The 132,704-nt window shown below is 59.9% G+C and overlaps 4 protein-coding genes and 1 long non-coding RNA gene across 15 annotated transcripts; 1 reads left to right on the plus strand and 4 right to left on the minus strand.

The window, feature by feature from the left end:
* Window positions 1-2,125: 2,125 nt before the first annotated feature.
* KCNT1 (potassium sodium-activated channel subfamily T member 1) lies at window positions 2,126-75,622 on the minus strand. 8 transcript variants are annotated; one of them, XM_070597096.1, is made up of 32 exons: window positions 64,519-64,712; window positions 62,848-62,991; window positions 36,099-36,178; window positions 35,296-35,395; window positions 32,865-32,921; window positions 31,782-31,830; window positions 31,644-31,703; window positions 31,144-31,218; window positions 30,991-31,074; window positions 30,127-30,221; window positions 28,642-28,822; window positions 24,671-24,835; window positions 24,186-24,322; window positions 23,025-23,088; window positions 22,778-22,886; window positions 22,114-22,222; window positions 21,176-21,325; window positions 20,508-20,746; window positions 19,926-20,160; window positions 18,408-18,513; window positions 16,779-16,951; window positions 16,074-16,145; window positions 15,696-15,830; window positions 15,160-15,271; window positions 11,165-11,266; window positions 10,564-10,647; window positions 10,305-10,433; window positions 9,980-10,000; window positions 8,460-8,787; window positions 6,893-6,955; window positions 3,413-3,497; window positions 2,126-3,260 (listed from the first exon to the last, which is right to left on the minus strand). In XM_070597096.1, exons 2-32 carry the CDS (start codon window positions 62,940-62,942, stop codon window positions 3,140-3,142), a joined length of 3,615 nt encoding a protein of 1,204 aa, XP_070453197.1. In that variant the 5' UTR covers window positions 62,943-62,991; window positions 64,519-64,712; the 3' UTR covers window positions 2,126-3,139. The 8 variants fall into 8 exon arrangements, with proteins under 8 accessions (XP_070453197.1, XP_070453195.1, XP_070453194.1 ...); XM_070597094.1 differs by lacking the exons at window positions 62,848-62,991; window positions 64,519-64,712 and adding exons at window positions 42,383-42,424; window positions 47,288-47,469 and having other exon boundaries at window positions 19,926-20,154; XM_070597093.1 differs by lacking the exons at window positions 62,848-62,991; window positions 64,519-64,712 and adding exons at window positions 42,383-42,424; window positions 47,288-47,469 and having other exon boundaries at window positions 8,460-8,781.
* Window positions 75,623-87,235: 11,613 nt separating this feature from the next.
* SOHLH1 (spermatogenesis and oogenesis specific basic helix-loop-helix 1) lies at window positions 87,236-92,059 on the plus strand. 2 transcript variants are annotated; one of them, XM_070595461.1, is made up of 8 exons: window positions 87,236-87,356; window positions 87,682-87,816; window positions 88,213-88,360; window positions 88,821-88,942; window positions 89,029-89,126; window positions 90,359-90,503; window positions 91,032-91,102; window positions 91,697-92,059. In XM_070595461.1, the coding sequence occupies exons 1-8, from the start codon at window positions 87,292-87,294 to the stop codon at window positions 91,912-91,914; spliced, it is 1,002 nt and encodes a 333-aa protein (XP_070451562.1). In that variant the 5' UTR covers window positions 87,236-87,291; the 3' UTR covers window positions 91,915-92,059. The 2 variants fall into 2 exon arrangements, with proteins under 2 accessions (XP_070451562.1, XP_070451563.1); XM_070595462.1 differs by having other exon boundaries at window positions 87,703-87,816.
* A 5,005-nt stretch (window positions 92,060-97,064) lies between these two features.
* LOC103541567 (uterocalin) lies at window positions 97,065-101,085 on the minus strand. Its single transcript, XM_070594721.1, has 7 exons — window positions 100,742-101,085; window positions 100,477-100,610; window positions 100,133-100,206; window positions 99,669-99,779; window positions 97,778-97,879; window positions 97,639-97,681; window positions 97,065-97,206 (listed from the first exon to the last, which is right to left on the minus strand). Exons 1-6 carry the CDS (start codon window positions 100,835-100,837, stop codon window positions 97,656-97,658), a joined length of 543 nt encoding a protein of 180 aa, XP_070450822.1. The 5' UTR covers window positions 100,838-101,085; the 3' UTR covers window positions 97,065-97,206; window positions 97,639-97,655.
* Window positions 101,086-113,546: 12,461 nt separating this feature from the next.
* Window positions 113,547-114,895, minus strand: LOC139079544 (uncharacterized). The gene is made up of 2 exons (XR_011533238.1): window positions 114,481-114,895; window positions 113,547-114,171 (listed from the first exon to the last, which is right to left on the minus strand). It is a non-coding gene; the product is annotated as an uncharacterized lncRNA (long non-coding RNA).
* Window positions 114,896-127,541: 12,646 nt separating this feature from the next.
* Window positions 127,542-131,466, minus strand: LOC103540795 (epididymal-specific lipocalin-9). 3 transcript variants are annotated; one of them, XM_008507465.2, is made up of 7 exons: window positions 131,271-131,466; window positions 130,642-130,778; window positions 130,268-130,341; window positions 129,733-129,843; window positions 129,331-129,432; window positions 129,144-129,189; window positions 127,542-128,890 (listed from the first exon to the last, which is right to left on the minus strand). In XM_008507465.2, exons 1-6 carry the CDS (start codon window positions 131,295-131,297, stop codon window positions 129,173-129,175), a joined length of 468 nt encoding a protein of 155 aa, XP_008505687.1. In that variant the 5' UTR covers window positions 131,298-131,466; the 3' UTR covers window positions 127,542-128,890; window positions 129,144-129,172. The 3 variants fall into 3 exon arrangements, with proteins under 3 accessions (XP_008505687.1, XP_008505686.1, XP_008505685.1); XM_008507464.2 differs by having other exon boundaries at window positions 127,542-128,508; window positions 131,202-131,359; XM_008507463.2 differs by having other exon boundaries at window positions 131,202-131,359.
* Between the last annotated feature and the right edge of the window lie 1,238 nt (window positions 131,467-132,704).

Raw genomic sequence — 132,704 nt, forward strand, 5'->3', positions numbered from 1 at the left:
GGCCACCGCCTGGGACCACAGACCTCAGCGTGCATCGAACCCTCATGACTGTTGGATCCCCGCCTGCCCTCAGCAGCCTCTTCCCCCAGGTGCCCTCCACCTGAGGCCCTGCCCCCCCTGCGGGAAGCATTCGCCACCAGTTTCACCGAAAGTGCTGCGGCTCCCAGCACAGAGGGCCCCTTCACAGCGCGTGCAGTGTACGAGAGTCCTGCTTGCGCTCCCAGGAGGAAAGGGCACCTTCAAGACTGTCAGGGTTGGACCAGGGTTAGGATGGGGTCCGACAACATGGGCGGGGAGGCCTGCCTCTGTGGTTCTGTGGAGGCCAGAGGAAGGCCTGGCTATGGCTTCGAGTGTGACCTGGGACTAGAATCCTGCCACCCAAACCTGTGTCCCCGAGTCGGGGGGCCCATGGGCCAGCGTTCCTCCTGTGCCCTGGCCACGGGGCTCGTGTGTCTCTCGCTAGTTTGGGGCCTTGCTTCTCTGTCCACTCGGTGGGCCTGTCTGGCAAGCTCCCTGGGGGTCTGCTGCCCCCTGCCCGACCTTAGTCTCTCCGTCTCTCTGCCTCTGTGGCTTCAGGAAGTGTCCTGTGTGCCTCCACCCCCTTCCTCTCCCAGCTCGTCAGTCACGCTGCTTTCTGAGACTTTCTGGTGCCTGGAGTTCGCGGTGTGTAAACACCTGAGCCTCCTCCCAGGCGCGGTGCCTTGAAGCCCAGCGTTCCTGCCACCCCCTCCCACACCCTGCCCCCCCCCCCCCCGCCGCCCCGAGAGCATCGCTGTCGTTCATTTCACTGACGTGTAAGCTAGAAGCGTCCGACGCATTGTTGGTATTTTGAGCAAACAGTTTTCTATTAGTTTAGGAATAAAGAAAATAGAAGTTTCATATGTTTGAAATTTTCTGTCTGAGAACTTCTGCCACAAAACACTGAGACTCATCTTTGCCCGTTCAAGGTAGCGCTGACCCCGGCACTCAGCGCCTCAGCCTTTGCTCAGACCCCTTTCTTCCGTCCCGTCTGGAGGCAAAACTCGCTCCCCACCCCCCGGTCCTGTCAATCCCAAACTGAAGTCAGGTGACGTCCCGGGATGCCTCTCTGATGCTGTCGTCCCAGCTTGGGATTCGAGGGGCTGCAGCCCACCTAGATGGAGCCCCGGCCCAGCGGCAGGTGGGGCCCCTCCCTCAGGGAGCTGGGGTGTGGGTGCCCGCAGAGGAGAGATGCCCCTGCTGCGGGGTGATGGCAGAGGAGGGGCCCTCACTGGCAGGACCCTGGGAGCCACTGACACCCCACTGGGACGGGCCCTGGTCCCCAGAGGCCACCCTGGCCCACGTCGACAGCCTGTCACTCCAAGGGCCCTGGGGTTTCCCCACTTTGATCAGCAGCCCCTTCCTGACCACCATGGCTAGCCTGTCCCCAACGCCCCACACCAAGTGCTTGTAGACACGCTTTTTCTGAGTGGGAGGGTCCCAGGTGGCCAGGTCAGGGGACAAACTGGACCTGTGGCCAGGGCGCTGGAAGGAGAGGGGGACCCCTGGGTCATGTCCCTCCCTCAGGGAGGCCCCTCTACCAGCTGCCGTCGTCCCATGCCACCCTGCCCTGGCAGCTGCATGGATCCCTCCCCTTCCAGCTTTGGGGTACTCAAGAGCTCCCCCACAAAACGAACCCGAGAGACTTTGTGCTGGCGTGGTGCACACGTCCCCTGGGGCAGCCCTGCCCCTAATGCAGGGCCCCCGACAGCTGGTGGTGTCAGGGAGTTGCATGCACGCACACAAGTGCGCATGACTCTGGGCAGGGCCTGGGGTCTCCATGCCCACCCCAGGGGCACGTCTGGGCTCCAGGGCTGAGGCAGCTTGCCAGGGAGCCCTCCTGGACTCCCCGACCCCCGACAGCCATGCTTCCCTGCCACCAGGACCCAATCACCAGACGGCCACCTAGGACTTGCTTTCCCATTCCAGGAGGGCCCTGCTATCAGGTGTGCCCAAACCAGTGGCTTTTCTCGGCGCACCAGGGGCTTGCCCATGTGGGGTTAGAGGGTGGTGTTTCTAACCCTTGAAATGGGTCAAACAGGAGGGGTGTACCCAGGCCTGGAGTGTGAAGCTGTACAGGGGGTGCCTTATAACCAATGCTCATGTCTGCAGGATGCATCTATTTAATAGAAGGTCCCAATGCTGACTGTGCAAAACCTGTCACAAACAGTCATAGAGGAACCAGGGCAGCAGTCTGAATGGCTGGCCTCCCAGAACCCCTTTTGTGCCGAGGAGACAAATCTCCGATCCAGAGATGTGGGCCAGCGCGTCAGCTCGGGGCTGGCTTCAGGTCGGGGTCAAAGGGGTGTCCAATGGTCCGTGGAAATGCACCGTCCTCTGCCTGACGCCCCGCCAATGCCGCGGCTGCAGAAGTTCAGTGTAAAAACAGAGGAAATGACATCTGATTCTTTCCCACAGGGTCAGTGGCTGTGAGAATGCTGACATGTCACAGGGCCCCCGGGGGTCTTGTGGCAGCCTCATGCCCTCCTCACAGGCCGGGGCTGCCAAGGCACACTTCCAGCCCTTGGCCCCAGCGAGTGGCCTTGCCTTGCCGTCCGGAAGGTGTTCTCCCGCCGGCGGCTCAACTTACCAGCATAGGTTCCCCTCACAGCTCACAGCTGTGTGCCCAGGGCCAGCTGGGACCCACGAGAGCCGTGGGCACGGCCCGACTCAAGTTAGACACGAGGGCATGGCAGTGAAAGCACGGGCTCCAAGAGTCGCCAGATGCCATGTGTCCCCACTCCCCACATGAGCTGGGTGTGTCTGTGTGCATGTGCATGTTGGGGCCCAGGACTCTGGCCCAGGGCTTGTCCCCTCCCCATGCAGCCCTCCCACCACCTCAGCCAGACCTGGTCACGAGTTGCGGTACATATGTGTAAAGAGACATAGATTGTATAGATTTGTAAAAAACAGGTTAAAAAAGGCTTCCTGCCAGTGGTGCTCGGTCTCCTCTCTCTGTCAAGTTTCGGGAGCAGCTTTGCCCAGGGTGGGGGGGCCGGGCCAGCGCTGCAGGGAGGGCCAGGCTGGCATGAGGGCCCTGCAGGCTCCATGCATCACGCCGCATGCCGGCGGGGGCGGGCACGAGGTCTGCTCCAGGGTGGGGGCTCCGTGCAGGGCTGGCTCAGAGCTGCGTCTCGTCTCGGGTCTCGGGGTTGCAGGAGGCCAGCTTGTTGCTGCAGCTGTTCTTCCGGCTCTGGGAGCTGCTGGCCACGTGGGCGAGGGGGTCGGAGCGGATGAGATACCTGTGGGGGGTAGGAGGAGCCTGGATGCTGCCCTCCCACCCAGGGAGGCCAACGAGTGGGCCTGGCTGGGACGCCCAGCGAGGCTGTGCACCGTCTATACAAGGAGCGGTGGACGGGCCGGTGTCCGCGCTGCTCGGGGACACAGTACTTACACGATGTCGTTGGGCTCCAGCCTCGTGTCAGGTGGGGGGTTGATGAGAACATAGGAGAGGGTGTTCTGGTGGTCATTCATCTCATCTGCAAAGGAGACAGGGCCCCAGTGGGTGGTTACCACTCAGACCCCGCTCCCCTCCGCTTTGCCAGCCTGCCAGCCCGGAGGAGCCGAGAGCTCCGGTCCAGCTGCAGAATCTTGCCAGCCTTTCCGGCCATCCTGCCTGAGCCTCTTGTCCTGGGGAACCCATCCAGGGCTGGTTGTCCCTGACATACACCTGCCCCGGGCCCCGCCCTGCACAGGCAGGGATCAGCCACGAGGCGCAGGGCACTGGCTCCGACCCACACCCCGGGCAGCTTGCTCAGCCCCAGCAGCCTGAATCTTATGATGTGGTGGCCTTGAGCAGAGGCGTCGAGCACACCTGCACGCACCTACCACCTGCATAAACCTGTGTACACCTGTGCACACCTATATTCAGTACACACACCTAGCCCAGCCCTCAGGCTCCCCGAGCCCCCAGAGCCCTGGGTCCCTGGCCTGGGCAGGCCACCTCTGCTCCCCTTACTCAGCCTTCTGCTTTGGACTCATGTCTTCCGTTTCCCAAAACCTCCTCCTGCAGCTGTCAGCCCAGAGGAGGGGTCCCTTTGGCACATGTAAGGCCTGGGCTGCTGCCCGTCACAAGAACAGCCCAGTGTCCAGCTCATGGAGTGGCCGGAATAGGTTCTGGAGAAACAGCGGTCATCTCACGGATGTCTCCCTGGCCAAATACAGGGATGGGGTTCGGCACCGTGCTGGCAGTGCCCCCGAGTTCACTGGCAGGGAAATGAATGGCTTGTGGCCTCAGCTAACCCATCAGATGATGTCAAAGGCACCTCCTGACCCAGTCTGGGGCATCAGGGGACAACCCTCCAGAGGGTTGGCAGCTCTGGGTGCCTCTGCCCCTGGCTCCTCCCATTTCCTTTTCTCTGCACCATCCCCTCCTGTCAGGAGTGTCCTTGCCAAAGGAACAGAATTCTCTGTGAAGCTGGCGAAGCTGAGGGTTGGCCAGCCCTCTGGGGGTGTGTCTTGTTTCTCTGAATGGGGAGTTCGGAGCCGAATCTGGTGTTGGATTCGGGATCCCCACAGAGGCAGGTCGAGCACAGCATGCTTCTTGGGAGGCAGGCGGGGGGCACAGGCTGGGACTTGGGGGACCAGTGGACATGTGCAGACCCTCTGGCAGTCACCTGGTGCCAGTCTCTATGTCCGCATCCAGGACGTGAGGGTGAGCTGCTCTGCCCTTTGGCCACGGTTATCCTGGCTCTTTTACCCAAACCCGTGGCTGAGGCCCTTAGATGGAAGCGGCTGGCCCCCGACCCGGTGGCCCTTGCCGGAGGCTGTGCAGAAGGTGCACCACCCAGCCCCTGGCACCTGGCATGCATTTCCGGGGTGGGCAGCAGGGAGGAGGGGCACAGGGAGCGCACAGAGGCAGTGGCAGGTGACGCAGGCGGGAGAGAGAGGCAGCTCTCGAAGGCTCCGGGGGCCCCCACACTCCTGACCATAGCCGCCAGCAGGGTGGCCATCCTGAGACACAGCCAGTCCGGACAATGCCCATGGAGAGGCTGTCATCAGGCCAGGGCCCTCCCCACCCAGCCTGGGCCCCTGCTTCCCCCTCTGGGGGGACGGACCACGGGTGTTCCTGAGACTAGCAGAGCTTGGCCTGAGCCAGGCCCGGCTTTGTGCTCCTGGGGGCTGGACTGAGAGGTGCTGGTCAGTCACAGGGCACTGACCCCGTTTCCCCAGGACGGGCCAGCTTTGCCATGACTGCTGTGTTCTGATGAGGGCCCAGGCTTGGGGCAGGGGCTGGCAATGGCTCTCCTGGCAGATGACCCAGGGCTGTGCCACCTCACTCCTGCCCCCGTCTCCATATCCCCCTGCCTGGTATTCCAGGACCCCATGGGGGCCCCCGCCTCCCCCCTGACCCTGCAGACCGGACTCCCAGCCCCACAGCCCTGGGTCCCATCCCCGCACCTACCAGAGCCTCAGCCTCCTCTACGAACTGGGGGAGCACCTCCCTCTGAGGGTGGCTGTGAGGAAGGGGTCGTGTCTGTGCATTGGGGCTGGGTCATCTCCTCCCTCATCTGCGTGCAGCTGCAGGCCCTGTGGGCCGGAGGGGCCTCCTGACGACACCCTCCCTGGGGGCACCGCCCTGCCGTCCTGGCTAGTGGGGTCACCTCCCCCCAGGATCACGCCTCTTCACTGGTTTAATGTCCTGGCCCAGGCGCCTCTTGACGTCCACACAAGGGGGAGCTCGGGAAACACCACCCAGTGAGTGCTGGTGACTGTGCAGGCGAGGCCACCCCTGCTGGAGCCTTGGCGGGAAGCAGGGGTGCAGCTGGGCACAGGGAGGGGGTGATGCAGCTGTCCCGTTCATGGAAGCTGCCAGACTTGGACCCGTGCTGGCTCGGGGGTCTTCCATGAACGCTGCTGCGGGTTGCGGGTAAGAAGAGCACAGGAACCGGAGAGATGCCAACACTTCACCTGCACAGGCCCAGCCAGGCTGCGAACCACGGAGGTTTCCATTCCCGGGCCTGGGTCTGCCCCGACACGGCTCCCAGCCAGCCACAGAAATGGTCCCACCTGAGTTAATGCCTGCCCAGGCCCAGGAGGCCCCATCAGCCAGGGTCACCCCTGAAGAAAGGGGCTGCTCCAGGGGGCCTGAGCATGCAGGCTCTGAGCTCCCCTAGGGCCGCGGGGAGCCCCCAGGGAAGGAAGAGGTCTCAGCAGCAGGGCCTGTGGCCTGGACTCTGCTCTGACCTCTGTCAGGGTCTCGGGGTGGGTCTGGGGACTGTGGGGCATCTTCTTGGAAGAAATGGGGTGCCCGGGCAGCACCTGAGCCCCTAGATGAGAAATGCGGTGTGGACAGGCTTAGTCTCAACTGAAGAGAGAGACCCCCTCTGGAAGCCCCAGCAGGCAGTGATGTCACCATCCACCTGGCTCGGCCCATGAAGGCTCAGGGCGGAACAGACTCCAGCTCCTGGGTTTCACCATGCTCCACCGTGCTGGGATGTGGGACCCTGGCTGGGACCATCAGTCTGGATGCTTCCCGAGAGCTGGGTGGGCTCAGGGTCCTTGGGCATCTCAGGGGGCTGCTGCAGGCTGGATGGCCCGCCTGTGCGGTCAGGGCAGACCTGGACAGCAGGGCTTATCTCAAACAACAGACTAGAAGTACTGGGGCGAGCTGGAGCCACAGTGACAGTCTGGGTTCCAGCACACGCCACGTGCCTCCTCGGGGTCAGTCCCGTCATCAATAGAGGAGGAAGGTGTCAAAGTCCCCGTGATGGGGCAGTCTGGGAGCACGTGAGGCCCTGCCTGCAGGGACCCTCTCTCGTCTCCTGTCCTGTCTGCCTGCCTGGCCAGGGCAGGGCGGGCACCAGGCTGCCTGTCAGCGAAGGGTTGGCATGCCCCCTTAAGCGGCAGCCCAAGTCCGCCGGAGCAGAATTACCTTGCAAATATCCCAGGTTTACCCGATTCATGACATCACTGGCTGTTAAATTTGCTACATCCTCTACAGAACACACAGGAAGAGGGACAGACAGAAACAGAGAGAGAGAGAGAGGTCAGCAAGCAGCGCGCGGCAGCCGGCACAGCGGGGTGGGGGCAGCCAGCTGCACACGGGAGGCCGTCCACACCGGGACTGGCAGCAGCCAGCACTGGCCACCTGGGAAGTGAGTCTGTCACTGAATGGAAGTCACTTCTTCTCTGCCAAGCTCGGGTGGGGCGGCGGGGGTCATGGAGGCCGAGGGGCACGCTGAGCGGCAGGTGCCAGCTCTGGGGGTCACCTGGCTGGAGTCTCCATCTGCCATACTTGCTGTGGGGCCATAAACGCTGGATACCCGACTCAGAGCCTCGGCATCAGTGCCCACCGGAAAGGGGGTGAGAGTACCCACCTGGGCAGGGACACCGGTGTGGTGGGAACAGGGCTGGGGTGGCTTTCGTGGGTCACCTGTCCCCAAGCCCCTGGCCTCTGAGCTCTCCTGAGGCCCAGGTATGCACGGCCAGCAGACGGTGTGGCCCAGGTGACCCCTGGGCAGCTCCTGGGAGAGCCCTGAGCCACCTGATCCCATTTGGAGGGGAGCTCCAGGACCCTGGCCCAGGCGACAGATGGCAGGAAGCAGGATGGGGAGAGCAGGCGCCCGCTGCAGGACAGAGCCAGGCCTGAGCGATGGGCAGAGGTCCCAAGATGGACCCAATGCAGGCCAGAGCCTTGACCCAGCCCAGGGTGTGGACGCGGCCAGACAGCAGTGGGGAGCTTGGGTCCCCTTCGGCCCCATCAACAGAGGCAGTCTCTAGAGTGAGGGAGGGGATGAGGTTCTCTCTTCTGAGCAGCCAGGGCACCCCAGGCCTGTTCTTGGTTAAGATAACAAACTCCTCCCCAAAACAAGCTACAGAGAGAAGGGAGCTGTGTGAATCCGCTGACAAAATGAATGCCTGGTGGGGGGTGTCACCATGAAGCAGCAGAAATGGGGTGGCCATGGCCCAGAATGACAGTGGGTCCCACGTGGTCAATGGAGGAGTGTCCTGGTGCCGGGCCATTTGCCCAGCAGTCCTCCGACACGCCCCCTGCACTCTGTCTGCTGGGGGCTTTGGGGTCTCCCCGGACGTTCCTGATCCCAGCAGGACTGGCTGGAGGTGACCAGTCTGTCCCCAACCAAGCCTGTGCCCTGGGCTGTCAGGGAGCCCAGTCTGGCTCTCCCCACCCCACAGCCTCCTCCTCAGGAGCACTGCGTGCCAGGCACAGCCAGCTCCAGCCCTCTTTTTACAGGTGGGGAAGCTGAGGCCCCAGAGTAGTAGGGATGAGCCTTCCTTATGGGGTTGGGCACCAGTTCTGGGGGATCCTGCATCCTCCTCACACCAGAGGGGCTCTGCCCGGCCTCGTGGTGGGTGCCTGGAGCCGGGTGAGCGGAGGCCAGCAAGGCAGACGGAGAGGCGGACCGACGGGAGCCCCGGCGCCTGGGCGCGGCAGCCGCTGTGGCCTTGCTGGCCTGTGCGGGCGGTCCCGCGGGCCTTACCGTAGCCGGTGGTGGGCAGCCCCAGGTGCTTCATGCGGTTCTTGACCAGCTCGGAGAGCTCCTGCCGCTCGGAGCGCCGGTACAGGCTGAGCCGCTGCTGGCTGATCCACTCGGCGGCCTCCGCCTTGCCCGCGGGCTTGGGGCTCTTGCGGCTCAGCCTCCGCGCCCACTGCAGGCTCTTGCGCCGCAGCAGCGGGTGCTCGGCCGGGTCGCCGCCGCCCCCGTGCCGGCCGTGCGCGCTACCTCCGCCGGGGCCCGCCCGCGCGCCCCAGGGCCCCTTGGCTTCCCGCGTGTCCTCGCAGTCCTCCACGCTCACCGAGACCTGCGACTGCGAGGCGGGGGGTGAGGGCGGGGCGGGAGGGGCGTGGCCGGGAGGGGAGGGAGGGAGTGGCCGGGAGGGTGGGGCGCGGCCGGGAGGGGAGGGAGGGCGGGGCGCGGGAGGGAGGGGCGCGGCCGGGAGGGAGGGAAGGTGGGGCCGGGAGGGAGGGGCGCGGGAGGGAGGGAGGGAGGGCGGGGCGCGGCAGGGGGCTTCGCCACAGAGGGACGGGGCGGGGTTGGGTTGAGAGAGGCGGGGCCAGGGCTAGAATGCAGAGTGTGGGGCCGGAGGCGTGGCCTATAGGGGCGTGGCCTGTAGGGTGGGGTGCAGCGGGCGGGGACGGGGCTGGGCTGGGCTGAGAGGGGCGGGGACAGGGCGGGGATGCAGCGGGCGGGGACGGGAGGGGCGTGGTCACGGAGGGGCGCGGTCGGGGCGGGGCTGGGGCGGGTCAGAGGCTGGGGCGACAGAACAGCCCACCCCCGCTGGGGGACTCTAGGGCCCAGGGACGCCAGTGTCCTTTCTCCAGCTGGGAGAGGTGGCCAGGCCGGAGCCCTCCTCTGGAGCCCACACCGCCCACCTCGGCCCTGGATGCAGGTCCGTCCCCAAATTGCTGGGTGGGTGAGAGCAGCTCCCGCGACCTCTCTGGGCCCTCGTTTCTGTGGGTCCCATCCGGGCTCCTGCATGTCCTGACTTTGCCATGGGAGGGTCACCCCTCTCTGTGCCTCAGTTTCCCCATCTTGGGGGGATGGGATAGAGGGGGTCAGGGAGCATGGTGGACTGGGAAGCCCCAGGACCAGTGGGTGGCTCAGTGGGTGAGTGGGGCTCTGGGGGTGATGTGGGGACCCTCACCCAGGCAGCACCCCTGAGAGGGTGGGGGCTGAGGGCATGGTAGTCAGCCAGACCAGTAGGGGGATACCTCCCATGATGGGGGCCACGGCAGGACATGCAGATGGCATGTGGGGCTGGAGGGGCCTGGGCTTCCCACCGCAGGCCTCAGTTTCCCTGTCTCTATGGGAGGGTGATGCCATGAGCCCTTTCAGAGCTGCATCGTGGCTGACCTCCTGGGCATTTGCTCCCTGACCTTGCTGCTGCCTGGGGCCCTGTGTCCCTCCCAGGCCAGGGTGGGTGCAGGCACAGGCAGGACTGCACATGCCAAGATGCTTCCATGTGAAGCGAACTCGTGTGGCTTGAAGAGGCCACTCACCTGGGCTCTGAGGTCGTGGGGCTGCAAAGGAAGCCAGGGGAGCCTGGGTACCTGTGGGGGCTCAGGCCCTGCCCCCAACATTGCCTGAGCCCCTCATGGGCACAAGGCCCCACAGCGCCCTTGAGCCTCCCCTCTCCCATTCGGGGGTCACAGCCGCCTGACCAGATGCCCCACGTATGGAGGCACGTGGACCTGACCCCAAAAGGGCCGACAGCAAAGGCCCAGATACCCCAAACAAAATGGGTCACAGAGAAATGGGGGTGCCGCCTCGGTGCCAAGCCACTTCCCCGCCCAGCTCCTCAGGAGCCCCTGCCCGCCTGTGCACCTCCGAGGTGGAGAAGACGTGGCACTCGGTCCTGTAGATGCCGATGGGGATCTCAGCACTGGAGGAGCACAGCTTCTGGAAGAGGCGGCCGTACGTGCGGATCCACAGGTCGTCCTCGGAGATTTTCATCTGGAACGTCGGGAGCCCTGTGTGGGGGCCGGCCTTGGCGGGCGGCGGTGCCCGGCATCCCTCGGCTGCTGGGTGACCAGCCTCCCTGAGAACGGCCCACACGCCCTACCCGCCTGGCCCGGTCACTTACTGCACACAGGTAGCCGGAGCCCGGCGTGGTGTCGAGGCCCAGCAGCAGTCTGGTGATGGGGATCATGTAGTCCTTCACGAAGGACTGGCCGGGGAGGGGCCGTGGTGAGGCCAGAGTTCCGCAGGCCCAGATCCGCAGCGGCACCCAGGGGCGCACCTTCTCCCGCTCCCCGGACACGCCTGCCAGGTGCCCACAGCCTCTCGGGCACTCACACAGAAGCCACCTGTTTGCCTGGTCCCAGAGCACAGCTCCACCAGCAGATGGAAGCTGGGAAGGCTTTCCTGGCCTCAGTAATTCACTCGGCCAAGTGCGTTAGGTCAAAAGGGATCAGAAACCCAAAGGCTGCTGGGAGCCGAGCCCAGGGCAGCACCGTTCTGGGAGAAAAGGGACTGGGCACATTTACAGGTGGACTTCCGCTGCCCCTGGCAGGGGCAGGGTCCAGAGCCACTCAGGCTTGGCCAGCCTCACAGGGACCTGGGGAGGGACTCTCAGAGGGAGGCGCGTCGCTCAGAACTAGGGCCTGACACTGGCTGGAGATCGAGAGACAGCCAGGGCTGCTGGCCGGGCATCGCAGACCCTCCCTGCCTGCCCTCCCACTGACCTGATAGAGCAACGTGTCCAACATGCTGATGCTGAAGACGCGCCCGGCGGCGAAGGGCAGGCGGAACATGAAGGCCAGGTTGGAGCCGTTCTCCCGCTCCCTCTGCAGGAAAGGGACGTCCCGGGCTGGCTGGTGTCCACGGCCACAGAGGCGCGGGGCAGCAGGCGTGGGGGCACACGCGTGTGTGGGACGTGTGCGGGCGGTAAGCGTATGCACGTGCACTCGTGTGCGTTGAGTGCAACTCAACTACCAGCCTGAGTACCCACCCACACGTCCCCCATGGACACACTCAGGGCCAGAACTCAGGAGTAAGGATCTGGGGCTCTGATGAGATGAAAGTGAGGCCCAGGGCCGGCCCGAGGGCGTGTGACCAGGGCAGTCACACGGGGCCCCATGCTTGGTTTAATGCTCTGCTGTTGCCACCCTGAAATTCTTAATAATCTCAGTAGTTTTATCCTTGAACTTGTGTATGGTAACTGAAGTCCCATGGGACGGGGGAACGTGTGCCGTTCCTGCCTCCCCGTTCGTGTACGGCGTCCCCGATGCTCCGTGAGCATGGAATTCATTCAGTGGCTCCGTGTGAGTTTCCTGCGGCTGCTGGAACCAGTGACAAACTTAGCAGCTTCAAACAAGACAGATTTATTCTCTCACAGTTCTGCAAGGCGGAAGTCGGAAACGGGTGTCACAGGGCAGGAACCCAGGTGTCACGGGGCCGCCCTCCCTCTGGCGGCTCTGGTGGGAATTCTTCGCTTCGCTGTCTCCAGTTTTTGGAAGCTGACCACCTTCCCTGGCCTGTGGCCCCTTCCTCTGTCTTCAGAGCTCGCAGCGTAGCCCCATCCCATGTCAACCCTGACCCTCCCGTCTCCCTTTTCTCAGGACCCTGCTGATCTCTGGGCCTGCCAGGTAGCCCAGGATCAGCCCATCTCAGGGTTCTCAACTCAGTCCATCTGCGAAGTGCCTTCTGCCTGGACCCTTTCTGCTTGGTTCTGGTGGTTAGGGCGGGGTGTCTCTGGGGCATCGCCCTGCTGGACCGCACATGGCCCGGCCCGGACTCAGGAGCTCTGACAGCCCCCCGAGGCCGCACCTCCCACTGGAACCGGAAAGCAGGTAAGAAATACACCGAGTCCTCTCTTTCACACTACCTCCTCATCGGCTACTCCCTTGGCTGCAAACGACATGGAAGGGAAGGGCGGACAGCCACCTGGGTGTCTCGGCACGTCCAGAGGTGAGGCCTGGCAGAATGCGGTGTTAACAGCGGGTTTGCTGTGGGCAGCGTTTCGTGTTCTGGTAAGAGCGAGATGTGTGTGGGCCACAGAACACCCACGTGGAGCCGTGGTGGCCCCAATCTCCGTACCCTCACACCCGCATTCAGAGCTCGCGTGGCACGGCACAGGGCGAATGGTGAGACTCCTGGGGTCATTAGAAATGTTAACTTTCCTTTACTCAGAGCAACACTGATGAATCGAGAAGAACAGAACTGTGACAGGTCCAGAGACCACCGAAGGGAGGAAAAAGCTTGGAATTTTAGTGCCTTTCACAGAAATTTTTCCCTGCTTTTTGAACGCGGGGCCCACATTTTCACTCTGCACAAGACCCTCCGAATGCTGCAGCCCGTCCTGGAGGGACCCGGGGCTTTACCTGGAGCCTCAAGATTACAAGCGACAGCAAGACACATGGACATGCGTGGACGAGCCCTTCCCGAGAACCATGGGGCCAGGAAGCATCGGGGACAGAGCGGGAACCAGAGGCAGGACCGGACGGGGCAGCCCCGGCTGAGGGGAAGCCTCTCAGAACTCGGGCTCCTGGCCAGAGGTGAATGTCACGTGCACTGAGAACGTTAGAGCAACGGCGCCACGGAGGAGCCGGGTCCTGGGGACTGGGAGGGGCAGCGGTGGGCACGGCCCATCGTCTCTCTCACGTCTCGTTCTTGGGGATCTTCAGGAGAGCATCTTCCCTCCCCACTCTTCTGGGGAATGCCCTCTCCACGCCGCTACCGTGCCTGGGTGTCAGAGATGCCGGCTGCGTCTAAGGAAACTTTTCTTATTTTCTTCTTTATACATCTCAGTGTTCCTTGAAGTAGAATCTGTATTGGGCTTGACGGTGGCTCTGACCATCCAGTGTCTCACGGGGACCTCAGCCCCACATCAGCCAGCAGGAGCCCAGGGCTGCTTCCCGAGGCGGCCTTCTGCGCCGACTTCCTGACTTCTCCCCAGGCTTGGATCGCGGAACCACGACTGGGTTCGCCATCCTGAGGTGGGGAGGAGTGGCTGCACCTGCCACTGGAGGCGATGCTGCGGGGGAAGGAGTGATTGATTGGTGATGCCTGCCACAGAGGGACGGGAGTGGGAGATGGATTTTGGATGTCTGCCACGGAAGGAAGGCAAGTGGGAGCACATCTGCCACGTGCTTGCTGACCTGACCTCCTTCAAGGCCACCTCCTGGAAGTGGTGGAGGCGGGAGGCCCGGGACGAGCTGTGTTAGCTCGAGGGAAGGTGGCGAGAGAGGGCCAGCGCCAGGACAGCATCCAGGACTGGGTGGCCTTGAGCCCGATTCCATGCTGGTCACCCCATCCAGGCTCAGGTCAGACTGGATCCTCCAGGTCCTGAGCGTCCCGCAGATCCAGGGAAGCAGCCCAGCCTCTGGACACGGAACCCCGGCGTGCTGGGGCTGCTGCGGCTAGCTGCCACCTTCCAGTCTTCCCACAGTTCCAGCTCGAGTGACGGAGGTCAGCCCACGGCTGCGGGAGGGGGCCTCTGAGCGGCCCGGTGGGCTGTCCTGTGGGCTCAGGACCAGGAGCCGGCCCCAAGTGCTGGGCCGGGCAGACTCCAGGGAGGGCCTGGTGGGAGGGGAGGTGCGGGCACAGCCCTCTCCTGGGGCAGGACGGTGGCGGCTGAGCTGAGCTCTCAGGCTGCTGGCTCCAAGGCTCTGTCTCCCCCAAGGGCCCCGAGGCCACCTGCCCGGCTTCGCTCACCCCTCTGGCAGCAGCGGCAGTGGAGCTCCAGGGCCCCCAAGGGCCTGCCAGTCCACGGTTGGTGGGACGCACGTCCACCGTGCATCTGGGTTCAGGGTGGATGAAGCTCCAGGGCGCGTCCCTTCTGTCTGGCATTGACGGCAGGCTGGCTTGGGTGGCGGCAGCCCCGGGATCTCCCCTCGTGTGGCACGGGGCAAGCAGCTCCCTGATCGGGACCTCAGCCCAGGCTGGGGTGTGTGGGGCTCACAGGGAGAGGCTGCTGCTTCCCCCAGGGACCGGGCCTCCTCTGGAGACTCGCCTGCTCCCTGTCTGCCCGGGGCGGCCTGATCGCTGCCCTCACGCTGACACGCGGGCCTGCCCCTCGCTGTGGAAGATGGTGCTGCACTGGCCTGAGCACAAGCCTGAGTCAGTGAATGTATGAGGTGACACCACCCGGGGCTGCGCTGTCCGTGCCCCTGCTCGAGGCCTGTGTCCCTGATGGCTGGCCCCCAAGCCCCTGGGCTCCACACCCAACCCTGGCTGATGCCCTTCATGGAGCCTTGAAAAGCTGATTCCAGCTCTGCCACGGCTCTGCTGTGTGACCTAAGGCAAGCTCCTCCCCTCTCTGATCCCCAGTCCCTCGTCTGTACCAGGGGTGAGCACACGCACCTGCCGGGCAGTTGACAGAATGGACACGTTTCAGGGTGTCTGGGGTGGAGGAAACAAGTGGCCGGTGTCACCTGTGTTAGTTACTGACCTGAAAGGTAGCTTTGGCCCCAGACATGGCCAGGCCTGGACGCTGCCTTAGGGGACAGTATCTGCTCCTGGCCCATGCTCCTAAAGCTCCGGGCGACACCACCAAGAGCCTCACATGGGAGCCGAGCCACCCCGACTCTGAAGCTCCCGGCCAGAGGGGGGCAGGCGGCAGGCCTCCTGTAGCCCCCACTCCCCGTAGGCTCCCTCGGCCCCTTTCACCCGCTGCCCCCAAGCTCTGGTGCCAGCTCCGAGCCCCCACAGCTCAGGAGGCCGGACGGGGGTCGCTCACCTTTTCCAATTTAGAAAGAGCCAGAGAGTAGCTGTCCTTGGCGCGGAACTGCATGAACCGCATGTTGGACGGGTGAGTGAGCTCCGTGGTGATGCTGAGGCTGGGGAAGAGCCTGGCGGGGAGGGGGTGCTCAGGGCGGGCCCCAGGTCACTGAGTGGGGACTCTGGGGGGTGTTCCATGATCAATAATGTAGGGGGCCTATGGGGGGGGGTCCCGTGGTCACTGATGTGGGGACTCTGGGGAGTGTTCCATGATCACTGATGTAGGGGGGATATGGGGGGGGGTCCTGTGGTCACTGATGTGGGGGCTCGGGGGTGTCCGCTGGTCACTGATGTGGGGGGGCTTTGGGGGGTGTCCCCTGGTCACTGATCTTGGGTCTCAGGGTGGGTCCCCTGGTCACAGACATGAGGAGCAGGCTCAGGGCGGGTCCCATGCTCATGTTGTGGGGAGGGGGTGTCACAGAGGGCCCCCCATGGCCGAGGGGCTGGCTCAGGACTGGGTTTGAGCCCAGAGGCCACCCCCGCTATGGCCCTCACCGGAACATGGTCTGCACGTTGACGATGGTCTTGGCGTCGGCCATGTAGTCCTCCTCGGCACTCATGGTGCTCTCCTTGTCCACCACCACCAGGTTGTCGGCGTAGATGATGCCGCTCTGCAGCAGGCTGTCCAGGCTGCCGGGGAGAGCCACGTGGCCAGGCTCCCTGGGCCGGGCTGGGGGTCCCGGGAACTCCCTGTGGGTGCACCTTGCCCTCCCTAGCCCTCAGTGGGGGCCGTCTGTGACCTCCTGGCCTCCCCACACCCTGGGAGGAGGATATTTTGGAGGAGGAGGGGAGAGGACAGGGGTCCTGCTAAGAGATGGGCAGGTGCCCCACCCGCTCCAGGCTCTGCAGGAGGCAGTGGCGGCCTGGCCTTACTTGTCCACGGAGCCCTCCATGTAGTAGACCATGGGGAAGCAGCAGATGGCCTCCAGGAAGTGGTGGTCAGGCCTGTGGAGACAGCAGGCCCTGGTGGTGCCTGTCCTGCTCTGCCGCCCCCCTCCACACCCAGTCCGGGCCTGCCCTGGGTGAGCAGGCTGGGCAGAGCAGGGCTCCCCCAGGACCACAGCACAGGCCTGGGAGCCTTAGAGGACAACGGGCAGCTCTTTATTTTACCCAAGGGGAACCCAAGGCCCCAGGGGTGGGAATTGCCCAGGTCAGATAGCCAAGGCTGGACCCTGGCCTCCAGAGGTGAAGGTGCTGGGGGGAAGGCCTCCCAGAGGGCTCACAGTCGCTACCAAGGGCCAGAGGGCACAGGAGCTGGAGCCAGGGAGGAGCTGGGGGCATCTGCAAGTGGGGAGCAAGGGATGGGCTTTCTAGCGGGAAAGGACCAGGCCCAGGGCCCAGGGCGGTTCCCAGTCCCCCCACCTCAAAGGTGGGAGGCAGACCCAGGCAGGTCAGGGGCCCAGGGTGGGCAGGGTGGGGCGAACCCTCTGTGGCCTCCCTCCACCCTGGTGGGGTCTGCAGACTCGTGGTCCCAGGCTAAGACTGCAGGCCCGGGCGGTGCTGACTGGGACTTGGTGGTGGTGGTGGTGGGGTGCCCGCCTCCTCTCGGACACTGGCTGCACAGCCTGGGGGGCTCACTTGTTGTCCAGCAGCAGCACGATGGGGTTGAGCTCCTTGCGGGAGCGGTAGTAGGCCCGCAGTGGCACAATGAAGTTGTAGAGCCCGTTGCCTGCTGTCTCCGCCGAGACGATGATGAGCTTGTTCTTGAAGCCGTAAGCCTTGGCGTCCTCGTAGCTGTTGTGCTTGCAGCCCTGTGGGGAGGGGTTGATGTTGCCACGGCCGGCCGCTGGCGATGGGGGCCTCGGGGACGCCAGCTCACCAGACGGTGCCCGGGACACCTGGTCATCAGGCGCTTGGCCTCGTCCTTTCATGGCCCGCACGAGCCCCACGGGAGCTCTACGTGCCACCAGACCCCCGTCCTCGCCCACACGCGCTGCTCCGTGTGAGCCCTCCCCACAGAGCACAGCGGCGAGCGGGGCCGCGGTGGCGACAGCCATATCAGGCAGGGCAGGGAGTCGTCCGTGTGAACACGTGGTTTTAGCAGATGCGGAAATGAACAGACATATGTCATGTGTGTGTAAGCACGTTTCCTAGCTCGGTCCGCGGAGAGGCCCAGACGCAGGAACGCCCCAGCACTGAGCATGCCCAGCGCCCAGATTTTGGTTTCTAAACATCATTCTCCACTAAAGAGAACCAGGGTTCCTTGGAGAAGCGGTTGGTCCCAGGACCGGAGTGCAGCAAGTACTACATGGGTGGGAACATCGTGGGTGTGAAAACATGAAGTGTTCATGGGACGACCCGGAAGCCAGCCGGCAGGGCCCCCACCAGCAGAACCGGGAAGGTTCAAGCATCAAAATCAATAATCATCTGTAACAGATGACGATACTGCATAACAAGTAATGGGTATAACCCTCTGCACAACAAGGATCCGGGCTTCACGCTGATAGACATAAATGAAGAAAACCGTCCACGCGGGAGGAGGGGAAGCAATTCCCCCAGCAGGCTGCTAACACATGCAAAGGGAATTTGGAAACAGAAAGGCCCCACCTGACGCTGGGACGAGCAGGTGGGAGTTGGGTGGACCGAGTCCCCACGTCTCCCCAGGTCGGCTTAATAAGAAAGGCAGACACTGCATAGTTTCCACAGCGGAGAAACCTGGGGGGCGCCACTGCACCATGTGATCAAAGCTGCACCCCAAGGACGCCTCCGAGAGGGACACACGTCCCCTGCGGGCGTTCCAGCCCCAAATGCACAAGCTCAGTCTTCTTATGAGAAAACATCTGCAAACCCAAGAGGCCCGAGGGCGGGCCGAGGAATGCTCCAGATTGAGGGAGATGAAGACATGACCGCTAAATGCAGAGTGTGACTGGGCTGCTCCTGACGGGAAAGCCATGAAGACAACTGCGCGATGGGGACAGTCAGCGCATTTTGAGGGTGGCCTGTGGGTCGGACGGACACCTGATTTTGGCGCGTGAACTGTGGTCACAAGAGTGTCGTCCTCGTTCTCAGGAAACACTGGTGCAGGAGGGGCCGGGGGTCCCACCTGCTCTGCACGGTTCAGAAAAACACGCTTCCAACAGAGGGGGATGGAACCGTCTGGGTCTGGGTAGAGGGTCCGGGGTTTCATCCCCATGTTCTCAGCGTCCCATAAGTTTGCAATCGTGTGGGAACGCAAAGTCACGCGGAGCGCTGCTGGACGCCACTCACCTTGTCCAGCCGCAGGCAGCAGAAGGGGGCTTTCACGGGCAGGAGGTGACACAGGGTGGGTGAGCTCCCGATGTAGGGCGAGTTGGGGGGGTAGCCCTTCACGTACCTAGGGGTGCACAGGAGCCCTCAGCACCATGGTGGTCCCCAGCCCCACATCCGGGACCAAGTGTGCTGCAGAGCCCACCCCGGGCGGCCACACGGGGGCGCCAAACCCCACAGACCCAGCCCTGCCCACCAGCCATGCGTGGGGGGGTCCCTCGATGCTGCTCCCCTTCCCACCCAGGAAGTCCCAGGACCCCGTGATCAGCCCCAGCCCCCCCGGGGTGGGGCGGGAAGGAGGGCTGTGTCCGGGACTGCTGTCTTTTCCCTGGGGGTCTGGGGTGAGATTTCATGCAACATGCAAGTGCGCACACAACACACATGGATGCACACGCAGACACACAAAACATACACATGCATACCCTCCCCAACACTCATACACGAGCTTACACAAGGCCTGGAAGTATAACCCTGAGGGGCTCCCCCAGTCACCCCCTCCTTGAGGCCCCCAGCACCCCAGTCAGTGGGCAGATACTGGCCCTCGGCCGCTCCTCTACTCCCTCCGCTGGGCCACACTGGTCTCCCCAGCGGGCTGTCCCCTGCAGGTGTCCCACCCAGTGCACGCCACGCAGGGGCTGGCCACCCTGCCATGGCCTTGGCCCGGGCAGCCTGGGGAGGGGCTGGCCTTCTGCTCTGTCTCCAGTTGGCTCAAGGGACATGGCCTCAGAGGCCAGCCCTGCCACCTGCCCCATGGTGTCCAGGACCCCTGGCCTGTCCCCGGGGATCTCAGGAGCTGGTCTATCTGTAAAATGTGTTTACTCCGACCCAGAGGCAAAGGTCAGGAGCCGGGAGTGGTGGCGGTGACAGCCCAGCTGGGAAGAACACGTTGCACAGGCCGGAGGCTGGCCGTGGCCCTGTCGTCAGGTGCTGCTTGTCTCTCCTGGCCAGAACAGACTGAGGTGTCTCCCATCTCATCATTGCAGTGGGGAGACCTGGGGCCCAAACCTGGGGCAAGATGACAGCTCAGATGGGCCAGTGGTCTGCAGGCCTGCCCTGCACTTCACCTCAGGCTCCCTTATCTGTGACCTCTGCAGACCATGCTCAGAGGACAGCCACCCCGACCGAGCGGGCCATGGTACCAAGGCATGAGGCCGAGGAGGACAAGGGGGTGGGCGGGCACAGCCTGGCTTTTGTGTCTGCCTGTTGGGGTCCCTAGAAGATTCACTTGCCACACAAGGTCTCCTATAAAGCTGCCTGGGAGACACGATTCAGAGAATGGGGCAAGCCCAAGGGCAGCCACCCATCAGGGCACAGCGCCAACGCTGGCCAGGCCCACCTCTCCCTGGGCACCTTGCACTCATGGGGACATTTCCTTCCCCCATGCGGCCACAGCCACCAGCCCCTCATTCTCTGTCCAGCGGCCCATTTCCTCTCCCTGCCCGAAGTTGCAAGCTTCTGTCCCCTGAAGGCAGCACTCACTCCACCACGGACAGCCCCTCATCGTCTGACGGCGTCATCTCGTCCTCCGACTGGTCACTCAGCAGGTCACAGGGCAGCAGGGCCGAGCTGTCGGCCAGCTCCAGGACAGGTGCGATGCTGGGCCGCCGGCTACTCGAGCCATTCTCTGTGGGCAGTGCCAGCTTTCCACCCCCACTGCCCCTGCTGCTCTGTGGTGGCCGGCACTCTGTGTTCTGGAGGTCCATGGCCACTGTCCCTGGAACAGAGTGCCTGGACTTGGCTGGCAGCCCCTCCCTAGGCTTTCCTGGGTGGCTGGTTCTGGAGTGGAGGTGGACAGAGTGACCCCTGACCCAGGGCAGCCTCACACCAGCAGGCACTTGGACACCGATGCCGACAAAGTCCCCACAGGAAGGCAGGGATACACCCACTGGACAGGTGTGAGAACTGAGGCCAGAGAGACGTAACTTGCCCGAGGTCACCCTGCAGGCCCAGAAGAGCTGGTCTCCGGCCCCTCCCTACCTGAGCCCAGCGCTGGAAGGGTTCCCACCCCCCCCCCCCCACCATGGCCAGGAGCACGTCCCACCCGCCTCCGACGGGCCTCACCCATGGAGGCGATGATGCTGTGCACGGGCAGGCGGGAGGACCCCTCGTATAGGCCCTGCCCCGAGAAGCCCTTCCTCTTCTGCTTCTCCTCCTGCTTGAAGATGAAGGCGGAGTTCTCCTCCTTGGTGATGTTGATGTAGAAGCAGGTGTCGGAGGCAGCCAGGATGTGCCGGGGCCCCGGGTTCAGCAGGATGCTCTTCGTCTCCTCCCGCTTCAGCCCGATGAGGCACACGCCGTACCTGGGCGGACGGGGCACGGGCGGCTTCACGGGGCCGCCACCCCACACCCTCAGGACCCTCGCTTTCCGCTCTGCCTCTGAACAACCAACGGGCCCCAGAGTCCCCCTCCTGGGCTCCTAGTATGCTGATGATTCAGGGACCCCATTTGGGGTCCGGCCCTCAGTCGAGCTTTCCCCTCATGGGTGTCGGGACCCCTTTGCACTTCACCCAAAGACCCAAGGTCAGCCTCACGGGAGCCTCAGAAAGGAGGGGCCATGTGGCGGGTCTCACGGCTGTGTGGATGGACCCGGATCCAAACGTGGACTCTACGTGAAACCCTGCGGCTATCCCTGCCTGTCCACGCCGCCCCGCCCAGCCTTCCACCCGCCCTGAGCTGACCGGAGGGAGGATGGACAAGCCCCGGGCCCGCCCGCCCGCCGGGCCACATACTTCTTGTGCGCATGGAAGGCGGCGTAGGTGAAACTCTTGCCCTCGTACTCGCGGAAGAACTTGCTGTCGCCCATGCGGATGTGGTACACCTCGTTCCCCGAGCAGCGTCCGTACATGCGCTGCCACTGCTCCGGCGACTCCTGGCCTTCCCTGGGGTGGGCGGGTCGTCCCCTTGGCCAGCCGCCCCTCCCGCCTGCTCAGGGCTGCCAATCCCCCCACCCCCCACAGAATGGCTTCTGACAGTGGTGGGTGGACACCAGCATGGCCAGCTTGACCCCAGACACCTCCCCGTCTGCCCGAGCCTTTTAAAAAGGACAGTTTTAAAAAGCTATAAACACAATGGTCTGATTTTTAGGGGATGCCAAAATGTTTGGGGTCAAGACTGGCCTCGGCAGCCTGTGGGTCCTCCCAGGAACCCTGGGCCAGTCCCCTGCTCCCCTGCCTGGTCCCTCCTCTGTTCCAGGGCCGCTTCTTGCCTCGGGCTCTGCCCAGGGCCCCAGGCCCAGGTGCCGCAAACCAAATGCACCTTCTCCCCAAACCGCGCCCCAGCAGCCTGGTCACTGTGCTCAAGACCCAGGGCTCTCCCCGTCCCCCACCTGGCCCTTGCTCTATGTAGGCCCTGTCTGCAACTCCCAGCAGCCCCCTGGCCGCCCCCCCTGGCTCCCATCCCTCACTGGGCTGCTCAGAGCTCCCCGGCACCTACTGCTGCCAGAATGAGCCTGACGTCCTCAGCTGCGTCCAGAGCCCATGACCCGTCCGTGGCATCCCTGCCATTTCCCCTGGGCTCACCCCGATACCCGGGCGGGACCTTTGCCAGCTACATGTATCCCCTCCCAGGTCTCCTCGTCACCTTCCGCACCCCCTGCCTGGTCTCCCAGGTATGGTGCATGGTGGGCACCACGTGGTTGGATGGCAGTCCCATGGGGGCGGGCACTCACTGGCCGCGGGACGTGTGCACCAGCAGGGTGATGAGGGTGGATGTGGCCGGGCAGATGCAGTTCAGGGCCAGCATGGCATACTTGCACTCCTCCTCACACACCACGTGGTCTGCAGGCAGGAGGGTCAGGGGTCACCCGCTGGCCTCCCTGCCGTCTTTACAGCAGACGCCCCCTTGCCTGGCACCCTTCATAGAAGCCCCCGTGTCTGCTCCATGAACTCCTGCTCAGCCCTGACCAGCACCCACCCCGGGAACCTCTTCATTCTCTTGGCATTTCTGTGCTTGTCTTGCAGCTTGACTGATAGCTCCAGAGCTGGGTGGGGCCTGCTCACCTGTCCCCCAGGATGCCCAGCATGGGGCCTGCTCACCTGACCCCCAGGTCTCAGCTGGCGCATGCCCATAGAGTGCTCATCATATGTACCTGCCCCTCCCCTGCCCTCGGCTCCTGTCCTCACTGACCCCGGGGCCCCCAGGTGCAGGACCGGCATCGAACAGCCAGACCTGTGTGGGCTCTGCCTCCATCCCCCTTGGTGAGGACGGAGCTCAGCTGTCCCCCACCTCGCCCCTGCGTGCTCCTGGTGCATGGAGCTCCAGTCTCCCTCCTCAGCCCTCGCAGGTGCACACTCGCCTGTGTGCACACACGTGACTCCCCAAAATGCATGTACCTGCAAACTTGACGTGAAACTTGTTCTCGGGCTTGAGGATCTGGACGTAGAGGGGGCAGTTGGGGGCAAAGTCCTTCACTGCCCAGGCACGCAGGATGGTCTGGTGGTCCTGGGGGTGGGGGGGTTGTGGTCAGTGCTGCGGGGCGGCTCTCTGCCCTCAGGTGTCCTCCAGCTCTGGCTGCAGGTGGGTACGTGGTGGGTGGCAGCAGTGGGCCCTACGCGGGGCTGGGTGGGGTGGGGCACTCACTGCCGCCGTGCGATCCACCTCGTTCCGGCTGCTGAGGATGAAGCAGGCCTCCCCGTTGTCCATCCTGCAAAGCACGGGGCTCAGCACTGCCTGGACCCGTCCATGCTCTGTCTTTGCCATCGGGGGCTCGGGGCAGGGGCCGGAAGGGGGGCCCTGTCAAGCTCCACCTCGGTCTGCGCTAATGACCTAGCACTGGGGCCCTGACCACCGTGGGGCCCATCCTCTGTGCCCCGTTAACCCCGGCGGTGCTGGGGTGTGGGAGGGAGGGGAGCACTTGATGGCAGAGATGTGGACTGTACCTGCTGGCCTGTACCCCCGGGACAGACGGCCCGAGTTCTGGGGACCCACAACCAGTTCCACTCCCCTCCCATCCCCCAAGAGTCCTGGCCGCAGACGGCGTGTTGCAGAAACTGTCCCCTCAGGTCACCCAGCATGCCCGCCTTGTTCCTCCCGGCCACTGCGTCTCCCCAGGGGAGCGGATCACAAGAGAGGCTGCACCCCTTGGTCAGAGCCGCCTCCGGCAGGGGGCTTGATTCCTGTCCCCAATTTTATGGGCGAGATGTTGGGGCCCAGGGCTCAGGAGGTGGGTGGGTGAAGGGACCGCAGTGCTGGGTCTCCTGCCTCTCCCCAGCCTCTCCACAACCCACATTTCACCACAAAGGATGCCTCAGGTTCCTAGAATGAAATCGTGACTGGGTCAGGGGTGGGGCAAGGCTCGTGGGGTGTCCCAGAGTGTGCACCAGCACATTCTGGAAAGTTCCATCTGCCAACAGTCTTCTTACCTCAAATCACTCTGTCAGCTTGTCTTTAAAAGAAAACCCACCCACAGCCCGTGTCTTCCCACCCGACACTGTGCAGCGATGGTCCCACCCTGATCTACTCGGAGCCCCTCCTGGAACCTGACAAAGAACATCCCCCAGACAGCAGGGGTGGGAGGACATCCTGGAGGCTGACCCAGGCTGGGCCTGCCCGGACGGCTCAGCAGCCGGGTCAGTGCAGGGTCTGAATCGCCCAGGCGGTGGTGGGCACAGGGCTGGAGCTGCTGCCACTCTGATGGCCCGCTGCACCCCGCCCACCCCCAAGGCCACTGCTGGACCGGCTCAGGACCACACCCCTGCCCCCAGGGCTAAGCCCTCCCCTGCAGCCTGCAGGCCCCCTCACTTGGCCCGCATGAGGTCCTGGTCCTTGAGCGCTGAGCCCTGGAGGTAGATGACCCGCTGGGACCACAGTGGGATCTGCAAGACCCTGCGGACCTGGACGTCCATCTCGGTGGGGCACAGGATGACCACGTAATAGTCCTGCAGGCAGGCCAGAGTCAGCCCCGTGGTGAGCTCACCCGGCCCTGCCTTCTTGGGGTGTCACACCCACTGCCTCTCCGGACCCCAGTGACGGCGTATCTGACGGGAGGGAAAGGTGGGACCCCCACGGACCCATCTCTACAGTGTAGGAAACCACGTGGCTGCCACGCTCCACCGCACAGGTGGGGAAACCGGGCCCAGAGCGCTCAGGACAATGCCGGGAGGAGTGGGGGCTGTGGGCGGGGCCTCCCCTGGAGCAGGGGCGGGGTGTGGGCGGGGCCTCCCCTGGAGGTGGACCGTGGGCGGGGCCTCCCCTGGAGCCGAGGCGGGGCCGTGGGCGGGCCTCACCTGGAGCCGGGGGTGGGCGTAGAACTCGTTGAGGAAGTCCATGAGCAGGTCGATCTTGAGCGAGCTGACGCACAGGATCACGTGCTTCTCCGTCTGGGCCCGGTGGCGGCTGTAGTTGCCCCCTGACTTCTGCCGCTCCATCCACAGGTAGACGAGCTCCTCAAACTGCAGGTAAGAGCAGGTGAGTGCCAGGTGGCCTGGGGCAGGGCCAGCAGTGGGGTGACGGCGACTTCAGGGGGGTCCTTTCCCTCGTGGAAGCAGCAGACGTGGAGCCCCAGGCAGCACAGAGCAGGGGACGAAGAGAGGAGGGGGCAGCCCGGGCAGAGGCCGGAGCAGGACCAAGGAGGTCTGGCAAGGATGGAACCACATCCCGACCGCGACTCGGAAGGACGCAGTGTGCGCGGCACAGGCCACGCGAGAGGCCACATGGGGACGTCCCGGCTGGCGGGTGGGATAGCGGCACGTCCAGCTCCCGCCTCAGGCAGCCAAACGACCGTTAGTGGATGGCGAGGTCTGCACTCTGGACATCCAGGTAACTATGAGACCTTGCGTCTCTCATCAGCACCGGAGACCCATTTTGGAGAAGCCTGGAAGTATCTTAGCCTACTGATGTTCTCAAGCCACAGAATTAGGAAAACAGACGCTGGGCGTGGAAGGAACACTTCCCGTGCTCCTGGTTACTAGCCAACGTCAAGGGTGTGGGTGATTCGAGGTCTGGGGACGCTGCCCGCCCCGGCCTACACTTCCTGGATATGAGCTTTGGATGTCGGAACTCCTTTTAAATTAGAAAACGACAGATATGTAAAAGTGGGCGTTACGTCACAGGGCCTGCTGCCAGGGCTCCGGGGAGCTGTCCGGGGTGCTGACTCGCCAGTCTCTCGCTGCAGTCTGACTCCACGTCTGTAGGTGGGAGCCAGACCCTGTGAAAGTCGCCAACTGTTTCTGTCTCAAGCATTGAGGCCATTCATTATTTAACACGGTTTAAAACGAACAGCAGCAGCTACCCTCTGTGGTGCCCACCCGTGCCGTGTAATTTTGCTGAAACGAATCTATCCAGCACCTATTGGGTTCCCATGACAAGACCCGGTGGCTCTGCGGCACAGGACTGGCTCCATAGCTGGGAGGGGTCTGAGACCCCAAGGTGATCCCTGAGGCCGTGCAGGGTGGGATTCTGAAGGCAGACACCGTGGGCTTCAGCCTCACCTGTCCCAGCTGTATGACTCTGAGCTGAGGCCCCTCATCTGCAAAATGGCATGATGGTGCCTCCCCCCCAGGGCTGCGGTGAGAGGTAGATGATCTGACTGTTAGTAGTAGGCCCCCTAAAACTCATGTCCACCCGGAACTTCCGGACATGACCTTATTTGGAAATAGGGTCTTTGCAGATGTAATTAGTTAAGATAAGGTCAGATGGGATTAGGGCGGACCCTAAATCCAATGACTGGTGTCCTTGCAAGGAGAGGAGAGGACACAGAGAGACACACAGGAATAAGCCCCCTGATGGAGGAGGCTGAGATTGGAGCAATGCAGCCACAAGCCAGGGATGCCCAGGACCACCGGCACCACCAGAAGCTGGAGGGAGGCAAGGAGCAGACGCTCCCTCAGAGGCTCCAGGAGGAGCTGGCCCTGCCTACCCCTCAATTTCAGACCCTGGCCTCCAGACTGGGAGAGTAAATTTCTATTGTTTTTTTTTTTTTTTTTTTTTTTTTTTTTATTTTTTTTTTTTTAAAGATTTTATTTTTTTCCTTTTTCTCCCCAAAGCCCCCCGGTACATAGTTGTGTATTCTTCGTTGTGGGTTCCTCTAGTTGTGGCATGTGGGACGCTGCCTCAGCGTGGTCTGATGAGCAGTGCTATGTCCGCGCCCAGGATTCGAACCGACGAAACACTGGGCCGCCTGCAGCGGAGCGCGCGAACTTAACCACTCGGCCACGGGGCCAGCCCCAAATTTCTATTGTTTTAAGCCCTTGGTTTGTGGTACTTCGTTGTGGTGGTCCCAGGAAGCTACCACTGATGTGTGAGGACACTCAGCCCTGAGCCAGGAGGATGCTGTCAGCTGTCATCACAACTACCTTCTGGGAGGGACATTTACAGCGGGCACTTCCTTGTCTCCTCTCTAGGGGTGTTAACGGGGGGATGCAGTCGAGTGGAAGAATACAGGAAGGTAGTTGGGACCAGCCCTTTCTGTCACTGACGAGACAGCCAGCCTCCCCAAGTTAATGAGGGGGCAGGAAGCTGCCCCAACAGTGACTCAGCTGCGTCCTTCATCCCCACCACCCACTCCGGCCTTGGAGGGGATGCATGTGCTCCCCTGAAGCCAGGCCCTGCAGGACTCCCTCTCCTCGGGGTATCCCTCTCACCCGTGTCGGGCCTGAGTGCCTGGCTCCCCAGCAGCGGAACAGGAGCACAGCCTCAGCTGGAGATGGGGGCGGGAGGGGTCCAGACAACATCAGGCAGGGAGCCTGGGTGCCTCGCACCATTTAAGTTGAAACCACCCTTGACGAATCTGTGTGTCCCCCAGGCACACGGACTGGACAACAGCCCCAGCCCCTCTCATGGGAAGGGGGCAGGCTGCAGGACTGACCATTCTCTCTCCTGACGTATTTCCTGAGGGGAACAGACTTTCTCTGCATGCTTGAAAGAGTTCAGAATAGTAATGTAAAAGTATAATTTTAAACTTAAAAAATAAAAATAAATATGAATAATTCAATTATAATTAAAAACAAGTATGTTCATAATTTATAATTATATAATTAAAATATAACTTAAAATATAATACAAAACATAATTTTGAAAATATAAACTTAAAACCTTAACAATCTAAAGAATATTAAAAGTACGATTTAGAAAATACAATTGTATAAAAATCTAATATAATTTGAACTGAGATTCTGAAGGTGGCCGGGGCTCTGTGGCCCGAGGGGGTTCTGCCAGCGGGTATGAGGGAGAGGTGGCCATGGGGCGGGATGGAGTGTGGGGAGGACCAGGCTTCGGATGGAGCCTGCGGAGGAGGCCACTGCTGACGCAGGTCCAGGAAGGGAAGTTCTGGCGAGCACAGGGGTGGGGGCGAGGCTGCTGTCAGGGCTCTCGGCCCCGTGTGGGTCCCTGGCACATGGCAGGCCTTGCGCAGGGGGGCTGTGCTCTGGACAAGGGTGGAAGCAGGGAGGAGGGGGTGCTGGTTGTGGTAGGGGCTGAGGGCCAGGGCGTTAGCTCAGGGTCAGCAGAGGTCCCCCTGTGTGCACCAGCCCCATCATGGCAGCAGTTGGGTGCCCTCCACATCCTGAGTGTCCACCTTGGCATCTGGCTCCCCACCACTGCCCCCCCCCCCAGTCCCCTCTCCAGGCCTTTTCCTCCCGACTGAAGGTGTGCTGTGCCCTCCCCCACAGCTCCTGGAGCAGCTGACAGCTGCTGTGTGGGTCCCTAGGGGAGGGTGTTCCCCTGCTTCCCCTCCCCGACAGGGCCGAGCCCAGGGCAGGGTTGGGGGGGCAGTGCCTGAAGCCAGCTGGTCCCCTCTCCAGGCCTCCACCTTTCACACCTAACACAGGTGGTGCTGGGCTGGGCTCTGGTCCCACACTGCCCCACCTCGGCTCAACCGAGGTGACAGGGGACAGGGAAGCAGCAGGCCGGTGTGCCCCATGTAGTCCTGACAGCTACTGCTGCACCGGCTGAGGGCTCCTGACGGCCAGCCCCACCCCTGCATGGGGGGAAATGGGGCACCGACCACCCCAACAGCCCCTCTGCTCATACACTGCGCCCTCACCAGGTCCAGAAAGGGAGCTGGCACGTGGCACCCCGAGACTACTGTCCCTTGCTCACTGTCCTGATGGTCCCGGGCCTCACTGGCCACAGACTGCCCAGCAGGCCCCTGGCAGGGCCCACCATGAATCAGTGTCACCCCTCTCTCTCCTGCCTGGTCCGGGTGGCCGCCTCCCTGCTGGGCTTGGGGCCAAAGGCCAGAATGGGGGGCGGGGCTCACCTGCAGCGGGAGCACCACAAGGGCCACACAGATCATGATGACCACCAGCAGCTGGGACGGCCAGATCTTGGGCGTGACATCGCCGTAGCCCACGGTGGAGAAGGTGACGATGCAGAAGTAGAAGGATGTCAGGAGGGACAGGTTCTCACCGGCTCGCTCCAGGTGCTGGATGCCGCAGGTCCTAGAATCCGGGGGATCAGGGGCTGTGGGTGGGGCCTCAGCCATCTCACAGCTCTGCCTGCCTAGGGGACCTCTTCACCCGGAGATGGAGCATTGCCGGGTCACCCAGAGACACAGGCCGAGCCTGGGGGCCCCATCACTGACAGGGGACCCCCACAACCTGGGCCTGAGTCCTGGCCAGGAGTAGGGGGTGTGGGCTGCTTGGCCCACTGGGGCTCCTAGTGGACCCCTAGGAGGTCCCTAGTGGATCCCGCCTGCGGCCTGCCAGAGCCAGGACACCCAGCACTCAGATCTCCCCCGACTTTCCCTCCTGCTCCCTGGCTCTTTCGAGGCTCCTGAAAAATTCACTGGGAGCAAGGACGCAGAGCTGTGTGGATTGAGTGTGGGCCTGGGAGTCAGGGGGAGCAGGTGTGGCCCCCAGGCTGTGAACCCCTGCGTGCCACCCGCCCCCAAGGCCTCATCCTCACCCAGGAGGTCAGACAGGGCACACTCAGCCCCCTGCCCAGCACAGAGTTGGATGGTCCTGTTTCCCACCTGGGGTCCGGTGTTCCCATCCCCAGACTGGGAGGTGCTGACGGCAGGGCCTGGGGGCCCACAGCACACGCCATGGGGCAGCACACAGCAGTGCTCAGGGACCCTCCCCTGGGGTGGACAGGTGGGCGCGCTGGCTGCTTGGAGGGAGCTGGTGAGTTGCCCTCGAGGTTTCCACCCCATGGACGCCCCGCCTGCTCTGCTGAGGTCTGTGTGTGTCAGGGGAGTGGGAAGGGGAGGCAGGAAGCATGTGGTCCTCCTTCCCTCCCCATCCTTGGTGCCTGCCCTGCATCCCTGCCCGGGGGACAGGAGGTGGTAACCAGTCTCACCAGGACCCGGCCAGGCCAGCACCTCTGTGGGAAAGGGGGCTGATGCAGAAGCGTGGGGGGCTCTCGGCTCCAGGAGCCCCCACCTTTCCCACTGACTGCTCCCAGACCTTGCTCTCAGCCGAGCCCCAAACCGAAGGGTCCCCACTGGGCCAGGGGCCAGTCCACTACCTCAGACCTGCCTCCCAAGGCACCAACCAGGAAGTCAGACTTGGGTCTCCCCAGGCCCCAGAGGAGCCGGACTTGGATCTGCTGCTGTCTGGGAACATGGGCTCCCAGCTGCCTCCTGGTCCTTGGTCCTGGCCAGGCTGCCATCCGCCACCCCAGGGCCGAGGCCTTCCTGATGTCTTAGATGCCAGGGCCTGGCTCTGCCCAAGGAGAGGTCTGCCAGCCACCTGGCAGGACCTCTGGATCCACGAGGGGCCTCCCAGTGGGCGGTGGCACTCACCCCGTGAAGACCAGGCATAGCAGGGTGCAGAAGAGGATGAGCACCTGGTTGAACATGGCCGACTGCGTCCGCAGGATGGCGCGGTGGAAGTCGTTCTGCGGGACATGGGCGCTGTCAGCGGCAGAGCCGGGGACCCGCCCCAGAGCCCAGGGCCCCTGCGTGGCCACATGTCCCAAATACACATGTGAGTAAAGGAAGGGAGAGGCGAGGGGTGCGGCCGCGGCTCTGTCCTGGGGGACAGCCACAGGGCCCCATGGCCAGTCACCCCGACCTCCACTCTCATTCTCAGGAGACCATCCTGCCTCCACCACGGCGGGTGAGGGCTAAGGGCCCAGGACTGGAGGGCCCTGGGCACAGGTCAGAGGCCGTGACCTCAGCACCGTACCCTCACTTTACAAGTAGGATGGGGTGTGAGCCTGGGCTTAGAGGGGGCGGTCACGCTGCCTGCTGACGTTCTGCAACAGGGACCTTGCCTAGATGCTCAGCAGAGGGTCTGCCCGTGGCCCCAGTGTGCCTGTGGCCCTGGGCCATGTGGTCCTGGTTTCCGTGGCCCCTATTTGCTCTCACCTTGCACTCCCCGCCTCCCCCATCTCCAGGATCAAGAAAGCTCTGGGTGGATCTCCTTCTGTGTCACTGCTGAGCTTCAGTGCGGCTCAGGGAGGGGACGTGAGGGCTGGAGTTGGGCATTCACGGTGACAGATTATGTGTTTCCACTTGTCACCCGGCCTCCTGGGGCACCGAGTGGAGCTGGCTGGCTCTGCCTGGCCAGGGCCGGGATGTGGCAAGCCTTGGCCCCGGGGGTCCTGGGGGGCTGCCCAGAGGCGAGGCGGGAGGGCTGGGGGGCCGGCATGCGGTGGGGCTTACGATCATGTTCTCCAGGGCGTGCTTGGCCAGCCAGCAGTTCAGAAACACGGGGATGAACAGGTTCCGCAGTGGCGCCCAGAATATCTGCAGAGAAGACGGGTCAGGGGGCTGGGGGCTTGGGCGGCCCGTTCCTCAGCCGGCAGCTTCACCCACCGTGATGATGAAGGGCAGCGTGTTGATCATCTCCAGCACGAAGGAGACGCGGAAGACCTGCTCCCAGATGTTGCCCTGGGGGTGGGGGAGGGGCGGGGGAGAGAGACAGACCAACCCTGGGGTGAGGGGGTGGGGCTGGGGGCTGGAGGAGGGGCGGAGGAGGGGAGGGGCGGGGGAGAGAGACAGACCAACCCTGGGGTGAGGGGGTGGGGCTGGGGGCTGGAGGAGGGGCGGAGGAGGGGAGGGGCGGGGGAGAAAGACCAACCCCGGGGTGAGGGGGTGGGGCTGGGGGCTGGAGGAGGGGCGGAGGAGGGGAGGGGCGGGGGAGAAAGACAGACCAACCCCGGGGTGAGGGGGTGGGGCTGGGGGCTGGAGGAGGGGCGGAGGAGGGGAGGGGCGGGGGAGAGAGACAGACCAACCCTGGGGTGAGGGGGTGGGGCTGGGGGCTGGAGGAGGGGCGGACGGAGGGGAGGGGTCGGGGGAGGGAGGCGGGCACTCACTTTGTAGCTGAGGTAAATGAGCAGCATCGTCTCCAGGAAACTTATTATGGCCACGATGACCTGGGAGTGGGCAGGGACAGGAGCCTCTGAGTGGCGCCAGGGGAGGGGGTGGAGAGGGCCGCCCACCCACCCACTCACCTGAATCGCCCACAGAGCCATCTTCCTCTCCACCCACAGGATGGGCGCCCTGGGAGAGAGGGAGGTGAGCTTTGGGGGGCGTACCCCAGCCACCTCTGGGGGCCTCCGCTGACCCTAAGCCCCTCCTCCTTTGGACCGAGAGTACTACCCTGCCCTCGGAGGGGAGGAGAATGTGGAGGGAAGGAGGGGGTCCCCAGAAAGAAGGTCAGTAGGGCCGCCCTGGGAGGTGCCTGCCGTGGGGCAGGGCCGCAGGCTTGGAGGCCTCTTCACCCTGGACATGCTCAGGCAAGGGCAGCCTGAGGCCCAGGCAGCCTCCCCTTCTCACCCGGGCTTCTGGGGACGGGGCTTCTACGTGTGGGGCTGCTGGGGAGGTGCTGACCAGCCCCACTCTGGGTGTTCCTAACCTGAGCTCCTCACCCCTAAATGGGCAGGGCTACCGTGAGGGGAAAGGAACAGGGAGGAGAGATGCAGGGGAATGGAGAGGCGAGACTCAGCCTCTGGAAGAACGGAGGGTGGCGGCTGTGCAGGGCAGGGCAGGGCAGGGAGTGCCAAGGGGGTGTGGGTGCAGGACGAGGGCTGAGAGGGGGCAGTCCCTCCTCGGCTGAAAACACGTGGGCTCTGGGTGTTGGGGATAAAGCGTGTGAGGCTGGAAGGTAGAAGCTCCTCCACCAGGAGGTGGCCAAGACCCTGGGGACACATCCCAACCTCTGGACGGGGAGTCCCCAGTCGCTCTGGGTCACTCCCACTACTTGACCAGGGCGCCCGCTTTCCTTGGCTCAGAGCATCAAGAGTTGGGGAAGCAGCGACTGAGCACTGCCCCCACCAGAGGCAGGGGCAGGGGCTGCCTGCTGCCAGGAGGGAAGACATGGTGGGTGGGTCAGGCCGGCTTTCAGTGACACTTGTAAGTCTTAATTTGCTCTGGGGGCCCTCGAGGTACTTTGCAGGGATATCTCCAGCGCTGCCCACTGCTCAGCCAGGGCCCGGGGTCGGGCTGGACAAGATCAACCTCACCCTACTCTGGCCCTGGGCCTCTGAGCGGGAGTGGGGCCAGGGAAAGGTCTTCCAGTTGGGCAGTGAACTTACCAATTGATCTCGGAGGATGATTCATTGAAGGTGTAATTCTGCTTCGGGCAGCCCCAGCTGTGGAGAGACGGAGCTGGCCCGGCTGCCCTTCCCAGCGCGGCCCCTGAAGGGGCCCTTCCCAGGATTGCCATGGGCTCAGGGAGTGTGGGGTGCACCTGCCCAGGGCTAACCCCCCATCTTAGACTGCATCTGTGCTCCAACACTTGGGTGAAGAGGCAGCCTGCCCCGCCCTGCAGACCCCCAGAGAGAGTCTCTAATGGAGGAGGGGCCGGCAGGCTGGATGAGGACACACCCACTCCGGGACGTGAGAGGTGGAGCCCAAGAGAGAGCTGGGAATGCAGCCTGGCCTGACCGCAGGCTGCTGGGGAAGGGCCGTGCACGGCACTACCGTGGAGCACTCAGGGCCTCTTGGAGGCCGGAGCTGCTGCAAACAAGGCTGGACAATGCCCGTGAGACAGAGCTGAGAGACAAAACTGAGCTCTCACTCCAAGGTACTGACTCCAAGATTTAGGTCCCTAAGTCACTCTTAATGACAAGCCTCCTCAAGCCACCTGGACACCCGGCTGCTGGTTGGGGCATGCTCCGGCGGCAGGGGCATGGCAGACATGCTAGTTCTGCCTGAGATTGCAACCAGTGTCAGGGTCGCTGATCAAGAGGACCTCACTCTCACAGAGCCCCATGGTGACGAGAAGCTTTCTCCCCCTTTTCTCTCAACTGACCACTTCACTTCCTTCTGAGCCTTATTGGGGCTGTTGTTATAAACTCAACACCCATGGAAGTGGCTGGCTATCCTCCTGCCCATCCACCATCCATCCATCCATCCATCTATCCATCTATATACCATCTATCCGTCCACCATCCATCCATCAATTTAGATACCATCTATCCATCCATTTATCCACTTATCCACCATGCATCCTCCCATCCATCCATCCACCTACCCATCCAACCACCATCCATCATCCATTTATCTATCACCCACTCACCCATCTGTCCATCTATCCTTCCATCCATCAGCCATCATCTGTCTATTCACCATCTATCCGTCCACCATCCACCCATCAATTTACATACCATCTATCCATCCATTTATCCATTATCCACCATGCATCCTCCAATCCATCCATCCACCTACCCATCCAACCACCATCCACCATCCATTTATCTATCACCCACTCACCCATCTGTCCATCTATCCTTCCATTCATCACCCATCATCTATCTATTCACCATCTCTCCATCTACCATCCATCCATCCATTTATCTACCATCCACCCACCCACCATCCATCCATTATGCACCACCCATGCATCCATCTATCCATAATTCATCTATCTACCCACTCATCTACCCACCTATCCACCCATCTACCCATCTATCCACCAGCCCCTTCACCCATCCATTTGCCTCACCAATCCTAATTCTTGGAAATTAGAAAACATGAGAGCAGAAATGGAAAACTCAGAGTGCTGAAAATAAAGCTAATGAAATTCCCCAGAAAGAGCAAAAGATGGGAAATAGGAGAGAGAGGATAAAAAATGTACAGGATCATTCCAGAATCCAACATGGGAATATCGGGAAGTCCAGAGAGAGCATGTGAAGGAGATGGGAAAGGTATTTCCAAAGACTTAATTCAAGACAAGTCCAGCCCTGAGTGGACCCAGCTCGGTGTCCACTGGGACAACACGGCGATGAGAAGGGGACCACACCATGGTGTCATGGAGCCTTGTCAGACACGGGCCCAGAGAGAAGCTTCCACTGGCTTCCAGGAAAGAAAACTGTGCTTCCCACAAGGACCATGAGTGGAAAGGGCAGGGACATCCTAACAGCAGCCAGGGCAGCAGGAAGACGATGCAGCTACAGGAAGAACGAGGCCCCGCTCCTTCACTTGTGGGCCCACCCCAGACTTCAGCCCTGAAGGCGGCAGGCAGCTTATTCCCACCATCTTTCCCTGGAAGTCACAGCAGCACAGAAGTGACTGAGGAAGAGGACACCGGGGGGTCCAGGAGGGGCTGGCAGAACCAGGTTGAGCCTCAAGAAGAGGGAGACTCTGCCAGCACTGGGGGCGGCCGTCCCCACCCCACAGGAGCTGACGGGAGCACAGAGCCCCTTGCTGAGCCCCTCCCCTGCACCATTCAGTGGGGGGGCACCCCAGACCCTCAGGAGAAATCTTTCCAGGTCAAGGAGCAGCTGCAGACACAGCCACTGTCCATTCTTCTGCCTACATCGAGCCAGTGGTCAGCTGGAGCCTGAGGGCAGGGTCCTAGGCTCAGCTCGGTGGGGGCGGACACTGGGACAGGGGTCACATTAGGGAAGGAAGGACTCCCCACGGCCCTGGGCATCGGGCGCAGGGCACAGACCCCATGCTGACCCCATCAGCCTCTGTGATGGCAGCAGGGCCCCTCAGCTCCCAGCTCCGCAGGTCACCCACCATCCGATCCCCAGGGCCGGGTCGTCCAGCAGGACCCGGACAATGTACAGCAGGCAGGTGAGCAGCTTCAGGGAGAAGTTGAACAGCCGGATCCTCAGGCCTGCGGGAGGGGAGGGGAGGGGAGTGTCAGGGCTCCTGGGCTGCCCAGGGTCCCACTATCGTCCACCTCTTGGCCCCCCAGGGCTGGGCCGCTCCCGAGAGGGCTGATGGGGTGCTCCGCATGGCCTGGGCAGCTGCTGTTGGGCTGGTCTCTGAGAGGCTCCATCTGCGTCCCACGTGATAGATGTGGGTGCGGAGGGTTCCCTGAGCCACTTGCTCCTTGGGGCAGAACAGGTGGGGGTCGGGGGAGCAAATGGATGAGCTGGGATCCAAGGGCACAACCTCCACGCCCCGCCCTGCATCCCAGGAAGGGTCTGAGGTGCTCAAGCTCCTGCTGGGAAGGCCAGTGGGGGCAGCCTGCAGGGAGGAGGGTGGGACCGCATGGAGGGGGCCAGGGAGCCCCTCAGGGTGAGGGCCGGAGGGCGGAGGGCTACAGGGGAGGAGGCGAGCTGGTGCCCCAGACTGCCAGAGCCCAGCCCAGTGTCCAGCAGGAGGGCGGCATCCCCACAGGCTCCAGGGCCCATCTCCGGTTAGGTGGAAGGGGGTGTGAAGCTGAGATGAGGGCCCCCGCACCCACCTCTCACCGACACAGCCCCATTCTCTGTGCAGGCCCTTCCCCACACCAGCCATCACCGGGCACACGCTTTGCCTGTTCCAGGGAAGTTCAGTCCTGGCGCCCCACCCTCCCCGCAGGCGCCACTCACTGGATCTTTGGTTTTTGATGAAAAACAGCTTGAGCCGCTCCTTGAAGGTGTTCTCATTGACGTAGAACTCCACCTGGACCCTGGGGGGCAGGAGAGGTGCATGGGGGCTCCAGGCCAGCGGGGGCTCGGCCCAACTGGCTTCTCCTGCACCTCAGGTGCCGAGCAAACAGACAGACGATGGTGGTGGCCGGGTTGACGCCTCCACTCAGGCCAGGAGTGCCCCCCAGTCTCCAGCAGACCTGCCCACCAGCCCTTCCAAAGCCACTTGGCAATCTGGGTGCTCGCTGGACGCCACTCTCTCAGGCCCAATTGTCATAGGCAACCACCCTGTGTGCCCTGGGTGGCCTATAGCGTGGGGCTCAAAACACACCATATTATCTATATAGAATGTCCCAGAAGCCCAGGGTCAGTTGCTCTGTCTGGTGGCCCCTGGTGGCTGTGCCCTGAGGCTCGCTGCAGCTGGCAGGAGGGTCAGGGCAGATGGGCCAGAAGGAAGCAGCCTTCCTGCATCAGTCCGCAGGCCAGCAGTGGGGCCCCTCCAGCCAAGGCCACTCCCCTTCCCTTGGGCTGGCCTGCACCCCAGCCAACCCCTAGACACTCTGAGCTCCTGCCAGGCTCCCGACATCCTGGGAACAGACCAGAGTGGACCCAGCAGGAGTTGGCGGGGTATGTCAAACGGGGGAGGTGGATGGGGAAGGGCCATCTGGTCACCAGGGTCATGTGGGGCCTGGGGCCATGGGCTGCTGCCCTCGCTGCCTCTGCATTGGACATGGGCCTGCTGTGGCCGGCTGTGCCCAGCATGCTAGCCAGGCGACAGCTTAACATTCCACCAGAATGACAGTTCCAGTGTTCACAGCAGGCAGGATGGATGGAGCATGACGGATGGAGCAGACATGGCCATCCACTCCACCCACCTCCCTGTCATCGTCCCCTGGCTCCAACACCTGGGCAATGAGCCGGGGACTTCCTCCCCCCCGACCAGGCTCCTGCTCCCGTCAACGCAGAAATTAACGCCGCTCTTGCCTTGAAAGTTTAATGGCGCTGCTCTGCCTGGGGCTGGCCACCCCAACATCTCCAGAAAGCGTCTAAAATATTCATCGTTCCCCAAAGCCTGTTTTAGGCAAAGTAAGTGATAGACACAACGTGTTGGCAGCAGCTGTCTGGACCTGCCCTGCTGAGGGGCCCTCAGGAGGGGCCTTGGGCAGAGCCCCAGCCCCTCCCTGACCTGCCCCAGGCTGGAGCCCAGGGGCCTCTGCTGGGCACAGGGCTCAGGAAGGGCCCAGGAGGAAGTGTTGTGGCGTGGGGCCCTTCCCCCACTCTTGGGTCCTGGTGTAGTGCAATCACTCGGCCACACACTGGACTCCTGGGGCCAGGGCAACAGGACAGGCCTCCCACTGGCCAGCAGGGTCCAAACCCAGAGCCACAGGTCAATGTACCCCACTGCATCCCATTATACTCCAGTACACCTCACAGCACCCCAGCGCACCCCACTGTACCTCCCACTGCACCTCAGCATACTCCACTGTACCCCAGCACAGACTCCTTTCCCCTCCCTCCTTGAAGCCCTCCCCACACCCTCCCAGCTCATCTCTGAACCCCTGAGTCCCACGCTCCTCTGAAGGTGCCACCTGGAGCTGGGTAAGGAGAAGCCCCCAAGGGTCTCTTTGGGGAGTTGGTCAGACAAGCTAGGCTGGGCCTGGGCCCAGGGGTCAGGGGGACAGATGCCCCTCAGTGGAGCCCATGCCCTCCCGCAGCACCCACCACATTACTGGGGGACCACATGGGTCCCCAAAGCACCCAGCTCAGAAACACACCCTCCCTGACACTCTCCTGCCCGGTCACAGCAAAGCCCCAATGGAGGGGTTTCCCCTACTCGTGCCCCTCCACCCAGGCGCCCCCCCCCACCGGACCCTAATCTGGCCAGCAGGGCCCTGCCTGGCCCACGCAGCTGGTGGCCGAGCCTCGCACCTTCCTCCTCAGCCTCCTGGAACACTGCCGCCCACCCTGGTCCCCTCGTCTCTCCTCCAGTCTCCTTGACTCCCCTGCCCCAACCCTGCATGGGGGGCACCCTCTCACCGCCCGCCTGGCCCCACCTACACAAGGTGGCTTCCAAACCCTGGCTCTGCTCGGAGCCCCCCAGCGCATTTCTGCCCCCGCTCCCCGGGTCATCTCTCCAGGGGTGCTGCTCACCAGACCAAGCAGAATCTGCCCCTCCCCACGCAGGAGGCCTCCCCCTCAGACCGCAGGGCACCCCGCTCCACTCTACTCTCCGCATGTCAGACCCCAGACCCATCGGCAAGTCCCAGAGACATTCCCACTTCCCCCGCGGCCACCTGAATGGCCCCCCACTCAGCCCTCCCTGCCACTGAGAGCCCTCAACCCAAAGGCTCCAGGCTCTCCTCGGGGTCCCACCCACTTCTGCCTCCCCTGCCCCAACTTGCTGGACAGCTGGACATCACCAGGTAAGACGTCCCTGACCGCCCACCTGCCCGTCTATCTCCCATGACTCGGCCCCCAGGAGGGCTCGTCTCTGACCTCCCACCCCCAGGAGTGAGGGCAGCACAGCCCCGGCCCTGTCCTCCCTGGCCAATCCTCATCGGGGCCTGACCTCAGCCCCGACACCTGCCCTCAGATCCAGTGCTCTATCCCACACCATTGCCCCACCCTCCAGGGCTGGCCCCTGCTTCTTGCTGTCACCTCCCGGGACCAAAGACCAGAGCAGGGAAACTGAGGCAAAGACCAGGAAGCCAGCATCGGTTGGCTCCTCCTGCCTTCTCTGCTAGGAAACCCCGGGAAATTCTCCCAGCTCCTTCCCTGGGGTCTCCAATGCCAAGCCTAACCTGAACCCTAGCCCTCCCCGTCGCCGGCCAGCCACTCCCGGCACATGTGCCTCTCATGGTCCTCCCCCGCTGCCCACTGGAAGTCCCTGCCCAGGGCCCGTGGGGTCAGGACTCCTGGCCCAGGACTAGGCATGCCCAGATGCCTTCCCTTAGAGATCCTCTGGCCTCTCCCTGGCCCCCCCGAAATGGAAGCCTGAGTCAACTGTCAGAGGGGGAAGGCCCAGCGACCCTCGTCCCCTCTCCCAGGTGACACTCGTCTGGACAGCCTCCCCACGTGCTCAGCAGCAGCAGCAGCATCCACCCACAGAGGGAGGAGAGAGAGGGGTGGTGGGGGAGCTGCCGGGCCGGCAGACTTGGCCCCGAGAAGCGGAGCCTGCAGTGCCCAGGAAGTCACGAAGCCTCCTTCACTTTTAATTTTTCATGAGCTGCGGCCGCCCACTTCTTCTAGCACCACCACAAAAAGTGAATTACAAACTACCCATTTACCCTGAAATGTGTTTACAGCGATGGGTGTAATTTGGCCCAAAGGGGCGCTGGGCAGACCCAGCTGATGCCGACAGCAAACCTGTCAGGGAGCTGCCTGGACCCCTGCAGCCCCCAGGGCTCCCTGCACAGGCTGGGCCTGGTTGAAGGGTGTGCTCTCAGCTCAGCAAGCTCGTAGGTAGAAGCGAGCCAGTCCCAGGGTCACGGACAGTTTGGCCTGGCAGTCAGAGGCCCTGCCCCTCACCTGCCCCTGACCTGCCTGGGCCTGGGCCTGCTCACCAGGGGACAGGCAGTGACAGGAACTGCCTGCCACAGGCATTGTGAGGGTGCCTGGCAGGGGTGCTGTGGCTACAGAGAAATTAAAACATCCTCTGTGTCTCAGGCTCCTGCCTTGTGAAATCGAGCTAAGGTTCGTTTTCTGGTGGAGGGTTAAGGGAGAGACTGCCCCAGCCCGTGGCTCGGGGCCTGGCGTCTGTCAGCTCAGACAGTGCTGGCCATCAGGGCCCACCACGCACCCCCGCCGTGCCATAAATCCACACGTGTGGCTGCAGATCGTGCATGGCTGACACCTACCACAGGTGTTGGGCAGAGGTGTGTCCCTTGGCAGGACCACCTCCTTTTCCCCATGGCCGGTCCAGCTGTGGCTGGAGGCTCGTGGTGGAGCTGGTGATGAAACTCACAGGAAGCTGCTCTTGGGAGCCAGGGAAGGGCTGGGCGGGGAGCCCCAGGAGCCGGGGCGCCAAGAACTCACATGGTGAGTGGCCCCAGACCTGGGCATACAGCGGCCTACAAACATGGGATTGGGTCATGGGCAAGGGCAGGGCAAAAGGGTCTGCATCCCATGTGTCTGTCCTCATTCATTCGTTCATTTGGCAAGAGGCCAGAGCAGGGAGGTCTGGGCATGCTGAAGGAGCCACTTTGCCCAGGCAAGGGTGGCTGCCCAGTGACAAGCTGGGCAGGTGGGAGCTGGGACCTGCAGCCCTCCCTCTGACCGGCAGGCTGACCGGCAGGCTGGGGGAGCAGACCTTCCAGGGATTCCTGGCACAGATGGCCTGTGCCGGGAAGCTCCAGACGCAGGGCCAGGCAGCCGGGCCCAGGCGGGGAGGGTGGCCAGGCACTGGGCACATGGCCATAAGCAGGCTCACCTGCGTGGCCATGCACCTGGGGCCGAGGTCCAACTGCCTCCCTCGGTCTGTTACTGTGCTGGTGGCTCTCCAGGAGGGGCCTGGGAGCTCCAAGTAGATCCCACAGAGCCAGCAGGCGAGAAGGAAGGACAGGGCCCAGGCCCAACTGCCGGTGCCGAGGCCAGCTATTCTGAGAATGGGCAGAGCTTGGGACCAGCCAGGGGCCTGGAGGAGGACAGACACCTGGCTCGCTCCACCCCTCAGTCCACCTCCACCTATGGGTGGGTGGGCAAGGAGCCGGGGCTGGGAGGCAGGTCACCTTGGGGCTGGTCTGGGCTTGGAGGCACAGGGGACTGGCAGGAGTGACCTGTTGGTGGGGGGGGCACCGAACTGGGGGGCGGTGGAGGCTGCCTTGCCACCCCCCCTCGGCTCCACACTAAGCCTGTGGGGGTGTCAACAGAGACCCCTGCCAGGCACATCCCCCAACTCCTGGACCCTCCTCAGGGTGGCTCTGGATCCATCTCCAGGGGTGAGTGGTAGGGTGGGGGGTGCAAGGCTCTCCTCTGGCTCCTCGCCCACTGCCGCAGGTTAGCTTACACAGGCCACCTGCTGTCCGAGGTTAGCCCGCTGCCATGGACAGCCCCTCTGTCCATCATCCCTCACACCTGGAAGGGGCAGAGCAGCCCGGGAAACCGAGGAAAGGGAGGGCTCTAAGTGGCCAGGCAGGTGGGCAGGGACTTCTCACGCCAACAGACGACCCTGGCCTGGGCCTCCCCCAGAGGGCCGCCCACCACACACATGTCCGAGGGGCTCCTTGTCCTGGCGCCCTTGGCTGGGCCTCCGAGGGACGACTGCTGTACCTGTGACAAGTCTAGGGCAGCAGGACCCGCAGCCTTGGCCCCTCAGGTGGGTGGCTGCAGGCCATCCGCTTCCTCCCACGGGCCTCAGACTCGCTCCTGGGGAGCCCGGCGCAGGGCCAGGAGCACCCTGTGGGTGGTGGAGGTGCCCTCCATCTCACCCACCACCCACTGCACCATGGGGCACAGGGCTCGGGACATGGGAGCACAGGGTGTGGCCCAGCCTTTCAGCTCTGTGCTCCCGCCAGGGAAATAACAGGCCCCGAGTCACAGGCTGCAGGGGGACGACATGGAGAAGTGCGGCCGCTGGGAGCACGGAGTGAGCTGTGCTTGTTGCTGACAACGACGTTAATTACTGAAACTAATAATCAGGCCCCACTTGGTGGCCACACTGAACGCCACCATCCCAGGCAGGTGGGGGCGCTTTCCCAGGAATGCACTGGTGTGGCTGCTCTGAGGGGGCTCTTGTCCCTTGGCCTCAAAGCTGCCCTCTGCCTGACCTAAATCTTAACTGAAGCCAGGAAGAGCCCAGGCTGGCACCTGGGGGCCTGAGCTGCACAGGCAGCCGAGGTGGGCTGAGACCAGGGTCCCAGCAGTCACCACATGCCTGTCCCCACACAGGAGCCGTGGTGGGGTCCTGGCTCCCATCGTCTGGCCACTCCTGAGGACTGTGGCCACTCCTGTAGGGGCTGTGGAGTATCCGCCTCTGCATAGCCCCATCTCCTACCCGAGGGCTCCTCCCCAGGGGACCCCCTCTGTCCTGCCCCCAGGCTTAGCCCTGCCGCCCAGGCCCAGTGGCACCTGCCGGTGCAGGAAGGCGGTGGCCAACCCCACCGCACCCATTCTCGCCCGGCTGTAAGGCAGGTGGTGCTGGGCAGCGGACTTGCCCACTGGGCTGGCGGGGCCTGCGCCGCCCTCCCCCCAGGGGTGCGAGGACACTTGTCTGTCCCCACTACAGCCCCCCCCTGCAGAGAACTTACTGAGACAAGGAAGAGTCCAGGCTGAAATCTTCCACATGAAGCCTGGGGACAGACACGGCGTGGACACGTCAACGTGGAAGACAGACGGACAGATGGAGGGCGTGGACTCCCAGACCAGGGGCACAGACATAGGGAGGCTCCAGGCAGGGTCCAAGGAGACCGGGAGCAGGCCACACGGGCCAGGATGCTGACCGGGCCTGGACCCCTTCAGGGCTCAAGAAAGCAGCTCAGTGCAGGCACATGCACCCCCCTGCCCGGGCCAGAAGGAAGTGATGACCTCATCTGGGATGACCACACGCAGGGACAGGGCCACCCTGTCAGCCAAGCGAGCAGGCGGCAATGAGCAGGACTGGCCCCACGCCACGTGTGCCCTGGGGCCCTGAGTCGGGGTGGGAAGGAGCACTATTGGCCCCACTTGACACCCAGGAAGCTGACGGCAGTGAGGGGCAGTCCCTGCACGGGGCCACGGATGCGACAGTCAGGGCTCCTTGTCCTCAAGCTGCCGACCTCCCCACTGCTCCCCTGCCCTCTGCGGGCCATGGCACTCGGCCCTGCCCCTCAGCTTGCTGGTCAGGACGGGCTGAGGCTGGGAGCTGATGCTCTTTGGGGTACCCCCAGGGGCACCCCCTGGGCCGGTAACCACATGCCTGCTGGCCTTTGGGCGGCCTGGCCTAGGGTTCCCCAGACTGGCCACAGGCAGCTGACACCAAGGTGGGTGTGGCCTCCACTGAAGGGAGGCTGGTCGGAGCAGGGAGCTCTGAGGACTGGCCCGTGTGGGGGCTGGGCAGGGTGGGGGCCTAGAGGGTCTGCTCTTTGCTAATGATGCACCTGCCCTGGGCCAGCTCCTCCACAGAGGGACTTCAGGGAGCTTCTCTTTTCATCCTCAAAAACCATTTTCTAGAAGAGGAAACCAAGGTTCAGAGAAGACCAGGGCCACAGGCAGGGAAGAGGGAGTGGGCCTGCAGGGGCGAGGTCACAGGCACACACCGCCCGCCTGCCTGCCTGTGCAGGGCCCTCTGAGTGGGCAGGCTCCCCTCCCAGGGCCTCCAGCCCACAGCTCCTGGTGCCTGGGTGGGCAAGGTCTTGGTCGGGTGCGGTGCCTTAACCGGGCCTGAGCCTGGAGTCGCTGGGAGCTTCTGGCAGGTTCTGCATGTTTGTCTGGCTCAGGTGCCCTCTGGCTGGCCCGGGCCCTGCCCTGAGGTCTGAGTTGGGGGTAGCAGGAGCCCAGTAGGAGCACACAGCCCGTGGCAGTGGGACCAGGACCTCGCCGAGCGCGAGTGAGTGGTGCTGTCGGGGGAGAGGAGTGGGGGACGGGGAGAGTGGCCTGGTTCCTGGACGGGAGAGGGGAGCATGAAGCTGTGGATCTGCAGCAGGGAGGGTCCCAGTGGGGGGTTCCGGGGGCCACCTCCTGAACCCAGGAACCCCAGGGCGCGTGGAGGCTCAGGGCGGGGAGGGGGCTGTGTCTGCGCAGTTGAACTCTGACAGGCCTCAGGTCACCGCAGATACATGGCACTAAAGGCAGGGGTCCTGGGAAGAACAGCTGTAGGGCAGGGCCAGACAGAACCCTGAGGGTCAGAGGCCTGGGGGCTACCTGCTGGGCTCAGGGTGCAGGGGGCTAGCCTGGCGTGGGTGTGCAGACTCAGCCCGCAGAGCAAAGTGGACAGCTGGTCCCGCGCTGGCCAAGCGGGCTGCTGGCAGCAAGGAGTCCCCTCCCCTCCCCAGCTCCCACAAGTCACAGACCCCTCTGTCCTGCACGCAGAGGTGAGCCCTGACCCTCCAGGTCATCCTCAGTGGATGACAACACTCCGCAGCCAGGCCAGCCCTCAGTTAGGGCCCTGCGGGTACGGGCAGCCCCCAGCGGCCACTCTCTGCAGCCCCCACCTGGGACTCCTGCTGATTCCAATCTTCAGCCAGGTGCCACACCACCTGTCCCAGCCCTGCCCAGGCCCTGCCCCCCACCCAACACGGTCTGCCCCTGGCTCCCGGGGACACCGCTGCAGAAGGCGAGGGGGGCCTGCTCCCAAGGAGCCCCAGGCTGTTGGGGACAGAGCCCCCAGATGGGGTGGGTGGGGGCTTCCAGGCACAGCTCAGGTCCCAGCCCAGGTGTGCAACCTGGAGGGAAGGAGGAGGCGGAGGGGTGGGGCGGGCGGGGCAGGAGAGGAAGCGGGGAAGTGGCTGGTTACTCGCCCACCGGCCCCGCCCCCCCGCCCCCCGCCGGGTTTGAGCTCTGCTGCAGTGAGGATCCCCAGCCCTGATGTGAGGCCCAGCTCCTGATGAGGGCATATGGGAACAGCTCTGCCCCCAGAAGTCTTGGCCAGGCCTGCACCTGTTACCGGCGTGCCCCCTCCGCTAGCAGGTGCGGGCTTCCCTCACTGCCCTGAGCCCTGCACAGCTGAGGAGTGAGATCAGGGCTGAGGGAGCCACCCAGCGAGAAGACAGGGAGGGGTCACTGGGACCCCCAGGCAGGCATGAAGCTGTGTGGCAGCATCCATGGTGGGCGAGGCCACACAGGGCTGTTGGGGGCATGCAGGGACCCCCTTCAGCCCTGACCCACTGGGAGAGCTCATCACACGACCAGCCCCTCCCTCGCTGGGCTCTCGCTCAAAACCTCTCGAATGATGGTCCTCATCACCCCCACCCCAGGTCACACCTTCTAACCATCCCCCACCCACTTCCACCCCACACTTTGGGGGATGGCGGGACAGAGAACCAAGGAGTGGACCCATGAGCTCTGAGCCCGGGAGCCCAGGCAGGGGGCAGGGGGGAGGGACGCTGGCCCACAGCAGCCAGGAGATGGGGCCGCAGTGTGGGTGGGGGCTCAGCACAGCATCGGAAGCAGGTAGCCCCCTGTGGCCCTGTCCCTCGGGGGCCGTGGAGACCACTCCCTCTGCCTCACTGCCTCCCCAATAATGATGAGGCTTCCAGGAGGCTCTGGACCACCCTGGAGAGGGTGGAGGCCTCAGAGTCCAGCAAGCCCTGACTCTAGCTGGTTCCAGAAGGCAGCCAGGCATGCAGGACGGGGGAAGCCACGGGAACAGTGGCCGCTGGCTCCCTCTGACACATGGCACCCCGTCACTGCTCTGTCCCACCGAATCTCCGTCAGACTCACATTCCTATGGAACAAACCCTGCAAGTCCTCTTGCTCAGGAACCTGCTGTGGCTCCCTACTGCTCTGGTCCAGAGCAAGCTCCACAATGTGCATCTAGTGCTTGGGCGAGGAGGCTGCAGGGCACCGGGTCCCGGGACTGCCAGACCAGCTGTGCAGCTGCAGGCAGCTCTCTTATCTCTGCTCTGCAAAAGGAGGCTGGTAAGGACCCTGTCCCTCAGGGGCTGCCGGGGGGGACCGAGCAAAGCCACCCACGTGATGGGTCAGCACAGGACAGGGTGTGGCAGGGGTGGGCATGTGGGGAGGGCTTCCTGGAGGAGGCAGCCCTGCCACTGCAGCTCCCATGAGTCACTTGGGGCTCAGATGCAGTCTGGCCATGACTGCCATCCCTGCCACCCTGCAGGAATGGGGACAGCAGGGAGCCAATCTCTTGCAGGGGCCAGGCTGGCTGTAACCAGAGCCTCTGGAATCACTGCCCCTATAGCGTCCAGGAAGAGGATGGAAAGGAGAGGAACCTGGTCCCCAGGGCCTCGGCCAGCACTTGCCTCCCTCCCGCCCAGGGTCTGCCCATTAGCTGCTCAAGGGCCACTGCGAGGGCCTGTTAGAGGCACTTAACGTCCAGCCTTAACAGCCTCCTCCGGAAAATGGGAGTAACCACTGGGCAGCTGCCTCCCCCCGGGGGTGCCTCAAGGAGCAAGAAATGGGGTGTGAGGGCGGCGAGGGGCCCAGACAGCCTGTGACCAAGTGAGGGGGCAGGGAGAGGCTCCCCAGGCACCCTTGGTCCTGCCATCTGCCAGGCCGAGCCTCTGCCAAGCCCCTGCCCCAACCCCGACACAGCACGGCACCCCCTCCCCAGGCTTCGGCCCTGGCTGTGCCCTCTGCCTGGAAGGTCCCTGTGCATCTCCCCGGGCTCCTCCCAGAAGGGCTGGCGCCCTGGGAAGCCCCCGCTCTCCTTTCCCCCGCCCAGCCTGCACCTCTCTCTGCCAAGCGCAGGTTTCTGTGCCCACGACGTGTGCCCACACCGGGTGGGTCTGATTCATCTCCGTTTCCCCCGCAGCATCTAGAAGGGCTCCCGGCACAGGGAAGGTGCTGGCTCAGGATAAGTGCCGCAGCCCGAGCCTCAGTGTCCTCATCCATGAAATGGGGGTGCTGCGCTCGACCCCGTGCTCAGAGGGGCCGGAGAGGGGCCGGCACTGCCTCCCTGTCCAGGGGCCTCCCTCTCCAGGGAACTGGCCTGCTGCACCCTAGCTGCCAGCAGCTCCAGGCACAAGCCCCCAGGAAGCCTCAGCCCTGACTGTGTCCCAGCTCTGAAATGCTGTGCAGCCTTCTGCTAGCCCCCCGACCTCCCTGAGCTTCACACTGCTCACCTCTCAAGTGGGGACACAGATGCTGGACCTGCCTCCCCCCAAGTGGCCGCTGGAACGAACATGAGTGTGGTCTCTAGCCGGACAGGGCTCAAGCTAGGGTCACCAAGCCACCTGGCACAGCGCCCAGGTCCCCACTACCTTTCTCCCCTCCAGTCTTGTCTGCAGGCCCACTGTGCTCAGCCTCCAAGAGCGGGAGGGAGTGGGGGGGGGTCCCACAGGCTCCCTAAGGCTGGCTGGAGACACAGTGGGTGGTCAGGGCGCTTGGGTGGGGGGGATCTGAGGGGAGACTCCGGCCGTCCCCCCCTTCCCGGGGCTGCAGGCAACGCGGCAGGTGCAGCCGAGCGGAACCCGTGCAGGGCGCAAGCGGCAGAGATGCAAAGCCCCTCCCGGCAGCGGCGCGAGGGGTCCCTGGGCCCGCGCCCTCGCCCCTACCTCTGGCCCACGTCGCTGCCCACGGAGCCCCCGCCGCGGGCCGGCAGCAGCGGGCTGAGCCCGTGCGGCTCCTCGGGACCCGAGGCGCCGGCCGGGGCGCCCCCCGGGCCCGCCTTGCCCTCGGACGGCGAGCGCGGCAGCTTGGCCCGCGCCATCCTGCGGGAGCGCACGGCGGCGGGAGGCGGGGGCGGCGCCGGGCGCTACCAACTCCGCGCACCGCCCAGCGCCCTCCCCGCGCCGCCGCCGCAGTGGAACGGCCGAGGGGGGCTGGGAGGCTGGGGGGCAGGCGGCCGGGCTCCCCCCACCACCGGCGGGAACGTCCAGGCTCAGTCCCCTCCCCACCCCAGGAGGCCGTGTGTGGGCAAAGGACACCCCATGTGGGAGGGGGGCTCTCAGGGCCCTAGGGTTGCTAGGGGCTGCCTTATAAGGGAAGTAGTAGTAATAATCATAGCGGCAGTCACGGCGCTGGGGGAGGGGAGGAATAGTGGCGCGGTGACAGCTGGTGGCTCTTGGCTACTCACCTCCGCAGGCAGGAGCTGCTGGAGACGGGAGAGCCATTGGTGCTCAGCCGCGTGCCCAAGTCAGCGCCTGCCTGTGGGTCCTGGGGACATGGGTGAGGCTCAGGATGACCTGCCCAGGGCAGTGCCCACCTTCCAGCCCCCACCCCTGGTACCTGCCCAGGTTGGGTGGTCCAGGCCCCTGGCCAGGTGGGAAGTCGCTGTCTGTCCTCCCTCCTGCAGGCACTCAGAGTCCTCCCTCCCCCCATTTCCTGCCCCCAAAGCTATCAGGGAGCCCATAGGGGCACCCATTTGTCAGTGCCTGTGTGCCAGGCTCAGCTCTGCGCGGGGCACGGGATGCCAGGCCGCGGATGTAGCGGCTACTGCACTGGGGGCGCTGTCTGCGCCCAGCGACCTGCCCCGAGAGCTCTGAGCGTCGCCCTGAACACAGACAACTGGAGAAGGCAGTGCAGATTCCTTGCAAAGTGGAGAGACAGAGGCGCTGAGGGAGGAAGTGGCTTCCCCAGGAGACAGAGGCAGCAAGGAGGGCAACAGGACTCCCACCCAGGACTGGCTGGCCGAGCCTCGGGTCTCTGCTGCCACGTTGTGCAGCTTTTCTGTCCAGTTCCTTCCGTTTCACGGACGGACGAGGCCCCAACCCTCAACAGCTGCCAGGGCTCCTGGCCCTCCTGACTCGCCCAGACCTGACTCCTGACCCCAGGCTCCAGCCTGCCCATCTGCCTCTGTTCCTTTACCCGACTTGGGACCCAGCAAACCACCAGGGCCTGGCGCAGACAGGTTTGTACGAGGAAGGTGGGGCTCAGGACACCAGCCCCAGGCCTAGCCCCTCCCCCAACATCTCCGAGTGCCGAACATCCCGTGTGAAGCCAGTGAGGGTCTCAGCAAAGGCTCACACGTGCATCTCCCCTGGGGCGTTTCATGTCGTGTCTGCCCCAGAGGAAGGAAGTGTCTGTACCGGCCAAGCCCCTGCCTGCCCCCTGGGAGAGGGCCGAGCACACGGCAGCCACTCCTTGCCCTTCCTGGGAGTGACGTGGAGCGGCTGCAGAGAGCGGGAAGCGTCTGGGTTGGCTGGTGAGTGAGACATACTCTGTGATGTGCATAAAACAGGCGCGGGCAGCGCCCTGCACAAACTCGGGGGCGCCGTCCACCGGGCCAACGCTGAGGTCCCTCCGCGTGTCTGTCAATGCACAGAAGAAGGGCTGGACGTCAGGGATGCTTGCCCATGTGCCCCAGGAGGCACAGGAGGCCCCTCAGGAGTGGGGCTCAGGCCGCGGGACCCTCAGAACTTGTGTTTCACGAAGAACGTGGTGCTTGCATCCGTCTAGCAATGGCGACAAACAGCACGCTCTAGGCAGCCACACCCACAGGAGCTCAGAATGGCCGGCGTGGCACGTCCGTCAGTGGGGAAGGCCCAGCGCATCTGGCCCAGCCGCCACGAATGCTGTGTCTCTTCTGTTCCTGGTTTTGGAAATTGCAGTCTGTCTTCAGATCCCGATGGCGTCTGAGGTCCAGGATCAGAGTCAGGTGACAAGGGCAGGGTATCCAACACTTTTTTTGGTAAGATCTAATGAACACTATTGGCTGATGTGCACGGAAGGACCACCAGCCAGCAGTCGGGGGGTTACGTCTGGGAGTGGGGTGGGAGGGCCTTTTCAACTGGCTGCTTTTATGTCAGGTCTGATTTATTTTGGAAATGATCCGCTCTGGGCATACAAGTCGAGTGGTGCGTCTCCTGGGCGGAGAGGACGGACACTCCTCCTGCATGGAGCAGTGGCCCGAGGCTCCGTGATCCCCATTCTTGGGCCACTGTGAGGAGTGTCCAGCGGGCAGGCCAGATGGGCCGGAGGGAGGTGGGGCAGGGAGGGCAGGCCCCCAACCCCAGGCCCTGAGGTGTCCCAGCACCGCCCACTCCCAGGGGGTCAGACAACCTGAAGTCCCTGGCTCCTCGGTGGGGGGGAGAGGCAAGAATACAGGCCCTTCTCTCAGCAAGCACACTCCCACCAACGCTGCCCATCCCTGCCCCACAGCAGCCCTCGGGGGCAGGGGTCGTCACTTGGTGTCATCTGTGCCCAGTGGGACTGCCTGCTGGGCAGAGGAGGGGAGGACCAGATGGAATCCAAGGTGTGTTTGAAGGTGGAACTTCTTGGAGGACTGGAAAGGGCAGGGCCAATCAAAGATGAGGGACTGGGTAGCTGGTGACACCCTGAGTTGGGAAGGATGGGAAGAGCAACGGGGCAGGTGGGGTGGGTTACCAGATCCATTCTGGACAGTGTCAGAGTGCCTGCCAGACAACATGCCTACCAGGAACCCTGGTGGGGCGACTGGGCTGGAGAGGGACCCAGGAGCAGGGACGACTGCAGGGTGGGCGGTGTGAGACCCACAGGTGCGAGGGCAGGTGTGAGGGCTGCCCCAGGAGCCTCCCAAGCCCAGAGAGATGAACTAACATAGTGACAGTAGTGACGAATACCTCAGAAGCCAGCAAGGAGAGGGGCACAGGCTGGCATCCAAACATTCCGAAACAGAGTCCAGGGGAACCATAGGGGCAGGGCAGGCCCCTCCCAACCCTGTTCCCACCCTCTGAAGCTGAACTGGTGCATTCATGGGGTGCTGGGATCCTCGCCCACAGCCCCACGTGGGGAGAGGTGAGGCAGGGGCTGTGCTGGTTGTCCTTGTCTGCTGGAAGACTTGGGACTGACCCTCGGACCGAAACGAGGCCTTGCAGGCTGCTGACCAGGGTCCCAGAAGCACACGAAAGATGCTCACCGCCACTAACCATCGGGGAGATGCAAATCAAAACCACAGTGCGGCCCCACCTCACACCCCTCAGGATGACTCCTATCAACCAAACAGAAAACAACAAATGTGGGCGAGGACGTGAAGAAACTGGGGCCCTCGGACACTGCTGGTGGGAATGTAAAACGGTGCTGCCGCCGTGGTAAACAGGATGGAGGTTCCTCAAAACGTTAAAAACAGAATTACCATAGGATCCAGAAATCCCACTCCTGGGAATTTATCCAAAGAACTGAAAGCAAGGTCTTGAAGACCGTGTTCATAGGACACCCACGTTCATAGCAGCATTATTCACAACAGCCAGAACGTGGAAGCAACCCAAGTGTCCATCAACGGGAATGGATTAACAAAACGTGGTCTATCCACACAGTGGAATATTATGCAGCCTTAGAAAGGATGGCAATCCTGACACGTGCTACCACAGGGAAAGACCTTGAGGACATTGTGCTCACTGAAAAGAGCCCAACACAAAAGGACAAATCCTGTAGGACTCCACTTACATGGGGTCCCTAGAGGAGTCAAATCCATACAGACAGGAAGTGGGGTGGTGCTGGGGCTGGGTGAGGGGAGGGGGTGAGTGTTCAATGGGGACAGAGCTTCAGTCTGGGAAGGTGAGAAAGTCCTAGAGATGATGGTGGTGATGGTTGAACAACAATGAGCATGTGCTTAATGCCACTGAACTGTGCACTCGAAAATGGGTAAGATGGTGAGTTTTATTTTTCCACAGTAAAAAAAAAAAAAATTGGGAGACAAGGGTACAGAATCCAGCTGGAAGGGGTCCCACTGGCCCAAGTGGGGACGACTGGGCATCGGAAGGGACGAAGGTTAAGACGCGGTGTATGGGCTTCCGGTTGTTGCTAAATATGTTACTATGAACTTAGTGGCTTCAAACGACACAGATGTATTCGTGTGGTTCTGAGGTCAGAGTCCTACAATCTCAGCGTGAGCAGGCCTGGCTCCTTCTGGAGGCTCCAGGGGAGAACGGTTCCCTGCCTTTTCCAGCTTCCTGAGGCCCCTGTGCTCCTTGGCTCGGGCCCCGCCTCGCATGCTCTGACTCTGCTCCCGTCCTCACCTCTCCTTCTCTGACTCTGGCCCTCCGGTCTCCCTCTTCTGAGGACCCTGGGATGATCTGGGCCGACCCAGACGATCCAGGATCACCTTCCCACCTCAAGATCTGTAACTTCATCGCATCTGCAAAGTCTCTCTTGCCCCCTAAGGAAACACACGCAGGCACGGGGATGAGGGCGTGGACGTCTTGAGGGGGCGTCAGCCCACCACACACGGTGAACCTATGTAACTCCATGAATACATGAGACCCGGAAAGAGGAATTCAGAAAAAAACCGTCACCCTCGGTTCTCACCGTCTGCAGCTGCCGTCGTCGTACGCCGCCTTCCTTTGGAAACTAGTAATTAAAGACAGAGGAAGGAGTGCTTTCCTGCTTTTTCAGCAGGAATTAGACTTCAGGGCACACGGCTAGCTCCCATTGATGAAAGAGATGCGCAGCTCATAGGAGGTGGCTGATTCTCACGGAGGGAGGGGCAGGACGAGGGGGCTGGCATGTCCGTCCCCAGCTGCAGCAGGTGTGGGCTCAGCAAGGACGCGCCGTGGGGCTGCGATCCGCCGATGCACTGGGGAGGGGAACTGATGCTCCAGGGTGACGGATCACCTTGAGGTGACAAGCGGGGAGCATAACTGCCCAGTGCGAAGGTGGGGCTGTCATTGCTGACCCAGGGTGTCCCTCTCGTCATCTCCAATGGAGGGACAAGCATGACGTGCCGCAGCATGGAGACGCTTAAAACGTCCTCTTGCCTAGGTCCTTCGAGTTCGGACCACCAGGCCTTCAGACCCAAAATTCAGTGTACGAGGCACACTGGGGGCAGACGAACAAGCCGAAAGCCACAAAGAGGCAGCAGGTCACACGCAGGCGGCGGAACATTCCGTGGGACGAGAGGCCTGGTGTGAGATGACTGCCGACCTCGCAGCTTAAAGCAGCCCGTTTACTGTGTCACGAGGCTCAAGTCAGTGTTGGCCGGGCTGGGCTCTGCCTGGAGCCCAGGGGAAGACGTGTGTCTGCGCCTGTCCAGTCCTTGGCGGGATTCAGTTCCTGGCGGCTGCAGGACTGGGGTCCCCCTTGTCTTGCTGGTCGTGGGCTGTCGGCTGCTCAGCTTCTAAAGGCGACCCTCCTTCCTCGGCATGTGGCCCCTCATCTTCAAAGCCAGCAGTGGGTGTCAGGTTCCCCAGAGCCCCGAGTCTCTGACGGCATCTTCTGCTTCCAGCTGGAGGCGACACTCTGCTGTCAGACGGTTTTTGTGATTAGATTGCGCCCATTTGGATAATCTCCTTATGATTCCTTCAAAGTCAACGGATTGGTAACTTTAATTATGAAAACCCCTTTTGCCACGTGTATCAGTTTCTTAGGGCCGTGGTAACAACGTACCACAGGTGGGGCTTAAACGACTGCAACTTCTTGTCTCCAGTTCTGGAGGCTGGAAGTTTGAGACGCAGGTGTCTCGGGCTGGTTCCTCCTGAGGCTGTGAGGGAGGGTCTGCCCCAGGCCTCACTCCTCGGCTCCCAGATGGACGTCTTCCCTCTGTGCCTGCCTGTCTTCAAATTTCCCCTTTTTAAGAGGACACCAGTCACACTGGGTCAGGGCCCCCCCATGACCTCATGTTCACTTATTTCCTGTAAAGCCTCTATTTCCAAATAAGGTCACGTTCTGAGGTGCTGGGGATGAGAATTTCGGAGGGACGCAGTTTATCTCCTAACACAGTGTAATGTCATGTACTCCCAGGTGTGACATCTTATCCTATTCACAGTCTTGGGGATTAGGGTGGGGGGTCTTGGGGGGCCATATCTGGTAGCAGTCGTTCTGAATTAAAAGGAGTTTGTGAATCCTAAAAACCAGACACAACACAATATTCCTGGATGGAACAAACCAACAGTGAAGGACAGGTTGGGGGCCACCGGGAATGTCTCCCTGAAGCTGGGTTATGCCACTTCCCGGACCCCTGCCCCTGGCTGCAGGCCCAGAGCCTGGGGATCCCTTGCTCACTCACCTCCAGGTTCTCTGATCACTTCATGGGCACCACCTGGGCTCCCTGAGCTCTTGGGGAAGAGACGCCATATAGGGTCACGTGCAGAGGCTCCACATATTAGGTGTGGACGTAGTCAGAGGACCATTGTCAGCCGACTGGGAAAGGATCCTGGCTGTGCCTGACTGTGCCCAGCCCGGGTGGACCCCAACAGCTCCCTGTGTGCCCCGCCTCCTGCCGAGAGAGTCCAGCAGGGTGTGAGAGGGCTGGCGTGTTGGGGAGCGGGCCCTGCACAAGGTGGCTGCCTGTGTCCCAATGCCTCCCTGTCCCTCAGGGCATTATAGTCTCCGCCGGGTACAGGTGGAGGCCTTGGCCACCCTCCGCTTCGGAGAAGACCCAGGGCTAGGGTCCCTGTCCCTGCTCCCGGCCCCTCCATCCGGGCCCTGGTTAATCACTCTGCAAAGCAGGCCAGGGGCGGGCAGGGGTGAGACAGAATCGGTGGCTAATTAGCCAGGTGGGGCTAGGCCCAGGGTGGCCTCCGTAGGGTCTGAGGCTCTGCAGGGGCTGGGTGGGTGAGGTCACCTCACTTGGCCCTCTCAACAGGCCTGAGGTGGGCATCTGCCGGGGCTCATGGAAGTGACCCCACTGAGCTGTGTTCCTTGCCTGCAGAGTCGGGGGCTGCATCCTTCATGACCTTGACCCCCGTGAGAGTCCACGAAGGGGAATTACAGTTTGAACCAAGACTCATCACAATTCCCATGACACTGAGGATGCTGGTGCCCCTCACTGGGCATCTGTGTCTGCTCTGCGCTAATTCGGGAGGAATTTAATTTTGAGTCACACACACAAGTCCCAGGATGCAGGCATAGAGGTGACGTGGTGGGCTGAGACGTGCAAGCCCAGGGTGGGACACGGCTCCTGGGGGACGCCTGGCACGCCATCTCAGGGTCTCCCCAAATATCCCTGGGGTGTGGGCACAGGGGAGCCATGGCCCATAATCTGCACAGAAATACTAATACATTGGTTGAGTTGCCCCGAGCTCCCGGGAGGGGTGAGGCCACGTGCAGACACGGGTCCAAGAGCCCCGCTGACCTGCCTCAGCGCCCACAGGCCTGTGTGGAGATGACCACCCCCTCCACCACCATCCCCCTGTGTTCTTGTCCCTCTATCCTCATCCGGTCACTGCTCTTCCTGTCCACTCCTGGCCTCCCAGGGCTGCGGGTGACCCAAGTCCCCTGAACCCTTTCTCGGAGGGACGGATGAGGGGTAGGAGGTGCCCGAGCCTCCAGAGTGGGGTTGGCTGCCCCTCTCTTTTCCCGCCATGACCCAGGGATCCCCTCCCAGGCCTCTGCTCCCTGCTGGGGACCCCGGATGACAATGGGGAGCAGAGTCAGACCTGGCCCCGGCCCCACTCACAGTAGAGTTGGCCCCAGAAAGTGACCAGAAACCATGACACGAACTTTGCTTCCTCAGGACATCTTAGAGAACCTGGCAGCACCCAGGCCTCCCTTGATTCTGTCCGGCAGCAGCGGAAAGGCGAGTCCCAGAGGGACACGGAGGAGGCAGCCTGGCGGCCTCCATGAGCCCAGTGTCCTCGTCACTTTTCTGTTGATAGTTTAAAGCCAGGAACTGCAGAGACGGCACACAGGCGCTGGGAGGACGTGGAGGCCATGCCAGAGCAGGGACGGGAAGGGCCTTGGGTGCAGGTGGCAGAGCTGAGGTGGGCGGAGGGATTCTGGGTCTGGGTGGAGGAGGGAATTAGGAGCATTGGTGGCCCATCAGAGGCTGCTGTGAGGGGGGTGGCTGTCCATGGGGCAGAAGCAGCTGCCCCAGGAGTGACCACCTGTATGCAGGGAGGAGCGTCCGGGAGGACCCCCAGGCTCCAGGGTGCTGTTCTGGGCCCGGGAGGGCCTGACAGGGGAGATGAGGCTTTTGGCTTTAGACCTGAGCACTCCTGGGTGCCTGGTGACACGTTCCCTCCACAGACGCCATCCAGTCCTATTCTGCATGGAGCTGAAGGTGGCAGGTGACTCTCAGCCTCGCCTGGGCCCCATCAGCCTGGGCCACTTCCCTGGCTAGCCATGTCCTTTGAGGCCTGTGGGTTTGCCATGGACACACGCCCCCAGCCAGGGCGGGGCAAGGAGAAGGGCCTGGGAGGGGCTGAGATCCCAGCTGGCCCCACCCTGACTATGGTCGGGGTGGAGCCACCAGCTCAGCCCCTCCCAGGTAGTCATCTGCAGCGCAGAAGGAAGGCCCTGGGGGGGGGCGGGCGGCTGGCAAAGTTATAAATCTATAAGCCCCAGGAGGCCTGAGCTCAGCAACCCCGCACAGGAAGGACCCCAGGGACCGGGGGCCAGCAGAGAGGCCTGAGCAGCGGGGCTCGGCTGCTCCAAAGCAGGCTCCCCTTCAGCCTGCTTGGCACAGGTGGGGGCCACATCCTGGGCCTCCACAGGACACTATGATAGCGCCCTCCCACCAGTCCACGTGAAACCTGCATGTGCAAAGCTTGGGCCGGCCTCGTGGCTCAGGCCCAGTGAGACTGTGGGGTCCACAGCCCCACCAGGGGGACACGCTTCCCCAAACCCCACACTCTGCGGCCCTCACCCCCAGCAGCTCCCTGCCTCCTTCTCTAACCTCCCCTGTCCCTAAAGCACCACCATCCCCCCAGCTCTCGGCCCGGAGTGTCTTCCCTGGCTGCATCCTCATCCCTGGGTCAGGCTGGCCTCGACCTTCCTCCCGCCTGCTCCTCTTGGTGCCTGCCAGTGGGCAGGAGGGGGCTGGTAGAAGGTTGCAGGATGCTCGGAGGTCAACATCGCCCCCCATGGCCCCAGGCACCCCCAGAGCCCCCAGTCCTCCCTGAACCCCCTCCCAGCTGAGAGACCCCCACAAGTGCTTGCCCTCTCTGGCCCTCAGGAAGGTCTGGGGTCCTGCACAGTGAGCAGAGAATGATGTCCCCACCCTCTGAATCCTGCCCCCTCCCAGGCCACTCCTCCCGCCTTCAGGGGTCGGGCAGGGAGGATGCAGGAGGGTGGGGGAAGGTGGCCAGTACAAGGAGGACAGACCCCGGTGGGGCACTGAGGGGCAGGCATGGGCTGGATGGAGGGCTGGGTGGGGAGGGGGCAGCCCCAGCACTTGTGCACCCGGGGATGGTTCTAACCCTCGCACCTGCCCTCCAGCCCAGCTCAGGAGCTTTCCATTATCCACAAACCCAGGCGAGGGGCTCCGAGAACGGGGCTGCTCCAAGACACCCCCACCTCTTGGCAGGCCTCACCCCATGGGAGGAGCCTGGCTTTGTCCCTCAACTCCCTGGTCCCCAGGGGCAACCTGATCCACTTCTGCTCAGCTGACAGGGGGCAGTGGGAAGGGGCACTCCTCCTGCAGAGACCCCAGCCCCTCGGGGGCCCGCCCCACCTGCTCCTCCCTGCACCCTGGCCCAGTGGGAGGGTCCCTGCTGGACGAGAGTTGAGGAGGAGCTCCCCTCCTCTGCCCAGGGCCATGGCTTCAACAGTCGCTCCACAGGGCAGGGCAGGGGCCTGTCCTCATTGCCCCCCATTCTCCTGACAGTCTGGCCTGCCTGCTCCTACTCCTCAGCTTGTTGTGTGAAACAATATTTGGTGTTGCTCAACTCCAGAGAAACAAGTCAAGCTCCCTCCTCTGCTGTCAGAGGATCTAAGGCAGACAGCAGAAGGGGGCCCTCGGGGCAGCGTTCTGATCCCGGGAGGCCTGGCCTCCATGTCCTTCCTCCAGCAAACTGGCGACCTCCCCAGAGCCTGGAGCCTCAGCCGGGATGCTCCTTGGCCAGGATGCTTCTCGCCACCTGCCCCTCCTCCACTCAGATGCCTGGGAGTGAGGGGAGGGTGCGACCCCAACATCGCCTCCAGCTGTGGGCAACCCCGCGGGGCTGGGTCCTGGGGTGTCATTGCACCCCCTACGAAGGAGGGCTCACAGCCTCGCCGGGGCCTGCAGCCTCGAGCTGAGCCATGAGGAGGTACTCGGACCCTGAGTCTGCCCCCCAGGACCGTGATGCATGTGCTCAGGATTCCAGAGAGGCAAGAGGGTCAGCTCCAGATGGGGAGGGGCTTGGAATCCTGGGGCAGAGGGGCAGTGAGCTTGTCCTGGGATGGAGCAGGGAGCCCCGAGCCCCAGGCCTTGGAGGGTCCAGGTGCACTTCTGCTGAGAGCCCTGCTCCCTGGGCCCCTGAGACCTGGCCCTGCAGGCAGCAGTGAGGGTCCTTCCAGGACCTGGCTGCCCCAGGAAGGTGTTCGAGCTCTGCCTCTGCTCGCCTCCCCCGCCTGGCTGCCCCCGGGAGAGACTGGTCGAAGCAGTGCAGCCTCCTTCGCCCACGTGGGCCGAGCCTCCTCCCGCCGCCAAGGCCACAGTGTGTGAGGCCGTGGTGACTCACTGCTCATGGCTTCATTCCCCTGGAGAACAGGAAGCCCACAGCCCTGCCCACCTGCTCACTGCCTGCCAGGAGCTGGGCGGCAGCACCCCCACTCACCCCGCAGAGCCTGCCCCGGGGCCTGTGAGCAGGACTGGTGGAGAACAGGGAGGAGGGAAGGTTCCAGCGGCAGGAATCCAGGCGAATGTGGTGGAGGGTGTGCAGGGCAGGGAGCCAGCCCTCTGCTGCTGCTGGTGGTGGGGGTCTCCCTGTGCCCCCCGCCCCTCATGATGCAGAAGGAGGGCAAGCACAGCTTATCTCCCAGACCTGAGATGCCCCCTGGCCGAGCCACTTGTCCAGGCCATCAGCCTGTGAGCCGGCAGCCCCAGGACCCCACCCAGGTTCCCCCTCATGGTTCTGGGACTGTCCCCAGGGCACTCCAAGCCCACGTGAGCGCACACGGGGCCTGAGTGGGGGGCAAGCACATCTTCTTGGTCTCAAACCTCTCTGTGCCCCACAGCCTCTCAGACCCAGAGCCTGCTCCCTGTCCCTCACCCCCCTCCATACATGCAGAGGGGTCCTGACAGGCCAGGCGCCCCTCCATCCTCCACTTGGGGACTCAGTGATGGGGGCACAGGCTTCGAGAGGTGAGAGAGGGGCTGAGGGGGAGGAGGGACACAGGGGCTCTAGGGGCCCATGTCACAGGCACCCAGGAGGGGGCCTCCAATAGCCAGGCCATTGTCCCCTCCTCCCCCTTGCTGGGAGCCGTGGCTACATCATTTGATCGGCTGTTTGACAGGGTCCAGCCGATTAACGCCGAGGGGTGCAGGGTCGCCCCTTGGTGAAGAATAACCGGCCAGCCCCTCACATAGTTCTGAAACCTGTGCTGCTTCTAATTGCCCTTCATTCCTTTTCCTTTCTTAACCTCCAGTTTTCACTCCTTTGGGTGGCTGCTTGGGAGGCACTACCTCCCGGGAAAATTAGATATAGTAAGAGAATGTGACCACCTGCAGGTAACTTTCAAGATATTTTTCAGTTAATTATTGGAGGAGCACACAGTCCCATTTGAGACAATCAGAAAGGAATCCTGCCCAGATAAGATGTCGAATTAGGTTTATGGCCTCCATCTGGTTAATGTTTCCTTCTCCCTCCAGTTCTTTGTCTAAATATATATATGCATCGTCCTTCTAAGTTTGCTGGTTAATTGGATGATCAAGAAGTATCTATATATTATTCTTGACCTTCTGCTTTCTGTTAAAATGTTATAGAGGTTTTCTCCCAGAAGCAATAAATAATAAATAATTGATGAGTGGAAGGGCCGAGGGGTGCAGGGATGCCCCTCAGTGAAGAATGGCCGGCCCACACCCCTGATATTTTCTGAAATTATATGCATGCTTTCTAGCAAGGTTATGTCTATACTTATTTCTGTTTTTTATTCTTGAAGATATACAGTTTAGCTTAGCTTTTCAGCCCTTTACTTTACTAACAAAGTGATAACTTTCTCCGGCAGTGTACTTAAGGGACTGTTAGCTCTACAATCTAAAAGACAAAGGAATGCTTCCACCCCCCAAAGCGCGCGAAAATGTAAAGATGTTAAACTGCCCACTGAGAATGCAGATAGCCCTGGGGATAAGACTCCCTGGAGTCGCCTTTTGTTCCCATTAACCATCTACACTAATGGCGTAAATGATTGAGGGAGGCAGGGATGGCTCCACCAGGATGTAACCAGACGGGCTGCTGTCCTGTCCGGAGGCCTGGACCTTCTCTCTTTGATTTAACTTTACCATGAATTACAACAGACGCCTAGGTACCTATCTCCTTTAGCTTAGAGACAACAAACACTAGTTAATTGCGGAGAAGACTACCATTAACCTTATGCTCTATAGAATAGAATGCTAATAAATATTCTTGTGCTCGTTTTTCACTTCCTTATCTCTCTGAGAATATTTGTAGAACTATTTCTGTACTAATCCTGAAAAATATATAAACGACACTTGTGCACAGTAAAGTCGGACTTGCTAACACCAACCCAAGTCTCACGTCCTCTTTATTTCCCCCTCACTCATCGCGCCGACGCCGTCCATCCCTCAGGAACCTGGACTCCCCCGGGGCGGGACCCCGGCACCCCCTGAGCTTGAGTGTCAGCTGGGAGCCCTGCCGGGGCCTCCACGTGTATATCCTCATGAATGGGGCCCAGGGGATCTCACGACCCCCAGGAATCCCATCCGGGTTCCCTGCACTGCCTGCCCTGAGGAGACCTGGGAGCACAGACTGTGAGCACGAGGCGGCATTCCAGAGTCTGGGGGTTCACGAAAGGGGCCAGGCCAGACTCACTGGCCCTGCTGTAGATGCTGCACAGCTGCCTTTGGGCAAAGAAGTTTCGAGAAAAGAGAAACTCTTCTGATGGGGCTCCCTGCACTGTGTTTACTGATGTGGCTGGCAGTGAGTGGAGAGGCCTCCTCTGGGCCCCATGGTCCCCTCCAGGCCCCCACCTCACTTGCTCCCCATGCCCCACCCCTAGCTGCCCGCTTGGCCCCGGGTATGCCGTGCAGCCAGCACGGCTCCCCTCCAGCTTTCATGGGTGCAGTGGCAGTATCACCCAGAAACTGGCTGGAGAAGTGCAAGCCAGAGCCCCCTCCCCACCTGTGAGCCCTGGACACTCTGAGGGCCACCCACCTCCACCTGGGCCCCATGCCTCTGCTCTGGGGCAACAAGGGGGATCTTTCCCAAATGGCCTGGCAGGGTCAAGCTCCTTCCTTCCCATTGACATCCCCCAGGGCTGGGCAGTCCTGTAAACACCAGTGCAGTGTCTCCACGCATGGGGCCACAGGGGTCTTTCCTCTGAAGGATTCATGCACACACAGCTCACCTCTGAATGCCATCCACATACAGCCACAAGGCCCCTGAGCCTGGCACACAGGAGGCTCTCCCCCTGAAAACAAGGTGGAGCAGAACGGAGACTGGGGGTTGCCTAGAGCTGGGGTGGGGTGGGGAGTGGGGAGTGACTGCTGATGGGCATGGGGTTTCCTTCTGGGGGGATGGAGTGCTCTGGGACTGGACAGTGGTGGTGGTAGACGACGTCGTGAATGTCCTAAATCTCATGTTCTGTATATTTTACCACATCAGGAAACCCCAAACCACAGGGTCTGGGACACTGTGGAGGAGTCAGGGCCAGCTTCCCACACCCCAGGGGACAGGGAGAACTCCTGCCCAGCAGACACACGCCCCCCCCCTCCCCCACCCATGGCCCACGGCGAAGACATTTGCTATCCACCTCTGACAACTGAGGATGTGTCACTCCAATTACATCAACCACAGTCACTGGCATTTATCGAGGCAGCCAGAGGACCTGGGCCCACTCAGGGAGATGGACGTCGTTTCTTGCCCAAGATCAGAAGGCTCTCCGGGTGCTGTTTCTGAGAATTAGCCAAGTTCCAGGGGAGTGAGCACCAAGGGGCTGGTGCTGACTTGGGAGGTGCTGAGCACACGGCTTCAGCCAAGGGAAGCCCCCAGCCCTGTCTCGAGTTCCAGGAGGGCAGGAGAGCCTCCCGTCACAGACGCATGCCAGGACCCACCTGTCCTCCCCAACCTCAGCTCATGCAGGGGGTCGAACTAAACTCTTTACCTGGGCAGGTGTTCTTGGGTGGGTTTGTTTATTGCTATAAGACTCAGCCTAACAAGATAAAACAAGATCACCTTTAGAAAGGCCCTCTGCCAGACTCCATCCTCGACTTTACGTGGATGAAGACTTTGGGGTCAATTTCCCCTCCTGATTCTACTTGGAGAAGGCACCCGAATGTCATGTGAGGTCTGGTAGGATGTTCTGTTTCCAGCAGCAGGCTGATTTTAAGATCCCTCTCCACAAGCTTTGGCAGCTCCTCATACACACATTCCCTACGTACTGACCTTATTCACAAACATGACTTTTTCCCAGCTGCATCAGCAGTGGGTTATTCTGAGAGCTCAGTTTGTGTCCTGACAATTTTCAATCTCATGTGCTTTATGTGCTAACTTGAATGATTGCACTGTTGGGGGAAAATGCAGATTCGCTCACCCAGTCCAGGGCTGGGCGGGGAAGGAGCCCACAGATACCACTGGCCCCGGCCGCACCCCCACCATACTCTGCAAGGAAAGTGTTTAGGATCCAGAGCCCTGCGTGAGTCCTCGGCGCTCGCCTTCACGCCTCCCCTGAGGCTGACGGAGCTAAAGTGCTGGGTGTTTACCCAAGACAGCTATTTGGGGAAAAGGCAGAGAAAAGCAACATTTCTCCCAGCTTCCTGCCAGCCCCCTCAGCGTATGAATTATTCCCACGGGCTCATTCTGCCAGTCCTTTACGGAAAGACTCAAATTCATTTTGCTTTGTTCCACCCAGGAGAATACGAAGTGAAGGAGCGTTGTCACTCTCAATAAGTGACCACGGCATGAGCTTGAAGGACGCTGTCCCTCAATTAATAATAAATGACCACGGCCAGAGTCCGGAGGACACCAGGCCTCCGCCAGACCGTGGGGCTCCGCCATCAGAGTGCTTCCGGCCCTGGCTTGTCCCCCAAATCAACACAGCTGCGAGCGGGGCTGGGGGGCTGGGAGCAGACTGGGGAGACCAGACCCGGGAATCGGTCTTGGGGAGACTCCCCAGCACGGAGCATCCCGTCCCATCCTCCAGGGCCCCTCCCGGGAAAACGCTTCGCATTCTCCGCATCCCCCCGCGGAACTTCTCCCGCCCGGAAGGCAGCCCGGGAAAGTTGAAGGGCGCGGGCGCGCGGACGGCCTTCAGCACCGCGGACAGCTCCCAGCGCGCAGCCTCGGGGGGCGGCGCGCGGACCCCAGGCCGCCCCGCCTACCTGTCGTCGGTCTGGAAGGACTGGTCGCCCAGCAGCAGGTCCCGGAAGCGGTACCGCGGCGGCAAGGGCAGCACCTCCGAGTCCAGGTCGCTCATCTTGAGGCTGGCGGTGTCCAGGAGCACGCCGTCCCCGGCGCCCAGCTGCCTGCGGGCACACGCCAGCGCCCCCTCAGCCCGCGCCCGCGCGGGGACGGCCAGCCCCTGGCCCACCCGCCCACCCGCCCCGCCGCGCAGCCCGCGCAGCCCAGCCGGCCGCCACCGCACCTGCCGCACCCGCCCCAGCTGTGCGGGCTGGGTTGGGGGAGGCTCACTCCAAGGTGCCTGCAGGGCACGGGGAGGTTTGTCACTGCCAGCTCAGGGGCAGGCACTCACAGCACCCCTGGACCCCCGCCAGGGCCATGCCAGCCCTCTCAGCTCCCCCCACGCACAGCCTTTGCCAGGGCTGGCTGCTCAGCCTTCCTCAGGGTCCACAACACCCGCCTCTGCCCAAAGGCCTCCTCTCAGACCCTCAGGCTGCTGGGAGCGGGGCAGGGGGTGACCAGGATGCTTAAGAAGAGGCCTTTGTCTGCCGCCTCCTGGGGGCAGCTCAGGTCAGATCAGACACTGGGAGGGGTCGTCTTTGGGGGAAGGCAGGATTCCCTTGGGCCCGAGCTATCCTTGAGAGTGTCACTAGGACACTGGGGCCACAGAGACCCTCATCCCAGTCACCTGAGTTAAAGGGCCTGCCAGTGCCACAGCAGGGGGACAGGGCCAGGCCAGGCAAACTGGGAGGGTCCTTGGTGGTGTGCAGCCTTTTGGGGTCCAAGCATTCACCTTCTGGGCTCCTGCGTCTTTCCTGCCTGCATCCCCACATCAAGGTGAGTTTTGGCTGCAGCTGCCCCCACATGCAGCAAGTTGGGGCAGGGGCCAGCAGAGCAACTTCTAGGCTCCTGGTTCCCAGCTTCTTGGGGCAGCAGCCCCCAAGCCCTCTGGGCATTAGCCAGGACCTCTCAGCCCTCCAAATCAGAGGATCGCTATCCTTTGAGCCCCGTCCCAGCAACGCGGCCCCTGACCCAGCAGAGCAGCTGCACATCCATTAACTGGATGCCCTGGAGACACTTATGTCCACAGCACAGATGGAAAAATGGAGGTCTGGGCCATCGGCGCGAGGGGGAGACTCAGGTCAGACCTCAGGGCTCCTGACCCCAATCTGCGCCCTGGACTCCTGGGCCTCTGGTATCCCCCTGACCTTCCAGGTGAGTCCATCCCCAGGCCACCCATCACTGCAGCCCCTCAGATGGCCCACAGTGGGATGCCTGTGAAGAGGCAGGAATTCTTGTGCTGGGCTGAGCATCTCCTTCGCCCGGCTCCTTTAAGAGCTGACACCCTCCACTCCTTCAGGAGGGTGGCGCACGGTTGTGATCCTTTAGTGTCAGGGGACCAGGAAAGGGGCCTCCTGGACCCCTTCTAAGTCGCTGTAGGGAGGGCAGAATGGGCTGGGGGAGAGGGAGGTCTCCACCCGATCGGGCCGACCCCTAAGGCGCTGTGACCGGCAGGAGGGCAGCAAGGAGGGTGGAGGAGCCCAGCTCGCCTGGAGCAAGTGTAGGAGTCAGCTGACCACACTCAGCTCCCCACGCCGGGAAATCGAGGGAGGGCAGGCTGTGCCCAGAGGCTGGGAACGAGGGCCACTCACCTGGGGCATGAGGTCCACGCGGGCAGACAGGTGCCACAAAACCCTTCTCTTCCTCAAGCCGGGAAGGGCAGGCACATTCCCTGAGGCCCCACCCAGGGCCCGTCCCACACCCCCCACCCCCGGATGAGCAGCAGGCGAGTGTCGGCACCCCCATCCTAGAGCCGTCAGGAGCGGCTTGAAGGCCGTCCCAGACTGAAGCTGCAAGTGGCAGGCACAGGCCCAACATGCCGCCCACTGTTTTCCCAGGTCATGGGGTCAGCCTCGAGGACCTGGCAGCGTTCGAGAAATAACATTTTCCTAATTGCATCAGCGTGGCTGCATGTTTTTCCTGAGTCACAAGCTAGCCGGGCCGTGGGGCGGAGTGGGCAGGCAGGGGAGCACATGGCCAGAGGTGGGGGCTGTATTTCCTTGGTTTTGCCCCTTGCTTGCTGAAAGCCTCTTTCAACGGCAGAACCTCAAGGGACTGCCGGCTCCCTAGGTGCGGCCGGCTCCCATCCTCCCATTTCCAGCTGCTTCAGGTTTCTCTCCCAGTCTCGAGGCCCAGACTTGGCAGGGCCCGTGGAGGAGCTCAGAGGTGACACCTCCGTTTGCTTCAGGGGGACACGGGGATGCGCCAGAAGTCAGGAGGCCTGGCCTGGGCCCCTGCGATGTGGCTGGGGGGGGGGTGGTGACAAGGGTACACTGCCCCTTCTCCCTTGCGGTGTTGCTGCGACACTGGACAATCGAGTGAGCACAGGGTCTGAACCGACACCCCACAGACCTCCTGGCATCTTCCCTGTTCCCCTAGCAGAGCCAAAAGCCGACGGGGAGCTGATTGTTTGTTGTGCTGGCCGAGGGCCCTGGGGTCTCCTGGAAAGGTGCCCATGGCAGGAGGGATGGACATGGCTGTGCAGCTTCTCCCTGTGTTGCCAGGGTCTGGTACAGGCCTCTCCCTGAGCCTGAAGGACGGTGTCACTGAGAGCTTTTGGACATGTGGGTTTGGGGGGGGTCCCATCCCCGCAGAAGCTGAGATGGTCCGGGTGGGGTGAGAACACGACCCTGATACAGCTGTCTGGACACGGGGGGCCCACCTCGCAGTCTCTGCCTCCTCATCTCCCCTTCCCACCCCCTCCTCCCTGCATGACCTGAAAGGTCCAGGAGGAAGTCTGGGACCCCCGAGACCACGCCTGTCATCTCCTCATCTTCTGTGTGGACGGCCGCACCAAAGAACTGCTGATTTCTACAAGAACTCAGTGCTTTGGTGACTCGAGACAGGCGTCCAACTCCCCAGCCCTCACTCACCCTCAGCACAAAGTGTGGAGCCCCACCTGTGGGACTTGCCGCCCCCTGGAGCCAGGGCAGAGCAGCCCCCCTCCCAGGCAAGGCTGGGGGAGCCCCTGCTCCTCTTGGGGACTCTGGGGGGCCCATGGGCACAGAACTGCCAGGTCCAGGGAGCAGCCTAGGGTCCCGATGACTCGAGTGTGGCTTGGCCCTGCCCTACCAGTCCATGCTGGGTGGCCCGGGGAAAGTCACTTGACCTCTCTGAGTCTGTTTCCATATCTGTAAATGACTATGCTGATGTCTTCTGTCCTTACGGGGTGATTGTAAAGATGTAAAGAGATAGTGAGTGTGAGGTGTTCATCATAGTACCCAGCGGACGAGTGCTTAATCAATGTCAGTTTTTAATCTGGGGCCCGTTAGCCAGCAGTCTGGCCGAGTTCTGGTGGACAAAGGCTCTGACTGCAAGCATCAGGTCCCTGGGATGGTCAGCTCCCCATCACGCCCTCCCCGGTCAGCTGGAGGTCCCTTTGGGGAGCTTGGATTCAGGTGCTGATCTATGGGACCCAGCCAGAGAGGCCAGGATGAGAAAGGAGGTCCACCCCCAGTACACACAATGGGAGCCCCACCCCAGCAGTCTGTGCACACGTGGTCCTGTGCCCTGACCCACCAACTCCAGGGGAGGGAGAGCCCGGCGGAGTGTGGGGACTGGGGCTGCAGGGTGGCGGCATGGAGCCAGGACTCCCTCTCCATAATGTGACACGAGGACTCGTGGGCTCACGGAGCCTGAGGAGCTTCACTGAGGTCCCGCAGCCCAGAAAGGGGCCGCGGGATGGGAGGCCAGGTCGGCCTGATGCTCAGCCGTCCTGTTTACCTCCAGGCTGAGCTGCCTTTGGGCGGTGGGGGAACCCCTCTGAAGGCCAGGGATTTCTGCCTCTCTGTCCGTTAGTGGTCAAGGAGTCAGGACTGAGGAAGGTAAAGTGGTCAGACTGCTTCTTCCGCCAAAGGCACCAGGCCCCGATGGTTTCACGGCCAAGTTCTGCCACCTCTGCCAAACGGTCCCAAGGCACAGGAAGAAATGAAAGCTACTCTGCTCATCTCCCAAGGCTGGCCTGATCCCATCACCAACCAGGCACGGACAGCGCCAATGGAGGCACTAGGCAATCTCCCATATGACTCTAAGCGCAAAATTCCTAAATAAACTCTTAGCAAGTGGAATCCAGCAGTGTATTAAAACAACACCACAACGCGAAGTCGAATAGGACTTATCTAAAAAAAGATGCAATGTGCTTCATTATGCTAAGAAATTAAAGGAGAAATTCCATATGATCATGTTAGTAGATATAGAAAAAAAAACTCGAGTCAAAACCCAATAATAAATTAGATATGGAGGGAAACATTCTTAATTTGATTAACAACACCAAGAGGAATCTCCAAGAAGTCGAGGCAAACGGTTTTGCCTCTAGTGAAACATTGGAGGCATTCCCACGCAAGGTGGGAGCACGGGTCTGCTGGCCGTGAAGGGAGGTCCGACCTGTGCACCGAGACCAAGAAAAGGAGAACAACGGGCACTGAAAGGAAGAAATGGGCTCTGTTTGCAGCTGGAATAATCATTTAGCTGGAAAACCCAAGAGAATCCACTGAGAAACTACTGGAACAAATGAGAGCATCTAAGGATGCAGCCAGATCTGAGAGTGTCACGCAGACCAGGAGCAAAGCAGTGAGCATCATGGGAAGATGCTGCTCATGGCAGCTGCCAAAGCCAAGGACCCGGAGCTCCACTCGCCACAAACCTCAGGACCACTGGGAGACATCGGATGTCGGTCCTGAAAGATGGGCCAGAAGCTGTCACTCACGGGAGGGGGAGGAGGTCACGTTCCCCATGGCTCAGGAGTCCATTCTCCAGAAAAAGGGGCAAAGGTAATCAGCTCCCATCAACATGCACGGTCACTTTCTCAGAACCTGATCAATCATTTCCAAAATACATCCCGAAGAATAATTGTGCAAGAACAGCCAAAACGAGTGTGAGAATAAAAACAGAGAGAAGGGACTCGCCTTGCCGGCTGTCAGGACTAATTTATATAGCCACAGCAATGGAAACTGGAGGATTTGGCACAAGAAAGGACACACAGCAGGAAAATTTAGGTTGTGAGAAAGGAGGCGGTGGGGGGGCCTTGAGTAGCGCGGTGCTGGGTCAAGGCAGCTCACCCTCCGAGGGCTGCCACCGGGGTGCTCAGAGCATCCTTGGCTGGTGGGGGGATGGAGGCCCCGAGGCCTGAAGGAGCTCACCTAACCTTGGCAGGGCCAGTGCGGGAACCCAGGTACCTCTGTGGCTCTGCTCTACGGCCGCGTGCCTTCCGTTAGCTAAAGTAAGACCCCAGCTCACAGCCCCAAGCTGAGGAAGAGACTGCAAGAGAAAACAGGGGAATCACATTTGGCCTCGAGAAGGCCTCTTATTCAATGCACGAAAACCAGAAAGCGTAGAGGAACAGACTTACAAATGCTTCCACATCAAGCAAGACGCTTCTGTTTAAGTGAAGACTCGTTGGCAAGAGGACAGAATAGCAGTGACCAGGGAGGACACAGCCACACCAGCCACGATGGGCAGGTCACTGCAAGAATGCCCGAAAGTCATGCGGAAAAGACAAACCAGTGGAAAACAAGGCAAAGGACGGACTAGCAGCAGCTCAAAGAAGAGAAAATGAACAAATAAGCCTTCATGGGAACAGGCTTTCTGCCTCACTGGTCTCTCAGGAGACGGAGCCGAGTGGTCTCACGTGCTGACAGCCATGTGCGGTCTGAGAACGTCCAGGGCGGGGAGCGTGTGGAACCCGGGCTCTGTGTCCATGTGTGTCACGTGACACCAGTGGAGCCGCCGGAGCCATGGACTGCCTGTGATATAACAGCATGACCCGGAGCCTCTCCCCGGGACATCCTCACCCTGAGCCTAGGGAGGCCCAGGCACGGATTTCCATCACAGCCTTAGGACAACGCTGGATGTCCATTAATGCAGGACAGTGCCGCTCTGTGACCGAGCAGGTCCACGTGACCCGTGTGGACGCATCTCTACAAATGTAAACAACCCTTTCAACGGGATCCTATTTATGTAAAAGACCAAACACAGCTCTGCTCTGAAAGGGCCCCGTGAGGGGGGCCCCCTGGTCACTCGGCTCATACACGACGCACTCACTGAGCCAGCACACCGCGACCTCGGTTTGGGAGGTGGCAGGGGGGTGAGAGGTAGAGTCTCATCCACGACACCAGACGTGGAAACTGTATCATATGAGACTCGTGTTACCAGACGTGAGAAAGCCGCGGGATCGCCTGCCTCCCCAAGCTCAGCCCTCGTCGAGGCCCAGCCCGAGACGGGCCTCTGGGAGGAGGGGCCTGCTCCTCAGGCTGGACATACACACCTGGGAAAACGTTCCTTCTCCCCCCAGGGTTCCTGTTAGGAGTCCACACTGCTCCTAATGCTCACAACGACCATGCAGGGCCCCGAGTGTGACTGAGGGACACCCCCGCTGGCTAAGGGAACGGTCCCTCTCCTAAGATGCACTCTTTGATCATTCATGCTCGGTTCAGAATTTCCAAGGCGCCTGGAGACACGTTTGACAGAGGGATTGGGGAGGGGAGACGTGTGCAATGTGTGTGCGGGCAAGCATGGATGTGCATAGGTGTGCACATGTATAGATGTGCATGGGTGTCCGTGCATGTGTGGGGACATGTGTGTGAGTGTGCATGGAGGTGTGTGTTCACGTGCACAAGCATAAGTCTGTGTGTGTGTGCAGATGCTCACTCGTCCCTGCCCAGGGTCCAGGAGAGCCCACAGACGCTGTAGCCTCATTGGGTGGGGCCAGTTCAGTGCTGGGCTCGGTGCCCAGCCAGCGGAAGCTGCTGAATCCCTCTGCTGACCACGGCAGAAAAGCTGAGTGCTTCCTTTGCACAACAATTAAAAAGCCGGGGCTGTTGAAGCTCGCCAGCTGCTGAGCAGGTGGGCGGGTGTCTTTGGGGAACATCCATCCTCTCCTAGGGAAAGGGGCTTTGAGTCAGCGCTGTGGACGGCCACTCATCATTATCTCTGAGGCGCATCGGGTCCCACCGTGAAAGCTGTGCGCATCGCTGAGCTGAGCTCACCCCCGAGTCCTCAGAACCGACGCTTCACGGCCGCGCTGTCTGCGCACACACAGGCCCGAGCCCATGGGAGGGGCCCAGGAGCGGCGTGGACACAGGGCCTACGAGTCCACCCTAAGGATGTACGGGGAGGCAGAAGCCACAGGGTACTGTGGTCCCTAACGCACCTGGCTGCCCACCTGGGCCTGAGATCTGCACAGAGACCATGGGCGCCTCTTGGCAAATGTCTCAGAATCTCAAATCAGTGGCAGAGGCCCTCGGTGCCGGACGAGCACAGAATTTCACCCCACCTGGCCCACAGGGGAGCCCTAGAGTGCTGGGGATAGAGGTGAGCCTGGAGGCGTTGGCAGGTGTCAGAGGACACAGGCGGGAGAGCTGGCCAGGGAGCTGGATTTTCTGGGATGCTGGGGGGGAGGCTCTGAAGGGTGAGGGATCTGCAGGGTATAAGGTGCCGTGTGTGGACAGGATGGTGTCCTCACTTAGGCCTCAGTTTCCAGATAAGGTCTGGAGTGCCTCTGTTGGCTGCTTGGAGCCGCTCGACGTGGCCAGCACGGGGACATGGTGCCACTTCCGGGGGGCCGAGCAGGGGTATGGTAGCGCCTCTTGCAGCCATGGGAATGGGGCAGACAGGACACCTTCCTCCTCTAGGTGCCACCCCCACACCCTGCTGTCACAGAGGGGATGCTGTGTCCCCGCTTAGGCTGTCTGTCCTGGTAGGCTCCCAAGAGCCCCCCATCCCTGCACGCCGGCTCCAGCTGTGGGATCAGTACTGCCCTCAGCAGCTCGGCTCAGGCCCATGTGTGGTCAGTAGGCACCTCCGAGCAGCCACCGTGTGTCCAGCCAGCGGGGCGGGTACTCAGGCAGCTTCAGCCAGAGGATGGGATGCAGCCCGTGGGTAGGACCAGACGAGGTCCCAGGCATCCAGGGGGTGAGTGCTGGACCCTGCTATCCTGACATGGACTTGCCCCCTGACATCCAGTGACTTGGGCAGGCAGCATCCCACTTGGGGGGTGAGCAGTGGGGGCTCTCCTAAGAGGGTAGCCCAAGCCCCATTGTGGCCAGGGTGTCCACAAAGCAGCCAGGAGAACAGGCTGTCACCAGGCGGTGGAGCTGTTCGACCTCCCTGGGCCTCACTGCCCCCACAATACACAGGGTCGGGGTGCCCAAGGCAGCACACAGGGGACCCCTTCAGGCCACCGGGTCCCCTCGGGTCCTCTGCCGCTGGCCCTGAGAGAGGCTGTGGGAGCTCACATCATGCCGTAGTGCCCTCCCTCCCTGAAGCCTCCTGTGTGGTCATCACAGATGCCACAGATCTGGGCCCGACCTGCTCTCTTGCTCCCAGCTTCCCATAGCGACCCCGACGGGAGAAACAAGGTTTCATGCTCTGTCCCTGTGTGACAGACAACAGACAGCTCCAGCCGGTCAGCAGGGGTGGAGCCAACAGGAAGGCTGGGCAGCTGGCACCTGCCCACACAGAGTCTCCTGTGGGGCTTGCACTGTCACACGTGCTGGTTGGGTCCTGCCCACAGCACCCTCCCGGCCACCTGACAGCCCAGAGCTGGGTCCCCCTGTGGCTCCTGACACCCTCCACCAGCCAGGAGGTGGCAGAAGCAGCGGACCAAGAGACAAGTGCCAGCCAAAGTCCCCAGCAGGGAGCCTCTGGTCATGTCACTGTCAACGTGTGGGGCAGCATCACAGGCCAGCCAGGGCTGGCACTGGACAAGCCTCGGGGTGGCCTGAGTCTGTGGGGTGACCAGCACATCCTCTGGCTTCCAGGCCTCATTGCCCCATGCAGGACAGGCTGGCCACAGTCCGAGCGACTGCATGGCAGCCCCCAAATCTGCCCCCCGTGGGAGGTCCAGACAACAAAGCAGACCATGCAGAAAGCCCTTTCCAGGGACCTCAGCCCAGGGAGCTGGTCCTCGGTCCCGCCTCCGTCCTCTGCAAGCGTCTTAAACTTGCCAGCGTCCAGTACGTATGGGCCTCACCTCCTGGGGCCAGGCCCACACTCATTCCCCAGTTCCACAGGAGGAAGAGGTTTTGGGTGAATATGGTGGCTTCATCCACACACACAGCCCCAGAGTTCCCAGCGCCTTTAAAATCGCCTGAGTGATTGGGGTGCTGCTCCTGGGCCAGCACCCATCTTGGGGCTCCACCCAGAGGCTCTCAGGCACACTGCGCCCCACCCCAGCACCAGGCAGGGGCAGGGCCCTCCCCCAAACTCAAGGTGGGGGCACCCCAAGAAATGCAGGCTGGCTGGTGGGCGCCACCCACCCTGCCCCGGCTCTCTCCCATGAATTGTACATGTGCACGCGTGCACCTGCACAGCCAGCCTCAGGTGCTTGGGGCCAAGGTCCACAGACACAGGTGTGCGCACCCTACCCCCCCATCAGCACCCCTCACCCACGAGGGCCCAGGACATGCGCAGGCAGACGCCTTGGCTTGTCTGGAGGTGGGCACAGAAGCGCCGCCTTCCCGAGGGCCCCCGCACCTGGGGCACAGCCTGCAAATCCCCACGTCCTTGGGAGCTGAAGGAGAAACCTCGGGGCAGAGTTTACGAGTCACGAAACCCTCAAGGAAAGCAGAGGTCATAATAACGCAGCATGACCTCTGTCTCACCAGGACTGTCCTAAGCACCTTCGGGGGTTCATCAGACACACTTGGACAGGTTGGGACATCCACGTGGCCACCGGCTGTGGCAGAGCTGGGCATGAGGACACAGGTGACACCCACGGCCGGCACGCAACAGAAGCAGAGCTGCAAGCAGGCCCCCTATCCCGGTCCCCTCTCACTCACCTCTGTCCCCGAGCTGCTGCTGTGGTCACTCCCCTGGCCAAAGGCAGACCCCTGAGTTCCCTCCAGCCCCCAGACCAGGAAGCTGTCCCTCCTGCTGGCCAGGGCTGGGCTGTACCACAGGCCCTGAGAACCTTTCCCACGGGGCCTGGGCCACTTCCTGCTGCCCTGCCCTGCAGGCACCGCTCCCTAATATGGGCTTGGAGGGCTGGCCGGGACCTCCAGCCAGGCCTGTACCCTGGCAGGCTGCCAGCCCCAGATCTCTGCGCCCTCTGCCATCAGGGCCCAATGGGTCCTCAACTGCCCTGGGGGGCAGGGCTGCTGGGAATGGCAGCTCCGGAAATGACCAGGCTGGGGGCACTGATGGGAAGGCAACTGGGCAGGAGGCGGGCACTGGCCAGCTCTGGGGGAGCTGGGGCCTCCCCAGCCCCTCTCTCTCTCCCACAACAGCTGTCACTTCCAGGGCAGAGGCATCTGGACCTGGGGAAGGAACAGGGCAAGAAGGGCAGTGCCCAGTGACTGTGAAGTATGGCTGGGGCCTGGAACCCCATGACACATGGGGGAAGTATGGGGTCCAAACAGGGGGTCAGGCACCAGGGCAAAGACTCCTGCAGCCCAGAGAGCTGGGAGCCCTCCTGGGACCCCCACTGCCTGGCTTCAGAGCGGGGCAGGGATGGGGGTGTGAGCTGGAGCAGACCCTGGGGGGGGGGTATAGCAGCACCCCCGCCCCCGCCCAGAACCATGGCACTATGGCTAACATCATCTAGCACCTTTAAAGGACAGAGACCCCGCCAAGGTCCAGGGAGGGAGCAAGGCCAAGACTGCTGGACTCAGGGTGGACCCTGCTGTGAAACCCGTGCAGGAGCCTACCCCGCAGAACTCCCCCGACACAGATCCCCACTGGGCCTGAGAAAGGTCTTCCTTCTCCGAGCTGAAGCCCCGCTCCCTGAGCCGCCAGCTTGGGCCTCAGCTGTCCTCACCCCAGCCAGGCCAGCTTCTACTCTTCTACCCAGTGTCCCCTTCTCTGGGGGGCTCCTCCCAGAGCCTGACCTTCCTGGGGGGGTCTTCAGCCAGTCTGACCTTCCCGGGGCAGCGGTCTTCAGCCAGCCTGCCTGATGTCCCCTCGGCCCTGTCAGCCCTTCCAGACAGACCTGCAGCATGACACCGGATGTGTAGGGACCAAGGCCAGCTCCGATTGGTGGGGAGGAGGGGCTGTCCCCAGCAGGCGGGTGGTGCCAGGGGGGAGATGGAGGTCTTGGGGGGACTGAGCCCACCGGTCCCAGACCCTGAGGACACAGAGCTCCCGCCTCATCTGGAGCAGGTTAAGAGGGGCAGGAGAACTTGGAGATGGGTCACCAGGGAGGGCGACAACCGGCTGAGGAAAGAGATGGGCAGAGAGAACGGCCAGATCACAAAAGATGACAGAAATCACAAGCCCTTTTGAGGTCACTTACTCTGTGCCTGATGGATGTCACCTGGTTGACCCCTCAGAGCGGCCCAAGGGATGTCCAGCTGTGCTCACTTCACAGGGTTAACTTCGCTCCCCAAGGACACCAGCAGTGACAGCCAGCCTACCTGCAGAGCACCTGCTCCTCATCCCTAAGCCGGACCCCCATAACCTGGTTGCCAGGCCGGTCCCGTCCCTACCATATGTGGCTGGAAACTTCCCCTCTTGAGCCTGGTCCCTCACCAGAAATGGCCCTTAAAGTCCATGCCCTCCAGCCCACACTTTGCATAGGGGAAACCAAGTCCCACAGAGGAAATGGTCAGCAGCAGACCTTGGCCCTGAACTCAGGCCACCCGCCTTTCAGGTGCGCTCGTCCATCCCTTATCTGGCCTCAGGACAGCCAGACTAAGTGGGACCCGGAGGGCAGGGTTTCGCCCAGCTGGGGAGAGTGGCACAGGGCAGGGGCTGGCTGTGGGTCACCTGGAGTCTGGCTCCCGGCACAGATAAGGGGCAGACATCTGTGTCTGTCCTCTGGGCTGATGGGGGAGGGGAGAGGGCCCGGAGGACTAGGACCCTGGGGCAAACCCCTGTCCAACTGTCACCCTCTGCCTTTCCTCGGTCCCTGCACCAGCCCTGTGCCTTCTGTGCTAGTCGCCTGGATGGGCAGGAGCCAAGTGGCATCCCGGGACACTGCACAGGCCACCTGGAAGTGCTTGTCAGTTGACCCTCTCCTCACACAAATGGGCAAATGGAGACCCCCAAAAGAGAAGTGACCGGCCCCAAATCACCCAGCGACTGGAACCCAGGACCCTGCCCTTCATCTGACAGCTCACCTGCACCCTTACACCCCAGTCAGGGCTCTTCCTGGGAAGAACTGCCCTTGAAAACCTGCTTCTATGTAGGGTACCCTTGCCCGTGTGCCTCACTTAGGTGCAGCACTGCCACCCCCACGCGGAAGCACCCCAGATGCCCCCGCCAGGCTCCGCCGGATTGGGGCTGGAAGGCCCACGCTGCACCCGCCCGCCAGGTCCGCACCTCTCCGCGCCTGGCAGATGCTCCGAGCCCCGCATCTGAAAATGGCCGCGCTCCCGCCACCTTCGCGCTAAGGGCACCTGCTGGTCATTGGAGTAAGTGTCTCCTGGCCTGGTCCTGAGGGGCGCCCCTGCACCCCACGGTGGTGGAGGGAGGGCGCTCTTGGGTCCGGGGAGGGGGTGGATAACCTGGGAAGTGGGGATCTTGGGGTTGGGGGGCCCGGGGGTCCTGGGGATTGGGAAGTCCTAGGGGGTGGTGCTAGCCGGAACCGCGGTCCCTCCGCGTGGGAAAGGGCGCACGACTGTACCTGGGGGCGCATCGGCCGTCGTCGAAGACGAAGGTCCGGTTGGTGTGCCCCCCCCCACGCGACCCCGCCCGCGCCCCCCTGCAGACGCCCCCCGGGCTGCGCGCCCCGTCCGGGAGCGGCATGCGGGCTGCCGGCGGCTCGGACCCGGAGCCGAAGGAGCAGCGAGTCGGCAGCGACAGGCGGCTTCTTTCCTCGCTTTGCCCCAAACACACACTTTCCTTTCTCAGATTAAGGGGAAAAAAGCCTGTTCCAGGGTCGGGGTTCGGGTGTCGGTCAGGGCGCGCCCCCTGCCGACGGCGCCAGGAACCGCGGCGGCGTCGGGCGTGCTGGGTGGGCGGGGGTCCGCCCGCATCCCCAACCCGGGACCCGCCTCCATCGCGGCGCACCGAGCGCTCGCAACACTGAGAAAAAGGAGGGGGGCTCTTTAATGGCTAGAAAACCCGTGCGCGCCGGGGCCGCGCGCCCTTGGGGCTAGGGCTTCATGGTGGGAGGGGGCTCAGTCCCACAGGGACCTCCTTGGGGCCCCGGCTCTGGGCTGTTGGTGAATCAAGAGCCCAGCAATGGCGACCGCCCGCGGCTTGGCCTGCTGGGTAGGGGGCTCTCAGCACCTCCACCCTGACCCTCCTCGCACCCACCCAGGACGCCGGTCACTCATGCAGTCACCTGGACAGAGACCCTGTCTGACCGTGCACCTCCCGCGTGGAGGCGCCGCTGCCCCCACCCCCAGGCGGGAGTGACTGCAGCTGCCGGCCGCCCGGCTCTGCTCTCACCCCACACAGAGCGCCTTTTCAACAGGCAGTGAGAGGGGCCCCCACCTTGTTGTAGCCCAACGACCCCAGGGAAGGCGGCCCAGGAAGCTGCTGAGGGCGAAGGAGTTGAAATTTCCCTAGATTCGGGTGAAACCACGCCTGTACCCACAAGGTTAAGGTGGGAGACACAGTAACCAAAGTTTCTGAGCTCGCCTTGCAGAACAGCAGTAGGACCCAGGTGAGAGAGGAGCTTGCTTGCTGACAGCCCCCGCCTGACCGAGCATCGCGCAGGACCACGGAGAAGCTAAAATGATGGATGATAAGCTGCACACAGCAATACACAGAACCCCCCCAAATTTGCACATGCAACCCATGAAGAAATATGAAAGACAGTCGCGCCTGCGTGGAGGACTCAACTTCAGCTCCTAAGGCCGCATGCTTCCCCTTGCCTACATAAAACCCCAAATAAAAACCCTTGCTTCTAGCTTTCTGAGAAGTTTAGGATGACAGCTCTAGCCACCCCCTGGCCCCTCATTCTCTTTGCTCAGCACTTTGCAATAAAATCCTTTCTTCCACTATACCTGGTGTCAGAGATTGGCTTGCTGCGAACTCACTCGAGGTTTGGTGACAAATTTTGGCACCCCAGGTGGGACCTCGTCCCAGGTGGACGTCTTGCTGGTGGCACACTGGCCTCTGGCTGAGAGCCTCTCTTGGAAGCTGTCCTGCAGCTGCCCGACCCCCTTGTGTCAGGGACAGCCCTGAGTGACTGGCTGCTGATCAGACGTTGTTGGCCCACGGTGCTTTTCCTTTGACAGTGGGAGAAGCTCAGGAAGCCGTCTCTTGTAAGTAGCGACAGTTTCTGTTTTTGTCCTTGCACTAACCTTTTCCAACAGGACCTGCTGGAAACAATGGGTAATCAGAGCTCCATCACACCTGGCAGCCCTCTGGGCGCCATTTGGTTCGGTTTGCAGTGCACATCCTTTTGTTGGGTTTCCTCATTATAACTGACAGAAGGCTTATCTTTCCTTTCGTTGCTTTGCCTCTGTTTCAGGGGTTTTGTTCCAGGTTACTGGAGTGTGTTGAGGGGGGAGGAATTTTGTTGACAAGACTAAAGATTTTTCACTCACAGAGGAGCTCTCCGGCCTCATTTGTTTTGACTGGGGGCGGGCGGTGCAGAATGAGAAACTTGGATTCGGTTCCCAGTGGCAACCCTCTAGGTTGCGTATTGCAAAACTGGAGTGTTTTCAGTTCCGAACCTATGAAAAAGATGATCTTCTGTAATACAGCTGGGCCGCAGTGCTCCTGGGGCTCAGGAGCACTGTGGCTCCTAAATGGGTCTGTTGATTGTAATACTGTTTTGCAATTAGAATCATTTTGCGAAAAAGAAAGAAATGGAATGAAATTCCTTAGGTGCAGGCTTTTATGTTGCTGTACCAGAATGAGCCTATTCTGAAACAGGCAAGTCATGATCCAGCGTCCTGGGTCCAGCAGGACTGAGGAAGGGACCCAGAACCTGTGCTGCAAGGAACAAATGACCCTGCTCAGGATGACTGGATTGCTTGATCCCGTTCTCCTACTGCTCCCCCACCCCGTGAGGGTGGGACGGCGCTGTTGACCCAGTGGGGCCTCCCACCCCTGGCCTGGGACGGCCTCAGCTTCGGGGCGGGGTGGACGGAGCTAGGATGGGTTCTCCCTCTCATACCCGTCAAGGGACTTCTTCTCAATAAGGTGGACATTTTAAAGGGGTTTTAAGGTAAATAAGACAGTGGGGTAAATAAGATAAATATACGAAGGGGGAAAAAAGAGGAATCAGAAAGGGAAGAGTCACAGGACTAATTCCAGCAGGATGGAAATCTTTAGTTGGTTATTTTTTTTAAAAAAAGGGATGAATAAAACGGACATTAGTGGGGTTAAAACAAAGGTTTTACTGAAACACTGCCTAAGGGTGAGTGGGCCAAAGGGACCCCATACTGAGCCCCCACCAACATTGAAGGACTTCAAACAAATCTGTTCTATTTACTCCAATTTGGTAAAACTTTTAAAGCCAGGAGACAAAAATCACAATGAGAAACCTGACCAACAATTGCTTGGGGCAACAATTGGGCCCCTGGGGTTGATAAAATTATAAAGATTAGAATGTTTGAGTTACTATTATATGAAGAGGTCATGTCAACTTTGCCTGAGTGTTTTTTTGGGGAATGGATGTTTTGTCTAGCTGGGAATGCTTCCCCCACACAGTATTATAGAATTGAGACTTGTTAATGAAATCCTAATGATTAGAGGCATAAGAGTTGATAAAATTAAGATAAAATTTTTTAAGAAAATTGGTGTGTATATATATATATATATATATATATATATATATGTTGTTGTTTTTTTGAGGAAGATTAGCCCTGAGCTAACATCTGCTCCAATCCTCCTCTTTTTGCTGAGGAAGACTGGCCTTGTGCTAACATCCGTGCCCATCTTTCTCTACGTTATATGTGGGACGCTGGCCACAGCATGGCTTGACAAGTGGTGTGTAGGTCTGCACCCGGGATCAGAACCAGCAAATCCCGGGCTGCCAAAGCGGAACGTGCCAACTTAACTGCTGCGCCACTGGGCCGGCCCCCAAAATTGGTACATTTGAATGGGCTTTATGTGAAATGATTGCATCTCTTTTGCCTGACCATATAATAAATTATGTTGTGGGGATAAACACTGTGTCTCACTGGGGGACGTTTCCCCTGCCTGATATTGTAAGAGCACATAAATCCCCCCTTCAGGCTGTGTTAATTAAACATGCTCAAGGAGATCTCACTTTAAAATGGCCATTCTGGGGAACCTGTTTCAGGAAAGTCCATCTTAAGGATCACCCTTAAAAGTGAAGATTCAAAACCTCTCACAACGGAATGCATCCTTTGATTAACATACAGAAGCTTCTAAAAGACAACATGACTTCAAAAACAGCTCTAAAACAAAAAGGAAAGAATCTTTAGAATCTGAACAGATTCATCTGCCAGAACAGTTTGGACTCAAACTGTCCTTTTGAGTTTTGTACCTGGGACATGGCTAAAACTTTTAAGGATCTCTGTTTGCGTCTATCTGTATGTGAGTTTCTCTATATATTTGTTTGCTTCCAAATGGTATAACTCCTAAAGGAGCTCTATTTAATTGGCTTAAAGTAAGTATTTATATAAATTATTTCTAAATGTAATAGAAACTAGGCCAGATGTCTTTCAAGCTATCATGATATAAAATGATCTTTGGTAAATAAAACCTTGTTTGAGTTTGTTGGTTTGATTGAAATAAACATGTTTTCAGAGTTATCAGCATGGGATATGATACAAACATGTTATCTCTGTCACAGAATTTGTCAGTAAAAAGTAATAACGTAGAATAATAGCTGATTTTGTCTGATGTCACATGAAGTTTTCATAGGCAGTCTAAACATAATTATTGGAAACAAGCAACCTAAGTAGATGTGAAAAGGATAAAAGTTTTGGGGAACTTTTAACAATAATTACGTGTTATGCTGTGTGCACTTAAAATACTTTCAAAACTGTTTGGTAACTTGAAACTTTAGAGTTTTGCTAAATTAAGTTAAATGATAAAAATGTATTGAATATCTAGGTCATTTCCACATGAGATAAAATGTTAAATTAATTACTAAGCATAGATTTGTCTGTCTTTGGCTTCTTATTTCAGAGACACTGGAAGATGCCTGGGTTTATTGATGACCACGTTCTGTGCTACTGTGCTATTCTGGGGAATTTTCTCTTAGAAAGTACATGTTTCTATATGGTGCATATATAAAAAAGGGTAAGATGTACGTTTTCAGTAAAGAAAGCATAAAGAATGGAAATATTTTTGTTTGTTTTGTTAAGAAAGATACATTTGTCCTAAAGTACTAGGAAAGAAAAAAGGAAAGAAGGCATGGGACAAATTCTGAATGTAAAAAGCAAGTGACAGAAGGTTTGTGGAAGTAAAACCCTGAGGAAAGAGTTTTGTGCATGGTCAAGTCGGCTAAGATTAAAATGAATTCAATTAAATAAATGAGTTTCAATATCAAGGGTAAGCTGGTGAAAATTAGAATTTGGCTTTCTCTTGAAAGGATGATCTTGAACTTTCAGTCTGCTCTTGATAAGGAGATTATAGAGGGTTTTTCTTTTCTTTTGAGTGTGTCTACCTAAGGGAGAAAAAGTCTATGCTTGGTTAAAGTAATTTCCTATGTCCAAAGAGGGTGAGGTCTCTCTCTCTCTCTCTCTTTTTTTTTTTAACTTTGTTTTAACTGTTTAACTCTGTTTGCCTTTGACATCTTCTGTGGTCACTGTAATTGAATGGAGAACTACGCTTTGTTTCCTGTTTGACCAAATGTTTTAAAACCTTTTGATATTTTTGACAAACCCCCAGGGTTCAAATCCTGGGTAAAGCCTTTCTTTTTTGACTTAAAAAGAAACTTTGAGAATTTCCAATGAGCCCTGGGACTTCTCAAAGAATTTCTTCTCTCTTTCTATAAAGAGAGAGACATTAAACTAATTAGACTTATTTGGTGTTAAATTACATGGGAAGCATTGTCAAATAAGTGATGATAAACCTTCTTAGGTTACATTGTGTGGATAAATATTATTAATATAAATGTTTTTAAAAAATTATATACCATTCCTAAAATTCAGATCTGTCCTGGTTATCAATTATAATTCTGGTTATTATCTTAAAATGCTATATGTTACAGAAATAGCCAATTATCTTTATCAATTGCCATTTTTGAGTGTTTTTTGTGGACAGTTGTTTTACTGTGATTTTCTTTTTTGCAAATACATTTCATCTTCAGAGAGATTCATGGAAAAGACCATGACACTTGCTCTAGAATGCAGGTTTCTGATAAACTTTCATATCATGAAACTGAGCTGGGTAGGAAATTGCAGAACTCTAACAGAGAAATTGATCACCTCATAGAACTGCTAACAGAAGATCAAGATCAAGAATTGATTACATGGGACTAAATGAACTGATGAGGATGATTATAACTTTTATGACTTTCCATTTGAAATATTGCTGTTTTTAGTGTTTCGTTTTTCCAGATTTAATGAAACCTTTTTCTCTTAACTATGACTTACAGCAATTTGTAAGCAGAATTGAAGCATTTTTTTTCTCCCTACCCGATGGAAACTCTTAATGAGTGAATATTCTAATTTTCATGGCAATATAGTTGTATACATAAGTTCAATAAGAATCCGTTTTCCTTATAGCAAGACACAATTGGAAACACTGGTTGTATTACCAAAGCTTTGACTGGAATGTCCTATTTGAGAGAAACATGCATAGACGCAGATGTGACCAAATAGCTTTGAGGAACAAAGATTGACTTTATGGAACAAATACAGCCACTTGGAAATACTGGCCTGGTACCTTGCTTACAGGGTTCCCAGCACCCTTACCAGGTGAATAATGAAGGTCACTTCCCTGGCAGGTGCAAGAACCTCAGGATATTTTGGGGACCTCAAAAAGAGAGGAATTCACCCATCTGTAGGTGTTGTAGGCAAAATCTGATGACAAGTCCTTGGCTTGGCTTTTCTGTCCCTGAAAGGCCTTTAAGGTTCAACCCGAGATTCCTCATAAAAAGTTCCAGGAAAGCAGATCTAAAAGAGCTCATATGATCCGTTGCTGCTCTAGCTGTACTTGTGTAAAGGACTGGGCCAAGCTTATGGAAACTACACTTATTTTGCAAACCAATGAGTCTTAATTTGGCTATCTTTGATAAAAATGAGGGTGATTTTAAGGGAGAAAAATTATGTTTCAACAGAAACTGTAATACACATTTGTGGATATAAGATTCTAATTCTATTAATCGTCTTTGGGGTTTTTGTTTTCTACCTGTAAAGTGGACTGGATCCTGAATTCTTCTAGTTTCCTCAAATATCTGGTATAGATCTCCAAATTAATGTTTTCAGTTTTTTCCATCCTTTTCATTTGGAATCACTGAGAACTAAAACCACACTTTTTCCTGAAGCCCTGACAACTGAAGCTAGACAACTTGATATAATCTTAAGACAGATCACTATGATAGCCCGTGTTCAGACAACCTTCATGCCTGTGGCTGTGTAAGCCACTCAAAAGATTTACCTGAACACCTGATGACATCATCAGAGACATTTCAAACTCCAAAAGATGCTTTCACCCTGACATTTAGGAATTTTCTTGACTGGTCATCCTTTGGGCTCAAGAATTGCTTTACAGTTTGCTCCAACAATTAACCTTGTTTTCTTTTTGTTTCTCTAGAAATGCTTTCTATTAAATACCTGGTTACTTGCTTACACAATATAGGCCTAACTTTGGGAGACCCTTCCTATGTTCTAGAGATGATCCAGAAGACCCAGAGAGAACTTGAATTAAGGAACTAGACACTGTCAGAAGTTCCTCTGCACCATCTTTGTCATGCAGACTGGGTCTTATTAAAATCCTGGAAACACAAGCACCCAGAAGGTCAACTTCATCCCCGCTGGATGGGACCATACAAGAAATGCCACAGGGAATAGGAACAAGGCCGCAGAAGAACATCACAACCGCGGTCACCCAAACCTTGGCTGGCTCCATACTCTAGACATTGACTTCTCCGAATGGACAAGTGAACTTCTGATACACCTCAAGTTGCTGTTCAGAAGTCTCCTAAAGATAAGTAACAGATGACTCCCAGGTTCTTACCTTCCTTATTGGAGTATTAGAGAGCAGGCTATTTGTCTACATTACATTTCACTTGGGTTCCAGGCCCTAACCTTGATTGGTTTACAGGCCTCTTCTCCTGAGTTCCCCAAGGACTTAGGTCCTTTATGGAGGAGATCCTAAAATTTTGGCTGTCTATTTTGCTAATATATGTGGTCATCTATGTAATTACAAAATGTGGATTTAAGTGTTATTCCAAAGCCATTGATCAGAGTACTAAAGTATTAATCATGCTAAGCATATCTCGCTCTCCCCACTTGGTTCCAAAAATATTTTAAAATAAAGGCAGAGCAATTTCATTCCTCTGACCCTGATCTTAGCCCTTGCACAGCAGGAAGTAGCTAGAGTGCTCTTTGCTCCCATTCCCAAGATTGAGGAATGATCATAAGACAGTGGGGATTGAAACTGAGGATGAGAAAGTTAAAATTTCCCTGGATTAGGGTGAAACTGTGCCTGTACCCACAAGGTTAAGGAGAGAAACAAAGTAACCAATGTTTCTGAGCTTTCCTTGCAGAACAGCAGGAGGATGGGTGATAAGAGAGCAACTTGCTGACAGCCCTCAGCCTGACTAAGCATTGTGCAGGAGCACTGAGAAGCTACAATGACCGACTGTAAGCTTTACATGGCACAGACTAAAAATCCACCACATGCAACACATAGAACCCTGCCCCCCTGAATTTGCACATTTAATTCGCACTCTTAGAACTTCAGCCCCCAGGGCCACATGCTCCCCCTCCCCTACCTAAAACTCCAGATAAAAACCCTAGGTTGCAGAGCCAGCCCTGATAATCTAGTGATTAAAGTTCAGCATGCTCCGCTTTGGTGGCCCAGGTTTGTTTCCCAGTTGCGGAACCACACCACCTGTCAGTTGCCACACTGTGGCAGTGGCTCACAGAACTAGAAGGACTTACAACTACGATATACAACCATGCACTGGTGCTTCAAGGAGAAGAATAAAAAAACCAAACCCTAGGTTATAGCTTTTCAGGGAGTTCAGGGTTACAGTGTTAGCTGCCCCTTCTCCTTGCTCAGTGCTTTGCAATAAAATTTCTACTTTCTTCCACTGCACCTGGCATCAGAGATTGGCTTGCTGCATGATGGATGAGCAAACCTACTTCAGGTGTGTTGACACTGTGGGACCCCGGGCATGACCACACCCAGCCACATGCTCTGTTTCCACCCCACTCAGGTGACCTCACATGGAGCCCCAGGCAGGTAGAGCCCTGCATTCTGTCCCTGGTGCTCAAGAGCCTTTGCTGGTCTGCAGTGCGTCCAAACCCTCACTGAACCAGGAGTGCAGCAGAGAGAGAGAGAGACAGAGACAGAGACACAGAGACACAGAGACAGAGAGAGAGATTGAGGCTGACCAGAGAAGGAAAGGGGCTGGGGAGTCAGATGGGGTGGGAGGACCTGAGCCAGCACCACCCATGCAGCTTTTCTCAAGGCCCGAGGCACCAACTCAGCCTCCTGTGGGGTGGTCAGTGCAGGGGGTCCCTAGAGCAGAGCTGGGCCCGGTGATTTGAGGGTGCATGGCATGTACTTCGTGGTCCTGATACCTGCAGCATCTCTCCTGAGGTCCTGTCCCTGTTTGCTTCCACAAGACAGCAGACTGAACACAGATGCTTTGGGGGGAGGTGTGCCACTGGGCAGAAGGGGGGCATGTTCCAAAGTCCCCAGAAGGGGTGCATCTTGTGCCCCTACCTGGCTCACTGGCAGTCATACATCTTGGAGGCTTTTCCCCCTCCTTCCAGAGAGGCAGATGCTGCTGCTGCTGGGGTCCCACCTACCCCTAACCAGGCACAGCCCCCAGCAGGACTCTGGCTTCCCCCTGGGACTCCTGTCACTGCACGTCCATCTTGCAGGCCCCTTGGAGGTGCTCTGCTGGCTGGTCAGTGAAAGAAGATTATCGTGTTGTCAGTGATGGGAGACTGACAAACCCTGTGGCATTCCTGAGGGCTTCAGGGAAACCAAAACCTGGCCCTGCTCTGCCATGGAGGAGCCAAGCCCTAGAAGGCTGGCCTGCCCATCCCTCCCCAGCCAGGAGCAAGGAGGGCAAAAGGCCCCAGGCCCTGACTTCCAGCCACGTGCTCTAGCAAGGCAGCAGGCTGCCAGGTTCGCAGCTCAGCCCCTTCTGCTGTGCTCCTGGGCACCCTGGCCAATTGGCTCTGGCACTGCCTTCTCTTGGGCACTGTCGGCCCTCTGAGGGCAGGAAGCCTGGCCCCTCTTCACATCCCCACAAACGCCAGGGCCTGTACAGGCTGACAAACTGATCTCCTCGAGCCCTGATCCAGCCTCAGGCCCCTGCCATTGTCACAGCCCCACCCTTGACCTCAATGTGACTTCTGTCCCCTGCCTCCCCCCCTTAATCACAGGCCACGGCCCCTTTCTCCCTACTCCCCAATGTGGCCTGAAGCCTGTGCCCCTGGTCACCACCCCCCGCCAGTTCTCCTATCTGACCAGCAGCCCTGGCCTGGGCCGCTGGGTCCTCCTCCTCCGTGCTGCCTTTAGGCTGCTGAGCCCAGCAGTGATGGGGACACGGGCCCAAGCCGATGGGCGGCACCCTCAAACCCCAGCACCCCACTCACGGGGCTTGTGGTACTGCCCCTGACTTTTCACTTATCTTGGGCACCCCAAATTCCACTGCCCAGAACCCCACCCCAGGAATCTGCCTGCAGCCTAGAGCCCCTGCTGGGGCTACACTCTGTCCCCTTTTCCTGACCAGGCCCCGCTCCTGGCAGACTGCCCCCAGACCCCCATGGCTGTGGCTGTACCTGCTTCAGCTCCCTCCTGTCTCCCTCCTGGGATAGGAGCCCCTCTCCCCGGTGAACTCCCCCAACAAATAGCCCCCGACACACCCAGCGGCCCACTGAAGGCCTCCCCCTGAAGGCCTCTCAACTGAAATCTTAGCAGCTTGACCTTCACCCGTGGCCCTCTCCCTCCCCAGGGGCCCAAGAGGGGTCTCCACTCTGCCTGATCTTCCATCCATGATTCCTCCAAATGTTGACTGAGCGACTCCCGTACGCCCAGCACTGGGCCGGCCCCTGGAGATAGAGGAAGAGGAGCAGACAGACCTGAGACCACGTGTGCTGAGCCTCAGGAGAGGGAGAGGGTGTTCTTCCGGAGCCCCCAGGAAACTGCGGACACTGGGGCTGTGAGGAGCTCCCCGCTGGGGAGGGAGGCTCGAGCTGAGGGGGTGGGGGACGGAGGCAGCAGAGGAATAGCGGGAGCTGGGCCGAGGCCTGTGTCAGGGCGGACCTGGGGCTGAGCCCAGGGAGTGAGGGGCCAGGCCAGGAACACGGATGGGGGAGGCAGGAAGGCCAGCCAGCCTTCAGGCAAGCTAGGATGCAGGGAAGGCACAGAGAGGGTGGGTGGGATCAAGGGTGGGGCTAAGAGGTGTCAGGATGCCTCCTGGCTCCCGGGTGGATGATGGTGCCTGACGGCAGGCAGAGCACCCTGGAAGAGGATGGGCACACGTGGACCTTGCACCTGCTGGCAATGGGGGGACAGGTGGGTACCCTCCCCGCTGTCCCTAACTGGCCCCTGAGCCCATAGATGCTGGCTAAACAGTTCTCAGACCGGCCTCCCCACTCCCCTCCCACCCGTGCCTGCCCTACAACGTTCCAGAAACCTTCATCTCCTCCTCCCACCCCTGTAGTTCCCTTGCCTCTCTGCTCTCAGGTGAGGTCAGTTCCTCCTGCCACGGGGGCCGTGGGGCATCCCACCTGCCCACGTGCCAGCCCAGGGAACGGCCTGGGCCCCCGATGTATTTTCTGCTTAGGTCGCTGCCCAGCTCTATCCTTGTGGAAATCACTACTCCACCCTGAGAACACCCCCCTCCTCCTACAGACCAGTAATTTACTTGTTCCCCCTCCCCCTGGCCCCAGTCGTGAGCTCCTGGAGGGCTGGGCCGGCGCCTCCAAATTGCCAGCGCCCAAGTCGGCACTCACGGGTGGACAGGTGAGTGGAGAACACACTGAGTGGGAGCTGGGCTGAGCCCCGGGAAGTGGGAGGAGGACCACTTCAGCTGGGCCCCGACCCAGCTACCCGGCTGGGAGCTTGGAGCAGGCAGATGCAGGGCGCCACTTCCTGGCAACTTGTCCAGACCCCCACCTTCTGGCAACTTCTCCATGGGAAGAACAGCACTAATACGACAAGGGCCAAGGGCAGGGCGGGGTGGCGTGGGGGTGACGCAAAGCGCATGCATGGGGGCGGCCGCGCCTGGGGGGTGGGCCAGGTGCGGCCTGGGTGGGAAGCACGTGGGGGCGGGTGGAGCGCACGTCAGTGGGCGGGGCTGGCAGGACGCGCACGCGTGAGGCGTCCCAGGCCTTGTTGCCGCCTCTTGGCGCTGCGCACTGATGGCGTCCCCCGGGCCGGAGCCCAGTGTTGGGGTTCCCCGAGTCCCCGCCCCCCGCGAAGGCAGGTGAGCAGTTGTGGGGTGCCGGAGGCGGTCAGGAGGAAGGCCTCTGCCCAGGGGCGCATGAGATGTCCAGGGCCCTGCGGTTACGCCCAGTTCTAATGGACCGAGGCGCCTGTCTCCACTCTTGCGTGGCCCACCTGGGGCAGGGCCGTCGACCCCCGCCCTCGAGGGGAGGAGGGTGCGGTGCCAGGAGGGAGGGCCCGGGCCGTGTTCCTGGGCGACCCAGGCCCTGTCCTGCACCGGCTCCCCAAGGACGTCCGTTACTGCATCTGGGCTCTGGTGGCATTTCTGGGGTTCACGGAGCCCCGGCTCTTGATTCTGTTCTCAGCAGCAAATCTTCCCCGTCCAGCGCCCAGTGCTCTGAGGACCCTGGCCAGGGCTCGGGCCTGGTCACCGCCCCTGCAGGGGCCGAGGGTCCCGGCCCCTGCCTCCCGCGGAACGTGCTCAGCGAGAGGGAGCGCAGGTGGGCGCCTGTCTGTCGGGGGACGGGAGGCTTGGAGAGGAGTGGGGGGCGCCAGAGAAGATCAGATTTGTGGCTGCGACTGGGTTTTCAGGCAGCTGGGACAGGCTTGTGAGTTTGTCCAATAAAGGGGCCCCCTTCCCACAGACCGGAGCAGGCTTGGGCTGGCGGTGGCCAGGGGCAAACATCTGGATGGCCTGTGGCCAGGGGTCAGGGCCAGTCTGTGCCCTGACATGGATCCCTGAAGGGCTCAGACCACTTGGAGAACTAACGAGTGGCCTTGGCCTTGTGGTGCTTGTGCCTGAGGAGCCCCGGGCCTGCTCTGAGGGGGTGCTGGTGGCTGCAGTCCTTTCTCCTGGCCGGACTGTCTCATGGCCTCTGTTGCTCATCCGGAAGCAGGAAGCGGATCTCTGCGAGCTGTGAGCACCTGCGCGCCCTGCTGCCCCGTTTTGATGGCCGGCGGGAGGACATGGCCTCGGTCCTGGAGATGTCGGTGCAGTTTCTCCGGCTGGCCAGCACCATGGTACCCAGCCGAGAGCAGCATGCTGTGAGTTGTACGAGGCCGCCTGGTCAGCCCTGAGGCGGAGCCGCTGTGGGGCATCTTGCCCCCCTGCCAGCCCTCCACCCCCCCACCCCCGCCCTGCACAGCCAGGGCCATCTGTGTTGTCAGCAGGCACTTCTCTGTGCAGATTCTGCCCATGCACCACCTCTGGGGGTGATGCTCGTGCCCTGGGGGACGAGCTTTGGCCTCCACTGACATCCCTGGTACCCCGCCCGCAGTACCAGTGAGAGGTGAAGTCTTGTTGCCATGAGGTCTCTGGATAGACACAGCCTTCAGCCTCTCTCCCCCACCAGTCGTGAGGACCAGGGTCTGCACTTTGGGTGGACCTCTGGGACCCAGGCCTCTCCAGAACCCAGGCAGGGCAGCCAGTGATGGTCCACAGCCCACCGTTCCTGTGGGTTTCCTGGTTGACCGTTGTTGCTTTTTGCACTTATTTCAATTTTAGGTTGTTGCTCCCCCTAAGGAGATGTGGCACAAGTGGCAGAAGGAGGTTTTGCAGCTGGCCCTGGCAAATCAGACCCCAGCAGGTGCACTGGATCCTGGGACGGGAGCATCTGGTGTGACCATGTTAGTGTCTCCTGCAGGGCTGGGGGACCCATGGGGGCAGCAGACACACTACTCAGAGCTCCCCTTTTTGTCTTTATACCATCCAGGCAACAGGAACCCCCGAGCTGTGCAACTGTGGGCGTGGATGAGGGCGAGGTCCTGTCAGGAGTGGCCGAGGTGCTGGATGGGCCACCGGCCCTTCCTGGTAAGCAAGTGGGTACCAGCATGGCCGCAGGTGACGTCCTTGTCCAGAGGTAAGGCGGGCAAGCCCCGTGGAATAGCTTCCGAACCCGAGGACAGCGAGGTCTGTTCCCAAACAGGGGTTGGACATTTATTGTCATTTCCCTTGTTGTGAGAAACCCATGTGTTGGGGTGAGCCTCAGGGACCCCATGCTGTCCTTGGCTCTCATACGAAACAGGATGAGGGCTCCCAGGAGGGGCAGGTGTGCGGCCTGAGGTGGCTGGGAGTTGTTGATCATTCTTAGGCTGTTGTCTCTGTTGTGTCCCTTGCCAGAGAATGGGGTCCAAGCTAGCTGGTCTTCTAGCCCGCCCCTGCTCCCCAAGGACAGGCCCCATCCTCTCCTTCACCCTGGGCTTCTGCGTGTCCCCAGGTCCCCCAGGAAGTGTGGGAACGTAGAGGGACTTGCCCGTCCTTGTCGCCCCTGCCGGCCACTGCTGTGTCTGGCTCCTGAGAGCAGCTCCTCCCCGCAGCAGCCTTGTGCCCTGTCCCTCTGTGGGGCCAGAGGCCTGTCCCTCCCACGCCCCATCCCGCTGCTCTGTTCTGTGACTGGGCGGGTCATGGTCAAGGCGTTCCCTCCTCTGCACGGGGCCCTTGTTCTCTGGTGCTGCCCCCAGCCAAGCCACAGGCGCCTCTGACAACTGTGTCTCCGTCACACTAGACCCCCCGCCCTGCGTGTTTGTCACTCCTTGGACCGTGGTTGCTGGTGATGGCGTTTAAGCCACCTCCGTGTGTTTACCATGGGCCATAGTCCCCGAGCGCCAGGGGAGGGCGAGACTGTGCTTTCTGACTCCCCAGGGGTACCTGCAGAGGGGAGGGTGTCTCACTGTCGACAGATCTGGAGCCACCAGGGAACTTTGGGACCCCTATGCAAGGCATGAGGGTCACACAGCAGGGAGCTAGGTCTGAGGGTGGAGCCCAGGGTCCGAGATTGTGGGCACATGGAGGGGAGGGCCAGAGGGTCCCAAGATCTGAGCCCCGTATTTGACTTGAGGCCCACTGGGCGCCTCCTCCAGGAAGCTGCCTTGGCTCTAGGTGTAAGGCCCCTCATCTCTGGGCGTTCACCTTCTGGCTACCTGTCTGCCTCCTGCGTCTGAGCCCTGGGTGTCCCCGTGCAGGGTACAGTGGGCGGGGCTGGGGTCTCCGGGAGGGCCACCCTCCAGGAGGGAAAGCTGACCCATGCTTCACTTCTCTTTTAGAGTCTCCCAGCCTGGTGCCCTGGCCCCCAGGCCCAAGTCCCTCCAAGGTCCTGAGGCCACCACCACTCTGGCCTCAAGGGGATGAGGCTCAGACCTGCCTGGGGCAGGCTGAGGGGGCTGACACGGCCGTGACACTGGATGCCAGGTGGGTGCCCTGGTGGACGTGTGCATAAGCTGTCACACACCTCTTTCCAGCCCTGCCTGGGCCCATCCGCCTGGGAGGTTTCTGTCCCTTACACCCTCGGAGTGTGTGTGTGGATGCCCGAAGCCGCCAGCCCGGGCCCGGATCAGCCAGACTCTGCCGTGTGGCTTCCTGATGTGTGTTTCTGAAAACACTTTTGTCTTCCTAATTGTCCTCTGTTTTGGCTGATAGTAAATGAGTTTGCGTTTTGTGAGCCGCACCAGCTGGGGCGTGGGCAGGGAGCGTGGTGCTGGCTGGAGAGGACCCAGCAGAGCTGCAGCACGTGGCCGTCTGCGCTGGGCTGGCTCACCGGCGGCTCTGCACTCCCTCCAGATCCAGTGACCCAGCTGGCGGGTGAGGGGCAGGGCCAGAGGGGGCACCCTTCTGTCTCTGATCCCAAAGCTGCGTTTCAGGGCCCACGTGTTTCTCTTGAGGTACGGGGACCAGCGTCCACTTGGGGCCACTCAGGGTGGGGTCTTCTTCCCCGTCCAGGTCTGTGTCGAGATGTGACGTGGAAGACCGGACGTCCTTCCTGCTGACTGCCAGTCCCGACTGGTGGCTGGGTGAGTGGGAGACGCTCGGCGCAGGCCACCTTCTCCCCTGCTCGGGGGCAGGCTTTGGGGTCTCAGCTGATCCCCACGTGGGCTGGGCGGGCAGTTGGGATTTTTGTCTGGGCCCAGCTTGCTGTGTGACACCAGGGTCTCAGTGTCTGTCTCTGAGCTCCCGGTTCCTCCTCTGCTGGTGGTTGTCGGGACCCCTGGTGAGGGGAACAAAAGGTGACGTGTGTGCACATGAGCAAGAGTTTGTGAGTGCGTGGTGTGGGGGATGGTGTGTGTCGTGTGTGTCAGAGTCAGTGCCGTTTCTCTCAGCTGTGTCTCCACAAAGGCAGCAGGATGTGTGATGAGTTGAGTGTCTCTAGGATTTAGTTTGGGGGGGACACGCCTTCCTGCTTCTGGCCCAGTGGGTCTCCTGGGTGTCCAGCAGGGCTGGTGGGAGTGCGCCCCTCACCTGGTCATCTTACTGATGAGCCACACCTTCTGAGTCGGGTGGGACAGATGAGGGAGGGTGGTCCCTCTTCGGCACACTGACCCCACCTTGGCACGCCCCGGGCACTGGGGCACCTGCCCGCCCTGCTGACAGGTCCCTTCTCCTTCCAGGGTCCCTGGAGGGCAGAGGCCGTGGTGCCGGCTCTCAGGCCCCAGCCAGGAGCAGCTCTCTGGACAGGGCAGAGCCCGGCTTCCTGGTGGACCCTGAGCCCGGCTCCCAGGAGCTCCTGGATGCCCCCTTAGAGCCGTGGGGCTCGGATGTGGGTGGCCCTGGCCTGGCCCTGAGGGACGAGGTGGACAGCCTCTTCCCCGACTTCTTTGCCTACTAGGTGGCAGGAGGCCTGCCGGGCTGCGGGGAGTGGCGGCTGGGGCCTTGTGCCACGTGTTCTGCTGTTTTATTTTGGGTTTGGGTTGCAGCTGTGCTGTGATTCGAGTGGAGGCTGCATATTAAAGAGAGAAGGCGATTTTCCCGGAGGAGGACTCGTGTGTAATTAGTGCGACTCACTGGGCGGATGGCACCACTTCCGTTCAGGGCGCAGGCACCTGCCTGGGGTTTTGCTTCTGTGATGTTCTGGGTCTTGTGGGATCCCTAAATAAGCCAGCCCTGGGGCCCGGGGACCGTGGGCGGCGTGGTGGGGAGGCTGTAGACTGAGTTCTGAGAGCTCTGTGTCCTGGGCCCGCTCCCCGGAGAGGTGGTCTTGGGTCCCAACTCTTTGTGCCCGTGTGGCTGGTCTGGGCTGGGGGCCTTGTGGCCCTTGGGGGGGGTCCATCCGGGGAGATCCTGGTTGGTGCCTCTTTTCCAGGCCGGAGCGCCTCAAGGACCTTTGCTGCTGGCGGCCTCTGCACTCCCTGTGCAGGGGGCCCATTGGAGGCCCTGGGGCAAAGGCCACCTGGCTTCTGGGTGCTGGATTGCCTCCAGGTGGGCACAGCTCCAGCCCCAGCTGCTCCTGACCCCCAGGCTCTGGGGAAGGGCTGGGTTACGGCAGGGGGTGGCCCTCACTCCTGTGGTCTGGTGGGGCTGACCCTGCCCTGTGTCCCACCGCCTTTCAGCCACAGTGAGGGTGGGTACCTCTCTCTGACCTGGGCCCACCAGGGGCTCATGCTGCTCGACCCCTTCCAGAGACAGTGGGCTCCAGGCCCTCGGTGGTCCCCCCAGTGAGTGCTCTAGGGGCAGAGGGGTCTCTGCCCTCCAGGAGAGGAGGACCTCCTGAGTGTGGGCTCAGAGCCCCCTGCCCCAGCTGCCCAGCGCCTGCTTGTGCCTCCACCCCTGCAGCCAGGACGTTCTGTTCCCTGCTGGCTCAGTGAGTCATTGCAGCACAGGTAGCAGCAGCGGGCGTGGGCAAGAGGTGGAGCTGAGCCGGCGTCATCAGGAACCCTGCCCCGGGGGAGCCAAGAGGAGCTGGGAGGGGGCTGGGGGAGGTCCAGGTGGGTGCCCCTAGACCGCCATCCTCAGGACCCCCGTGTCCTCTCCTCCCCTGTGGGCTTCCTGAAAACCCTGTGCAGAGAGGGGGCGTGTCTGAGGGAGTCCTGCCCTCAGGCCTCGGGTGGAGCAGAGCTTTGGTCAGGCCCTCACCTGTGCCCCAGGAGCCCTGTCTGTGGAAGGGCCTCCCCTGGCCTGGCTGCCGGGGTTCCAGAAACATTCCAGGCTCTGAGAGCCTGAGGGTGTGGGGCTGGCTCTGTGGTCAGTTTTCACTGTTCTGGCTCCTCACTGGTCAAGTCACGCAGTCTGATCTCAAGAGTGTCTCCTAAAAGACTGTGTGCGCGCGTGCACATGCATGTGTGTTCACATGAGTGTGTGTGCCTGTGTGTGTGCGTGCGTGTGCAGGCCACTACCGCCTCTTGGTGGGTTTGGACTCTGCAGGTCTTCAGGGTTCTGGCTCACCGGCCCCCACCTGCACGCCCCCAACTCTGCTCTGTGTCCACTGCCCGTCATGGAGTGCAGACCATGAGCTTGTCCCCTGACGCTGGACCAGCGCCCTGAGCCCAGTGGGAGGTGGCTCACCGGCCCCCGCCTGCATGCCCCCAACTCTGCTCTGTGTCCACTGCCCGTCATGGAGTGCAGACCATGAGCTTGTCCCCTGACGCTGGACCAGCGCCCTGAGCCCAGTGGGAGGTGGCTGAGGACAGGCTTGGGTGGTCACCATGGGCCACTGCAGGGGGCTGAGCAGGCACCCACCTTGCCACCCACTGAGAGTTTCTGGTTCCCCCAGCAAGGAGGGGGCGACGGGGCAGAACTGCCCCCCACCCCTGGTGGGACATAATTGCCAGGCTGTCTGAACCCCGCCCTCCGGAGCAGAACAGCCTGACGGGCTCTGCCCAGTGCCCCTGTTGGGGCCAGGCGCATGCTGTGTTTGAGACTCCTGGGGTCTCTGGCCAGGCTCACTTTGAGGATCCGTGACCCCAGCCAGGCTGGCCTCACCCCAGCCCCTGGTGAGGGGTTTGGAAACTGGGACCCTGGCTTATTCTGAACCCGGACTGAGGCCCCGAGGGGGCACCTAGGTGGGACCTGCCTGACGCTCAGGCTCCCCACTGGAAGGTGAGGGACAGGACCCTCCCCAGGCAGCAGGTGGAGCTCATCTGTGCTGGCTCCAGCCAGCGTCCAGAAGGATCCCGAGGCCCAGTCAGGCTCGCAGGGCAAGAGTGGTTGATGAAATGCCTGTCCCGGGAGTGGAGGAGAGAGCGGCTGGAGCTGCAGGGGTCAACCTGCCAGCCCCGGGGGCCCCATCCTGCAGGCCCTGGGACTGTGGACACAGGCTCGTCGCAGTCTCTTTATGGCATCCCAGGCCCCCACACCGGCTGGCTGTCAGGCCGGCCTCCCTCGCTCCTCAGGGCGTTGGGTGGGGGCGCGTGCTTGCACTGTCGCCTGGGCCCTTGGCTGTCGCTGCTGCTGCTGCTGCTGGAGCTGAAAGCAGCTACATAGGGATTCAGGGAACAGCTTGCTTCCCACTCTCTCCTCTCCCTCTGGCCCCTTCTGAACCGAGTTACAGCTGTTGTTGGCTGTGATTGCATTCAGGGGTGGGTTTGGAGAGCCGTGGCGCTGGTGATTACTGGCTTATTTTGGGAGTGGGTTGGAGCTGGGAGCTTCGGTACGACCTCCCCCCGGGCTCTCAAGGTGACCCTCTCCCCCAACCAGAGGGGCCTGTTACCTGGACGTAGGACGCAGCGGGCGCTGCCTGCACAGAGGGGTCGTGGCCCAGCAGGACCCCACTCTCAGGCTGCACCCTCCCCTCCCCCATCCACCCAGCCCTCAGCTCTGGGGCGTTGTAGTGTCGCTGGCTGGGCCTGAGTGAGGATCCACCAGCCCAGCCGGGGGTGCAGGCCCGGCCCTCAGAGCAGTCGTCGCTGGAATCTGGCGTTTCTGAAGCCACCTTTGGAGGGCGGCATGGAGCCGGCTTAGCTCTGATGACAGGACAGGTCCCTTTGTCCTTATCCAGAGCCGGCCCCCCATCCCCAAGCACACAGGGCGGGGAATTCAAGTTAGGAGGACAAACAGTGACGGGCGTCTGCCACCCCTTTATGCGCCCAGGACTGAGCAAAGTGGCCATGTCCATGGGTGGTAGAATTGCTCCGCTGCCGTCTGCCGGGTGGGCAGGCGCGTCCTGAGGCTGCAGGCAAAGCTGGGGGTCCTGGGAGGGAGAGGGGCATTGTCCGGTGGGTGGTGCCCTACTGGGGTCCTGGGGCACAGCATGTGCTCAGAACAGGGACATGACCCATAAAGGAGTCACACAAGGAGGGATGGTCAGTGACCTGCAAACAGGCCTTGGAGTCAACTGGACATTTATTCAGCTCGAGAACTGTCCCAAGAGGCCGCCTTGGTGCCAGGCCGGGGAAGGGGACTCATTTCTCCAGAGTAAACCGGAAATCACTGTCCACTCACTGACTTTTCCCCTGTCCTCCAGGTGCTCCGTCCCCCAGGAGAGGCCAGACCCCAACCACAGACCCCTGGGCAGGGGAATGGGTGGGTGGGGGAGGGACCTACAGGTCCTGTGGCCCCCTGAGGGGACCCAGGTTGGTATAGTGAGGGTGGGAAGCCAAGGTTGGGATGGTCCATGGGGCACAGGGACAAAGAGCCTTCTGGGGAGAAAGGAAGAGGGTGGGGGCCGGGGGCTCTGGTGAGAGTGGCTTGTGCTGAGTTGAAGAGACAAGGAGCAGACAGGGTACCCCCAGACCAGGACCCCAACAGGCGGTAGCCCAGGGTGCCCATGGGGTGGACCAGGGGTGGGGCTACAAAGGATGCAGGAAGGAGAGGTGGGGCACGGAGGGCCGCCCGGGCTGTCCAGCCAGTGGGAACGTGACTGCTGCCGCCCTCGGAGAGATGGAGGCAGATGAGGATAGAGACTCGGCTACCAGATGATCTGGGGCCCTGGGGCTGCGAGAGTTGGCAGCAGCGCAATGTCAAGGAGGCCCTGGCACTTACAGGGGGAGAAGTGAGGCAGATACAGGGGACACGGGCTTCTGATGGAGGAGGCAGGGGTGGGGACGGAGTGTCTGAGGGAGCCAGGCAGAGTGGGCCAGGTCGGAGCCGCCCCAGGTGCTGACCTGTGGCCTGGGGTGGGTTCCAGGGGCTGGGAGCTGTGTCCCAGCCATGTGTGTGGCGGGTGGTTTCCTTCTCTGACCAAGGGACAGTGTGGCCAGCTCCCCCTCATGCAGGGCTGACACTCACCTTGGTGCCACATGGCAGAGCTTGCTATGAGGGACTGCCTGGGGGGCCTTCAGCCACTGGAGAGAGCCCCCTGCCCCAGGGCAGGAGTGGCCTTGATGCATGGCCTGAAGGAGCTTGTCCATTCTGGGGTGGGGGGCCTCGCCAACGCTGGGCTCCCGTGGAGGGGGAGTCTGGGGGCTCAGGCCGGCCTTCTGGGCTGCGGCTTGGGGTGGTGGGAGTCCTGGCTGTGCACTGTGTGCATTGGAGGGAGGCTGCAGGCTGGCGCTCACCAGGCTTGGGTGATTCGGGAGGGGTAATGTCCCCTGCTGCCTGCCCAGCGACTGTCCCTGCCCTCAGGGCCTCAGCCACTGTCATTTAGAGGGGTTTTGAGCATGTGGTCAGAAAGGCCCCCTGAGCTGGGTCCAGCCTGGAATCGAGTGATAAAGCTGGACAGGCTCAGCCTGCTGCCCCGACCAGAGCTGTTGCTGTCTGCCAGGGGAGACCCCCCTGCTGTCACCACCAAGTGGCGAGCCCTGGGACCGCCACTGCTTGCAGCCGACACTGAGGGGACCAGGGTGGCTGTGGGGTCCGGCCTCACGCCCTCCTGGCACTGTCTCCTGTCATTGCCCTCTGAACGGCATCCTGGTGAACTATCTTCCTCAAACCATGTGGACATGAGCCCATGGTGGTGAGGTTTCACCAGGAGGGTCCCCATCCCCCCGGCCCCAGCGGCCCTGGCCCCAGGATGAGGTGTCATTGGGCAGCTCCTGGCCACCGTTAGGTCACCGGCTGAGCTCGTGGTCTGGGGTGAAGCACACCCACACAGAACACGCCTGGTCTGGAGTCAGTCGTTTATTGGGCTCCACGGGGAGGGGTGTCCAGGAGGGCTTCCTAGGGGGCAGGGCAGCTGAAGGCTCCTTGGGTTGACTTCAATTTTCTGGTCCTTTGGGGAGGGTGGCACAGCGCCTGGGAGACGCCCCTGTGAGCAGGAGGGGTCACGGCAGGTTCAGGGCTGGGGGTGGGGCAAGTGGGGCAGACCTGTGGGAGGAGTGGGGGCACCTTCCCGAGAGCTGGGTCCAATCTCCTCGCTGCCCCCGGCCCTCCTCCGGGCGAGAGACTGGGGCCGTGTGTCAGCTTGCAACCTGCTGTCCCACAGCCCTGCTTCTGTAGACCTACCCTCAGCCTGTCCACAGGCCCCTGCTGCCCCCGGCAGGCCCGTCCACGTGGGTCTGCGGAGGACTCGGTGGGCGGGACAGCGTTGAGTCCTGCCTGTGGCACTGGTGTTTTGAATCTCTGAGCCATCAGCTCCTTGCCGGCACCTGCCGCCTGTCTCCCAAGGGCCCCCCTACCCCAACCATGCCCATCTAGGGCCCCACCTGCTGCTACCCTCACAGGGTCAGAGGTCACCCACCTGGACCCTTGGCCCACCTAGTGGCGGGCGTGGAGGCACCGATCTGTGGAGAGAGGAGCAAAGAGGAGCAGGATGTGCTGAGCAGACGTCGGAGCCAAGCCCCTCGGCCTCCTGCAGCTGGCGGGGGCTGGGCACCTACCAGTTTGGGTCAGATCAACGATGTTGCTTGCGTGAATCCCGTGGGTTTTACAGTACTTCTTAAACATCCACATGACATCCGGGCTCACGGTAGGGGTCCGGCCTGTGGACAGAGTGATGCGGCTGTCCCTCTTGCTGGTTATTTGGGACAACGGGCAGCGGAGTTCTGTGGGCTTGGAGACTGCCCTGGATTTTCGGGGTACAGGTGTGGTCGTGGGGACAGGAGCTGCCGTGAGCAGGGTGGAGAGCTGGGCCCAGATGGCCCCATGCTGGGTCATTGAGGAGGCGAGGACAGCACAGAGCTCGCTCGACATCCTGCCTGGGGTCTGGCCTCTCCTTGGGTCCTGGCATCACTGTCCCCGTGTGTTTATTCCACACTGGGATAAAGGGGTGGGCCCAAGGAGAGTCTGCAGGTGTCCTGGTCCTTGACAAGCTTGTTTCAAGGCAGGCAAACCGACGGACAGCCGTCTTTGGAAGAGCCGTGACAGCACGTGGGTACCCAGTCTGCATGTCCTGTGAGCCCAGCCCTGAGCACCAACACCCCACGGAGCAGATGCAAAGAGCTTTGGGCCCAGGGCTGCCGGCGGCTCTCCATAAGGCGGCTGTGGAGCAGTGACCCCTGCCCCTTCACGTAGACAACTGGGCTCTCAGTGGTGTGGGGTCAGATGCTGGAGAGGACCTGAGAAGTTGTCCTCATACACTAAGTGCTGAGCCAGAATCGAGGCCTGGGTACAGCCACGGGTCCCTGGATGTTTGGACCTTGTGCGCCAGTGCAAACCGCCCAACCAGCCCGGCAGGTTTGGGGGCCCAGCGTAGGTTCTCCAGCCTGTACATTTACTAAATGAGGTTGTCTTAACAATGCTGCCTACAGCGGGTTGAATTGGGTCCACCAAAGGGATGTGTCGAAATCTTTAGCCCCGGAACCTGGGACAGGGACCTTCTGTGGAAACAGCGCCTTTGCAGCTGAGGTTAAGTTAAGGGTCCTGGGATGAGGAGGTCATCCTGGATTCAGGGTGGGCCCTACATTTAATGACAAGTGTCCTTATAAGAAAAAGAGGAGGGAGATTCAAGACACAGAGGAGAAGCCATGTGAAGATGGAGGTGGGTGATGTGGCCACGGCCCAGGGTCAGCGGGGATACCAGGGAGCTGGGAGGGGCAGGAGGGTGGAAGGAACCAACCTCGAGAGCCACACCTTGATTCTGCCTCTGAACCCCAGTGGTCATTGAAGTCCAACTAAGAGCCCTTAAACTTTTCACACCCAGTGTGAGGTGGCCAGCCTGTACATCTCCTAAATTACAGACATTTTAACAGGCCCCCGTGTCCCAACTCTGCAATTTCACAGAGAAAGGACACTTCACCCCCAAACCCAGGACCCCGCCATCTCTGAAGGGAGAGAGGAAGGCTCGCACACGGGGCCTCGCCTGTCTCCACCTTGTTGTTCCTGGAGACCGGGGCCCTTGAAGGGTGGTGGGGGTGGTGGGGGTGGTGGGGGGAGCGGGTACGGGGATGTGACTCTCCAGCCATGTGTCCCAGGCAGGACGCGAGGACCTGCACAACCTTCACTCTCACGTGGGAGTCAAGGCAATCAGGAGTTCCTGGAATTTTCCTTAATGTCTATTTTTGATTCTCAAGAAGATGAGGAGGTTGGGATCTATTTGAGATACTGGCTCGTGTACATTTCATGTATTTATCTGATATTTATGACTCCTGTTCCCAGATGGCCTCGGGGTGGCTGGGGTCCTTGTGTCTCCTGCGGGCTCCTGCCCAGCGTCCACCCTGAGGACCCACAGGGGCCTGGGGTGGGGCTGGCCCTGCCCTTTCCCTTGGCCGGGAGGGCGTGGGGTGAAGTCTGTGTGAGTGCAGGCGGTGGGGGACTCCAGGGGGCACTCACTGAAGAGGGTCACCACCACCGTCTCCTTCCCGTGCTTCATGCTGTGGGCGCAGAATATGACGAAGTGCTTTGGGTCCACTTTCTCCAGGAAGATCGTCTTGTGGCCGGAATCTGTGAATCGGGGGTGGGGGTGGGGCGGGAGGCGAGGGGGTGCAGAATTCTCGACCAGGCCAGGACCGGACCCTGGGACCCCTCCCATCCCTTCCCGCGGCTGACGACTTGCTCCTAGTGACCAGCCAGGCCCCGGGCAGGGGCAGGACTGTATGCAGGCCTCCCACCCTTCCCAGACACCTCTGCCAGTGCATTCTGCCCACCCACAGCAGACAGTGCCCACGGGGGTGCCATGGCCAGCGGGGGGACACTGTCCTGTGAGGCAGGAGGCTGAGCTCCTGGCCGTACTGCACCCCAAGCTCCCAGGGGGCTCCCTGCTCCCAGGCTGGACAACGCTGACCGTTGGTACTCACGGTTCACTGTGTACTGAAACTTCTTTTTCGTTTTGTGAGCCGTCATCATAGTTGGGACACACATACCTCTTACCCTGGGAGAGGATGACAACCCCCATGCAACCTGGGGTCCAGAAGGCGTGGCTCGGGCATTCCCTGTGGAGCCCCTTGGTGGCACTGGATGGAGCTCGGCCACACTGGACCTTGGACACTGTGTCCCGGCCCTGTCCCACATCACCTCTGGCCTGAGCATCCCCCCTTACCCTCCAAAACCCTGGAAGAAGGCCGTGAGGTGGGCAGGGAACGGGGGCCCTGGGGGCTCACCTGGGCCTCGGCCCCGTCTGGCACCCGCCTCCCAGACTTACTTTCTGTGGAAGTGGAACTGCAGGCTCTCAGGGGTCACCTGGATCTTGTGGATGAAGAACTTCATGTCCGTGTCCTTCGCTATGAATTTCGGCTCATTAGAGGCCAGCGCCACTGAGAACCACTTGCCCTTGACCTTCCGAGCAGAAGTGGGTGTGTTGGTGCAGGCGAGGGTGCAGCTGGGGCTGGGAGGGGTGCGCCCTGTCCTGTCCCTGCTCACTGCTGCCCCCAGCCACCTCCTCCCACTCAGATGCCCAAGGCAGATACCAGCTTCTCATCGAAGTTGGGGTCCCCAGGGCCCATGTGCAGGGCGTGGGGGCCGCCGAGCAGAATCAGCCCCATGGCCAGCCACAGGAGGTTCATGGTCAGGCAGGAGTGGCTGAGGGAGACCAGTGGCACCTCAGACAAGGGTTCTGAGCCCTTGACGGTGGCTCTTTTGTCCTCTGCCAGGAGAGGGTTCCTGGCCACGTGGCAGGCTGTCACTGGTCCCCTCCTGTTCACTACAATTACCGTCTATTAGTTGAGGCTGCAGCCAACAATGGCCACTTTGCGACTTGTCCACAAACCCCCTGCCCATCCGTGTTGGCAGTCATGCTGTTTCCAAGAACAACAGGCCGTGCCCGCCTGGGCTGGCGTCCAGGATCCTCGTGTTCCCACTAGTAATCAAGTCACGAGCTCCTTGCTGACGTGGCGGACCAGGCGGCCTTGAGGTCTCCCTCCAGATGGCCACCAAATATTTGTGTGGCTCGGATGTGGCATCCTGGGACGCGGCAGGTGGTCCCAGGGGAGCCTGAGTGCTCAAAGCCACACAGGGGGCCCCCGCCCCTGGTTTTAGGGACCGTAGTGGCTCGGTGAAATAGGCTTGGACCACACTGCCAGGCCTTCTCCCAAAACCACTTGTGTGGGCAGAGCAAGGTGAGGCCTCAGTCCTGGGAGACGAGGAGTGAGGGGCAGCCGGGAGCCAGGTGTGCCCTCTGGTCAACTCTGGTCCGTTTCCAGAGCCCCTCCCCTGCTGGGTGACTGGAACTGGTTGAATTCTGAACTCCTTGTGCTGCACAGAGACCCGCAGGGCTGATGGTCACGGAACAGGTGAGAGCAAGCACAGGCTCCAGAGCTGGCCCCGCCCCACGGGCCTGTGTCCTTAGATGCTCTGAGCCTCTGCCTTCTCATCTTGAAAGTGGCTGTGACGACTTTACCTGCCTGCCGGCTGCCGCCTCATTTCTAGACTCCGTGAAGTTGCTCATGTGGGGCCCCCCATCTCCAGCCACCTCCAGCCTCCACTGAAGCCGCAGCTGCGTGCTGCTGTCCTCCCTCCCACCCTCATGCCTTGCAGTCCCTTCTCATCGCAGCTTCTGCACCTGATACAAAACCCGACAAGGACCGTTACTGGGAAGGAACCATTACAGGTCACACTCACCCAAGAATGTGGGCCCAAGAACCCCAAATACACATGATACAGCGAGTTCAGCAACATATGAAAAGGATGATGCATTACAGCCTTGGAGAGCTTAATCCAGACGTGCAAGGTTGGTTTGCAATTGTGAATCCCTCAGTATATTTCATCACCTTCATAGGTGGGGGAAAAACCCTGTGATCATCACTGTAGCTGCAGAAAAGGCATTGGATAGAACTCAGCAACTATTTATGATAAAAACTCACAGCACTCTAGACATAAAAGGAAACTTCCTTAATCTGATTGAGGGGGATTACCAAATACGCAGAGCACCGTCCCACGTCATGGGGAAGTGCCAAAACTTCCCTGCTAGGCTGGAGAACAAGGTTGGGGCCCACTGCTGCAGCTGCCCTGGAACGTACGTGGGGCTGGCTGGTCCTTCTGGTCGGGGGGAAGAGAAGAAGCGAAAGCCGGAAGGATTTACAAGAAAGCGATAAACTTGAGGCGTCCGTGGATGTGATTCTGTGTGGAGAATATCAAGGGAACCTGCAGATAATGATGCTGATGTGCGCGTGAGTTTAGGAAGGTGAGTGACTACAGGATCCATACACAAAATAAACTGTTTCTATATGTGAGCAATGCGTAAGTAGGAAACGAAATTTGGCGAGACTTTATTTGCAATTCAGTAAAAAAAATCAAGTAGGACTAAGTCCAACAAAATATTGTGGAGCCTTCTGCACAGAGAGCTATAAGCTTGTATTGAGAAATTAAGACTAAATAAATTCATACGCCATGTCCGTGGATTGGTAGCCTCAGTGCTATAAGAATGTCCGTTGTTCCCCTAAGATCAATAAGCTCCCGATCAAAATTCCAATAGTATGTGTGTCTTGTGCACGTTTACAAACTGATTCTAAAACGTGTGAAGACGCTGAGAGTTAAAAACGGCCAAGACACTTCAGAAGTTCAGTTTGGAAGGATTTGCTCTGTCAGACATCTGTTCTTACTGTAAAGCTTAGTAACAAAGCAGTGTGGTGTCGCCACAAAGCAAAGAAAGAAATGAACTGAAGGACAAAAGAGGATGGAACAGACCCTCATGTGCGCAGGCACTTATCGTGGTGAAGATGACACTGCAGAGAAATGGGCTAAAAGACAGCCCTTTAGTACCAGGTGCCGGGTCGGTGGGACGCCCCTTAGGACAACAGTGAACCTGGGCCCTAACCTGACACCAGACACAGAGGTGGACTCCAACAGCGTCCTGTGTTGAATTGTGCCCCACCCAGCAACGGGGTGAAGTTCCAACCCCCGGACCTCAGAATTCGACCTTGTTTGGAGGTGGGCCCTTTGCAGATTTCATCAAGGTAAGATGAGGTCATTCTGGTGAGCCAATCCAGTATGACAAGTGTCCTTATAAAGGGGAAATTGGGACACAGACATGCCTGGGGAACGGGTGAAGATGTGGTCAAGTGACCACAGAGCAGAGGTTGGAGGAATGTGGCCACAAGCCAGGGGTTGACGGCAGCCCCCAGCAGCTGGGAGAGACCGGAAGGACCCTCCCCTAGAACCTCCAGGGAGCATGGCCCTGTGACACCTTGACTCGGGACTTCTGGCCTCCAGAACGGGAGAGGAGAGATGTCTGGTGTTTCAGCCCCCAGTCTGTGGTCCTTCATTACAGCAGCCACAGGATGCACATACAGCAGGATGTGGCCAAAGTCCCCTCAGGAACAGGCGGCCCCCACAAGGGGACAATTGAAGAGAGTTTGGGGAAAGAGCTCATGACGAAGCTGTGGGAAGGGTTGGGAGAGGCCGACAAAAGCAGCGGTTACTGCCCTGGGCTTGAGGGCCGAGGGGGGTGGTTGGTAGACAGCTGCAGCTGTGCGCAGGGCCCCCAGAAGGACACGGCCCGGAGGGACAGGGCGGCTATAAATACCCCAGCCCCTCCTGCTGCTCCCTGTGGGGCCTCCCTTTGGCCAAGTCCAGCTGGAAGCTGCTGGTTGCTGCAGCCGTGGGGACGTGGAACGGGGTGGAGAGGGTCAGGGCGGATCTGCAGGAAAAAGCAGAAATGTCCAGCTCAGCGGTTTGTCGATTCGGATGTGAAAGGCAGAATGAGAGCTTCAGGACGGGAAGAGGGTTTGGAGCGTGCCTCATGACCTTGGGGAGAAAACCTGCCGAGACAGGACCCAAAAGCCACTGCCCACTGAGGGGAAGTCCACTAAATTGGACTGAATGGAAATTAAGAACCCCACTCATTGCAGGACACCGTTAAGTGGGTGGAAAACTCAGTTGCTGGGCAATGAAGATAAACTATTAATAGCCAAGGGCTCCTATCTGGAATGTGTAAAGAGCACCTAACAGTCAATAAGAAAAAGATGCTCCAATAGAAAAATGACCAGAAGACTTGAGTCGTTGCTTGACAAGCAGGCCACCTGATGGCCCAAACCACAAAAAGATGTTCAACCCCATTAGTGGTCAGGGAAATGAAAATGAAAATTATAATGAGATCCCACAACACCCCACCCCCTAGCGCTCCAGAATGGCTGAAAATAAAAGGACTGATCACGTCAGTCATGTCGAGGACGTGGAAGAACCTGATCTCGACACTCTGGGCAGGGGTGCCACCTGGGACGCCAAAGACGTTGGAAAGCCATTTGCGTTGCCCATGGAAGCCCCTGGATGTGCCCGACACTCTGCTAGGTGTGTCCCCACGGAGATGCCTGCACACGAGCCCCAGGAGACCCGAGCAGGAGGCAACCCCCGCGTCGCCCGTGGACGGAGATGTGTAGGACCGTTGCACGACGGCTCACGGCTGACATCGACAGCCGGTGACGCTCCCGGGTGGAAGCAGGTCAACAGGCTGAAAGATCCGTTGGAAGTCAGAGCCTGCCTGCCTGCCTGCGGGGAGACGGGGGTGGTTGGGGCGCACAGGGCCTTCGGGGCGGCGCTCTCGCCTGGGTTTGCTGTGACGACTCACCGAGCTGCACTCTGGCGCTCTGCGCTTTTTGTGAGTTGTACCGAAATAAAAAATAAGTAACAAGAAGAAAATATGTTGATTTGATGCTGTTTCCCCAGAGACTGTGTGGGGCCTCCAAGTCCCTGGGCCCCTGGCATGCGGGTGAACTTGAGGGTCTAAGTGTTGGGCAGAGTGGACGGCTGGACGGGTGAAAGAGGAGCCACCCGAGCAGGAGGGGGCTTCGTTGAGCGGGGCCCCGAGTCCCGGGCGGTGGGTCTGAGCGGCCCCTCTCGGCGGAGAAGTGCTTTGGGAACAGAGAACGGCCGTTGGCAGTCTGCACCCCTCCTGAGTTTCCTCTGTCCACACATCGTCCTTCCACCGCCTCACCTGGAAAGTGGATCTTGTGCTGAGGGAGAAAGCGCAGAGCTTCTGCGGCGTCCATGTGGAGACGCTGTCTGCCCTGGAGCCTGGAGCCCCTCTGCCCACCGCTCTGCCCCTGGTTTGACAGGCACCCTTGTCACTAGCAGCTGCTGAATTTTGTGGAGCGTCTTTCTGCAGCGGCTGGTGGAGCGTCCAAAGGGACTGGGCTCCTGGGCGTCTAGGGTGTGGTTGGTGAGCCGGGACCCCATCCCCGGAGAGTGCAAGTTCCCCCGGGCCCAGCTCAGAGAGCACCCTCAGTGGCCTCGGGACGGGCCTCAGGGATGAAGGACGGCGCGGGTTTGTGGCTGGCACAGAGACAGCCTGAACTGAGTCAAGTGCTCTCTCCACTTTGAAATCCGAGGTTGGGATGCTGGTGCCCTGCCTGCCCTGGAGAATGAGTGGCAGGAGGGGGTGTTTGGTCTGACATTTCACAGCCACCACCGCAGTCCAGTCTGCACGGCACAGAGCAGCCGCTGCTGGCCACAGGCCTGGAGGCCCTGGGGGTGCCAGGTGCCTCCCTAGCCATGCCGGCATGATCGAGGACCCCCAAGACCATGCCTCAGAGAACACGGGGTGCCCTCCGAGTGCCTCCTATCGTGGGGGCTCTCTTACCTTTATTCTGAATTAAAAAGTGCGGAGGGAAGACCCGAAGCCAGTGTGGGATGCTTGAAGAGCTCGTCTGATGGACTTAGTGGGAGAAGGCCTTTCCCAGGATCCTGAGGTCACTGTCCTGGGGCGAGTGTAGCGGGAAGTGAGTGCATCCAGGCCCTCCTTGGAGGGCAGTGCTCTGCCAAAGGCCAGATGTTCAGTCCTCTGGATCATGTCCAAGCTGCCCGCCTACTGCCCTCAGCACGGCCCCTGGGCCCAGCCGTCTCAGCCAGGGCCTGAAGGTGGTGGTTCCAGGCAGGCAGTGAGCTGGCGGACAGCAGACGTCATGGGGCGGAGAGAGCCGTGAAAGTGGTGTGGGAAGGGTGCTTCACTCGGGGTGATTTTGATGCGATTCTAATGCGCAGCAGAGTCGGTGATGAAACGCCAGAAGACATTTGATATCTTACTCCAGGTTCAATATTTACCAATTCAAATTGGCCCAAACTTAAAGTTTTGGTATCATCTTCCCAGTCTGAGCCATTTCTAGGACGCTTTTTGTAATCTGCCTTTTAGATTTCTTTAAATTGACTGACTTCCGCCTGTCAGGTGGATGTGGGCTCGGGGACAGGCCCTGAACCTCTGTCCTCAGACATGGCCCTATGTGACATCACCCACAGCCCCTGGGCCCTGGCAGCAGCCTCAGCAGGACGAGACACAGGCTGCCTCCCCTGTCATTTGTCACCAACCCAGAAGCAGAAGACGGGGTTTGCCGGGCCAGAACCAGAGTGACCTGCGGTGCTGGCTCACTTCCTTTCACAGGCATCTCCTCCATCACTCTGGAAAATCGTGGAGAGGGAGACAGATGGACAGGACTCACCCTCAAGGCATGGACAGAGGCCACACATAATTCTAACAGGGAATTAAAATATATGGTTTATTGGGGTTAACTATACGTGACATAAAAATGGCCATTTTAACCATTTTAAGTGAAGAATTTAGTGGCATTAAGTACACCTGCCGTGCTGTTGCAACCATCACCACCACCCACTTCCAGAACACTGTCACTACCCCGAACAGAAACTCTGTGCCCATCAGCGGTCACTCCCCTGCCGCTGGGAACCACTCATCTACTTTCTGTCCCTGAATCTGCCTATTCAAGACATTCACACACTGTGTGGCTTTCTGCACCTGGCCGCTTCCATGCAGCAAAATGTTTTCAAGGTCCGTCACGGTGCAGTGTGTGTCAGAGCTTCATTCCTTCTCGTGACCCGATAATATTCCATTGTCTGGATGGACCGTGTGTTGTTTACCCATCATCTGCTGATGGGCGTTTGGCCGTTTCCACCTGTTAGCGGTCTTGAACCGCGCGCCGGGAGCACACCTGCGCGGGCGTCCAGGTGCACTTGTCCTTCCTCTGGGGTGTGTACCTAGGCGTGCAATTGCTGGGTCACCTGGAAACTCTGTTTAACTGTTTGAGAAACTTCTGGACTGTTTTCCACAACGGCTGCACCGTTTCACCTCCACCAGTGTTGCACGAGGTTGAACAGGAAGGTTTAAGGTCAGTGATCACTGACGATTTAAAGAGATTTGTTCTAAGACGAGAGAGAGAGAACTGAAGTGCTCCATAGCTCAGGGAGAGCCCGCAGGGAAGGAAGCGCAGGAGGTCCTGCATGCACAGCCCGGGTGGGGAAGCCCATGGGGCCGCCCAGGCCCAGAGCTGGTCCAGTCTGCAGGCCGAGCTGGCAGGCAGGGAACCGGACCTAAAATGCAATGGGGTGGACGGCACTGAGTGTCACCTGTGGACCTCGGGCAGACATGGAGTGGGCAGGAGAGAGCCCCTTCTCCCTCCTGCAGACCCCTGGTGCCCTCACCTCCAAACCTGACATCAGGTGAAAGAGCGACGCTTACAGGGGCCAGCACGGGTTGCGGGGAAGGCTGCACTTGGGGCTGGCGGGCAGTGGGTCCATCACCACACACTCTTTGCTGGTGGCTAGGGCAGTTTTCTTTTGAATTCCACATTCTTTCCAAGACCAGCAAGCTTTCCTTGGATCGCCACCCAGCTTTGACTTCTGTCTGGGGACGAAGTGCCCCCTCCCGGTCAGCACGGACCTGAGTCTATCCACAGTTTGCCCGAGGGATGAGCTCTGGGAGGCCCCGGAGTCTGGCTGTATTGCCCACGAGTAGTGTTGAGAAGACGGCTCTGACCCGGGCTTGGGGACCTCGGCCGAGCCAGGTGCCAGGACCTGACACTGCAGCATTCAGGTCAAGGCCACTGAGCGGTCCTTGGGGGTCTGAGTATCTTCTGGCCAGCAGGACAAATGACCACAAATCACCATGTGGCTCAAAACAACGGGACTTCATTCTGCCAGTTCTGGAGGCCGGAAGCCCCCAGTCAGCATCGCTGGGCTGAACTCACAGTGTCACAGGGCCTGCTCCCTCTGGAGCCTCCGGGGGGCGGTCCTTCCTGCCTCTTCCAGCTCCCGGGGGCTTCAGGCGTCCCTGGCTTGTGGTCACATCCCTCCAGTCTCTGCCGGAGGAAGAAGCCGTGGGACGACGGAGGCTGCGATTGGAGTGATGCAGCCACAAGCCAGGGACGCCGAGGACCACCGGCACCACCAGAAGCTGGAGGCAGGCAAGGAGCAGACGCTCCCTCAGAGGCTCCAGGAGGAGCTGGCCCTGCCCACTCCTCGATTTGGGACTTCGGCCTCCAGACCGTGAGAGAGTCAATTCCTGCTGTTTTAAGCCCCTGGTTTGTGGTGCTGTGCAGCGGGGGCCCCGGGAAGCTAATGCACCGGCAGCAGAGTCAGCAGGTGCCAGGCCGTGTGAACATCTCACAGGCTTCAGCTCGCTGGATCCTGTCCCGTTTCTGCAGATGTGGAGACCAGGCTCAGTGGGTCACTTGAGGTCACTCCAGGAGCGACGGCGATGGGTCAGGATCCCTGCGATTGTCCTCACATGTGGCGCCGGCTTAGCTCTCCTCCACCCCAGGCAGGGCAGTCTCCACAGGTGACCAGGGGCTGTGGTCACCCTGAGGCTCCAGGGCTCAGCTGGCCGCCTCTGCCCTCATTCTCCTTCCAGGGCAGGTCTCCTGACAAGACCAACTTGCTTCTAAGATGTCGATTCCTAGCTGCTCTCGCTCTCCAGGCTCCCTGGGGAAGGCCTGGGCATCTCACCCCTTCTCAGTGGGGACCGGGCGCGCTTCAATCGTGGAGCCCTTACACCCGCCACCCCAAGTCTGTCCACGGGTGTCCTCCTCGTCGGGGCCCCCATGGGGTGTGCCCTCCCCCCAGAAAGTTCCTTCTGAGCCAGGCACTCCGGCAGCCATGGTAATCATCAGCCCAGTGCCCAAGGCAGCAGCCAGCATCTTAGCGTTTCCACAAAGAGGTTCCTGAGATGCTAATTTTCAAGAACAAAAGCTGCTTCCTGGAACAGACCAGCTCCCCAAGCCTCTGGCCTGGGACCAGCGGCCCACACCTGTGTTCTCTGCCCTTGTGGCAGGCGTGGAGAGCGACGTCTTCATCCTTGTCCTGGGGCCCAGGTGACCTCAGCCGGCTGTGGGCACTTGCTGGGCACGTTATGCCAACGTGTCTGATTTGCCTCATTCACCTTCCAGACTCCATGGAGGTCACAGGCGCCAGGGCACCACTGAGAGTACCCAGCGGCCAGTAGTTGTTGAAGGCCCAGTGCAGCAGAAAGGGGGCCACCCCTGGGCAGGCAGCCAGATAGAGGCCAGCCCATCCTGGGCAGGTGGTCAGGCAGAGGCTGGTCCACCCTGGGGCTGGCAGTGGGCCTCCTGCAGGGGGTCATCTGAGTGGCCCTGCCGTTTCCCCAACAGCCCAGGGGCCCTGAGACCGGTCCCTGGGGCTCTTCCTGCCCTCTATCTTTCACGTAAGCAGAGCCATGAGACCCCAGATGTTCCTCACCTCGTCCCGCCCTGCAGTCCTGGAGGCCAGGCTGCAGAATGTCACCTTCCTGCCTGACTGGGAGGGGCTGGTCTTGTGTCTGCAGGTGGGTTCTCCCTGTTAGTGAGTCATTTCGGGATGAGCGTTACATACCCTCACTTGCTGGCCTTCCGTCCAGAAGTCCTTGATTGACTCTGACCTTGCTCTTTCTTGAAGATGGCGTGTGTGTAAGTGTGTGCAGACCTGCAGGGCGGCAAAGCCACTTACACAGCGCACACGTTGGGCAAAGAAAACGAAGACTTTAACTTTTCCTTATGAACCCGGACCACCAAGATGCAAAGGGCTCCTGCGGGTCGCCCAGGGCAGTTGCATGAAATGGGTGCTCTCTACCCTGAAGCGCCACCCAGCAGCCCCTCACGCAGCCACCCGCCGGCAGGCTCACCCTCCGCAGGCGCCCCCCACCCTAAATCACTGGAAACACTTACCTGCTTTTCCTTATATTTTTACCACCTCATTTGCATTTCTAAGCGCCATGCTTTCATTTTATCTGCTTCGAAATGTACAGGAATGGTGCCACACAGGGCACATTCTTTTGTGTCTAGCTTTTTTTTAGTGGAATATCATGTTTGCATGATTCATCCACGTTACATTTTAAATTAATTAATTTATTTTCTGTTGTGGTAGAATATACATAAAAATTTACCATCTTAGCCAATTTTAAGTGCACAGTTCAGTGGCATTAAGCGCATTCTCATTGTTGTGCAGCCGTCCCTGGCATCCGTCTCCAGGACTTTCTCATCTTCCCAGACTGAAGCTCTGACCCCACTGAACGCTCACCCCCGCCCCTCCCCAGCCCCGGCACCTCCACCCCACCTCCTGTCTCTGTGGAGTGGACTCCTCTCGGCCCTCATCCCGGTGGAGTCCTACAGAGTCTGTACTTTTGTGTCGGGCTCATTTCACTGAGCATCATGTTTTTAAAGCTCATCCATGTTGTAGCACGTGTCACAATTTCCTTCCTTGTTATGGCTGAATAATGTTTCACGCCACGTTTTGTTTATCCATCATCTGTCCATGGACATTTGGGTTGTTTCCACCTTTTGGCTGTTGTAAATAATGCTGCTCTGAACATGGGTGTACAATTATCTGTTTTGGTCCCTGCTTTCAATCCTTTTGGGTGTGTACCCAGAAGTGGAATTGCTAATAATTCCAGGTTTAATTTATTGAGAAACTGCCATCCTGTTTTCCTCAGTGGCTGCGCCATTTTACTTTCCTACAGCAATGAATGAGCCAGGGTTCCAGCTTCTCCACATTCTCACCACCACTTGTTTTCTGGGGTGTGCAGGTGTGCGTGTACGTGTGCGTGTGTGTGCGTGTGTGTTGTTTTTTTATAGAATAGCCATCCTAATGGGTGTGAGGTCATATCTTGTAGTTTTAATCTGCGTTTCCCTAATGATCAGTGATGTTGAGCATCTTTTCATGGGCTTATTGGCCATTTGTACATCTGTGGAGAAATGTCTGTTCCAGTCCTTTGCCCAGTTTTGAGTCGGATTTTTTGTTTTTTGTTATTGAGTTATAAAGGTTCTTTATATTCTGAATATTAATCCCTTATCAGATATAGCATTTACAAATATTTTCTCCCATTCCATAGGTTGCCTTTTCACTCTCTTGATAGTGCCCTTTGATGAACAGGAGTTTTAAATTTTAGCATCGTCCAATTTATCTATTTTTTCTTTCACTGCCTGTGCTTTTGGTGTCATCTCCAAGAAATCATTGCCAGATCCAATGTCGTGAAGATTTCTCTCTCCATTTTCTTCTGAGAGTTTTATGGTTTTAGCTCTCAAGTTTAGATCTTTCATCCATCTTGAGTGAATTTTTGTATATAGTGTCTGGTAAGGGTCCACCTTTGTTCTTTTGCAGGTGGAGATCCAGATTTCCCAGCACTAGTTATTTGTCGAAAAGACTGTCCTTTCCCCATTGAATGGTCTTGGCACCCTTGTCAAGAATCACTTGCTGTATGGGAGGGTGTATTTCTGGGCTCTCTATTCCATCTCGTGGTGTCCATGTCTGTCTTTATGCCAGTGCCACACTGTTGTGAATCCTGGAGCTTGTGGTAGGTCCTGAAGTCAGGGATCGTGAGTCCTCCGGCTTCGTTCTCCTTTTTCAAGAGAGTCTTGGCTTTTTGGGATCCCTTGAGATTCCATATGAATTTTTGGATGGGCTTTTCTATTTCTGCAACAAAACCACCTTTTGGATTTTGAGAGGGATTGCAGTGAATTTGGAGACTGCTCTGGGTGGCACTGACATTTTAACAATACTCAGTCTCCCAGCCCGCGAGCATGGGGTGTCTTTCTGTTCCTTTAGGTTCTCTTTGACTTCTCTCAGCACTGCTTTGTAGTTTTCAGCGTACAGGTCTTTCACCTCCTCGGTTAAGTTTATTCCTAAGTATTTTATTCTCTTTGGTGCTATGGTAAATGGAATTATATCACAATTTCCTTTCAAATTGCTCATTATTAGTGTGATTTTCCGTGTGTTGATTTGGTATCCCACGATTTTGCTGAATGGATCATTCCTGACAGTTTTTTGCGGAATCTTTAGCATTTTCCACGTATAACATCCCGCCATCCGCAAACAGGGATACTGTGCTTCCTCCACTCCAATCTGGACGCTCGTGTGGATTCATCACGTTATCACGTCTGTGACGTAGCGTGGCCGTTGCCTTGTCCTCACTGCTCGATAGTGTCCCCTCACGTCACTGTCCTACAGTCACTCCTCCATTCTGCTGTCAGTGGACATTCGAGCTCCTTCTGCTTTTTGGCTATTACCTGTAGGAGTCCTTTAATGACTTATAATTCCATTTATTTAGGGGCCAAATACTAAATATTTAGTACTAGATACTAAACAAATATCCAGTGCTAAAGACTAAATAAAAACCTAAATATTTAATTAAATACTTAGGAGTAGAATTGCTGGGTCACAAACAGATGTGCTTCCAGTGTTACTAAAAACTGCCCAAACTTTTTCCAAAGTGGCTGTACCAATTCGCATTCCCACCGACAGCACCTGGGAATTCTCCTGTCACATCCTTGCTGGCGCTGGGTGAGTCAGCCCTTGATTTTGGCTGTTCTCGTGGGCGTGGGACGGCAGGACACCCTGGCTGGATTAACCTCTCTGTTGACTGAGGACGCGAGCACCTTTCCATGTGCCTCTTGGCCGTTCATGTGTCTGCTTCTGTGAAGTGTCCATCCCCACCTGCTGCCCGTTGTATCCTGGGTTGTTTGCTTTTGCTGTTGATGTGTGGGAGGAGTTCTTCCTGTGTCCTGCACGTGAGCTCTTTGTCAGATATATGTAATGAATTTTTTTCTTAAATTGAAGTATAATTATTCAATGGAAAAGCTTTAGCAATAAAAAAAGAAAAGGAATTCCTGTTATATGATTTAAATCCTCTGAAATGTACTGAGGGTCCTTTTATGGTAAAGGTGCTGTGTATGTGGCCGGATGCTCTGGAGGGATACCCTGGAGGGACACCCTGGAGGGACGTGTGGAGTGTGGCATTCTGTGAAGATCCTTTGGGGCATTTCTATTCAAGTCTACCTCCTTACTGACTTTTTGTCTAATTGTTCCATCAATGACTGTAGTGGGCTGAAAAATGGCTCCCAGAGATGTCAGGTCCTAACCCCTGGAGCCTGTGAGTGTGACCTAATATGGACAACATGTCTTTGCAGATGTGGTTAAATTAAGGACGTGGAGATGGGAGACTGTCCTGGATTATCTGGGTGGGCCTCAAATGCAATCACAAGTGACCTTCTAAGAAAGAGGCAGAGGGAAAGTTAAAATACTGTACGACTTTATTTTTCAGAGCAGCTTTAGGTTCACAGTAACATGGAGTGAAAAGTACAGAGTTCCCCTGCCTCCCCCATTAGCAACACCCCTCACCAGTGGCTCATTTGTTATAATAGATGAACCTACACTGACACGTCATCACCATCCAAGGTCCATAGGTTGCATTAGGGTTCACTCTTGGTGTCGTACATTCTGTGAGTTTGGACAAATGTATAATGATACGTATCCACCATTATAGGATCACGCAGAATAACTTCACTGCTCTAAAAATCCTCTGTGCTCCCTCCCCTGAGCCCTGGAAACCCCTGATCTTTCTACCGTCTCCACTCTTTGGGGCGGAGGGAGACTTGACACGCACCGAGGAGGGGTGACGTGAGGATGGAGCAGAGGGTGTTTGAAGATGCTGGCCTTGAAGACTGGAGTCCTGCAGCCACAAGCCAAGGATGCCTGAAGCCACCAGGAGCTGGGAGAGGCAGGAACGACTGTCCCCTGGAGCCTCCGGGGGGAGCGTGTCCTGCTGATGCCTTGATTTTAGACCAGGGAAACTGACCTCAGACTTCTGACCTCCAGAACTAGGAGGACCCAGTCGCGATGGGCAGAGATGCTCCTAGTCAGAGAGGCCGGGGGTCACCAGGTGAAAGCAAGCAGATGGTGCCCCCCTCCCAGAATCCTCTAACCGGGGGTGGGAGCATCTGCTCGGGCCCAGCCCAGGCCCACTGTAGCCCCTCTCTGAGGCTCTGCGTCCCCACCCCCTCCTCGCCCACAGGTCCCTGTCCTCCCCTCCTGCAATCGCAAACCTGCCCAGGCCCAGGCCCGCCCCCGGGGGTCTGCAGCTCAGTGGCATACACTCCATTTCAGGGAGAAATCTTTCTTCTCTGGGTCACGAGGGGGTACAGAGAGCAAATGGCTTTCTCACCTGAAAAATGCACTCAGTTGTAAAATGCATCTCTTGCTCATAATGTCAGGGGCTCCCTGCAGCCCTGCAATGAACCACTGGTGCCCCACTGTCAACAGGCACAGAGCCCTGTCCAGAAGGTCCTTCCTGCACTGGAGCTGGCCTGTTGTCTCCAGTTACCCCGTGGTTGGATTAGCATCCAGTCTCAGCTCTTCAGAAGCACCAAGGGGAAGAGGTTTTCCATTGTTCCATCTTGAAGAGCCGTAGCCCGTGTCCCGTGCCCGATGGGCTGCTCCCTGTGCTGCCCACTGGGCAGAGCTCTGGTGGGGACGCCAAGAGCCAGGCATCTTTGTTCTGTCCCGTGCCGAGCATGTCCTGTTCCTTGCTGTGGAATCCTGCAATGGCTCCAGGCAGCAGGTGTGACAGGCGGGCCTGTAGCCAGGGACCGCGTGCCTGGATACGCACTAGCAGTTCCGGGAAGCAGGGAGCTCTCCAGAACCTGGATCATCACCTCACCCACGGTATCCTTCTGGAGGGCCCCCGTATGGGAGGGAGGGGCTGTGAGGGGTGGCGGAGGGACTCAGGGGCCCCAGATATGGCAGCAGGGAGGAGTAGAGGCGCTGGACACTGCAGGGGTTCCATGGGTGGTGGGGTGACGCTCTTTCAGCCCCATCCTAGACCATGGGTCAACCATCCCCTCACCCCTCACAGCATCGCCAACGGCCCATGGAGGGCCCCCAACTAGTTATCACCTTCCAGCCCCAGGACACCGTCCCTGGCCCCCCATCTGGGTGACTTTCTCTGAGCTCATATCTCAGCATGTAACCCCACATCCACCAGGGGGCTCCATGGTTATTACACACACCCCATGCCGTGCCTGACTCCAATTCCAGGGGCCGAGCCTCTCGCCTCTCCACGCTCCTTTTACCCATCCCCTGCCTCCCGTGTCCGCAGAGGTGGGTCAGTATTTCTGGGGGCACAAGTGAACCTCACAGCCCAGTGCCCTGCCCTCGCTTGCGGGGGTGATCCTGTCTTGGGGTGGGGGCTGAGTCCTGGCCTCCCTCGGGGCTGCGTGGGGGCTGCTGTGGCTTCACGCAGATGGCTTTCCTTCTTCACTTTCCTGTTTGCTGTTTTTCCATCGCAGGAAGGAGAGTCACCCAAAGACACCACCGGCCGGGTATCTGCCCCAATGTCCCCGATGTGCATTTGGTGATGTTCCTGGAGTGCGGGGCGCGAGTCCACCTGAGCTCCTCTGGCCTTGGCCTTTGCCTGTTGATGGAGAAAGAAGTGAGGACAGCCCCGTGTCTCCAGTCACCAGCAGATCCCCGCCAGCCTGTCCCGTGTTTCTGAAGCTCCAGGCAGAGCCACACGGTGTCGCCTTGTCCTGATAAATGACAGAAGTGATTGTCAGTACAGAGCCGTCTGTGTCTCATTTGGCCTCTGGTTTCACCTTCGTCTCGCGATGACTCTCCCGCGTCTCTGTGCTGACTTCTCTCATTTTCCTGCTGTTGGAACTTCCCCACCTCCCGGTGGTGTTTCTTCCCGGTAGACACTGCGGTGCTGTGTTCTGGCTTTGGCCAGTGGCACAGTCCTCTGCTCCGTCTTCTGTGCCTCCCCGCCGCCTGCTGTGTCTTTGCTCTGCTGCTCCGCGGTTCCCAATCACCCTCATCCTGGATCTCTAGTGACAGGAAGGTGTTGGAAGCTTTGTCTTCTCCCAGTGGGGACGGTTCTGTAGGATGTCTCCCCTCTCACAGTGGGGTTTCTGGCTCAAAGAAGGTGTGTCCAACTTTGATAGCTGTGGTCATATTGTCGCTAATTCTGAAATTGGGAATTGTTGATTTTTCCTTAATTTTTGCCAATCGGACGGTTGGAAATAGCCTTCCTTATGGCTTTAATAAGCCTTTCTCTGCTGCTGAGCTTAAGCACATGTGCGTATTTTTACCGGCCATTTGAATTTTCCTCCACTGGATTCTTCTCTGTAGTCTTTGCGCGCTGCTAGCTTTGGGAGCCAGCCCAGCGTGTGGACCCCCAGCAGAGTCCTCGGCGGGAGACCTTGTCTTGCCTGTGACACCCCTCGTCAGAGCTGTGGGCGGGGGCAGGCCGAGATGGCTCGGCCCTGCAGTGTGGCCCCTTGGCGCCCACACAGGAAGGGGGGTAACACAGCCTGTGCCAAGCGCTTGGAGAGTATCGTCCCAGTGACAGAGAAAGCCCTCACTTCCTGCCAGGCCTGGAGCCCCTCCTTGTATGTCTCCCAGAAGTTTCAGGAGGTGGCATGTGGGTCTCACTCCCACTAGGGAGATAGATTTATGGGGTTGCCCCTGTTCTCACTCACGATGAGGTCCTGGGAGTGTCGGGCAGCTAGTGTTCTGACCTGCCCACCCTGCCGAGGGGGACCCCTGTGCTGACCCCTCCAACCCGGAGCTGGCACCGTGACTGGGGTTCTGGGTCGGCCCCCAGGGAGGGCCGAGGGTGTTTGGGAGATCGAGGTGCAGTCACGTCACAGGAAGGAGAGGCAGGTGGCCAAGGTGTGCACCTTGGTGAGACCTGTGCCTCCACTCCCGCATCCGCTCACTGCGTCCTCTCTCTCCTCTTAGATGCTGGGCTTTGGGCAAAGCTGCCCTCACCCCTGACTCTAGGAGGACTTGTGACTCAGGCCTGGCCACTGAGAGGCAGCGAGAGCACCCACCCCGCGGCTTGGAGACGGTGCAGGAAGGGCCAGAGCCCAGGCACACTCACGGGCTGCAGTTCAGAGGCCTCTGCAGGGACTTTGGAGAGAGATGTGAGCTCGTTCCACCGAATCCTGAGGCAGGTAGATCTGTGGCTGCTGGCAGCTGTGTGTGGAGCCCAAAAAGAGAGCCAAGAAGGGAGGAAGAGAAAAGAGGCAAGAGAGAGAGATGGGGTTCTAAAATGGCATCTGTGTGCCTGGATACAGCCATGCCTGCAGGCAGATTACCTCAGCACATTTCATATGTGAGAGCCAACACATTCCACTTGATTGCTAAAGCTGTGTGTGTGTAAGATTTTCTGTCATTTCAAGCCAAAAGAGTCCTAATGGACACAAGTTTGCATATTTGAAAAGGTGAAAAAATAGTACACCACTTGGTCATGACTTGGTGAGTTTGTGATTGAGTTATGTGAATGCGCAGCAGTGGGGAGGGGTCCTGGCCCCTCCTGGTCAGGCACTCTCTCTGGGGAAGATGTTTCCCTCTTTCCCTTTGCTCCTTTCTGCAGCCCCGAGAGAAATGACCCTCTCAGGGATTCTGACAGACCCAGGAGTCATCTTTTTGAATCTTTATTGAGCAGGGAAGGACCGCAGCAGAGGGGCAGAGCACTGGACAGAGGGGTCCCTGCCGAGGGTGAGATCCTGGGCTCTTCCCCAGGGTGGCAGAGCCCCTCCAGGCGGGGACTGGGACGGGGGTGCACAGAGGCATGGGCAGAGCTCCTGGTGGAATTCCTGGAGGGTTTGGAGGAGCAGGGGGAGCTGAGCCAAGGGCTTCAGTGAGCCCCCACAACCAAGCCCCCACTTCTTGGCTCACTGTCTCTGGGGCTGAGGATGGGGGAAGGGACAGCACGGGGGTGGGGGCGGGTGGGCACTTAGGGGAGACCCCTTCCTGCCCCGGAGGGAGGCAGAGGCTCCGTGGGGCAGCTCAGGGGCCAGGGAGCAGGGGCCGCAGACGCAGAGCATGCCCCTTCTGCCCCCCAGGGCCCTCTGTGTAGCCCAGGCCCTCGAGAAGCCCTGTGGGCTGCAGCAGCCCCTGTGGCCGGTCTCTGAACCTCTGGCAGTGATCTGAGGGAGCAGAGTGGCCTCTGGTGGGCCCCAGGCCCTGCCCTCCTCGGCCACCTGAGGCCAATGGGCCACTGAGCCAGGGGACCTGAGGGCATGAGAGAGAGGTGGGACTCAGTGACGGGGTCCAGGGCCACAATCTGCTCCTTGAGGAGGCCAGGGTTTTCACAGATGTCCTCAAACACCTGCCGGAGCTCCTGCTTTCTGGTGGTCTCCAGACTGCGGTGGAACACAAGAGACTATGGGTCCACCTGCTGCCATGAGGAGGGTCGTGGTGGGCGGGGCTGTGGGCAGGGGGCCACAGGAGCAGGTTTCCAGTAGGGACCTGGGGGCATCGGGGTGTCACAGGGATGTTGGGGCACCATGGAGGGATGAGGATCTGTGGGTGTTGGGGTACCATGGGGGGATGGGGGTCATGGGGGTGTTGGGGCACCATGGGGGATGGGGGCCATGGGGATGTTGGGGTGCCATGGGGGATGGGGGCCATGGGGGTGTTGGGGCACATTGGGAAGATGGGGGCCGTGGGGGTGTTGGGGCGCCATGGGAGGATGGGAGACTTGGGGGCATCAAGTGCTTGCTCTCTGGAACCGAGAGGGTTTGTGTCTTGGTGAGAAATTTTGAGCTGGCGTGGGCAAGAAGAGAGTGACTTCTCCTTCCTCTGGGCCGGGGGGAGGAGTGACAGTCCCCCGTTCCCTCACCCAAAACAGGGGGAGGCTGAGCCACAGGCAAGTGGGACGGTCCCCATGAGGGCGGCCGTGTGAGCATGTGAGTGTGCAAGTGTGTGTGTGTGAGCGAGTGTGTGGGTGGCCCTGGGGGCTGCAGTAGGTGAGGCCAAGCAAGAGGGTGGGTGTGACCGGAGCCTCCAGCTGGAGGCTGGGCGTTGACCTCCCCAGGCCGGTGTCCCCCTCTGCTCCTGGGTCGGCGACAGGTCTGGTCAACCAGCGTGCTGCTGCCTGGGCAGCTCTGGAGGCTCCTTCCCTGAGGGGCTGCCCATCCCCATCGGGTTGACCACCAGGCTGGTCACACAGTTGTACAGTTGATCAGGTAGAGAATCAGGCATCCCACCTCCAGGGAGAGATCATTGTGTCCCCAAACTGTGGAGGACGTTGGACCTGATACAGGGCTGGGAGAGGGGCAGGGCCCCCAGTGGGGTGACCACAGGCCCACCCGAGAAGGACACCTGTCCACTCTCCACGGCTGAGCCCCTGCCTGCACAGGGGCAGTGCGCCCCATCCTCGTGGGACCTGGCTGCAGGAGCAGTCTCTGCACCCTGAGAGTGGCTGCCAGGCCCAGCCGACTAGGGGCCCTTAGGGGCAGAAGCCTGGGTCCTGCTGCCTGCCATCCTTGGGCACGGAGCTGCTGGCACGAGCATCCCCAGGTCCATGCCACATGGCTCTAAACCAAGACCCCACCTCTGAGTGGGGCTGTGCCCTTGGGGGCCCACTCATCCCCACACTCATACTCCAGGGCGAATTGGCGGCTGAGGTCAGTCTTGAACACATGAGGCTAGTGTCCTGTGCTGGCCTTCCTGCCTGCAGACAGAGGCAGGCCCCTGGGCCCCTCTGTCCACTGGCTCCTTTTTTCCTCTTTTTAAGATTGGTACCTGAGCTAACATCTGTTGCCAATCCTTTTTTTTCTTCTTCTTTTATTTCTTCTCCTCAAAGCCCCCCAGTACATAGTTGTAGACTCCAGCTGTAGGTCCTTCTGGTTGTGCTGTGTGGGACGCCGCCTCAGCACGGCCTGATGAGCAGTGCCATGTCCGCACTCTGGATCCACACTGGTGAAACCCTGGGCTGTCGAAGTGGAGTGCGTGAACAGGGCCGGCCCCTTGCCTGTTATTTTATCTCAAAATGAGTTTATTTGGGACTAGCCAAAAGAATTGCCATTTCAGATGTGCTATGCAAACCATGAACAAATCCAGAGAAAAAGGAGGGAGCTGCTTTTATAGAGAAGAGGGCAGAGGGTGTGGCTGTTCTAAAGGAAAGTCCATCGGGAGAGGGACAGATCAGGGCAGGAACGCTCTGCATTGGTTGAGCTGCAGCATTTCTGATTGGCTGGCCTGCAGCAGTTCTGACTGGTTGAGCTTCAGCGTTTCTGATTGGCTAGGTTGTCGCATTTCTGATTGGCTGGGCTGCAGTGTTTCTGATTGGCTGGCCTGCAGCAGTTCTGACTGGTTGAGCTTCAGCGTTTCTGATTGGCTGGACTGTGACATTTCTGACTGGTTGAGCTTCAGTGTTTCTGATTGGCTAGGTTGTGGCATTTCTGATTGGCTGGGCTGCAGTGTTTCTGATTGGCTGGGCTGTTGCATTTCTGATTGGCTGGGCTGCAGCGTTTCTGATTGGCTAGGTTGTGGCATTTCTGATTGGCTGGGCTGCAGTGTTTCTGATTGGCTGGGCTGTTGCCGGGGTGGGAGAGAAGTCTTCCCTCAGAGGTAAAGTGGTTGTACTTCCGGTTTGGAGTGACTGAGGCTGTGCTGGGGCCGGGGCTCCCCTGCGGGCCTCCCTGCACAGCGTAGTTAGGTTTCTTTATTAGTTTCCACAAGGTTTATTTTTCTTTCAGCGCTTTCAAGATGCTGCTCTGTCCTCTGTCCTCCGTTGTTTCTGATGGGAAGCTGTTACTTCCAGCTGTGTTTCCTGTGTGCCGTGTGGCATTCAAGGTCCTTATTGTTGGTTTTCAGCAGTTTTAAAATTAGTCTGAGGCTGGTTTCTTTGTACTTCTCTTCTTGGGGTTTGTCAAGTGGCAAGAATCTATAAATTTACGTCTTTCACCAAATTTGGGATTTTTTTGGTCCATTATTTTTAAAAGGTTTGGGGTTTTTTTCCCCTTTTTCTGCATCTCCCCCTTTTCTCCCTTGGAACTGCAATTAAACACGTCAGGCCTTTCAACGGCACCCCACAGACTGATGATGCGTGATTCGTCTTTTTCAACCTTTTTTCTCCTTTGGAATGGATAATGTCTGTAGATCTGTCTTCAGGTTCTGTGACTCTTCGGTCATCTCCAATCTGCTGCTAAGACCGTCCAGTGGGTTTTCAATTTTAGATGTTATATGTATATATATTTTGAGTTCTGGGGTTTCTATTTGTTTCTTTTGTGGTTTTTCTTTCTCTTCTGAGAGTCCATGCTTTAGTTCTTTAGGAGCGTATTTTTCCTTTGTTTCCTTGAACACCGTGACAATAGCTGCTTAGATGTCCTAGTCTGGAAACTCGGGCGTCGCGGTTGTCTCAGCCTCAGCGTGTCATGGCTTCCATTCCTCTTCGTGTATTTGCATCTTGCATTGTATCCTAGACACTGCGAATGGTGCCGTTTAGATTCTGGATTCTGTTTTGTTCCTCTCAAGAGTTTTTAGCAGTCAGTTTCCTTGGTTGGATTGAAACTTCAAGCTCTGTTCCCCCTGTGGTGAGACAGAGATGTCTGTTCCATCCATTCAGGCCTAACTGGGCTGCAGAGTCTGTCCCAGGCGTGCTGGGCCCAGGAGCCAGCAGGGGTGTGGACAGAGTGCAAACACGGATTTGGGGCTCATGCTGTGTGGCACGCTCCTTTCTAGGATCCCCTTCCTTCCCAGTTGCTCTGGCTGCCTTGAAGCTTGTTCCGTGGTTCTTTAAGCCAGGAAGATCGAGGCCTCTATCTGAGCGTTAGCTGCCCAGCCTGAGCTGAATGGGGCCTGTGCTCAGGCAGAAAGCTGTTAACCAAAATAAAGGTGGGGGGAGAGCTGATCCAGTGCTCTTTTCTTCTTCCCAGTGTCAACTTCTCTCCGGTGTCTGCTGTCTTTTGGTCACTCTCCAATACCTTTAGATGGTTGTTTTTATATTTTATGCAGACTTGTTGGTTATGTGTGTGTGTGTGGTGGGGCAGGGGTTGGTCTAATTGCAGCTGCTCCACGTTATGGAAGCAGAACACTGAGTCCCATTTGAACAGGGATGTTGCGGCCGATGGGCAGAGAGTAGACTGTCGGGCAGGACAGAAGCAGAGTGACCAATGGGGAGGCTGCTGCAATGATCCAGGGGAGGGAAGGGGTGGCTTGGACCAGGTGGGAGCAGTGGAGCAGGTGAAGAGGAGTCAATTCTGTTTTGAAAAGAGAGTCAAAGATTGCTGAGGGTTTGGATGAGGGCTGTGGGAGAAAGAGACCTCAGGACGACTCAGGGCTTGTCCGCCAGAGCGACTGGACATTTAGCACGGCCACTGACAGAGGTGGAGGCCGAATCGGGAGTTCCGTTCCAGACGTGGGAGTGGATGGAGCCTCGTAGACATCAGCAGACGTGTGGCGTCAGCAGGTGCCGTGCGCCTCGGGAGTCCAGGGGCGAAGGGGGCACCACGGGGTAGATCTAACTCACTGCCAGGCTCTGTGTATTTGAAGCCACGAGACATGAGGAGTCCCCCTGGGCTGGGCATGGAGAGGAGATGATGGCATGATGATTCCTGGTTATTTTAGACGACACGCATAACAGACAGAAAGTCAAAGCCCAGAGGACACAGCCCCGCTGACCATTGGCCTGGCCTGGGGTCCCAGCATGAGGTCACGTGAAAGAGACTGGGACTGGAGTTAGGGGTCCCGTGGTGCTGCTTCCCAGCTGGGAGGCCCCGGGCAAAGCACTGTGAGTTTGAGGGCAAAGAAACTGGAGTAAAAGATCCATCACATGGGGCCTTTGGAGAAAGAATGGAGTGGGATACTATGTGTGTAGAAAAGATCTGAACTTACCAACAAAGGTGTAACTGGATGAGTTATTTCCAGGCAGCTTAAGCTAGAGCCAGACCCCTCCCCTAAACCCCGCAATGAGGCGAGTCCCCGGCAGCAGCTATCCTTCCCCTCACCTCAGGCCGCCCTCTGCCTCCCCGTGTGACAAGGGAGAGCCACGCCGGCCCTCTGCAAGCCTGGCCCTGATCTGGAGCTCAGGGAGTCTGCTGCCAGGCCCGTGAGCTCCTGAACCTGCCCGCCTCCCCCATCCTGCCGGGCCACAGCCTCTGTTTCAAGGACTTTACACGTGTCTGCTGACTTAGTCCTTGTAAGGACAACTTTGTGGTGTAGGTGCACTCGTTATCCAGTTTTCAGGTGTAGGAACTGAGACACAGAGAGGTCAAGAACTGTGACCAAGGTCACACAGCTGGTGGGCCGCAGACACAGGACGCTGAGCTGCTATAAGTGCTGGTCCTCAAGCAGGCAGACAGACAACACCGGCAAGGGGAGGGGAAGGGACTGAAAGTTTCTGTATTTCCGAATGAGAAGGCAAAATCCAGCAGGTGAACGGCCGATGACAGAGGCAGGAAGACAGCTGCCATGGGGAGCAAAGCTGGACTGACGGCCACAGTAGACCTAAAGCTGACAAAAGAAAAGAGAACAAACTGAAAATGGGCAAGGAGGCCAAACGGGCAGCTCCCAGAGGAGGGAGCTGCGGGCCCTCCACACAGGAGGCGCTTCCCGCGGCAGGAGCCAGGCGCAGAGATGAGGGGCCGCTCTTCCTTGTCCATGAGGGCGGGTCTGAGCAATACTCCCTGGTGGAGGGGGCGGCGCTTGGCTGCGGAGGGCTGCCACTTAGGCGTCATTGGGACATTTCTGGCTGGATGGGGACGCACACGCCCTGGGGCCAGCACTTGCGCACAGCTGGGGGGAAGAAGGTGCATCCCGCAGGTTCCCAGCAGAGGAGCGGGTCAGTCAAGTCGCACAGTCACACGGAAACAAGGAACCCTGTGTGCAACGCACGATGAAGAGGCCTGTGTGCGTCCACACGGATAAACCCGACAGCCGTGCTGGGTGCAAACACCGAGTCCATCGACGTGGAAACATCGGCAAGGTGCAACAGCCCACGTTGCCTATGGACTTGAGCACATGCACCAGAGGTACCCGCGCCTCCCTGAGAGCTGCAAAGGGGAGAGGCACGGGGATGTATCAGAAGGGAACCGCGTCACGGCCCTCCTCGATGCGGCCTTGCTGCCGGCTCACCAAGATCTGTCCTTACTGCTCTAGTGTCAGCTTTGTTTATCTCTGACGGGTCCTCTGTGCCCTCCCTGGGCAGAGGAGCAGAGCTGGGGGTGGTGGCAGAGACTCGAGCCCTGGTGACCTTGGGAAGGGCAGGTCTCTTGCCTTTGGTTCTGCCAGGCCACTCCCCATAGACTTGGGCCCAGCACTCTCCTGGGTGGGGGACCAGAGATACCTCTGGAGGACCAAGCAAGAGGGAGGGAGATGCTCCAGGTGACAGCTCCTGGGGGCAGCAGGGAGCCTGGTCTGGGTGCAGCGCTTCCCCGATAGTTTCCTGTCGGACCTCCAAAGACCGGTTTGGGGCTCGCCTAGCGGGAGCCGTGAAACATTTAGGCTGGGGAGGCTGTGCTCGCCCATGCGTGGGCTCTACCCCGGGGCGGGGCCTGCCGGTCTCGATGCCATTGGTACGGTGCTCATGTGCCATCACAGTGGGTACACCATGCCAACCACGCCGTCAGGTTCCTCTGACTTCTCACGGCGTCCTGGAGGCGCGTTGTGACAGGTCCGGCCAGGCCCAGCTGGCCTCACAATCCCTTTGGGAGTGTCTTCCATGTGTGTCGTGGCGCGTCCACACTGAGCTCACCACCTCTGCCGGGCCTGCTCCGCCCAGCCTGGCCCTGGTCCCTGCCGCCCGTGTGTTTGCTGGGTGTGGGAGCTCTGAAATGCCCTGAGGGGCCCTGGCCTGTCTAGACTGCTGGGCATTGCGCCCACGCTCACTGGGGGAGGATGCAATCGCAGGCACGTTTCCTGAGAATAATTGAAAATCTCAGCTTCAGGAGAGCTTTGAAAGTGGGATCCCAGGTGGGCACAAGGTGGATGGATGTGCCCAGGGCGAGGTGCCAGCCGGCGGTCCCCCTGTGGCAGGGGCTCTGGAGGCCTGGCCGGGCTGCATGCGCCCCACAGGGTCTGGACATGCATTTGAGCCATCCCAGGCCCTCGAGCCAGTTGAGGGTCTGCCTGCTCTGTGCAGGGACGGTGCCAGGCCTGGGGTGACACTGGCTGGTACAGGATGGGGGCCTTTGGGTGAGCTGTCCTCGCCCAGCCCTCTCCCCTCCCGCAACAAGCCCCTAGTGCCGCCCGCCTGGTTTGGCTGGACAGGAACTAACCGCTCCTTGCCGAGCGCTGGGGCTTTGGGACTGTGCCCCCTTCTCTCCTTGGGGCCCTAAACCCTCTTCCTCCTGGATGTGCGCGTGTTGGCCTCTGGGGCAAGGCCCTTCCTCCTTGGCCCTCTTTCTAGCAGCCAGCACCTGCTGGGAAGCATCCTGAGTCTAGACGGCAGCCAGAGAGTCAGCCACAGACATGCCACCAGCTGCTATTTCCTGCTTCCTGCTGTGCAGGCAGCCACTGGGACCGCCCCACACAGGGCCTTACGCCTGGACAGGGAAGGCATGCACTCTTGGTGGGCAGATGGCCCGGTCTGGCCCCTCCTCTGCTCTCAGACCCACCCAAGCGGGGCCCCGGCTCCCTGCATCCGGCTCCCCACTGCCAGGAGTTCCACACGGCCCGGATCTCCTCAGGGAGAAGGAAATGAAGCAGTGGGTCCTCATTATGCATGAAGCATTCTGGATGAAACCCACAGGGGACCTTGGTCCTGCCCTCTGTCATCCGAGGCCAAGAGAGAAGAGACACCTTCCGGGAAGCCATGGGGGACATCAAAGATGAAAGAGGACGGCTGCAGGCATGGATGCCTGTCGCCTGCACCCCCGGGCGGAGAGGGGGCAGCAGCCCTTCCTTCCTCCTCCCAGAGCCCTGCGGTCTGACCCCAAGGTACTTAGAGAGCAGGACTCCAGAACCGCCCTGCCCCAGGCTTCCCACACACACGTCGGGCCGTGGAGCCCGGGCAGCAGTGACTCACGTCGCTGTGGTGGGGTGGCATCCTGCACCCCAACTTGGGTCAGCCAGGAAATTCAGAGCGTTGAAGCCCCCGCCCCTGCCGGACTCAGCCTCCGAAACTGCCCCTGCGCTGCCTCCCTCCCCACCCTGGGGCGCTGCTCAGCCCCGGCCTCCCTGGCCATTGGCTCCTTTGGTGTGGCCCTCTTGGTGCATCTTGACGTGAACAGCTGTGCTGTGACGGGCCAGGTGGGGTGGGGTATGCAACCATCATCAGGGATTGTTAATGTCCTTTTTCACTGAGAATAAAGTCACTTTTAATCCCAGTAAGTAGGGTGAAGTTAGACACCAAGAAGAGCTTCCCCGTTCGGGATCACACCGGCTTCTGGAGGGGACCAGATGTCTTCTTGACTTGCTCTCCTTGACAGGCTTTCTCAGCCTTGGGGACACCAGGCTCGCTGTCCATCCGTCTGAACCCTCCCTGAGGGTTGACCCCAGCGCCCCAGATGCCAGCAGCGATGACAGTCTCCCGGTCTTCTCCTTCTGCTCCACTGAGTCTCGCTTTGCCCTGAGCCCTGGGCCCTGGTCCCAGCATCCCTGCCCACCGCACCTGTTACCTGGCCCACCCGGGGGTCTCTGGGGTTGAGCGGGCTGCAGGAGCCCACAGGCCAGCCCCAGCCCCACGCTAAGCACCAGAGCTGGCTGTGACCCGCCTGGCTGGGAGCCCGGGGAGCCCCTGGCTCTGGCTCAGCTCCCCTTTGCAGCTCCTTCTGAGGTGGTCTTCTCTGTGGTCCAGGGCCTCTGCAGGCATTGTCATCAGCCACCCAAATGCCAACTTTCCATGCCAGCAGGCCCTGGCCGAGTGGGCAGCCTCCTACACGTCCCCGGCCACAGCCCAGCAGGCCCGACCGAGGTTCCGGACAGGGAGCTGGAGGCCAGGCTGGCCGTGGGAGTGCTGCGGCCCTAAGACCCCCATTCTCATGCGGCTGCTCTGTCTCAGCACCCAGCACCTTTGGAAGGGGCACAGGGATCTCCATCCCCTGCAGCCTGGAACACCTGAGGGAAGAGGGCCAGCGCCCCCAGCCCTGGTCCCAAAGTAGCCCCCTGCAGCTCTTAACAAGCAGACACTGGTGCTGGCCTGGGCTCATCCCCCAGCATCCCGGGAGTCCATGTCCCCACCTCGGAGATTTCTGGACAGTGAGCCATAGGGAGTGTCTCAGGCTGTGCTCACATGAGGAGGGGGGCAGGCCAGCTGCTCCTCAGACTGGGGTGCAGAGGGGCCAGGAGAGCCCCTCCTCGCCCCGCCTGGCTGCCCCACCCTCGAGCTGCACAGGAGCCAGCTGAGAATTTTGGAGCAGGCGTGGTCTGAGTGGAGTGGGTGAGGCAGAGGGCACCCTGGTGGGGGCAGAGGGGACCAGGAGGCAGGGATGGGACAGAAGGCAGCCAGGAAGGAGCCTATGGCATTTTCTCACTTGACTTGGTAGGAAGGACAAACACTTTCTCTTTTTAACGTTTTATTTTGAGATAGTTGTAGATTCATATGCAGTTGTGAGAAGTAAACAGAGGTCCCTGATACCCTTCACCCCTTCTCCCCGCTTCACAGCCCTAGGACGGTGTTCACAGATGGGGACACTGGTGCCACCCCTGCCCCGCCCCGCACCAGGCGTATTTCCCTGTTCACACGCACTGAGCCGAGCGTGTCAGTGTGCGTGTGTTACAGTGTGAGACTGTGTGAGTGTGCGAGTGTGTCAGTGTGGGTATTTAGTTCTGGGTCCCTGGATCCACCACCACAGTCCGGATACAGGATTTCCATCCCCACGAGGACCCCTCCAGTTGCCTGTGTAAACCACACCGGCCTCCCTCACCCCTTCCCCATCCCTAACCCCTGGAAATCAGGAATCAGTTCTCCATGTCTACAGTTCTGTCTTTTCGAGAATATTCCTTAAATGGAATCACACACCACAGCCTTTTGAGGTGGCTGTTTCACTCAACATAGTTCCCTTGAGATCCATGCAGCTTGTTCCTCTCTGTGCTGAGTTGTGTCCCGGGGCCAGCTGGTTCTTCTGTTGGGGGAAGTCGGGCTGTTTCCAGTTGGGTGATTGTGAACAGAGCCGCTGTGAACATTTGTGGAGAGGTTTTGCGTGGACACATCATATGTCTCGGGTGAACTCCCAATGGGCAACCATTTTCAATCTGCAGAATAACGGTGGATTGGCCGGGTCCCCTGTGTATTCACCAACACATGGCGAGGCGTCGCTTGTCCCAGCTGCTGATCTGTTAATAGTCTTCCTCGAGGGACCACTGATCCGGGGGGCCGGGGGGCAGGGCCTCGTGGACCACCATCTCACGCCCACTCCACCTCACGGGCCCTCACCAAGGCCTCAGGGTCCTTGGCTCTCGGATGAGACGGCTCTGGAGGCCAGTCCGGGGGAAGGGGGTCACTTTACCGGGGCGGGGCTGGTTCCTGAGAAAGGAGGGCAGCTTGGAGAAGGGGCCTGTGGTGGACTGAATGGTGCCCCCCCAACACATCCACGTTCAAATCCCAGTGTCCAGAACCTGTGAGCGGGACCTTATGTGGAAAAAGGATCTTTGCATATGTGATTAAGGTAAAGATTTTGAGATGAGATCATCGTGGATGACCTGGTGGCCTTCAACCCAATAACAAGTGTCCTTATAAGAGACAGAAGAGGAGATGCACAGACACAGGTGAGAGGCCCTGTGACCACGGAGGCAGAGATGGAGGGATGCCTGGAGCCCCCAGACGCTGAAAGAGGCAAGGAGGACCCTCCCCTGAAGCCTCCGGAGGGAGTGTGGCCCTGTGACGCTGTGCCTTCTGGCCTCCAGCCCTGCGAGAGAGCAAGTTCCTGCCGTTCTAAGTTGCCCAGGGTGTGGCCCTTTGTGACGGCAGCGTAGGGGCACCAACACAGGGCACGTTTCATGATTGCTCAGCCCCACCACCCATACGCCTCCCGTGACTTCGGCAGGAAAACCCGGCAGGTCGGCTGAGGGATGGGCTTGGAGAAGTGGCGCGCACCGTCCACACCCAGCTTCCCCCAACGGCCCCCAGTGCCACCCCCGCCCGAGTCAACGCTCACGCACCTCGAGGCCTGGCCGGCTCCTCGCCTCTTCTACTTCAAACAGGGGTCTGGGAAGACAGAGTGGGCTCTCAGATGGCCCCCACCTGGTGAGACCCTCGGCCTGCCGGGCCAGGGCCAGGCTGAGCCAGAATGCTGCCCGGAGCTCGGCTCTCGGCTGCGGCTGCTGGTGTGGACCGCACGGGGCCTACCTTTGTCGATCAGGCTGACGATATTCTGAGGACCGAGACCGTATTTTTTGCAGACTTTTTCAAATCTCTTCAGGAAGCTGGGGCTCAGGTCCGGGATCCGTCCTGAGGACAGAAGGGTGGGGGCCGAGGGTCCTTTGCTGATAATTTGGGACGATGTGTGGGGAGGGTCTCAGGGGTCTCAGGCGGTGCTGAGGCTGCGGGGGCTCGTGTCAGGCAGGGCGTGGACACGCCAGACAGCCTGGCCTCGGTGCACCCTCGCCCCATGATACAACTTGACTGTGGGTAGACGGAGGTGGGAGCCCTGTCGGGTGGAGACCCCTGCAGGATGGGGCCTGTCACCAGTGGAGGGATCCCCAGGGCCCTGCCAGTCCCCCAGCAGCCGGGAGAGTGGCAAGGCCGTACCGTAGAGCGCCAGCACTTGAGTCTGGGTGCCGTTCCGGAGGTTGAGGAGGTGGAAGGTGGCGTAGACCCTGTAGTCTGTTTCCGCGAGGAGCACCCGGTTCTCCCCCTCGTCTGGGGGGACACTGAGCTAGAGTGCCCCGCCCTCCTCTGTCGCCCCAGTACTCTTGGGTTGGCACCGGGTGTGCCGTGTGGCCGCGGGTATGGACGGCGGGCCTGGTGGCTGAGCACGCGGTGCCCGCTTAGGTGGAGACCCCTGTGGTGTTGCTGGTGGCAGTGGCAGCAGATTGCCCCCTTGCTGCGCAGCTGGCCCTGATGGACCCCCGCATTCTGGCCCCCCAAGCCCCAGGCTGGCCCCCCTGCCTCCCCGGGCCCGGGCCAGGGACCTTCCCAACAGGGGGCTGTTCAGGGGCCCATGGGGCCCACGGACCAGGCAGGGTCCTCTCACTTCAGAGTCAAGCCGCCAAGAGGTCCCACAAAATCCCCCGAATCAGAGCCTGCCAGGCGCCGAGGAGCAGGACTCCCGGCGTCCACTTACAGGAGATGGTGCACTCCCCATTCTTCTCCGTCTTCTCGCAGACCATGGGCACCTCCACGCACTGCCCCAGCAGCCTGAGGACCAGCTGGGTGACGCCCCAAGTGCAGCTCCAGCCCCACCAGGGGTGTGACTGGCACAGGACTCCCTCCACCCACGCCAACGGCCACCTCATCTCCCCTGACCCCAGCCCCACCTCAGGACTCTAGGGGGTTGTATCATCCCCCCTCATCCCGGGGCCTCCCCCAGCCCCCCAGGGAATGGTCAGATGCTGATTCCCACGGGGACGGAGGGTGGGTGCATGAGTGAGGGTCGGCGTTGGGGGTGGGGCAGGAGGTGCATCCGTCTCCCCAGTCCCTAATGTGGGCAACACTCACAAGAGCTGGAAATAGAATTTCAGACCACCGTCTTCTAAGCTTTTGATCTTCTGTATGAAGACCCTCAGGTCCCCATTTTCTTCAATCCGCTTCATGTCGTCCGAGGCCATGGAAACAGAAAACCAATCTCCGGAAACCTGCAGACAAGGCTCTGCTGGATTGTGGGGCGGGGGGCGGGCGGGGGGTTGCCTATGGGATGGTCTGGGGCTCTTGGTGCCTCCCTCCTGGGGCTAGGCCCCTGGGCATAGGGCTTCCAACCAGGGTCCCCCTCTGTCTTCCCAGACCCATTCTGCCCTCCCAGGCACTTTTCTCTGTCCTCCCAGGACCCCCACTGCCCTCTCAGGACCCCCTCTGCCCTCCCAGGACCCCCACTGCCCTCTCAGGAACCCCTCTGCCCTCCCAGGACCCCCTCTGCCCTCCCAGGCTGCTGTCACAGCTGGGGCTGGAGAGGTGGGTCCCCCCAGGAGCAGCACCCTTGTCACAGGTCAGAGACCCCAGGTTGAGGGAGGACAAGTGCCCCGCAACCAGGCCCTTTGGGAAGGCCCAGGCCCCAGACCCACCCTGGCTATGTTGTAGTTCCTGCGTACGATGGTTCGGAGGTCAAGCTGCTGGGCGGAGACCAGACTCACCCCCAGGCTCAGCAGGAGCAGCGCCATCCCCTCCAGCGAGCGCCTCACCGAGGCCCACACTCTTTATACCCACTTCTGCACTGTGGTTTCCGGCCCCGCGGCACCGTGTCCTCCGGCACGCCCTCTGTACCCTGGGCACAGGGCCAAAGGCCACCACAGCCGCCCCCGACGGCTCACAATGTCAGTGACAGGCTGTCTACGAGGTAACAGATGTGGGGAGGCTGTGGTTTCTTGTGGGTGTTCCTATCACACAGAGAACCTGGCCCTAAAAAGCCCCCTCTGTGATGACAGTCCCAGAATTGATCCCACTCCAGCAGCAGGCTCACTTCCGGGGGCTCTGGAACAGCCTGGGGCATCGGCGTCCACCTCAGCCAGGTGGGCATCGTGAGCTGCTCCTTCAGGTTCACATTCTCCTCACAGACTATGACCAGGCATCCACATAAAGATGACCCAGGCAGCACAGGTACCCAGAATTGTCACGTGGCCTGGAGGATCTAACCCTCAGGAAGACACAAAGGAGGCAGGGAGCCACCTCAGCCGGTCACCGCCTTCCATGTCTTCACTTCTGTGGACACGCGGTGTCCCACCAGCTCTTCCAACATGAAACTGCTTCTGCTGACAATCAGCTGGAGCCTGGTCTGGACCCAGAACACCCCTACCTTGACCCACGTCCAGGGTCGGTGCCCTCCACCACTTCCCTGGTCCACACTTTATCTTATTCACAGGCAAGTGCTCCACGAACTGGCAAATGCATGAGTCACGCTTCCTGGAGGGCTCGGAGCTTTCATGCAGACCCCTCCCTTCCCTGGGGGACCTGGTTGAGCAGCCCAGAAATTGGGAGCATCCACAGATTTCCAGACATGTGGGTCTCAGAGTGACTTCCTACTCCAACCACAGACCTGTGGGGACCCACATATGACCATTTCTCCCCAACTGGAAACAGATCCCCTATCATGGGAGCAGCCATCCCGGCAGACGCTCTCTCCCCTGGGAGCAGCCATCCCGGCAGACGCCCTCCTACCTGGGAGCAGGTGCCCACACAGGTGCCTCTCCCTGGTTCCCTCTCTAGATCTCGGGGATGGCTCTCCACAGGGCAGCTCCAGGCCGACTAGAGAAGGCCTTGACAGGTCGGCGGACGTGGTTGGCAGTGACACTCAAGGACCTCCTGACAGGAATCTGTCGAGCTGTAGTGTGTGGAGGATCACAGGGCTCCTCTTGGGCCTCCTGCCAGGCCAGCCCAGGCCGGGTCCCCTGACCTCCACGGGGTACAGGGAGCGGGCCTTGGGCCAAAAGCAGAGGTGGAGTGATGCCCTGGTGGAGAGAAGGACTCGGTAGCTGTGCTTTCCTTCTGCTACTAACAAGCTGTGAGCCCCCAGTGCCCTAATGTGCCCCCCACAGCAGGTGTGCCACTCACCTGCTGAAGGAACCTTCTTC

The sequence above is a fragment of the Equus przewalskii genome, chromosome 26 (genome assembly GCF_037783145.1).
Source record: "Equus przewalskii isolate Varuska chromosome 26, EquPr2, whole genome shotgun sequence".
Classification (NCBI taxonomy): Eukaryota; Metazoa; Chordata; class Mammalia; order Perissodactyla; family Equidae; genus Equus; species Equus przewalskii.

Excerpts from the sequence above, each read along its gene's own strand:
- KCNT1 (XM_070597091.1), bottom strand. The coding sequence starts at position 75,607 with ATGCCGCTCCCGGACGGGGCGCGCAGCCCGGGGGGCGTCTGCAGGGGG. Across the intron at positions 31,704-31,781 it reads TGGCTCTGTGGGCGATTCAG|GTCATCGTGGCCATAATAAG; the intron begins GTGAGTGGGTGG and ends GCCCACTCCCAG. Across the intron at positions 30,222-30,990 it reads ACGCCCTGGAGAACATGATC|AACGACTTCCACCGCGCCAT; the intron begins GTAAGCCCCACC and ends CATGTCCCGCAG.
- SOHLH1 (XM_070595461.1), top strand. The coding sequence starts at position 87,292 with ATGGCGTCCCCCGGGCCGGAGCCCAGTGTTGGGGTTCCCCGAGTCCCC. Across the intron at positions 88,361-88,820 it reads CCAGCCGAGAGCAGCATGCT|GTTGTTGCTCCCCCTAAGGA; the intron begins GTGAGTTGTACG and ends TTTCAATTTTAG. Across the intron at positions 90,504-91,031 it reads GCCGTGACACTGGATGCCAG|GTCTGTGTCGAGATGTGACG; the intron begins GTGGGTGCCCTG and ends TTCCCCGTCCAG.
- LOC103541567 (XM_070594721.1), bottom strand. The coding sequence starts at position 100,837 with ATGAACCTCCTGTGGCTGGCCATGGGGCTGATTCTGCTCGGCGGCCCC. Across the intron at positions 100,207-100,476 it reads CAGTTCCACTTCCACAGAAA|GGTAAGAGGTATGTGTGTCC; the intron begins GTAAGTCTGGGA and ends ATCCTCTCCCAG. Across the intron at positions 99,780-100,132 it reads GTTTCAGTACACAGTGAACC|ATTCCGGCCACAAGACGATC; the intron begins GTGAGTACCAAC and ends CCCGATTCACAG.
- LOC103540795 (XM_008507464.2), bottom strand. The coding sequence starts at position 131,297 with ATGGCGCTGCTCCTGCTGAGCCTGGGGGTGAGTCTGGTCTCCGCCCAG. Across the intron at positions 130,779-131,201 it reads GGAACTACAACATAGCCAGG|GTTTCCGGAGATTGGTTTTC; the intron begins GTGGGTCTGGGG and ends CCTTGTCTGCAG. Across the intron at positions 129,844-130,267 it reads TGGGGAGTGCACCATCTCCT|ACGAGGGGGAGAACCGGGTG; the intron begins GTAAGTGGACGC and ends GTGTCCCCCCAG.